The sequence below is a fragment of the Pongo pygmaeus genome, chromosome X (assembly GCF_028885625.2).
Source record: "Pongo pygmaeus isolate AG05252 chromosome X, NHGRI_mPonPyg2-v2.0_pri, whole genome shotgun sequence".
Taxonomy (NCBI): Eukaryota; Metazoa; Chordata; class Mammalia; order Primates; family Hominidae; genus Pongo; species Pongo pygmaeus.
Window position 1 is genome coordinate 66,274,055 of NC_072396.2, and position 144,179 is coordinate 66,418,233.

At 38.1% G+C, this 144,179-nt stretch overlaps 2 protein-coding genes and 1 pseudogene across 3 annotated transcripts; all 3 read right to left on the reverse strand.

Annotated features, from left to right (window-relative positions):
• Positions 1-12,537: 12,537 nt before the first annotated feature.
• LOC129024101 (chromobox protein homolog 1-like) lies at positions 12,538-30,848 on the reverse strand (annotated as a pseudogene).
• On the reverse strand, positions 29,535-67,207 carry LOC129024102 (uncharacterized). 2 transcript variants are annotated; one of them, XM_063660568.1, is made up of 2 exons: positions 66,969-67,207; positions 29,535-33,154 (listed from the first exon to the last, which is right to left on the reverse strand). In XM_063660568.1, the coding sequence occupies exon 2, from the start codon at positions 31,143-31,145 to the stop codon at positions 30,336-30,338; it is 810 nt and encodes a 269-aa protein (XP_063516638.1). In that variant the 5' UTR covers positions 31,146-33,154; positions 66,969-67,207; the 3' UTR covers positions 29,535-30,335. The 2 variants fall into 2 exon arrangements, 1 of the variants encoding a protein (XP_063516638.1); XR_010125489.1 differs by lacking the exon at positions 29,535-33,154 and adding an exon at positions 52,107-55,698.
• Positions 67,208-70,968: 3,761 nt separating this feature from the next.
• On the reverse strand, positions 70,969-74,738 carry SPIN4 (spindlin family member 4). Its single transcript, XM_054471605.2, has one exon. It carries the CDS (start codon positions 74,552-74,554, stop codon positions 73,805-73,807), a length of 750 nt encoding a protein of 249 aa, XP_054327580.1. The 5' UTR covers positions 74,555-74,738; the 3' UTR covers positions 70,969-73,804.
• Positions 74,739-144,179: the final 69,441 nt, after the last annotated feature.

Sequence of the window (144,179 nt, forward strand, 5' to 3'; positions counted from 1 at the left end):
TTATAATCCTTTGGGTATATACACAGTAATGGGATGGCTGGGTCAAATGGTATTTCTAGTTCTAGATCCCTGAGGAATTGCCACACTGACTTCCACAATGGTTGAACTAGTTTACAGTCCTGCCGAAAGTGTAAAAGTGTTCCTATTTCTCCACATCCTCTCCAGCACCTGTTGTTTCTTGACTTTTTAATGATCGCCATTCTAACTGGAGTGACATGGTATCTCATTATGGTTTTGATCTGCATTTCTCTGATGGCCAGTGATGACGAGCATTTTTTCATGTGTCTTTTGGCTGCATAAATATCTTCTTTTGAGAAGTGTCTGTTCATATCCTATGCCCACTTTTTGATGGGGTTGTTTGTTTTTTTCTTGTTAATTTGTTTGAATTCATTGTACATTTTGGATATTAGCCCTTTGTCAGATGAGTAGATTGCAAAACTTTTCTCCCATTCTGTAGGTTTCCTGTTCACTCTGATGGTAGTTTCTTTTGCTGTGCAGAAGCTCTTTAGTTTAATTAGATCCCATTTGTCAATTTTGGCTTTTGCTGCCATTGCTTTTGGTGTTTTAGACATGAAGTCCTTGCCCATGCCTATGTCCTGAATGGTATTGCCTAGGTTTTCTTCTAGGGTTTTTATGGTTTTAGGTCTAACATTTAAGTCTTTAATCTATCTTGAATTAATTTTTGTATAAGGTGTCCAGAAGGGATCCAGTTTCAGCTTTCTACATATGGCTAGCCAGTTTTCCCAGCACCAGTTATTAAATAGGGAATCGTTTCCCCATTTCTTGTTTTTGTCAGGTTTGTCAAAGATCAGATGGTTGTAGATGTGTGGTATTATTTCTGAGGGCTCAGTTCTGTTCCATTGGTCTATATCTCTGTCTTGGTACCAGTACCATGCTGTTTTGGTTACTATAGCCTTGTAGTATAGGTTGAAGTCAGGTAGCATGATGCCTCCATCTTTGTTCTTTTTACTTAGAATGGTCTTGGCTATACAGGCTCTTTTTGGTTCCATATGGAATTTAAAGTAGTTTTTTCTAATTCTGTGAAGAAAGTCATTGGTAGCTTGATGGGGATAGCATTGAATCTATAAATTACCTTGGGCAGTATGGCCATTTTCACGATATTGATTCTTCCTATCCATGAGCATGGAATGTTCTTCCATTTGTTTGTATCCTCTTTTATTTCCTTGAGCAGAGGTTTGTAGTTCTACTTGAAGAGGTCCTTCACATCCCTTGTAAGTTGGATTCCTAGGTATTTTATTCTCTTTGAAGCAATTGTGAATGGGAGTTCACTCATGATTTGGCTCTCTGTTTGTCTGTTATTGATGTATAAGAATGCTTGTGATTTTTGCATGTTGATTATGTATCCTGAGAGTTTGCTGAAGTTGCTTATCAGCTTAAGGAGATTTTGGGCTGAGATGATGGGGTTTTCTAAATATACAATCATGTCATTGCAAACAGGGACAATTTGACTTCCTCTTTTCCTAATTGAATACTCTTTATTTCTTTCTCCTGCCTGATTGCTCTGGCCAGAACTTCCAACACTAAGTTGAATAGGAGTGGTGAGAGAGGGCATCTCTGTCTTGTGCCAGTTTGCAAAGGGAATGCTTCCAGTTTTTGCCCATTCAGTATGATATTGGCTGTGGGTTTGTCATAAATAGCTCTTATTATTTTGAGACATCAATACCTAATTTATTGAGAGTTTTTAGCATGAAGCATTGTTGAATTTTGTCAAAGGCCTGTTCTGCATCTATTGAGATAATCATGTGGTTTTTGTCATTGGTTCTGCTTATACACTGGATTACGTTTATTGATTTGTGTATGTTGAACCAGCCTTGCATCCCAGGGATGAAGCCCACTTGATCATGGTGGATAAGCTTTTTGATGTGCTGCTGGATTCAATTTGCTAGTATTTTATTGAGGAATTTTGCATCGATGTTCATCAGTGATATTGATCTAAAATTCTATTTTTTTGTTGTGTCTCTGCCAGGCTTTGCTATCAGGATGATGCTGGCCTCATAAAACGATTTAGGGAGGATTCCTTCTTTTTCTATTGATTGGAATAGTTTCAGAAGGAATGGTAACAGTTCCTCTTTGTACCTCTGGTAGAATTCGGCTGTGAATCCATCTGGTCCTGGACTTTTTTTGGTTGGTAAGCTATTAATTATTGCCTCAATTTCAGAGCCTGTTATTGGCTTATTCAGAGATTCAACTTCTTCCTGGTTTAGTCTTGGGAGGGTGTATATGACAAGGAATTTATCCATTTCTTCTAGATTTTCTAATTTATTTGTGTAGAGGTGTTTATAGTATTCTCTGATGATAGTTTGCATTTCTGTGGCATCAGTGGTGATGTCCCCTTTATCATTTTTTATTCCATCTATTTGATTCTTCTCTCTTTTCTTCTTTATTAGTCCTGCTAGCAGTCTATCAATTTTGTTGATCTTTTCAGAAAACCAGCTCCTGGATTCATTGATTTCTTGAAAGGTTTTTTGTGTCTTTATTTCCTTCAGTTCTGCCCTGATCTTAGTTATTTCTTGCCTTCTGCTAGCTTTTGAATGTGTTTGCTCTTGCTTCTCTAGTTCTTTTAATTGTGATGTTAGGGTGTCAATTTTAGATCTTTCCTGTTTTCTCTTGTGGGCATTTAGTTCTACAAATTTCCCTGTACACACTGCTTTGAATGTGTCCCAGCGATTCTGGTATGTTGTGTCTTTGTTCTTGTTGGCTTCAAAGAACATCTTTATTTCTGCCTTCATTTCATTATGTACCCAGTAGTCATTCAGGAGCAGGTTGTTCGGTTTCCATGTAGTTGAGCGGTTTTGAGTGAGACTCTTAATCCTAAGTTCTAGTTTGATTGCACTGTGGTCTGAGAGAGAGTTTGTTGTAATTTTGTTTCTTTTACATTTGTTGAGGAGTGCTTTACTTCCAACTATGTGGTCCATTTTGGAATAGGTGTGGTGTGGTGCTGAAAAAAATGTATATTCTGTTGATTTGGGGTGGAGAGTTCTGTAGATGTCTATTAGGTCTGCTTGGTGCAGAGCTGAGTTCAATTCCTGGATATCCTTGTTAACTTTCTGTCTCCTTGATCTGTCTAATGTTGACATTGGGGTGTTAAAGTCTCCCATTATTATTGTGTGTGAGTCTAAGTCTCTTTGTATGTCCCTGGGGACTTGCTTTATGAATCTGGGTGCTCCTGTATTGGGTGCACATATATTTAGGAGAGTTAGCTCTTCTTGTTGTATTGCTCCCTTTATCACTATATAATGGCCTTCTTTGTCTCTTTTGATCTTTGTTGGTTTAAAGTCTGTTTTATCAGAGACTAGGATAGCAACCCCTGCCTTTTTTTGTTTTCCATTTGCTTGGCAGATCTTCCTCTATCCCTTTATTTTGAGCCTATGTGTGTCTCTGCATGTGAGATGGGTTTCCTGAATACAGCACACTGATGGGTCTTGACTTTTTATCCAATGTGTCAGTCTGTGCCTTTTAATTGGAGCATTTAGCCCATTTACATTTAAGGTTAATATTGTTATGTGTGAATTTGATCCTGTCATTATGATGTTAGCTGGTTATTTTGCTCATTAGCTGATGTAGTTTCTTCCTAGTCTCGATGATCTTTACAATTTGGCATGTTTTTGCAGTGGCTGGTACTGGTTGTTCCTTTCCATGTTTAGCACTTCCTTCAGGAGCTCTTTTAGGGCAGGCCTGGTGGTGACAAAATCTCTCAACATTTGCTTGTCTGTAAAGGATTTTATTTCTCCTTCACTTATGAAGCTTAGTTTGGCTGGATATGAAATTCTGGGTTGAAAATTCTTTTCTTCAAAAATGTTGAATATTGGCCCCCACTCTCTTCTGGCTTGTAGAGTTTCTGCTGAGAGATCAGCTGTTGGTCTGATGGGCTTCCCTTTGTGGGTAACCCGACCTTTCTCTCTGGCTGCCCTTAACATTTTTTCCTTCATTTCAACTTTGGTGAATCTGACAATTATGTGTCTTGGAATTGCTCTTCTCGAGGAGCATCTTTGTGGTGTTCTCTGTATTTCCTGAATTTGAATGTTGGCCTGCCTTGCTAGATTGGAGAAGTTCTCCTGGATAATATCCTGCAGAGTGTTTTCCAACTTGGTTCCATTCTCCCCGTCACTTTCAGGTTCACCAATCCGACATAGATTTGGTCTTTTCACATAATCCCAGATTTCTGGGAGGTTTTCTTCATTGCCTTTTATTCTTTTTTCTCTAAACTTCTCTTCTCGCTTCATTTCATTCATTTGATCTTCCATCACTGATACCCTTTCTTCCAGTTGATCAAATTGGCTACTCAGGCTTGTGCATTCATCACGTAGTTCTCATGCCTTGGTTTTCAGCTCCATCAGGTCCTTTAACGACTTCTCTGCATTGGTTATTCTAGTTAGCAATTCTTCTAATCTTTTTTCAAGGTTTTTAACTTCTTTGCCATGGGTTTGAACTTCCTCTTTTAGCTCGGAGTAGTTTGATCATCTGAAGCATTCTTCTCTCCACTTGTCAAAGTCATTCTCCATCTAGCTTTGTTCCTTTGCTGGTGAGGAGCTACCTTCATTTTGAGTAGGAGGGGGGCTCTGATTTTTAGAATTTCCAGTTTTTCTGCTCTGTTTTTTCCCCATCTTGTGGTTTTATCTACCTTTGGTCTTTGATGATGGTGATGTACAGATGGGGTTTTGGTGTGGATTTCCTTTCTGTTTGTTAGTTTTCCTTCTAACAGTCAGGATCCTCAGCTGCAGGTCTGTTGGAGTTTGCTGGAGGTCCACTCCAGACCCTGTTTGCCTGGGTATCATCAGCAGAGGCTGCAGAACAGCAGATATTGGTGAACAGCAAATGTTGCTGCTTGACCATTCCTCTGGAAGTTTTGTCTCAGAGGAATACCCAACCATGTGAGGTGTCAGTTTGCCCCTTACTGGGAGGTGCCTCCCAGTTAGGTTACTCAGGGATCAGTGACCCACTTGAGGAGGCAGTCTGTCTGTTCTCAGATCTCAAGCTGCATGCTGGGAGAACCACTACTCTCTTCAATGCTGTCAGACAGGGACATTTAAGTCTGCAAAGGTTTATACTGCCTTTTGTTTGGCTATGCCCTGCCCCCAGAAGTGGAGTCTACAGAGGCAGGCAGGCCTCCTTGAGCTGCGGTGGTCTCCACCCAGTTTGAGCTTCCTGGCCTCTTTGTTTACATACTCAAGCTTTGGCAATGGTAGGCGCCCCTCACCCAGCCTTGCTACTGCCTTGCAGTTTGATCTCAGACTGCTGTGCTAGCAATGAGTGAGCCTCCATGGGCATAGGACCCTCTGAGCCAGGCACGGGATATAATCTCCTGGTGTGCCATTTGGTATGAACATTTGAAAAGTGCAGTATTAGGGTGGGAGTGACCTGATTTTCCTGGTGCTGTCTGTCACCCCTTTCTTTGACTAGAAAAGGGAATTCCTTGACCCTTTGGGTTTCCTGGGTGAGGCAATGCCTCTCCCTGCTTCAGCTAACACTTCGTCCACTGCACCCACCCTCCTGCACCCACTGTCTGACACTCCCCAGTGAGATTAACCTGGCACTTCTGTTGGAAATGCAGAAACCACCCATCTTCTGTGTCACTCACGTTGGGAGCTGTAGACTGGAGCTGTTCCTATTTGGCCATCTTGGCTCCAACACCTATAGGAATTTTTAAAAACCAAAAGCTAAAAGTAGAAAATAACCAAAATTAGAGAACTGAATGCAATTGAGATGCAAAAATAAATACAAAAATCAAAGAAATCAAGAGTTGGTTCTTATAAAAAGAAAATAAAGATCATATACCACTGGCTAGAGTAACAGAGAAAAAGAAGATCCATGTAAGTACAATCAGAAATGACAAAGATGACATTACAACCCGTCACAGAGAAGTACAAAAGATTTTCAGAGAATATTATGAAGAACTCTGTGCACACAAATCAAGCAATGTGGAGGAAATGCACAAATTTCTGACAGCACACAATCTTCCAATATTGAATCAGGAAGATATAGAGACCCTTAATAGACCAATATAGAGCTCTGAAATAGAATCAGGACCAAAAAAAACCTACCAATCAAATAAAACCCTGGACCAGATGGATTCACAGCTGAATTCTAAGAGAAGTACAAGCAATTGATGCCAATTGTACTGAAACTATTCCAAAATCTTGAGGAGGAGGGACTCCTCCTTAACTCATTGTATGAAGCCAGCATCAACTTAATATCAAGATCAGGGGAAAACACAGTGGAAAAAGAAATCTTCAGGTTAACATCACTGATAAATATAAACATGAAAATTCTAAAAAAAAAAAAAAAGAGTGACAAACTGAATTTAGGAGCACATTAAAGTTAATTCACCATAATCAAGTAGGCCTTATTTTGGGATGAAAGGCTGGTTCAACACATGCAAACCAATAAATTCAGTTCACTACATAAATGGAATTAAAACAAAAACCAAATGATTGTCTCAGAAGATGGAGGAGAAGCTTTTGATAAAGTCTAACTTCACCTAATAATAAAAAGCCTCAGTAGACTAGGCATTGAAAGAAGATACCTCAAAACAGTAAAAGTCACCTATGAAAAACCCACAGCCAAAATCATACTTAATGGTCAAAAGCTGGAACCATTCATTTCCCTTGAAAACTGGAACAAGACACGGATGGCCCCGCTCACGATTTCTATTCAACACAGTACTGAAATCCTAGCCAGAGCAATCAGGCAAGAGGAGAGAAAAGACATCCAAGTAGTAAAAGAAGAAGTCAAAATATCTCTCTTGCTTGACAATATAATTCTGTATCTAAAAAAGCCCCAAGGCTCTGTCAAAAGGCTAGTAGAACTGATAAGTGATTTTAGTGAGGTTTTGGGGTTTAAAAAATCAGTGTAGAAAAATCGGTAGCACTTCTATACACCAATAATGTCTAGGCTGAGAGCTAAATCAAAAACACCATTTTTATTTACAATAGCTACAAAGAATAATTAAATACTTACGTATATAGGTAACCAAGAAGGTGAAAGATCTCTACAAAGAGAACTACAAAACACTGCTGAAACAAATCAGAGATGACACAAATACATTTTAAAAAATTCCATGTCAATGGATTGGAAGAATCAATATTACTAAAATGGCAATACTGACCAAAGCAATTTACAGATTCTGTGCTATTCTTATCAAACTATCAACATCATTCTTTATAGAAGTAGGAAAAAAAAAATTCTAAAAGTTACAAGTAACCAAAAAAGTGCTTGAACAGCCAAAGCCATCCTAAGTAAAAAGAACAAAGTTGGAGGAATCAAACTACCCAACTTCAAACTACACTGCAAAGCTATTGTAACCCAAACAGCATGGTATTAGTACAAAATCAGACACATAGACCAATGGAAGGCAATAGAAACCTCAGAAATAAAACCACACACTAGCAATCATCTATTCATTGACAACATCATAAAAACTAGCAGTGAGGAAAAAAAAATTGTCAGCAAATAGTTCTGGGATAACTGGCTAGCCACAGGCAGGAGATAGAAGTTGGGCCCTACTTTTTATCATATACAAAAAATTAATTCAAAATGGTTCAAAAATCTAAATGTAAGACCTCAAACTATAAAATTGCTAGAAAACAACTTACGAAATACCGTTCTTAACAGTGGCTTTAAAAAAGCACAAAGCTGAAGATATCACACTACCTGACTTCAAACTATACTACAAGGCTACAGTAACCAAAACAGCATGGTACTGGTACAAGAACAGACACATAGACCAATGGAATGAAACAGAGAACTCAGAAATAAGACCGCACACCTACAACCATCTGATCTTGTACAAACCTGACAAAAACAACCAATGAGGAAACCATTCTCTTTTTAATAAATTGTGCTTGAAGAACTAGCTAGTCATTGGCAGAAAATTGAAACTGGACCTCTTTCTTACACCATATACAAAAATTAACTCAAGATAGAATGAAGCCTTAAATGTAAAACCAAAAACAATAAAAACTCCAGAATAAAATCTAGGCAATACCATACAAGATTTCATGACAAAAACACCAAAAGCAATTGCAACAAAAGAAAAATTTGACAAATGGGATCTAAATAAATGAAAGAGCTTCTGCACAGCAAAAGAAACTATCATCAGCGTGAACAGACAACCTACAGAATGAGAGAGAATTTTTGCAATCTATGCATCTGACAAAGGTCTAATATCCAGAATCTAAGAGGAAGGTAAACAAATTTACAAGAAAAAAACAACCCCATTAAATAGTGGGCTAAGGATATGAGCAGACGCTTCTCAAAAGAAGATGTTCATGTGGCCAACAAACATGAAAAAATGCTCAACATCACAGGTCATTAGAGAAATGTCGTTCAAAACAACAATGAGATACTACCTCCTGCCAGTCAGAATGGTAGTTATTAAAAAGTCAAGAAACCACAGATGCTGGTGAGGCTGCAGAGAAAAAGTAATCCTTTTACACTGCTGGTGACAGTATGAATTATTTCAACCATTATGGAAGACAGATAAGGAAGTGGAAATACCATTTGACCCAGCAATCCATTACTGAGTATATACCTAAAGGAATATAAATCATTCTATTATAAAGATAAATGCACGTGTGTGTTCATTGCAGCACTATTCCCAATAGCAAAGACATGGACTCAACCCAAATGTCCATCAATGATAGACTGGATAAAGAACATGCGGTACATATACACCATGGAATACTATGTAGCCATAAAAAGTAATGAAATCATGTCCTTTGCAGGGACATGGATGGAGCTGGAAGTTGTTATCCTCAGCAAACTAATCCAGGAACAGAAAACCACACACCACATGTTCTCACTTATAAGTGGGAGCTGAATGATGAGAACACATGGAGGGAACAACACACACTGGGGCCTGTTGGGTGTTGGGGGGATGAATTGCATCATGAAGAATAGCTAGTGGGTGCTGGGTTTAATACCTAGGTGATGAGTTGATCTGTGCAGTAGACCACCATGGCCATGTATCCTGGAACTTAAAATAAAAGTTGATGAAAAAAACTAGAAAAATTTGCAGATTCTATAAAACTGACTAAAAAAAAGATGCTATTACACAATATACCCATGTAACAACCTTCATCTGTACTCCCTATATTTAAAATAAAAGTTAAAATTAAAAACTAAAATTGGCTTTGACAACAAATTTTTGCCCAAGCCCCCAAAAGCAATTGCATCAAAAACAGAAAATAGACAAGTGAGAACTAATTAAAATAAAGAGCTACACAGCAAAGGAAACTATCCACAGAGTAAATAGACAACATAGAGAATGAAAGAAAATATTCACAAACTATGCATTTCTACAAAGGCCTATTGTCCAGAATCTATAGATAACAAATCAACAAGAAAAAACAAACAACCCCATTAAAAATTGAAATTGACATGAACAGACACTTCTCAAAAGAAGACATATAAGCAGCCAAAAACTTATCAAAAAATTCTGAATATCACTAATCATCAGAGAAATGCAAATGAAAACCAAAATGAGACACCGTCTCACACCAGTCAAAATGGCTGTTAGATAAAGTTAAAAAGCAACAAGATGTTCATGAAGCTGGATATGAAATGAAATGCTTATACACTGTTCGTGATAATGTAAATTAGTTCAGCCACTTTGGATAGCAGTTTGGAGATTCCTCAAGAAAATTAAAACAGAATTACCATTTGATCCAGAAATTCCATTACTAAGTATATACCCAAAGAAAAATAGATCATTATACCAAAAGGACACATGTACTTGTACCTTCATTGCTACACTATTCACAATAGCAGAGACATGGGATGAACCTAGGTGCCCATCAGTGGTCAATTGAATAAAGCAAATGTGGTACATATGCACCATGGAATATTATGCATCAGTGACAACAAATGATATCATGTCATTAGCAGCAACATGGATGGAGGTGGAAGGCATAAGCAAACTAACACAGGTGCAGAAAACTAAACAGTACATGTTCTCATTTATAAGTGAAAGTTACAGATAAAGCACACATGTACATAAACATGGGAAAAATAGACATTGTATACTACTAGAAGTGGGATAGAGGAAAGGGGATATGGGTTGAAAAACTACCTATTGTGTACTATGCTCACTACCTGAGTACAATATACCTATGTCACAAACTTTTATGTGTAGCCCCTGTATCCTACATAAAAGTTAAAATTATTTTTTAAAATGAAATAAAGAAATCTAAGCATTAACATAAAAATTATGGAGAAAAGAGGAAACCAACAAAAAACAAGCAAAAAAAAAAGAAAATTACATAAATTACTCCAAAAAATTATTAAATAGAGATCATAGAAACATTGAAATTGATTGAACTTAAAGTAGGCTCTTTGAAAATATCTACAAAATTGACAATACTTTAGCTAGACTAAGAAGAAAAATAAAGAAATTATAAAAGTTAGAAATCAAAGGAGATATTACCATGGGCCCTTTGGAAATTAAAACTGTGAGGGAATAAATACTGTGGGCAACCTTAGGCCAATAAACTAAACAACTTTGAAAATAGGCTAACTTCTACAAAATTACTACTGTACCCCAAATGACTCAGGAATTAACATAAAATAATAACAGAGATAAAACAGACGTTTTCCTAGATATTAAAAATCTCAGCCCAAAGAAAAGCCAAAGACTATATGTTTTCACTCGTGACTTTTATGAAATATGTAAAGAAACAATTCCATTACTCAACAAACTTTTTTTCAGAAATACATGAGTACAGAATATTTCTCAACTCTTTATGAGGCCAATATCATTCTGACACCAAAGCCAGACTAAGGCATGTCAATGAAGAAGAACTACACTTCAATATCCTTCATTAATAGAGATGCAAAAATCTTTAACAAAATACAACAGTGTGTAAAGAAAATAACACATCAGTATATAAAGGGAATTAAATAGTATATACAGAAAATAATACATCATTGTCAAGTTATATTAATTATAGTAATGCATGGTTGCACTAATTGCCTCAAATTTAATTAATAAAACACAACACCTTAATACTACACAGCAAAAATATTAAATGAGCATCTTAATAGATGCAGAGAAGACATAAGACAAAATACAGAGCCCATTCATTATAAAATCTCTTAGCAAGCTTAGAATATCAGGAAAGTCTCTCTACTTGATAAAAGACATTAATAAACAACACATGAAGTATTATATTAAATGGTTGTCTTAGTCCATTTTCTTTTTTTTCAGGGATTATAAATCTATAGTTTTATTAAGACAAAAACTGACAGTGTAGTATGAAGTTTACATTTAAACAAAGTTTACACAGAAATCTAACACATGCCTAAAAGAATTTTACAGTGTAGCTCTAGATGCAAGTCTAGAAAATATCAAGAACTGATGGATCTCATGACTCAAGACAGAGCATTTTGGGTATGTTACTTCTTAGGATTTCTTAAAAAATTGTTTTTGTGTGTGTGCGTGTGTGTGTGTGTTAAAGTGAAATATGAAAATTTGTTTTCATATGAAAGTTTAATCTTCTCCTGAGAGATTATGAAAAGCCTGAGACCAAGGCTTTTGAAATCACTAAACTCTTGGATCAACTCAGTGAAACTTGTGCTGCCAGTGACTGAACCCTGCCAACAATGGTTTCAGTGTTCAAAGCTCAAAAAAGAGAATGGCTCCCAGAGTTCTCCCCACTAAAAATGGCTCCAAGAGTTTTCCCCACTAAAAGCATGGGCCCTTGTCTTTCCCTACTGTCTTATCTCCTCTACCACTCTCTTCCTCTTCCCTAACACCTCAGCCAGTGTCTTGGATGAACAAGCTGATATTTATAACTTCATTACTGGAAAAGAACGGGTCTTCTAATTTCAGGAATTAGCACCTCTAAGACAGAATGATCTGCTTGTACTGTATACTCTCCAATAAAAGACCTTCCCTCCTTGTCAATTTCCATCTCCAAAATGGCAACTTTGGCAACTTATGAACAGGCTTAGTCCTTTGTGGGAACAGCAATAAGTTTAGGCAGGGAACACCTTGGCTTATAGGTTTCAGACATTCACAGCTTTTAAACAGTCTCTCACAGTCTTTATTTATGGTGCCAATGACTTTTTTTTAAAGGTAAAATATTCTGGACATAGAAGCAAATCATTAGTTGTCTGTTCTTTTCCATTGCTTCACCATTTCCCCTATCAGGCCCCAAATGTTAATCTAAGTGATGCTACCCATCTCCCTTTCTCCCCTCCCCATCCCTCCCTCCCCCAAATAATACACCAGTAATAGCCAAAAACTACACACATGCTAAGCTGTAAAAATGCAGTTAACGCTATTGGGAAGAAGGCTGTCTGTTGTGGAGATGCTCTTTGAAGATCTACAGTATTTTTTTGCTCTCCCACACACCCAATTCTGCAAGTTTTGTCCTTCATAGAAGGCCCTTTGCTTTTCACAGCAAAGTGCAGAAAAGGTGGCCTTGATACATTTATCCCCTTTCCCCTCCACTGGGATGGGGAACTATACAGCTTGAAACTATACAGCTTGAAATGGCTTTAAAGCACTTGGGCTGCTGCAGGGCACAACAACTATACTGGCTCTTCAAAGGACATCTTCTCAAGCCACCTCTATGGTGTCAAGACAAGTAGAACTTCTTCCCTTCCCACTTGAAACCCACAGTCAGATGTGACAGGGGCTGGTACTCAGGAGCGTTAATTCTTGTCATCTTTTTTGTCATCATCCTCCGAGTGGTAGGAATGCCACGTCAGCCTTTCCTCATAGAAGGATATGACAACCTGTGGGCACTTGACATTGACTTCCTTGGCAGGGACCAGGTCAGCCTCATCAGAGTTTTTCCATTTCATCAGTAACATGAGCTCTCCACTGGAGTCTGTAGCTCCAATGATCCGCTCCGGCTCCAAACCTCAAGCAAAGCCTCGTGGCTTTTCTGACTCTTCTTTCTTCTTCTTTGGTTTGCTCTCCTCTCTCTTATCTTCAGAATCAGAATCAGCTATGTGCTTGCCTCCCTCTGATTTATCTGTCTCATGTGCTGTTTTCTGTGACTGCAGAAACTCAGCAATGAGGTCGAGGCAATCCAGGTTCTCTTCTGGCTCCCATGTGTTATCCTCATCTGAGTACCCCTTCCACTTTAGGAGGTACTCCACTTTGCCCTTTACCACTCCACAGTCGAGAACTTTTTCCACCACATATTCCTTTTCCTCCTCTTCTAGCACTTCCTCCACTTTCTTCTTGTTTTGTTTTTTCCCCTAGTGCCCACCAGCTTTCTGGTGTAAAGGGTGACACTGCTCAGAGAAGCGCCCAAGAGCCCAAGAGGAATTGGTGCTGTGCTACTGGCACGTCGCATTGAGTCACCTGGGGGAGTGGCACCCAGGAAGGCAGCAAGCCAGGTGGCCACAGTGGAGTCCCTCACTGAAGTGGCATACCGCAGGCCCCAGCCAATGGCCCTCCCCTCAGCCGAACTTGTCTTAGTCCATTTTCTATGCTATAACTGAATACCTATGACTTGGTAATTTATAAAGAAAATAAGTTCATTTAGCTTATGGTTCTGGAGGCTGGGAACTCCAAGAGCCATGGTGTTGATATCTGGTGAGGGCCTTCCAGCTGCGTTGTGATATGGTGAAAGGCGTCACATGGAAAGAGAGCAAGAATGTCCATGTCGGTTCAGTTTCTCTTTCTGTACTCACAAAGGCACCAGTTCCATCATGAAGGCCTCACCCTGACAACTGTATTTAATACTAATTACTTCCCAAAGGATCTACCTCCAATCAATATATGAATTTGAGGGTTAAGTTTCCATCATATGATATTTGTGGCACATTTCAGCCATTGCGTTCTAACCCACCCCTCAATATTTATGTCCTTCTCACATGCAAACTACACTCATTCTATATCAATAGCCCCAAAGTCTTAACTCTTTCTAGCACCAACTCAAAAGTCCTAAGTTCAGAGTCTCATCTGAATCAGATATGAGTGAGACTCAATTCACAATTCATCTTGAGGCAAATTTCTTCCAGTTGTTAGCCTGTGAAATTAAACAAGTTATCTATTTCAAAAATAAAATGGTTGGACAGACATATGACAGATATTCATATATCAAAAAGGAAAATGGGCAAAGTGAAAATAATTACAAGTCTCAAGTAAGTCCAAACCCCAACAGGAAAAAACATATTCAGTCTTAAAGCCAAAGAATAATCTCCTTTGACTGCACGCATACAACCTGTGCACACTGGTGTGGGTGTTGTGACCTCAAGGCCTTAAGGAAGCCCCACACACACCACATTGCTGGACTCATCCCACAGTTAAGCTCTCCTGAGTTGGCTTTGCACATTAATAGCTCCGTAATTCTGGGGTCTTTGTGGTAGTGCTGCTCCCAAGACTCCATTAGGCATTATCCTAGTGGGGACTCCCTGCAATGGCCTTGCTCCCATGGATCCCCTAGGCATTGCCTTGGTGAAGGCTCTCTTTGGTGTCTTTTCTTTTGTGACATCTCTTCCTTGCTCCTCAGGCTGTCTGTGACATCCTTTGAAATCAAAATGAAGAAATCCATCCTCCGACAGTTTTTGCATGCTGCATATCTTCAGTATTAGCACCACATAGATGCTGCCAAAGTTTATGACTTGCACCTTCCAGAGTAGCAGGCCAAACCACCTGAGGCCATTTGAGCCATAGCTGGGGTGGCTGAACACTGCTGCATTTCTGAAATGCTGGGAGCAGACATCTGAGGCAATTAAAGCAGGGACCCATCCCCTAAACAAATTCTGCCCTCCTAGAGCTCTGGGCCTGTGATGGGAGGGGCCACATCAAATATCTCTGAAATAACTTAGGGTTTTCTCCCACTATTCTGATGAATAGCCCCTGGCTTTATTCTATCCATACTAATCTTATCAATAGGTCACTTGGTCACACCCTTGGTTTCCTCTACTAAAAATGCTCTTTCATTCACCACCATATGACTAGGCTGCAAATTTTCTAATTCTTTCTACTATGCTTTCTTTTAAAATTATAAATTCTGTTTTTATATTATCTCTTTCCTCTCTTATTTTATATAAGCAGTTAAAAGTAGCCATACAGCAGACTGAATGCTTTGCTACTTAGATATTTCTTTCACCAGATATGCTAGCTTCACTCTTTTTTCTGCCTTCTATAAAGAAATCAGAGATGACACAAGCAAATGGAAAAATATTTCATGCTCATGGATAGGAAGAATCAATATTAAAACGGCCAAACTGCCCAATGCTATTTACAGATTCAGTGCTATTCCTATCAAACTATAAGGGACATTCTTCACAAAACTAGAAAAAAGCTATTTTAAAATTCATATGGAACCAAAAATGCTCAAGTAGCCAAGGCAATCTTAAGCAAATAGAACAAAGCTGGAAGTATCACGTTACCTAACTTCAAACTATACTAGGGGGCTACACTAGCCCAAACAGCATGGTACTGGTACAGAAACAGACACATAGACCAATGAAACAGAACAGAGAGCAGAAAAATAAGACCACACCTGCAACCACCTGATCTTTGACAAAGAGGACAAAAAGAAGCAATGGGGAAATGACTCTCTATTCAATAAATGGTGCTGGGATGACTGGTTAGCCATATGCAGAAAATTGAAACTTGGCCCCTTCCTTACACCATATACAAAATTAAACTCAAGATGGATAAAATACTTACATGTGAAATCCAAAAGTATAAAAACTTTGGGACGCAACCTAGGCAATACTATTCTGGACATAGGCACTAGCAAATATTTCATGACTAAGACATCAATTGCATCAAAAGCAGAAAAATGGAATCTATTTTAAGTAAAGGGCTTCTTCAGAGAAGAGATTCAGTAGAGTAAACAGACAACATACAGAATCAGATAAAACATTTGCAAACTATGCATCTGACAAAGTTCTAATATTCAGCATCCATAAGAAACAAACATGTTTACAAGAAAAAAAACACAGAACTCCACTAAAAAATGGTCAAAAGCCATGAACAGTTTTCAAAAAGGACATACATGTGACCAACAAGCATGTGAAAAAAAAGTTCAATATCACTAATCGTTAGAGAAACACAAATCAAAACCACAATGAGATGCCATCTCACATTAGTCAGAATGGCTATTTTTTGTGTGTACCACTAGAAGGCCAGTTAATGTAATTTTACTTATTTATTTTTAATCTCAATAGTTTTGGGGAAATAGGTGGTGTTTGTATGCAAGAATAACTTATTTACTGGTGATTTCTGAGATTTTGGTGCACCCATCACCTGAGTAGTGAACATTGTACCCAATGTGTAGTCTTTTATCCTTCACCCCCTCCCACCCTTTTCCCTGAGTCCCCAAAGACCATTGTATCATTCTTATGGCTTTGTGTCCTCGTAGCTTAGCTCCCACTTATGAATGAGAACAATGTTTGGTTCTCCATTCCTGAGCTACTTCACTGAGAATAATGGTCTCCAAGTTGCTGCTAATGCCATTGTTTCATTCCTTTTATTGCTGAGTAGTATTCCATGGCATATATATATATATATACACACACATACACACACACATACATATATACACACATATATATACATATATACATATACATACCACATTTTCTTTATTTACTCATTGATTGATGGGCATTTGAATTGGTTCCATATTTTTACAATTTAGAAATGTGCTGCAATAAACATGCACGTGAAAGTATCTTTTTTGAAAAGTGACTTCTTTTCCTCTGGATAGATACCCAGGAGTGGGATTGCTGGATCAAATGGTAGATCTACTTTTAATTCTTTAAGGAACCTTCACACTGTTTTCCACAGTGGTTTTGCTAGTTTACATTCCCACCAGCAGTGTAAAAGTGTTCCCTTTTCACTACATCCATGTCAACATCTAATTTTTTTTTAATATGCCCATTCTTGTAGGAATTAGGTGGTATGGCATTGTGGTTTTGATTTGCATTTCCCTGATAATCAGTGATGTTGAGCATTTTTTGAATATGTTTGCTGGCCATTTGTATATCCTCTTTTGAGAATTGTCTATTTATGTCCTTCGCACACTTTTTGATGAAATGATTTTTTTCTTGCTGATTTGTTTGAGTTCCTTATAGATTCTGGATGTTCGTCCTTTGTCAGATGCATAGTTTGCAAAGATTTTCTCCACTCTGGGGGTCGTCTGTTTACTTTGCTGATTATTTCTTTAGCTGTGCAGAAGCTTTTTAGTTTAACTAAGTCCCATCTATTTATGTTTGTTTGCGTTGCATTTGCTTTGGTGTTCTTGGTCATGAAGTCTTTGCCTAACACTATGTCTAGAAGAGTTTTTTCAATGTTATCTTCTAAAATTTTTATGTTTTTAGGTCTTACATTTAAGTCTTTGATCCATCTTGAGTTGATTTTTTTATAAGGTGACAGAGGAGGATTCAGTTTTACTTTTCTACGTGAGGCTTGCCAATTATACCAGCACTATTTGTCGAATATGGTGTCCTTTCTCACTTCATGTTTTTGTTTTTGTTTGCTTTGTCAAAGATCTGTTGGCTGTAGATATTTGTATATATTTGGCTATATTTCTGGGTTTTCTATTTTAGTCCATTGGTGCATCTGCCTATTTTTTTTTTTTTTTTTTTTTTTGAGACGGAGTCTCGCTCTGTCACCCAGGTTGGAGTGCAGTGGCGCGATCTCAGCTCACTGCAAGCTCCGCCTCCCAGGTTCACGCCATTCTCCTGCCTCAGCCTCCTGAGTAGCTCAGACTACAGGCACCCGCCATGGCGCCCCGCTAATTTTTTGTATTTTTTAGTAGAGACGGGGTTTCACCATGTTAGCCAGGATGGTCTTGATCTCCTGACCTTGTGATCCGCCCGCCTCGGCCTCCCAAAGTGCTGGGATTACAGGTGTGAGCCACCGCGCCCGACCGCATCTGCCTATTTTTTTAGCAGTACCATGCTGTTTTGGTGACTACAGACTTGTACTATAATTTGAATCATAATGTGATGCCTCCAGTTTTTTTTTTCTTTGTCTCGCTTTGGCTAGTTTTGGTTCCATATGAATTTTAGGACTGAGTTTTCTAGTTCTGTGAAGAATGATGGTCGTATTTTGATGGGAGTTGAATTGAATTTGTAGACTGCTTTTGGAAGTATGGTTATTTTCACAATATTGATTCCTCCCATCCATGAGCATGGGATGTGTTTTCATTTGTTTGCATTCTCTGTGATTTATTTCAGCAGGGTTTTATAGTTTTCCTTGTAGAGATCTTTCACCTCCCGGGTTAGGTATATTTCTAAGTATTTTCTTTTCTTTTTCTTTTTTTTTTTTTTTTTTGCAGCTATTGTAAAATGGATTGAGTTCTTGATTTGATTCTCAGCTTGGTAGCTGTTGCTGTATAGCAGTGCTACTGATTTGTGTACATTAATTTTGTATCCAGAAATTTTGCTAAATTCATTTATCAGTTCTTGGAGCTTTTTGGATGAGTCTTCAGGGTTTTCTAGGTATATGATCATATCATCAGCAAACAGTGACAGGTTGACTTCCTCTTTACTGATTTGGATTCCCTTTATTTCTTTCTCTTGTCTGACTGCTCTGGCTAGGATATCCAGTACTCTGTTGAATAGAAGTGGTGAAGGTGGGTATCCTTGTCTTGATCCAATTCTCAGGGGGAATGCTTTCAACTTTTCTTTGTTCAGTATAATGTTGGCTGTGGGTTTGTCATAGATGGGTTATATTATCTTTAAGTATGTCCCTTCTATGCTGATTTTGCTGAGCGTTTTAATTATAAACAGATGCTGAATTTTGCCAATTTTTTTTTAATCTATTGAGATGATCATGTGATTTTTGTTTGTAATTCTGTTTATATGGTTTATCACATTTATTGACTTGTGTATGTTAAACCATCCCTGCATCCCTGGTATGAAACCAACTTGATCATGGTGGATTATCTTTCTGATATGCTGTTGGATTTGGTTAGCTATATTTTGTTGAGAATGTTTGCATCTATGTTCATCATGGATATTGATCTGTTGTTTTCTTTTTCTGTTATGTCTTTTCCTGATTTTGGTATTAGGGTGATACTGGCTTCATAAAATGATTTAGGAAGAAATTCCTCTTTATCTTTTGGAATAATGTCAATAGAATTGGTACCAATTCTTCTTTGAATGTCTGATGAAATTCAGCTGTGAATCTGTCTGGTCCTGGACTTTTTTGTTGGCATTTTTTTATTACCATTTCAATCTCACTGCTTATTGTTGGTCAGTTCAGAGATTCTATTTCTTCCTGGTTTAATCTAAGAGTGTTGTATATTACCAGGATTTACCATATCTTCTATATTTTCTAGTTTGTATGCATAAAGGTGTTCATGTGGTATCAGTTGTAATATTTCCATTTTCACTTCTAATTGAGCTTATTTGGGTTTTTCTCTTCTTTTCTTGGTTAATCTCACTAATGACCTATCAATTTCATTTATCTTTCCAAGGAACCAGCTTTTTTAAATTTATTTTTTGTATTTTTTAAATTCCAGTTTGATTTAGTTCTGCTCTGATCTTTGTTATTTCTTTCCTTCTACTGGGTTTGGGTTTGATTTGTTCCTGTTGATCTAGTTCCTTGAGTGGTACCTTAGATTACCTATGTGTGCTCTTTCATAATTTTTTAATTAATTAATTTATTTATTATTATTTTACTTTAGGTTTTAGGGTACATGTGCACAACGTGAAGGTTAGTTACATATGTATACATGTGCCATGTTGGTGCACTGCACCCACTAACTCGTCATCTAGCATTAGGTATATCTCCCAACGCTATCCCTCCCCCCTCCCCCCACCCCACAACAGTCCCCAGAGTGTGATGTTCCCCTTCCTGTGTCCACGTGTTCTCATTGTTCAATTCCCACCTATGAGTGAGAATATGCAGTGTTTGTTTTCTTGATCTTGCGATAGTTTACTGAGAATGATGATTTCCAATTTCATCCATGTCCCTATAAAGGACATGAACTCATCATTTTTTATGGCTGCATAGTATTCCATGGTGTATATGTGCCACATTTTCTTAATCCAGTCTATCATTGTTGGATATTTGGGTTGATTCCAAGTCTTTGCTATTGTGAATAGAGCCGCAATAAATATACGTGTGCATGTGTCTTTATGGCAGCATGATTTATAGTCCTTTGGGTATATACCCAGTAATGAGATGGCTGGGTCAAATGGTATTTCTAGTTCTAGATCCCTGAGGAATCGCCACACTGACTTCCACAATGGTTGAACTAGTTTACAGTCCCACCAACAGTGTAAAAGTGTTCCTATTTCTCCACATCCTCTCCAGCACCTGTTGTTTCCTGACTTTTTAATGATTGCCATTCTAACTGGTGTGAGATGGTATCTCATTGTGGTTTTGATTTGCATTTCTCTGATGGCCAGTGATGGTGAGCATTTTTTCATGTGTTTTTTGGCTGCATAAATGTCTTCTTTTGAGAAGTGTCTGTTCATGTCCTTTGCCCACTTTTTGATGGGGTTGTTGTTTTTTTCTTGTAAATTTGTTGGAGTTCATTGTAGATTCTGGATATTAGCCCTTTGTCAGATGAGTAGGTTGCAAAAATTTTCTCCTGTTTTGTAGGTTGCCTGTTCACTCTGATGGTAGTTTCTTTTGCTGTGCAGAAGCTCTTTAGTTTAATTAGATCCCATTTGTCAATTTTGGCTTTTATTGCCATTGCTTTTGGTGTTTTAGACATGAAGTTCTTGCCCATGCCTATGTCCTGAATGGTAATGCCTAGGTTTTCTTCTAGGGTTTCTATGGTTTTAGGTCTAACATTTAAGTCTTTAATCCATCTTGAATTGATTTTTGTATAAAGTGTAAGGAAGGGATCCAGTTTCAGCTTTCTACATATGGCTAGCCAGTTTTCCCAGCACCATTTATTAAATAGGGAATCCTTTCCCTAATGCTTGTTTTTCTCAGGTTTGTCAAAGATCAGATAGTTGTAGATATGTGGCATTATTTCTGAGGGCTCTGTTCTGTTCCATTGATCTACATCTCTATTTTGGTACCAGTACCATGCTGTTTTGGTTACTGTATCCTTGTAGTATAGTTTGAAGTCAGGTAGTGTGATGCCTCCAGCTTTGTTCTTTTGGCTTAGGATTGACTTGGTGATGCAGGCTGTTTTTTGGTTCCATATGATCTTTAAAGTAGATTTTTCCAATTCTCTGAGGAAGGTCATTGGTAGCTTGATGGGGATGGCATTGAATCTGTAAATTACCTTGGGCAGTATGGCCATTTTCACGATATTGATTCTTCCTATCCATGAGCATGGAATGTTCTTCCATTTGTTTGTATCCTCTTTTATTTCCTTGAGCAGTGGTTTGTAGTTCTCCTTGAAGAGGTCCTTCATGTCCCTTGTAAGTTGGATTCCTAGGTATTTTATTCTCTTTGAAGCAATTGTGAATGGGAGTTCACTCATGATTTGGTTCTCTGTTTGTCTGTTGTTGGTGTATAAGAATGCTTGTGATTTTCGTACATTGATTTTGTATCCTGAGACTTTGCTGAAGTTGCTTATCAGCTTAAGGAGACTTTGAGCTGAGACAATGGGGTTTTCTAGATATACAATCATGTCATCTGCAAACAGGGACAATTTGACTTCCTCTTTTCCTATTTGACCCATTATTTCCTTCTCCTGCCTGATTGCCCCGGCCAGAAATTCCAACACAATGTTGAATAGAAGTGGTGAGAGAGGTCATCCCCATCTTGTGCCAGTTTTCAAAGGGAATGCTTCCAGTTTTTGCCTATTCAGTATGATATTGGCTGTGGGTTTGTCATAGATAGCTCTTATTATTTTCAGATACATCCCATCAATAACTAGTTTATTGAGAGTTTTTAGCATGAAGTGTTGTTGAATTTTGTCGGAGGCCTTTTCTGCATCTATTGAGATAATCATGTGGTTTTTACTTTTGTTCTGTTTATATGCTGGATTACATTGATTGATTTGCATATATTGAACCAGCCTTGCATCCCAGGGATGAAGCCCACTTGATCATGGTGGATAAGCTTTTTGATGTGCTGCTGGATTCTGTTTGCCAGTATTTTATTGAGGATTCTTGCGTCAATGTTCATCAAGGATATTGGTCTAAAATTCTCTTTTTTGGTTATGTCTCTGCCAGGCTTTGGTATCAGGATGATACTGGCCCCATAAAATGAGTTAGGGAGGATTCCCTCTTTTTCTATTGATTGGAATAGTTTCAGAAGGAATGGTACCAGTTCCTCCTTGTACCTCTGGTAGAATTCGGCTGTGAATCCATGTGGTCCTGGACTCTTTTTGATTGGTAAGCTATTGATTATTGCTACAATTTCAGCTCCTGTTATTGGTCTATTCAGAGATTCAACTTCTCCCTGGTTTAGTCTTGGAAGACTGTATGTGTCGAGGAATTTATCCATTTCTTCTAGGTTTTCTAGTTTATTTGCATAGAGGTGTTTCTAGTATTCTCTGATGGTAGTTTGTGTTTCTGTGGGATCGGTGGTGATATCTCCTTTATCATTTTTATTGCATCTATTTGATTCTTCTCTCTTTTTTCTTTATTAATCTTGCTAGCGGTCTATCAATTTTGTTGATCCTTTCAAAAAACCACCTCCTGGATCCATGAATTTTTTGAAGGGTTTTTTGTGTCTCTATTTCCTTCAGTTCTGCTCTGATTTTAGTTATTTCTTGCCTTCTGCTAGCTTTTGAATGTGTTTGCTCTTGCTTCTCTAGTTCTTTTAATTGTGATGTTAGGGTGTCAGTTTTGGATCTTTCCTGCTTTCTCTTATGGGCATTTAGTGCTATAAATTTCCCTCTACACACTGCTTTGAATGTGTCCCAGCAATTCTGGTATGTTGTGTCTTTGTTCTCGTTGGTTTCAAAGAACATCTTTATTTCTGCCTTCATTTCATTATGTACCCAGTAGTCATTCAGGAGCAGGTTGTTCAGTTTCCATGTAGTTGAGTGGTTTTGAGTGAGATTCTTAATCCTGAGTTCTAGCTTGATTGCACTGTGATCTGAGAGATAGTTTGTTATAATTTCTGTTCTTGTATATTTACTGAGGAGAGCTTTACTTCCAACTATGTGGTCAATTTTGGAAGAGGTGTGGTGTGGTGCTGAAAAGAATGTATATTCTGTTGATTTGGGGTGGAGAGTTCTGTAGATGTCTATTAGGCCCGCTTGGTGCAGAGCTGAGTTCAATTCCTGGGTATCCTTGTTGATGTTCTGTCTCATTGATCTGTCTAATGTTGACAGTGGGGTGTTAAAGTCTCCCATTATTAATGTGTGGGAGTCTAAGTCTCTTTGTACATGACTAAGGACTTGCTTTATAAATCTGGGTGCTCCTGTATTGGGTGCATATATATTTAGGACAGTTAGCTCTTCTTGTTGAATGGATCCCTTTACCATTATGTAATGGCCTTCATTGTCTCTTTTGGTCTTTGTTGGTTTAAAGTCTGTTTTATCAGAGACTAGGATTGCAAACCCTGCATTTTTTTGTTTTCCATTTGCTTGGTAGATCTTCCTCCATCCTTTTTTTTGAGCCTATGTGTGTCTCTGCACGTGAGATGGGTTTCCTGAATACAGCACACTGATGGGTCTTGAGTCTTTATCCAATTTGCCAGTCTGTGTCTTTTAATTGGAGCATTTAGTCCATTTACATTTAAAGTTAACATTGTTATATGTGAATTTGATCCTGTCATTATGATGTTAGCTGGTTATTTTGCTCGTTAGTTGATGCAGTCTCTTCCTGGTCTCGATGGTCTTTACATTTTGGCATGATTTTGCAGTGGCTGGTACCGGTTGTGCCTTTCCATGTTTAGCGCTTCCTTCAGGAGCTCTTTTAGGGCAGGCCTGGTGGTGACAAAATCTCTCAGCATTTGCTTGTCTGTAAAGGATTTTATTTCTCCTTCACTTATGAAGCTTAGTTTGGCTGGATATGAAATTCTGGGTTGAAAATTATTTTCTTTAAGAATGTTGAATATTGGCCCCCACTCTCTTATGGCTTATAGACTTTCTGCCAAAAGATCCACTGTTAGTCTAATGGGCCTCCCTTTGAGGGTAACACGACCTTTCTCTCTGGCTGCCCTTAACATTTTTTCCTTCATTTCAACTTTGGTGAATCTGACAATTATGTGTCTTGGAGTTGCTCTTCTCGAGGATTATCTTTGTGGCGTTCTCTGTATTTCCTGAATCTGAATGTTGGCCTGCCTTGCTAGATTGGGGAAGTTCTCCTGGATAATATCCTGCAGAGTGTTTTCCAACTTGTTTCCTTTCTCCCCGTCACTTTCAGGTACACCAATCAGAAGTAGATTTGGTCTTTTCACATAGTCCCACATTTCTTGGAGGCTTTGCTCGTTTCTTTTTATTCTTTTTTCTCTAAACTTCCCTTCTCGCTTCATTTCATTCATTTCATCTTCCATCGGTGACACCCTTTCTTCCATTTGATCGCATCGGCTCCTGAGGCTTCTGCATTCTTCACATAGTTCTCGAGCCTTGGTTTTCAGCTCCATCAGCTCCTTTAAGCACTTCTCTGTATTGGTTATTCTAGTTATACATTCTTCTAAATTTTTTTCAAAGTTTTCAACTTCTTTGCATTTGGTTTGAATATCCTCCCATAGCTCAGAGTAATTTGATCGTCTGAAGCCTTCTTCTCTCAGCTCATCAAAGTCATTCTCCGTCCAGCTTTGTTCCATTGCTGGTGAGGAGCTGCGTTCCTTTGGAGGAGGAGAGGTGCTCTTTTTAGAGTTTCCAGTTTTTCTGCTCTGTTTTTTCCCCATCTTTGTGGTTTTATCTACTTTTGGTCTTTGATGATGGTGATGTACAGATGGGTTTTGGTGTGGATGTCCTTTCTGTTTCTTAGTTTTCCTTCTAACAGACAGGACCCTCAGCTGCAGGTCTGTTGGAGTACCCGGCTGTGTGAGGTGTCAGTCTGCCCCTGCTGGGGGGTGCCTCCCAATTAGGCTGCTCTGGGGTCAGGGGTCAGTGACCCACTTGAGGAGGCAGTCTGCCCATTCTCAGATCTCCAGCTGCGTGCTGGGAGAACCACTGCTCTCTTCAAAGCTGTCAGACAGGGACATTTTAGTCTGCAGAGGTTACTGCTTTTTGTTTGTCTGTGCCCTACCCCCAGAGGTGGAGCCTACAGAGGCAGGCAGGCCTCCTTGAACTGTGGTGGGCTCCACCCAGTTCGAGCTTCATGGCTGCTTTGTTTACCTAAGCAAGCCTAGGCAATGGCGGGTCCCCCCCCCCCAGCCTCGCTGCCACCTTGCAGTTTGATCTCAGACTGCTGTGCTAGCAATCAGCGAGACTCCGTGGGCATAGGACCCTCTGAGCCAGGTGTGGGATATGATCTCCTGGTGCGCCGTTTTTTACGTCCATTGGAAAAGCGCAGTATTCGGATGGGAGTGACCCGATATTCCAGGTGCCGTCTGTCACCCCTTTCTTTGACTAGGAAAGGGAACTCCCTGACCCCTTGCACTTCCCGAGTGAGGCAATGCCTCGCCCTTCTTCGGCTCGTGCACGGTGCGCGCACCCACTGACCTGCGCCCACCATCTGGCACTCCCTATTGAGATGAACCCGGTACCTCAGATGGAAATGCAGAAATCACCCGTCTTCTGCGTCACTCAGGCTGGGAGCTGTAGACTGGAGCTGTTCCTATTCGCCATCTTGGCTCCTCCCTCTTTCATAATTTTTAATGTAGGCATTTAAGGCTATGAACTTTCCTCTTTGCACAACCTTTGTTGTATCCCAGAGCTTTTGATTGGTTGTGTCACTATTATCATTCAGTTCTAAGAATTTTTTTAGTTTCCATCTTGATTTCATTATTAACCCAATGATTATTCAGGAGCACGTTGTTTAATTTTCATGTATTTTCACGGTTCTGAGTGTTCCTTTTGGAGTTGATTTCCAGTTTTATTCCACTGGTGTCTGAAATAGTACTTGGTATAGTTTTAATTTTAATTTTCTTAAATGTATTGAGACTTGTTTTGTGGCCCATAATATGGTCTATATTAGAGAATGTTCCAAGTGCTGCTGAATAGAATGTATATTCTATAGTTGTTGGGTGTAATGTTCTGTCAAATATCTGTTAAGTCTATTTGTTCTAGGTTATAGTTTAAATCCATTGTTTCTTTGTTGATTTTCTGTCTTGATGAGCTATCTAGTGCTGTCAGTGGCCATACCACTCTGAACACACTCGATCTCATCAGAATGGCTATTAGTAAAATGTCAAAAAAAAACAAAAAGATTCTAGTGAGTTTGCAGAGAAACAGAACTGTGTATACACTCTTAGTGGGAGTGTAAATTAGTTCAGCCATTGTAGAAAGCAGCATGGCACATATACATCATGGAATACTATGCAACCATAAAAAAGGATGAGTTCATGTCCTTTGTAGGGACATGGATGAAGCTGGAAACCATCATTCTCAGCAAACTATCACAGGGACAGAAAACCAAACACTGCATGCTCTCACTCATAGGTGGGAATTGAGCAATGAGAACACTTGGACACAGGAAGGGGAACATCACACACTGGGGCCTGTCATGGGGTGGTGAGAGTGGGGAGGGATAGCATTAGGAGATATACCTAATGTAAATGACGAGTTAATGGGTGAAGTACACCAACATGGCACATGTATACATATGTAATAAACCTGCACATTGTGCACATGTACCCTAGAACTTAAAGTATAATTTAAAAATGCATAAGATAAACAATATTGAAAAAGAAACAAATAAAATAAAATAAAAATAAAGCAGCATGGCAATTTCTCAAAGAGCTAAAACAAGAACTATTATTTGTCATTGCAGCACTATTCACAATAGTAAAGACATGGAATCAACTTAAATGCCCATCTATTGTAGACCAGATAAAGAAAATGTGTTACGTATGCACCATTAAATACTATGCAGCCATAAAAAGAATGAAATAATTTCCTTTGTAGGAAGAAGAATGGAACTGGAGGCCATGATTTTTAGCAAAGTAATCCAGAAACAGAAAAGCAAATACCATGTGATCCCAATTATAAGTGGGAGGCAAATAATGAAAATTCAATAACCCAAAGAGGGGAACAACAGATACTAGGGTCTCCTTGAAGGAGGAGGGAGAGAATTAGGAAAAATAAACATTGGGTACTAGACTTAGTACTTGGGTGATAAAATAATCCTTATAAGAAACACCCATGACATGAACTTACCTATATAGGAAACCAGTTCATGTACTTCTAAACCTAAAATTAAAAATTAAGAAATAGCAAACTAAACTCCACAACACATAAAAAGATCATCACCATAATCAAGTAAGATTTATTCCAGGAATGCGAGTATGTCCAACATGTGTGAATCAATAAATGTGATACATCATATTAAAATAATAAAGGACAAAAATTATATGATCATATCAATAGATGCAGAAAAAGCATTTGACAACATTCATCCTTCTTCATGATAAAAAATTACTCAACATATTATGTATAGAAGAAATGTACATGAACGTAATGTGAAGGCCATATACTGCAAATTGACAGTTAATTTCATATTGAATGGGGAAAAGTTGAAATCCTTTCCTCTAAGAACTGGAACAAGGCAAGGATTTCCACTTTCAATACTTCTATTTAATATAATACTAGGAGTCCTAAGTAGAGTAATTAGGCAAGCGTAAAAAGGCATTCAAATTGCAAAGAAGAATTAAATTATCATTGTTTGCTTATGATATGTCCTTATGCATACAAAATCCTAAACACTTCACTGAAAAGCTGTTAGACCAACAAATAAATTCAGTAAATTTGCAGATTATAAAATCAACATACAAAATTTAGTAGAATTTCTATATGCTGATAGCAAACTATCTGAAAAGAAATCAATAAATTCTTCCAGTTTACAAATACAGTAAAGCAAAATGCCTAGGAATAAATTTAACCAAGTAGGTTAAATATTGATGCAGTTAAAACTCTACAACACTAATGGAAAAATTGAAAAATGTACAAATAAATGTCTATCTTATGTTCATGCATTGGAAGAGCTAATATTGTTAAAATGTTCACACTACCTAAAAAGATTTACAGATTTAATGAATCCCTATCTAAACACCAATGCCATTCTTCATAGAAATAGAAAACAACCTTTGAAAATTAATATGAAACCACAAAAGTCCTTAAATAGCCAAATCAATTTTAATAACAACCAAAAAAGTTAATGGCCTTATACTACAACCTGACTTCAGAGTATACTGCAAAAATACAGCAAAGCAAAGATCATTGCATTGACATAAAATAAGGCATATGGACAAGTGGAAAAGAATAGAGAGACCAGAAATAAATTCACACAGTTTACACCAACTGATGTTTGACAAAGGTGCCAAGAACATGTTATGGGGAAAGGACAGTCTCTTCAACAAATGGTGTTGAGAAAACTAGATATCTACATAGAGAAGAATAAAATTAAACCACTATATTTCAGAATCTACAAAAATTAACTCAGAATGTATTAAAGACTTAAATGTAAGATCTAAAACTATGAAACTTCCAGAAGAAAACATAGGGGAAATGTTTTATGACTTTCGTATGGGCAAATTCTTTTTGATAAAACCTCAAAAGCACTGGTAACAAATGCAAAAATAGACAAATGGAACCATATCAAAATAAAAAGCTTCAGTGTAACAAAATAACCAATCAAATGAGTGAAGAGACAACCTACCAAATAAGAAAAAATGTTTGCAAACAATTTATCCAACAATATACTAATATCCAGAATATACAAGGAACTCAAATAACTCAATAGGAAAAAACAAACAAGTAAATAACCTGATGTAAAAATGAAAAAAAAATCTGAATAGAAATTTCTCAATAAAAAACATACAAATGAAGAACAGGTATGTCAAAAAAATGTTCAACATCACTGATTATCTGAGAAATGCAAATAAAAACCTCAGTTAAATATCACCTCATCCCAGTCATAATGATCATTATCAAATAGACAATATATACCTACTAATGAGAATGTGGAGCAAAGAGGACTCATGCAGTATGAACATCTCTCAAATAATTAAAAATAAAACTGCCATATTGTCCAGCAATCCCACTACTAGGTATATATTGAAAGGAATTAAAATCAGTGGGTCAAGTAAATAGCTGCCATCTCATGTTTATCCCAGCACTATCACAATAGTCAAAATATAAAATCATTCATTAATCGAATATATTTTATCATTCTACAATTTACATTTACTTAAAAACTATGTTGTACACAATAAAAGCATACAACGTTACCTGTAAATTTGTAAAATAAAAGTAAGTACACTAAGTAATATTACAAATGTTACTAAAAATTCTCTTTGGTTTCACAAATTTTAATTTACATTATCATGACACATGAGTTAAGCCAGTTTGAGTTTGTTGTAACAACAGAAAAAAGTGATAAATATGATTTGCCTTATTTCTTTAAAAGGCTGGAAACACATGTATTACTCAGGGTTCTCTAGAGGGACAGAACTAATCATATATACATATATACACACACGCACACAGTTTTATATATATATATAGTTTTATATATATATATACATATATATATAGTTTTTTAAGCCTTAACTCACATGATCACAAGGTCCCACAATAGGCCATCTGCATCTAAGAAGCAAGGAGAGCCAGTCGGAGTCCCAAAACTGAAGAACTTGGAGTCCGATGTTTGAGGGCAGGAAGCATCCAGCATGGGAAAAAAATGTAGGCTGTGAGGCTAGGCTAGTCTAGTCTTTTCACATGTTTCTGCCTGTTTTAACTTCTAGTCATACTGGCAGCTGATTAGATGGTACCCACGAAGATTATGGGTGGGTCTGCCTTTCCCAGCCCACTGACTCAAATTTTAATCTCCTTTGGCAATACCCTCACAGATACACCCAGGGTCAATATTTTGTATCCTTCAATCAAATAAAGTTGAAACTCAGTATAATCATCACAAGTCCACCCCTTGTCAACTTGAACCCATACACATCTCCTGAGACCCTCAAATAAAGACAATAGTAAGGTCATAATTATGCCTAACATAATACAACTATCCTTTGTACAACTGGAAACTCACCAATCCCCAACACAACTACTATCACATAAAGTTAATAATACTTAAATGCTGACATGAAGTCAATAAATCTTATGTCACATGATAAAGAAAAAGGAAGTAAAATGATTTTTTAGTACAAGTGTATACATGCACAAACATGTTTTTAACAAAAGAAGGAGAAAATACTCATGACAATTACAGTCTCGTTTCTGCAGTTGGTCACATTGTCGTAGCTGGTATTGATGACTACCTTCTTCTACTACCCATTCTGTATTCCATTTTCCTTCAGCAAGCATCTCAGCAGGTCATGTTTTTTTCCCCTGGTGGAGTGACCCAAGCCTTTATTCCTGAAGGATATGGGCCATTTGTAGTTCTGTTGGATTGGGCTGTTGTAGTTTCCCATTGACCTTAGTCACAGGGAATGGTAACACTAAAAGACACCCTAATGAATCTCCTGTATTCCATGCATACTCTTTTTTACCTCCATTGTGGAATAGTAGACTGATTTCATCTTGATAATCTGGGTCAATCACCGCAGTCAACACTTTAACTCCCTTCTTGGCCTGTTGACTTAAAGGCAGGAGGAGCCCAAAGTGTCCATGTGGCAATCTTAGCTTCCAGTTTAATGGAATCATTGTGTCTCCAGGTGGCAGCCTTCCTCCCTCTGGAACTAAGACCTCTAGGTCAGCAGAAAGTAATGTCACGGGAATAGGAAGCAAAAATTTTGCTAGTAGATCACTAGGAATGATGGTGAGTGGTGCCACTTCCACTTTCATCCCTTGATTCTTGGACCCGTGAATCCTGGCTATGGGAGAAACAGTACCATATATTGGACGCTCATTCAGAGCATACATAGCCTTCTGGAGAACTTTGCCCCAGCCCTGGAAAGTATTGTCATCTAGTTGGCATTGTAATTGTGACTTCAAAAGGCCATTCCACCATTCCACCAATCCATTCTCATGATGGGGAACATGGTAAGGCCAGTGAATTTCATGAGCAGGAGCCCACTGCTGCACTTCTTTAGCCATAAAGTGAGTGTCTTGGTCAGAGGCAATGCTGTGTGGAGTACCATGATGGTGGATAAGGCATTCCCTTGAGTCCACAGATGGTAGTCTTGGCAGAAGCATTGCGTGCAGGATAGGCAAACCCATATCTGGAGTAAGTGTCTATTCCAGTGAGGACAAACCTCTGCCCTTTCCACAATGGAAGAGTCCAACATAATCAACCTGCCACCAGGTAGCTGGCTGATCACTCTGAGGAGTGCTGCCATATAGAAGGTTCAGTGTTGGCCTCCACTGTTAGCAAATTGGGCACTCAGTGGTGGCTGTAGCCAGGTCAGCCTTGGTGAGTGGAAGTGCATGTTGCTGAGCCCATGTGTAACCTCCATCCCTGCCACCACGGCCACTTTTTTCATGGGCCCATTGGGCTATGGCAGGGGTGGCTGGGGAAAGAGAGTGAGTCGTGTCCACAGAACGGGTCATCCTATCCACTTTATTATTAAAATCCTCCGCTGCTGAGGTCACCCGTTAGTGAGTAGCCACATGGGATACAAATATCTTCAACATTTTTGACCATTCAGAGTGGTCCATTTACATGCCTCTTCCCCAGATTTCTTTGTCACCCATTTTCCAATCATTCTCCTTCCAAGTCCCTGACCATCCAGCCAAACCACTGGCTACAGCCCAGGAATCAGTCTATAATCGCACATCTGGCCATCGCTCCTTCCATGCAAAGTGCACAATCAGGTGCACTGCTCGAAGTTCTGCCCATTGGGAAGATTTCCCTTCACCACTGTCCTTCAGGGATGTCCTAGAAAGGGGCTGCAGTGCTGCAGTTGTCCACTTTAGGGTAGTGCCTTCATATCATGCAGAACCATGTGTGAAACAAGCTCTAGTCTTTTGTCTTCCTCTGTCAACTGATCATAGGGATCTCCCCATGAGGCCATCGGTGCAGGCCGGGGGAGAGAAGGCAGGGTTACAGGAGTGGAGACCATGGGTATTTGAGCCACTTCCTCGTGTAACTTACTTGTGCCTTCAGGACCTGCTCGAACCTGATCACGTATATACCACTTTCATTTGATGACGGAATGCTGCTGTGCATGGTGCACTTTATACGTAGGTGGGCCAGAAAGCACCCAGTTCATGACAGACAGTTCAGGTTGCATGGTGACTTGATGACCCATAGTCAAACATTCAGTTTCCACCAAAGCCCAGTAATGGGCCAAGAGCTGTCTCTCAAAAGGAGAGTAGTTATCTGAAGAAGGTGATAGGGCCTTGCTTTAAAATCTCAGAGGTCTCTACTATGATTCACTTATTGGAGACTGCCAAAGGATCCAAACAGCATGCCTGTCTGCCACTGACACCTCAAGCACCATTTGATCTGCTGGGTCATATGGCCCAAGTGGCAGACCAGCTTGCACAGCAGCCTGGACCTGTTGCAGAGCCTTCTCCTGTTCTGGACCCCACTCAAAACTGCAGCCTTTTGGGTCACTCAGTAAATGGGCCAGAGTAACACACCCAAATGAGGAATGTGTTGCCTCCAAAATCCAAATAGATCCACTAGGCACTATGACTTTTTCTTGGTTGTAGGAGGGACCAAATGCAGTAATTTATTCTTCACCTTAGAAGGAATATCTTGACAGGCCCCACACCACTGGACCCCTAGAAATTTCACTAAGGTAGAATGTCCCTTAATTTTAGTCGGATTTATTTCCCATCCTCTGGCACGCAAATATCTCACCAATAAGTCCAGTGTGTTTGCTACTTCTTGCTCACGGGATCCAATCACCATAATGTCATAATGTAATGAACCAGTGTGATATCTTGTGGAAGCAAAAAGCAATCAAGTTCTCTCCAAATAAGATTATGTCACAAAGACAGATAGTTGATATACCCCTGATGTAAGACAGTAAAGGTATACTGCTGGCCTTGCCAGTTGAAGGTAAATTGCTTCTAGTGGGCTTTGTGGACAGGAATGGAGAAAAAGGCATTTGCCAAGTCAATGGCTGCATACCAGGTACCAGGAGATGTGTTAATATGCTCAAGAAACAAAACCACCTGCTGCATCTGGTACAGCAGCTGCAATTGGAATCACTACTTGGTTAAGCTTATGATAATCCACTGTCATTCTCCAAGATTCATCTGTCTTCTGCACAGGTGTTCTGTGAGGGAAATGCACAAGGGGAGAAAATCACACACACAGTACCTTTAAGAGTAAACAAGCTGTATCTCACGTAAATGGCAATGCAGATATAATATGCAAATAATATAATAAGCAAATGATATAATAAGCAAATTAATATAGGCAAATTGATATAATAAGCAAATTGCAATGGTAGGGGAGAAGGGAAAAGATATATATATATATACATTTACACTCACCAGACTATGGAGGATTCACCACCAGATTGGGAAGCAACAGCCTGGGCTCTAGAGTCAGACACTGCACTCACCAGACTATGGAGGATTCACCACCAGACTGGGAAGCAACAGCCTGGGCTCCAGAGTTGGACACTCTCATGTGCACAGACGAGGTCTCATGAAGCTTCAGTGTAGTCTAGGACCCTAGCTCTTTTTGTAACGAGTTGTTTGGTACAAGGCCCAGTCACAAGGGCCCTTGATGACTGGGCTCAAGGAACACAAAAAGGTCAACTTTTTTTTTTGCTACTGTCTACTGTTTTGCAATAACTAATATAGGTTTCTCTGAAACAGTGCCGAATGAACACCTCAAGGGGCTCACACAACCTGTTCCGGAAGTTGGTGACCATTGTTTGTGTCCATGTTCAATTGAGTTCAAATTTAAAATTTAACTTTTCCTTCACAATAGGCCAAAAAGGAGAGCTGAACAGGGATGTGGTGGGAATCACAACCCCTGCATCTTTCAAGTCCTTGATGGTGGCACTAATTTCCGCAATCCCTCCAGGGATGAAATATAGTTTTTGATTTACCATTTTGCTAGGTAGAGGCAGCTCTAATGGCTTCCATTTGGCCTTTCCCACCATAATAACCCTCACCTTACCAGTCATGGAGCTAATGAGGGGGTTCTATCAGCTACTAAGTACGTCTATGCCAATTATGCATTCTGGCACTGGAGAAATGACCACAGATGAGCCTGGGGACTCACTGGACCCACTGTAAGTTGGACCTGAGCTAAAACCCCATTAATTGCCTGACCTCCATAAGCCCCTACTTTAACTAGAGGACCACAATGATGTTATGGGTCCCCTGGAATCAACATCAGCTCAGAGCCAGTGTCCAGTAGTCCCTGAAATGTCTGATCCCTTTCCCCAATGCACAGTTACTCTGGTAAAAGGCTGGAGGTCTCCTTGGGGAAGGATGGGAGAAAGATTAACAGCATATATTGTCGGTAGTGTAGTGGAGCCTTTCCTCAAGGGGTCCTGGACTTCCCTTCATTCAAGGGGTTCTGGGCATTTAAACTGGCTCAAGTTGGGAAATTGATTGAGGGGCCGTGCTTCTGTTTTTACAATTCAAATTAGTCTTTTGTCCATTCTACCTAGAAGTTTTCTGCTTACATAAATTAAGTAGGAATGCAGTAGGCTTCCTATCAGTTTCACTTCTAGGAACACCATGATTAATTAGCCAATCCCAGAGCTCTACATGAGTCAGACTATTCTGATTACTGCTTTTTCTCTAGTGTCCATTATGATAGCTATGCTTACTTTGCCTTTGATGGTTGAGTGCTGCCACTTTGCCCCTGCCACCTCAGGATCCAATTATTCCCATTGTATTTAAATTTTGTAGTTGAGTGACTGTAGTTCCCACTGTTAGATCTGAAATATAGAGAGGAGCAATTACAGGGCTCTTCAAAGATACAGGTGCTGTCCTCACAAATCTATTTTGCAAGACATTGGTTGAGAGTATATTCTCTGGACCCTCCCAACTGGGATGAGTAGGTCAAAAGTAACTAATCCACCTTAGCATTCCAATCTCCCTAAGCCTTTTGATCCCTTCCTCTACATTTAACCAAGGGAGATCAGGCATTTCCAGCTCACTCACAGTGGACCATCTTTTAATACATATTTCAACTAACCAAGCAAATAAACTGTTAGAACATTTTCTAACTCCTCGAGCTACAACATTAAATGCAGAGTCCCTACTTAGTGGGCCCATCAATAAATTCAGCCTGATCTAACTTTATGTTTCTTCCACCATTATCCCTCACCCTTAATATCCATCCCCATGACTGTTATCCAGATTTCTGTCTTATTTAAACAGAAAAATAAAGCAGTTCTTTTCTAGTGTAGTGCACTACCTCATGGGTCACACTCTTAAACTCACCTCTACAGGCCTGCTGGGACTTTAGTCTAGTTATAGGTCTAGAATCAAACAGTGGTGTTGGAGGTGGCTCCTGAGGAGAATCAGCATTATCTTGCCTGGCAACTGCCTTAGGGAGGCCATCACTGTTGCCTCAGGCAGCACAGGTTTCATCTCCTCAGACAAAAGTGGAAAGGCTGATGGCAGCATTTGGGTCAAGGAGGGGATGTTCCCACTACTGGGGATGGGAAAGCTGTTCCTTCTGGCAAAAAAGGTTCATCAGAGTTTATAAATTTAGTGTCCACAGCTTCATCAGGGTCCTTCCACATGTTCCCATTCCAAGTTGCAGAGTCTTATTCTTTTCCGATCAATGCCCTCACTTTAACAGTAGACACCTGGCAAGGCTGTGCATGCATTTTTCATTGCAGGTTAGCCATTCGCATGATAAGAGTTTGTGTCTGTTTTCCACGATTTCAGCTCATTCTCTACAGGAGGTAAGACTCTCACTTGGCAATCTTAGCAGATTTGAGGCTCAGTATTTGCTTCTGAAGCTGGGAGTTAGAATCCCTGAGTTTATCATTTTCTTTCATCCCTTTGTCCACTGAACTTAGGAGCAACCAACCAGCTTCATTATATTCCTTGGTTCTTCACATATGGTCAAAGGTATTCTGTGCAGAATCACTGAACTCCTTGCCTCTCACAAGCAGTAAATCAAGAATGTTAAATGCATTTATTTTGCATAAATCTCTAAAAAGTTTATGCCAAGGACTATCAGTGTTTTCCATACTGTTAGAAGCATAATCGTTAGCATTTTTGGGTCTAACAATATTAAGCAGCCGAATCCAGAAACCCCAAAACCAAAGAAAGAACTCCATCCTTAATGTTCTCTTCCTGTAGAACCACTCCTGGTACCAAAATCTGTATTAGTCAGGGTTCTCTAGAGGGACAGAACTAATAGGAGATATATATATACACACACATATAACTGGATCCTGATATATATATGCGTGTGTGTGTATATATATATATATATATATATATATATACACATATAACTGGATCCTGATATATATATATATATCTCCTATTAGTTATGGGTATATAATAGAATATATCTATATAATAGAATATATAGGGGAGTTTCTTAAGTGTTAACTCACATGATCACAAGGTCCCACAATAGGCTATCTGCAAGCTGAGGAGCAAGGAGAGCCAGTCTGAGCCCGAAAACTAAAGAACTTAGAGTCCAATGTTTGAGGCCAGGAAGCATCCAGCACATAAGAAAAATGTAGGCTGTGAGGCTAGGCCAGTCTAGTCTTTTCACATGTTCCTGCCTGCTCTATCTTCTAGCCGTGCTGGCAGCTGATTAGACGGATCCCACTGAGATTAAGGGTGCATCTGCTTTTCCAAGCCCACTGACTCAAATGTTAATCTCCTTTGGCAACACCCTCACAGACACACCCAGGATCAATACTTTGCATCCTTTGATCCAATCAAGTTGATGCTCAGTATTAACCATCACAGCTCATTAGCATCCCAAGATATTTCCTAGAAAGTATCAATCCCTGTAGTGGCTGGTAATCTAGATCCCTTTACATTAACATTATCAAACTAAGGTAAGGCTGAAAGTGTTTCTAATGTAGAGAAAGCATTTAAAAATTAATATCCTCTGTGGAATTATATTAAACATGCATTTTAAATTGGATAAAAATTGCAAAACAACATTGCAAGTTTTAACAGTTTTCATCATTCATATCTATGATAATTAATTTTAGGTGTTAACTTGGCTGGACTGATAAATACTTAGAAACCTGGTAAAGCATTATTTCATGGTATGTCTGTGAGGGTGTTTTCAGAGGAGATTAACCTATGAGTTGAGTAGACTAGGTAAGGAACGTCCACACTCAATGTGAGAGGGTACCATCCAATCTGCTGGGGATCCTGAAATAACAAAAGCTGAGAAGTGGTAAATATGTCTATCTGTCTTCATCTTCTAACCTTGGACAACTTCACACTTTCTGGCCTTAGGACTCCAGGACTCACACCAGTGGCCTCATGGGTTCCCAGGCTATCAGCATCGGATTGAGAGTGACACCACCAGCTTTCATGGTTCTGAGGCCTTCACACTTGGACTAAGCCACACTACAGCATTTCAGGATCTCCAAATTGCAGATGGCCTGTCATGGAATTTCTCCGGCTCCATAATCATATGAGCTAATTTCCCTGATGAAATCTTGCATGTATCTGTCTATCTAATATATCTATTTATTTATATCTATCTGTCTATATCCCATTGGTTCTGCCTTTCTGGAAAGTCCTAACACAGATTTAGGTACTAGGAGTGACTCTAGAAAAACAGAATTTTAAAGATTCATTTTTCTTTAATTGGTTTTGGGTATCTGGAACTGGCTCTAATCTGATTAAATTTAAAAATACTAAGGCCGGGGGAGGAGCCAAGATGGCCGAATAGGAACAGCTCCGGTCTACAGCTCCCAGCGCGAGCCACGCAGAAGACGGGTGATTTCTGCATTTCCATCTGAGGTACCGTGTTCATCTCACTAGGGAGTGCCAGACAGTGGGCGCAGGTCAGTGGGTGAGCGCACCGTGCGCCAGCCGAAGCAGGGGCGAGGCATTGCCTCACTCGGGAAGCGCAAGGGGTCAGGGAGTTCCCCTTCCAGGGGTGACAGACGGCACCTGGAAAATCGGGCCACTCCCACCCGAATACTGTGCTTTTCCAACGGGCTTAGGAAACGGTGCCCCAGGAGAGTATAGCCCGCACCTGGCTCAGAGGGTCCTACGCCCACGGAGTCTCGCTGATTGCTAGCACAGCAGTCTGAGATCAAACAGCAAGTCGGCAGCGAGGCTGGGGGAGGGGCGCCCACCATTGCCCAGGCTCGCTTAGGTAAACAAAGCAGCCTGGAAGCTTGAACTGGGTGGAGCCCACCACAGCTCAAGGAGGCCTGCCTGCCTCTGTAGGCTCCACCTCTGGGGGCAGGACACAGACAAACAAAAAGACAGCAGTAACCTCTGCAGACTTAAATGTCCCTGTCTGACAGCTGTGAGGAGAGCAGTGGTTCTCCCAGCATGCAGCTGGAGATCTGAGAACGGGCTGACTGCCTCCTCAAGTGGGTCCCTGAACCCTGACCCCCAAGCAGCCTAACTGGGAGGCACCACCCAGCAGGGGCAGACTGACACCTCACATGGCCGGCCAGGAACTCCAACAGACCTGCAGCTGAGGGTTCTGTCTGTTAGAAGGAAAACTAACAGAAAGGACATCCACACCAAAAACCCATCTGTACATCACCATCATCAAAGACCAAAAGTAGATAAAACCACAAAGATGGGGAAAAAACAGAGCAGAAAAACTGGAAACTCTAAAAACCAGAGTACCTCTCCTCCTCCAAAGGAATGCAGTTCCTCACCAGCAACGGAACAAAGCTGGACGGAGAATGACTTTGATGAGCTGAGAGAAGAAGGCTTCAGACGATCAAATTACTCCGAGCTACGGGAGGATATTCAAACCAAAGGCAAAGAAGTTGAAAACTTTGAAAAAAATTTAGAAGAATGTATAACTAGAATAACCAATACAGAGAAGTGCTTAAAGGAGCTGATGGAGCTGAAAACCAAGGCTCGAGAACTACGTGAAGAATGCAGAAGCCTCAGGAGCCGATGCGATCAAATGGAAGAAAGGGTATCAGCCCTGGAAGATGAAATGAATGAAATGAAGCGAGAAGGGAAGTTTAGAGAAAAAAGAATAGAAAGAAATGAGCAAAGCCTCCAAGAAATGTGGGACTATGTGAAAAGACCAAATCTACTTCTGATTGGTGTACCTGAAAGTGACGGGGAGAAAGGAAACAAGTTGGAAAACACTCTGCAGGATATTATCCAGGAGAACTTCCCCAATCTAGCAAGGCAGGCCAACATTCAGATTCAGGAAATACAGAGAACGCCACAAAGATAATCCTCGAGAAGAGCAACTCCAAGACACATAATTGTCAGATTCACCAAAGTTGAAATGAAGGAAAAAATGTTAAGGGCAGCCAGAGAGAAAGGTCGGGTTACCATCAAAGGGAAGCCCATCAGACTAACAGCGGATCTCTCGGCAGAAACCCTACAAGCCATAAGAGAGTGGGGGCCAATATTCAACATTCTTAAAGAAAATAATTTTCAACCCAGAATTTCATATCCTGCCAAACTAAGCTTCATAAGTGAAGGAGAAATAAAATACTTTACAGACAAGCAAATGCTGAGAGATTTTGTCACCACCAGGCCTGCCCTAAAAGAGCTCCTGAAGGAAGCGCTAAACATGGAAAGGCACAACCGGTACCAGCCACTGCAAAATCATACTGAACTGTAAAGAACATCGAGACTAGGAAGAGACTGCATCAACTAACAAGCAAAATATCCAGCTAACATCATAATGACAGGATCAAATTCACACATAACAATATTAACTTTAAATGTAAATGGACTAAATGCTCCAATTAAAAGACACAGACTGGCAAATTGGATAAAGACTCAAGACCCATCAGTGTGCTGTATTCAGGAAACCCATCTCACGTGCAGAGACACACATAGGCTCAAAATAAAAGGATGGAGGAAGATCTACCAAGCAAATGGAAAACAAAAAAGGCAGGGGTTGCAATCCTAGTCTCTGATAAAACAGACTTTAAACCAACAAAGATCAAAAGAGACAAAGAAGGCCATTACATAATGGTAAAGGGATTAATTCAACAAGAAGAGCTAACTATCCTAAATATATATGCACCCAATACAGGAGCACCCAGATTCATAAAGCAAGTCCTGAGTGACCTACAAAGAGACTTAGACTCCCACACATTAATAATGGGAGACTTTAACACCCCACTATCAACATTAGACAGATCAACGAGACAGAAAGTCAACAAGGATACCCAGGAATTGAACTCAGCTCTTCACCAAGCGGACCTAATAGACATCTACAGAACTCTCCACCCCAAATCAACAGAATATACATTTTTTTCAGCACCACACCACACCTATTCCAAAATTGACCATATACTTGGAAGTAAAGCTCTCCTCAATAAATGTAAAAGAACAGAAATTGTAACAAACTGTCTCTCAGATCACAGTGCAATCAAGCTAGAACTCAGGATTAAGAATCTCACTCAAAACCGCTCAACTACGTGGAAACTGAACAACCTGCTCCTGAATGACTACTGGGTACATAACGAAATGAAGGCAGAAATAAAGATGTTCTTTGAAACCAACGAGAACCAAGACACAACATACCAGAATCTCTGGGATGCATTCAAAGCAGTGTGTAGAGGGAAATTTATAGCACTAAATGCCCACAAGAGAAAGCAGGAAAGATCTAAAATTGACACCCTAACATCACAATTAAAAGACCTAGAAAAGCAAGAGCAAACACATTCAAAAGCTAGCAGAAGGCAAGAAATAACTAAAATCAGAGCAGAATTGAAGGAAATAGAGACACAAAAAACCCTTCAAAAAATAAATGAATCCAGGAGCTGGTTTTTCGAAAGGATCAACAAAATTGATAGACTGCTAGCAAGATTAATAAAGAAAAAAAGAGAGAAGAATCAAATAGATGCAATAAAAAATGATAAAGGGGATATCACTACCGATCCCACAGAAATACAAACTACCATCAGAGAATATTACAAACACCTCTATGCAAATAAACTAGAAAATCTAGAAGAAATGGATAAATTCCTCAACACATACACCCTCCCAAGACTAAACCAGGAAGAAGTTGAATCTCTGAATAGACCAATAACAGGAGCTGAAATTGTGGCAATAATCAATAGCTTACCAACCAAAAAAAGTCCAGGACCAGATGGATTCACAGCCGAATTCTACCAGAGGTACAAGGAGGAGCTGGTACCATTCCTTCTGAAACTATTCCAATCAATAGAAAAAGAGGGAATCCTCCCTAACTCATTTTATGAGGCCAGCATCATCCTGATACCAAAGCCTGGCAGAGACACAACAAAAAAAGAGAATTTTAGACCAATATCCTTGATGAACATTGATGCAAAAATCCTCAATAAAATACTGGCAAACAGAATCCAGCAGCACATCAAAAAGCTTATCCACCATGATCAAGTGGGCTTCATCCCTGGGATGCAAGGCTGGTTCAATATACGCAAATCAATAAATGTAATCCAGCATATAAACAGAACCAAAGACAAAAACCACATGATTATCTCAATAGATGCAGAAAAGGCCTTTGATAAAATTCAACAACCCTTCATGCTAAAAACTCTCAATAAATTAGGAATTGATGGGACATATCTCAAAATAATAAGAGCTATTTATGACAAACCCACAGCCAATATCATACTGAATGGGCAAAAACTGGAAGCATTCCCTTTGAAAACTGGCACAAGACAGGGATGCCCTCTCTCACCACTTCTATTCAACATAGTGTTGGAAGTTCTGGCCAGGGCAATTAGGCAGGAGAAGGAAATCAAGGGTATTCAATTAGGAAAAGAGGAAGTCAAATTGTCCCTGTTTGCAGATGACATGATAGTATATCTAGAAAACCCCATTGTCTCAGCCCAAAATCTCCTTAAGCTGATAAGCAACTTCAGCAAAGTCTCAGGATACAAAATCAATGTGCAAAAATCACAAGCATTCTTATACATCAATAACAGACAAACAGAGAGCCAAATCATGAGTGAACTCCCATTCAGAATTGCTTCAAAGAGAATAAAATACCTAGGAATCCAACTTACAAGGGATGTGAAAGACCTCTTCAAGGAGAACTACAAACCACTGCTCAAGGAAATAAAAGAGGATACAAAAAAATGGAAGAACATTCCATGCTCATGGGTAGGAAGAATCAATATCATGAAAATGGCCATCCTTCCCAAGGTAATTTACAGATTCAATGCCATCCCCATCAAGCTACCAATGACTTTCTTCACAGAATTGGAAAAAACTACTTTAAAGTTCATATGGAACCAAAAAAGAGCCCGCATCGCCAAGTCAATCCTAAGCCAAAAGAACAAAGCTGGAGGCATCACACTACCTGACTTCAAACTATACTACAAGGCTACAGTAACCAAAACAGCATGGTACTGGTACCAAAACAGAGATATAGATCAATGGAACAGAACAGAGCCGTCAGAAATAATGCCACATATCTACAAGTATCTGATCTTTGACAAACCTGACAAAAACAAGAAATGGGGAAAGGATTCCCTATTTAATAAATGGTGCTGGGAAAACTTGCTAGTCATATGTAGAAAGCTGAAACTGGATCCCTTCCTTACACCTTATACCAAAATCAATTCAAGATGGATTAAAGACTTAAATGTTAGACCTAAAACCATAAAAACCCTAGAAGAAAACCTAGGCATTACCATTCAGGACGTAGGCATGGGCAAGGACTTCATGTCTAAAACACCAAAAGCAATTGCAACAAAAGCCAAAATTGACAAATGGGATCTAATTAAACTCAAGAGCTTCTGCACAGCAAAAGAAACTACCATCAGAGTGAACAGGCAACCTACAAAATGGGAGAAAATTTTCGCAACCTACTCATCTGACAAAGGGCTAATATCCAGAATCTACAAAGAACTCCAACAAATTTACAAGAAAAAAACAAACAACCCCATCAAAAAGTGGGCGAAGGACATGAACAGACACTTCTCAAAAGAAGACATTTATGCAGCCAAAAAACACATGAAAAAATGCTCACCATCACTGGCCATCAGAGAAATGCAAATCAAAACCACAATGAGATACCATCTCACACCAGTTAGAATGGCAATCATTAAAAAGTCAGGAAACAACAGGTGCTGGAGAGGATGTGGAGAAATAGGAACACTTTTACACTGTTGGTGGGACTGTAAACTAGTTCAACCCTTGTGGAAGTCAGTGTGGCGATTCCTCAGGGATCTAGAACTAGAAATTCCATTCGACCCAGCCATCCCATTACTGGGTATATACCCAAAGGACTATAAATCATGCTGCTATAAAGACACATGCACACGTATGTTTATTGCGGCATTATTCACAATAGCAAAGACTTGGAACCAACCCAAATGTCCAACAATGATAGACTGGATTAAGAAAATGTGGCACATATACACCATGGAATACTATGCAGCCATAAAAAATGATGAGTTCACGTCATTTGTAGGGACATGGATGAAGTTGGAAATCATCATTCTCAGTAAACTATCGCAAGAACAAAAAACCAAACACCGCATATTCTCACTCATAGGTGGGAATTGAACAATGAGAACACATGGACACAGGAAGGGGAACATCACACTCCGGGGACTGTTGTGGGGTGGGGGTAGGGGGGAGGGATAGCATTGGGAGATATACCTAATGCTAGATGACGAGTTGGTGGGTGCAGTGCACCAGCATGGCACATGTATACATATGTAACTTACCTGCACATTGGGCACATGTACCATAAAACCTAAAGTATAATAATAATAAGAATAATAATAATAAAAGAAAAAATAAATAAATAAATAAATAAATAAAAATACTAAGGCCTCTATTTATAATAGTACAGAATGAAATGATAGCCCATGGTATAAACTGTTTATAGAGATACACAAAATAAATCCATTTGGTACTACTAATTCACTATTTATAAGAGGCACAAAATTAGTGACTCCATACATGATACTTTTTAACATTTGCAGAAAAGAGAGAAATATGATAGTTGGTTGCTCCTAGTATCACTGGACAAAGTGATCAAGAAAATCATGAGCTCCTACAAAAAGAACTACAAACCACTTCTTAAAAAAATCAGAGATGACACGAACAAATGGAAAAATGATCCATGCTCATGGTTAGGAAGAATCAATATTGTTAAAATGGCCATATTGCCCAAAGCATTTCATAAATTCAATGTTATTCCCATTAAATTACCACTGACATTCTTCACAGAACCAGAGAAAACTATTTTAAAATTCATATGGAACCAAAAAAAAAAAAAAAACCCAAATAGCCAAGGCAGTCCTAGGAGCCACCAACCAACATCGTAGTATACCTTTGTTTTCTGGAAAAAGAACAAAGCTGAAGGTGTCACACTACCCAACTTCAAACTATGCTACAGGGCTACAATGAACAAAACAGCATGGTACTTATACAAGAACAGACACATAGACCAATGGAACAGAACAGAGGACCCAGAAATAAGACTGCACACCTACAACTATCTGATCTTTCACAAACCCAACAAAAACAAGCAATGGGGACATTTTTTTCTATTTAATAAATGGTGCTGGAATAACTGGCTAGCCATAGAAAGAAAATTGAAACTGGACTCCTTCTTTACACCATGTACAATAATTAAGTCAAAAAGGATTAAAGACTTAAATGTAAAACTCAAAAATATAAAAACCCTGGAAGACAACCTAGGCAATATCATTCAGGATATAGGCATGGGCAAAAATTTCATGATTAAAGACACCAAAAGCAATTGCAACAGAAGCAAAAATTGACAAATTGGATCTAGTGAAACTAAAGAGCTTCTGCACAGCAAAAGAAACTACCATCAGAGTAAACAGACAACCTACAGAATGGGAAAATATTTTGCACACTGTGCATCTGACTAAGGTCTAATAAGGAACTTAAACAAATGAACAAGCTAAAAACAAACAACCCCATTAAAAGGTGGGCAATAATATGAAAAGACACTTTTCAAAAGAAGACATATATGTGGCCAATAAGCATATGTAAAAAAGCTCAACATCACTGATGATTAGAGAAATGCAAATCAGAACCGCAATGAGATACCATCTCATGCCAGTCAGAATGGCTATTACTAAAAGTCAAAAATAACAGATGCTGTCAAAGTTATGGAGAAAAAGGAATGCTTATAAACCATTGTGGAAGACAATGTGGTGATTCCTCAGGGACCTAAAATCAGAAATACCAATAGACCCAGCAGTCCCATTACTGGATATATACCCAAAGGAGTATATAAATCATTCTATTATAAAGACACATGCATGAGTATGTTCATTGCAGCACTGTTCACAAAAGCAAAGACAAGAAATCAATCCAAATGCCCATCAATGATAGACTGGATAAAGAAAATGTAGTACATATAAACCATGGAATAATATGCAGCCATAAAGGAACAAAATCATGTCCTTTGCATGGATGGAGCTAGAGGTCATTATCCTTAGCAAACTAACATTGGAACAGAAAACCAGATACCACATGTTCTCACTTATAAGTGGGAGCTAAATGATGAGAATTCATGGATGCATAGAGGGGAAAAACACAAACTGGGGCCTATTAGAGGGTGGAGGGCGGGAGGAGGGAGAGGATCAGAAAAAATAACTAATGGATACTAGGCTTAATACCTGTGTGATAAAATAATTGGTATGACAAATCCCCATGATACACATTTACCTATGTAACAAACCTGCACATCCCTCACATGTACCCTGAACTTAAAAGTAAAAAAGAAAAGAAAAGAATAAGCTCAAAAAATCTATGTAAGTGATCTAAGAGTCTCTAAGTGTGCTCTGGTAAGAATCTTCTCTCCTATAGCCACAGGCTAAAATTGCTGAAAACTGAACACCAGCCCTCATTATCCCATTGGATGAATTACAAGAAAAGTTGAACCCTCACCCTTGTAGAATATTTACTGTTAAAGTGAGGGTATTAATTGGGGGAAAAAAAATCCTAAAAGTTAAGATAGGAATGTGTGAAAACACTTGATAAAGTTAGGGACATTGACCATGTAAATTCTGATGAGTCTTGTTAGCCAGAAGTAACCTCCTCACTCCCACCCGCTTGAGCATTCCTACCCACAGTTGTGTATGCCTCTCTACTTTTGTCTCAGGGGATTAATTCTGCATTGCCTCAGAAAATGGTAATGGCCTCCGGGGCATTTGCCAAGCAAGATGATGATTCTTCTTGGGACCAATTCCCACCCCCCCTCTTTGCTTTCAGACCTATAAACTAGTCTCAAGTCATAACTGGCTCCTAAAGATGAGATAAAAAGTGTATCCCATGAGGGGGTATACTACATCCCAAAGAACTACTTGATTTTTTTAATTTTATACAAGCAGAAATCCAGATAACATGTAGGGGAATGCATATTAGGAGTGTGGAATTATTGTGGAAGAAACATAAAGTTAGATCAGGCTTAATATGGATTCACTAAGCTGATATTCTCCACTTAATGTTACAGCTCAGGGAGTTAGAAAAAGCACTAAAAGTTTCTCTAGTTCATTGGCTGAAACACGTATCAAAAGATGGTCCATGGTAAGCATGTTGGAGATGCCCCACCTCCCTTGACTTACCATAGAGGAAGGAATTCAAAGCTGTAGGGATATTGGAATACTAGAGTAAATTTGTCATGTAAAATCTACTCACCTACACCAGGAAAGTTCAGAAGATATACCTTTCACCAATACCTTGTGAAATAGATTTGTGAGGGGATCTCCAGTATCCCTGACGTGCTCCATGGTTGCACTTTCTTGTAAACTGGACCTTACCGTGGGATCCTCAGTCAATCATTTAAAAAACTTAAATGTAATAGGAATAATTAGATCTTGGGGTGGTAGAGGCCATGTTGTGGCACTCAGCTCTCAAAGGTAAGGTGTGCATAGTTACCATAATAGACAGCAAAGGCAAAGCAACAACCAGAATCGTCGATTTTCATGGATCTATGGCATCGGCTACTTAAACATGGTGTTCCTAGAAGTGGACAGACAGAAAACTGCTGAATTTTTACTTTATATAAGTAGAAAACTTTCAAGTCAAGTAAATAAAAGTCTAACCCAAGTAATAAAAATAGAGAACAATGGGTTATAAATCAATTCCCAGACTTGAGCCAGTTTACAGACCTAGAAAACCTTGAATGAAAGGGAGACCAGATCCCCCCCAGGAAGGACACCAGTACACTACTAAAAATCTGTACCACTTATTTTTATCCCATTTTTTCTTCAAAGGGACCTATGGTGCTTTACCTGGGTAACTGCAGTGGAGAAAGAGAAATAATAATACTAGTTATTATTATTATATATTATACTAGTATAATATATATTATATATATACTAGTATTATTATAACTAATAGGGACTAGTGAACACTGGCTCTGAACTGACACTAATTACATGAGATCCAAACATCACTGTGACCCTCCAGTTAGAGTAGGGCTTTACGGAGGTTAGGTGATTAATGCAGTTTTAGCTCAGATTCCACTCACAGTGGGTCCTGTGGGTTTCTGAATTCATTCTGTGATCATTTCTTCAGTTCCAGAATGCATAACTGGAATATACATATGTAGCAGCTGGCAGAATCTCCACGCTGATTTTTTAACCTGTGTAGTGAGGACTATTAAGTGGAAATGACCAAATGTAAACCACTAAAACTGGTTCTATCTAGGAAAATAGCACAGCAAAAACAATACTGCAGTCCTGGAGGTAATGCAGAGATTGATGCCACCATCAAGGACTTCAATGATTCAGGGGTGGTGATTCCCACCACATCTCCATTCAACTCTCCTTTTTGGTCTGTGTAGAAGAAAGATGAATCCTGGAGAAGGACAGTATGTTACTGTAAGCTTAACCAAGTGGGGTGACTCCAATTGCAGCTGCTGTACCAGATGTGGTTTCATTTCTTGAGCAAATTAACACATCTTCTGGTACTTGGTATGTAGCTAGTGATCTGGCAAAAAGCTTTTTATTGATCCCTGCTCAAAAGACCCACCAGAAGTAGTTTGCTTTCAGCTGTCAAGGCCAGCAATATGCCTTAATTGTCCTACCTTATCTCCAGCCCTGTGTCACAGTTTAGTTTGTAGATATCTTGATTGCCTTTTTCCCCTGACAATATATCACACTGGTGTGTTATATTGATGACATTTTGCTGACTGGACCTAGTGAACATGAAGTAGAAGTCACTCTGAATTTATTGCTAAAACATTTGCATGTGAATGGAAAATAAATCTAACTGAAATTCAGGGGGCTTCTACCTTAGTGAAACTTCTAAGTGTCCAATGGTGTGGTAATATCCTTTCCAAAGAGAAGGATAAGTTGTTACATCTGGCCCCTCCTATAACCAAGAAAGAGGCACATCTAGTGGGCCTATTTAGATTTTGGACAAAACATATTCCTCATGTGAGTATATTACTCTGTCCCATCTACTGAGGTACCTGAAAAGCTGCTAGTTTTGAGTGGGACTTAGAACATAGTGCTCTGCAACAGGTCCAGGCTGCTGTGCAAGCTGTTCTGCCACTCGGGCCTTAGGATTCAACATATCCAATGGTACTTGAGGTGTCAATGGCAGATATAAATGCTGTTTGGAGTCTTTGGCAAGCCTTTACAGGTGAATCACAAGTAAAGTCCCCTGAGATTTTTGAGCAAGACTCTGTCATTATCTGAAGATAAATACTATCATTTTGAGAGACAGCTTTTGGCCTGTTACTTGGCCTTAGTAGAAACTGAATGTTTGGCTATGGACCACCAAGTTACCATGTGACCTGAGTCTCCCATTCTGAACTGTGTGTTACTTTACCCACCAAATCATAGAGTTGGGTGGGCACAGCAGTACTCCATCATCAAATGGAAGCTGTATATATGTGATCAGGCCCCAGTAGATCCTGAAGACACAATTAAGTTATATGAAGGAATGGCCCCAAAAACCCATGGTTCCTTCTCCTGCTACACCACCTTCTCTCTCTCAGCCTACACCGATGGCCTCATGGGAAGTACCCTATAATCAACTGACACAGGAAGAAAGGACTAGGGCCTGGTTAGAGATGGTTCTACATGATATGTAAGCACCACCCAAAAGTGGAGAGCTGTAGCAGCATAGTCACTTTCTGCGACAACCTGGAATGGCAACGGTAAAGGGAAATCTTCTCAGTGGGCAGAAATTTAGGTAATGCACCTGAATGTGCACTTTGCTTGAAAGTAGAAATGCCAAATGTGTAGTTATATACTAATTCACGGGCTGTAGCCAATGATTTGGCCAAATGGTCAAAGACTTGGAAAGAACATGATTGAAAAATTGGTGACAAAGAATTTGGAAAAGAGATATGAGAATAAAACTCTGAGTGGGCAAAGTATATGAAGATATTTTTGTCCCATGTGAATGCACACCAAAGAATGAACTCAGCAGAGGAGGACTTTGATAATCAGGTGGATAGAATGACCTACTCTGTGGATACTAGTCAACCTCTTTCCTCAGCCACCCCATCATTGCTCAGTGGGTTCCTGAACAAAGTGGCAATGGTGTGATAGTAGAGATTATGCAGGGACTCAGCAACATGGACTTCCACTCACAAAAGCCAGCCTGGCTATGGCCACTGCTGGGTGCCCAATCTGATGGCAGCAGAGATCAACGTCTTAGATGATCATTTCCTGGGATAATCAGCAAGATACCTGGTGGCAGCCTGATTATATTGGACCACTTCAATAATATAAGGGACAGTGTTTGGTCTTTAAAGGAATAGACACTGTAGATATGGATTTGCTTTCCCTGCACACAATGCTTCTGCCAAAACTACCATATGTGGACTCATAGGATGTCTTATTTACCATCATGGTGTTCCACACAGCATTGCTTCTGACAAGGGAACTCACTCCATAGCCAAAGGAGTATAGCAGTGGGGTCATGCTCATGGAATTCACTGGTATTTCCATACTCCTCATCATCCTGAAAAAGCTGGTTTAATTGAATGGTGGAAGAGTCCTTTGAATTCAAAATAACAGCACCAGCTAAGTGACAATACCTTGCAGGACTGGGGAAAGGTTCTCCAGAAGGCTGTATATGCTCTAAATCAGTGCCTAATATATGCTACTATTCCTCCCATGGCCAGGATTCATGGATCCAGAAATGAAGAGGTGAAAATGGGAGTGGCATCACTCACTATTTATTATCCCTAGTGACCTGCTAGCAAAACTTTTGCTTCCTGTTCCTGTGACTTTATACTCTTCTGGCTCTAGACATCTTAATTCCAAAGGGAAGAATGCTTCCTCTGTGAGACACACCAATAATTCAATTGAACTGCACGGTAAAGCTGCCGCTCAGCCTCTTTGGGCTTCTCATGCTTCTGAAATAATAGGATAAGATAATAAGGGGTGATTGATCCAGACTACCAAGGGCAAATTGAACTACTACTTCACAATGGAGTTAAGGAGATGTCTGGAATACGGAAGATCCCTTAGGGCATCTCTCAGTACTACTATGGCCTGTAATAAAGGTCAATAGAAAATTACAACAACCCAATTTAGGCAAGATTACTAATGGCCAGACTTAAGGAATAAAGATTTGGGCCACCTCACTAGATAAGGGACCACCACCAGCTAAGGTACTTCCTGAAGGCAAAGCGGGTACTAAATATATAGTAGAAGAAAGTAGTTACAAACACCAGCTAGGGTCATGTAACCAGTTACAGAAATGAAGACTAATTGTTATAAGAATTTATTTCCTATTTTGTTAAGAATATGTCTGTGTGTATATATACATATATTATGTATTATCTTTGTTTTCACTCTTATCTATCATGTAATATAAGATTGACTGAATTTATATCAGTATATAAGTATTGTTAATTGTACGTAATAGTATTCAAGTCATAGTATATAAGGAGAAGAATAAACATCTCCAAAAAAACTTTAACTTTTCTTCTGGGAAAAGGACTAATGCATTTTACTTTCGTGTGGAATAGGTGTATCATGTTAAGTGGAATTACTACCTTGTTATTGTGTTACTTGGAGATTAAATATGGTTTAAGGAGATGTATATGGGTGCCAAGTTGACAGTGAGTGGGCTTGTGATAGTTAATTTTAGATGTCAACTTGACCGGACAGAGGGATACCTAATAACCTGATAAAACATTATATTTGGGCATGTCTTTGAGGGTGTTTCCAGAGATGAGCATGTGAGTCTGAGAGGACTAGGTGGGGAAGATCCACCATCAATGTGGGAAGGCATCATCCAATGTGTTGGTGGGCCAGAGATAACTACAACAGAGAAAAAGTGAATATGTCAATCTATTTGCTGAAGCTGGGATACTGTTCCTTTCCAGGCTCCCAGGCCTTTGGACTCTAGGACTTATTCCAGTGCCCCTCTGTGATCTCAGGCTTTCAGCCTTGGACTGAGAATTGCACCATCAGTTTCCCTGGTTCTGAGATCTTCAGTCTTGGACTGAGTTACACTACCAGCACCCCAGGGTCTCCAGCTTGCAGATGGCCTTTCATGGAACTTACTTAGTATCCATAACCATGTGAGCCAATTTTCCTAATAAATTATCTCTCAATGTTATATATGTGTATATATATATGTTTGTGTGTGTATACATATATATGTACATATACACACATACATGTATCATGGATGACATGGCCCATAAATAAGGTCAATGGAAAATTACAACAACCCAATAAAGACAAGACTATGAATGGTCCAGACTCTTCAGGAAGGAATAATACAAGAGACAGAATGAATATTCGATTTAGTTCTGTCTCTCTGGAGAACCTTGAATAATATAAGAACATTTTTCTTCTAGAGATGAGTAAGGGCTGCTGGCATTATCTTAGTAATGACTTGTTATTCACAGAGGACATGATTGTGTACAGAGAAAATTCAAAGATCTATAAAAACTATTAGATCTAACAGGCAAATTTAGCAAGGTCCCAGAATACAGTCAACATACAAAAAATCATTTATGTTTCTATAAACTAAAAAACAAATTGGAGAAAGAAATGATAAAAGACAATACCATACAGTTTGGCAGTAACTAATAAATTTAAAAATACATTTACCATATAAGCCAGCAGTCTCATTTTAGGTCATTGCCCAAGTGAATTGAAAGCATACATTCACACAAAAACCTGTACATGAATGATCATAGTAGTTTTATTCATAATTGCCAAAAACTCAACAAATTCCAGATGTCTTTCAACAGATGAATAGATAAGCAAAATTTAGTATACATGTATGATGGGCTAATATTTAGATTGACTCATACAACATGTGATAAATCTTAAATGCTTTTGCTATAAAGCTAGATAAAAAGGCTAAACACTGTATGATTTCATTCAAATGACATTCTGAAAAAGACAAAACTATAGTGAAAAAGGAAACTTAGACCATTGGTAGACAAGGATTGGGGAGGGGTGTCTGAATGTCGAGGAGACAAATGTCAAGGAGAATTATTAGGATGATGGAACTCTACTATATCATATTGTGGCAGAAGATATATAAATCTATTCATCAAAACCCCTAGAACTGAACACAGCAGAAAGCAAAAATTGTAGGTTAAAAACAAATAAACAAAAGCAATCAGGATTTTGCAGGATCTTAGAATGACACACAGACTATAATAAGTGAATCTAAATTTACTACAAATGTATAACTTTACCACATTTAAGGGAGAATAAGGAAGCTGGCCTAAATACTTTTTAAAGACTTGTTTTACCGATACTGTAAAGCTGAAGATAAAAGAACTATACACAAATGCTGTACTCTCTCACTGGTTAAATTTATTTTTCAGAGGGGTAAGTTTTACCAATTTTGAAACAACTTAACATACATACAAATATGCAAGTAAATATGTTATAGTTAATGATAACCAGATTTCTTAATGTCAGAAAAAGAAGTTACACATTGATAAAATTTGGCTGTGCCCCACCCAAATCTCATTTTGATTGCAGTTGCCACAATCCCCACGTCATGAGAGGGACCAGGTGGAGATAATTGAATCATGGAGGCAGTTTCCCCAATCCTGTTCTCATGAAAATGAGTTATTTCTCATGAGATCTGATGGTTTTATAATGGGCATTCCCTTTCACTAGGCAGTCATTTTTCTCCTTGCTGCCATGTGAAGAAGGACATCTTTGCTTCCCCTTCCATCATGATTGTAAGTTTCCTGACGCTGCCTCAGCCCTGTGGAACTGTGAGTCAATTAAACCTCTCTCCTTTATAAATTACCAGTATCAAATTTGTCTTTATAGCAGTGTGAGAACTGACTAATACACACATAGGTAAGGGAGAAATGTTAGAATACAACATGTAGTGTTGAATTAGAGTTGGAAACATTAGTTTGAACTCATGACTATTTTAGTATACAGAAATAGACACAAAACTAAATATAAAGATGGGCGTTGTTGAAGGCTCAATAACGCTCCCTCCTCAAAAAGACGTCCATGTCCTAATCCAGCTCCCTCCTCAAAAAGATGTCCATGTCCTAATCCAGCTCCCTCCTCAAAAAGATGTCCATGTCCTAATCCAAGGACTTTGTGAAAAGGTTACCTTAGATGGCTAAAAGAATGTGATTAAGGATGTTGAGATGGAGAAATCATCCTGGATTAACCACTTGAGTCCAATGTAATCTCAAGGGCCCTTATAAGAGGGAGGCATGTGGGTCATAATGCCAGGAGGCGATGTTATGAGAGAAGCAAAGATCAGAGAGATGCAGGGCATACTATGAGCTCAGAAATGTGTACAGGCTCTAGCTGCTGGAAAAGGCAAGGAAAAGGATGCTTTCATAGCGTCTCCAAAAGGAACTCACACTATTTTGGATTTCTGACCTCCAAACATGTAAGATAACAAATTTTCCTTGATTTAAGGCCCAAAGTTTGTGCTGATACAGCAACAATAGGAAACTAATATAGATGTATACATGGATTAGAATGCATGCATGTACGGCTGGGCATGGTGGCTTATGCCTGTAATCCCAGCACTTTGGGAGGCCGAGGCAGGTGGATTGACTGAGCTCAGGAGTTCAAGACCAGCCTGGGCAACACAGTGAAACCCCATCTCTACTAAAATACAAAAAATTAGCCAGGCATGGTGGTGTGCGCCTGCAGTTCCAGCTACTTGGGAGGCTGAGGCAGGAGAACTGCTTGAACACAGGTGGCAGAGGTTGCAGTGAGCTGATATCATGCCACTGCACACCAGCCTGGGCAACACAGCGAGACTCTGTCTGAAAAAAAAAAAAAAAAAAAAGAATGTATGCATGTATTCCATAGCTCTTTCCTGTTGGAGAGCAAAAAGTAATAACACCCAGTAGAAACAGGCACATCTAACAACCAGATCAGGCTTCTAGATACCACTTTATAATAAAATGACCCAGGACCACTTGACAAAACTGTTGATTCTAGGGATAGGGCAAGGAAATTACAAGATGGTCCTGAAGCCTCTGTCATGCTACAAAATAAGGAAGTACTAGAAAAGAAAGATTACAGAAAGGGTAAAGAAAAGAATTAAAGACTATAAAGATGCAGTTACCAAGGCGGCTGGCAAGATGGCCGAATAAGAACATCTCCAGTCTGCAGGTCTCAGCCAGACCAACGCAGAAGGCAGGTGATTTCTGCATTTCCAACTGAGTACACGGCTCATCTCATTGGGACTGGTTAGACTGTGGGTGCAGCCCACGGAGGGCGAGCCGAGGCAGGGTGGTGCAATGCCTCATCCAGGAAATGCAAGGGGTCAGGGAACTCCCTCCCCTGGCCAAAGGAAATCATGAGGCACCGTGCCATGAGGAGCGGTGCATTCTGGTCGAGATACTACACTTTTCCAACGGTCTTCGCAACCTGAAGACCAGGAGATTCCCTCGGATGCCTACACAACCAGGGCCATGGGTTTCAAGCACAAAACTGGGCAGCTGTTTGGGTAGATACCAAGCTAGCTGCAGGAGTTCTTTTTCATACCCCAGTGGTGCCTGGAACGCCAGTGAGACAGAACCGTTCACTCCCCTGGAAAGGGGACTGAAGACAGGGAACCAAGTGGTCTAGCTCAGTGGATCCAAACCCCCACAAAGCCCAGCAAGCTAGGACCCACTGGTTTGAAATTCTCGCTGCCAGCACAGCAGTCTGAAGTCAACCTGGGACTCTAGAACTTGGTGGCGGGAGGGGCATCCATCATTACTGAGGCTTGAGTAGGCAGTTTTTCCCTCACACTGTAAATAAAGCCTCCAGGAAGTTTGAACTGGGCAGAGCCCACCATAGCTCAGCAAAGCCACTGCAGCCAGACTGCCTCTCTAGATTCCTCCTCTCTGGGCAGGGCATCTCTGAAAAAAAGGCAGGAGCCACAGTCAGGGGCTTCTAGACGAAACTCCCATCTCCCTGGGACAGAGTACCTGGGGGAAGGGGTGGCTGTGCGTGCAGCTTCAGCAGACATAAACATTCCTGCCTGCTGGCTCTGAGGAGAGCAGAAGATCTTCCAGCACAGCGCTTGAGCTCTGCTTGGGGACACACTGCCTCTGCAAGTGGGTCCCTGACCCCTGTGCCTCCAGACTGGGAGACACCTTGCAGCAGGGGTCGACAGACATCTCAAACAAGAGAGCTCCAACTGGCATCTGGTGGGTGCCCCTCTGGGAGGAAGCTTCCAGAGGAAGGAACAGTCAGCAATCTTCGCTGTTACGCAGCCTCCACTGGTGATACCCAGGCACACAGGGTCTGGAGCGGACCCCCAGAATACTCCATCAGACCTGCAGAAGAGGGGTCTGACTGTTAGAAGAAAAACTAACAAACAGAAAGGAATAGCAATAACATCAAGAAAAAGCATGTCCACATACAAAAAAAAAAAAAAAAAAAACAACCGAAGGTCACCAAAATCAAAGACCACAGGTAGGTAAATTCACTAAGATGAGGAAAACCAGCGAAAAAAAGGCTGAAACTTCCAAACACCAGAATGCCTCTTCTTCTGCAAAGGATCACAACTCCTTGCTAGCAAGACAACAAAACTGAACAGAGAATGAGTTTGACAAATTGACAGAATTTAGGCTTCAGAAGGTGGGTAATAACAAACTCCTCCAAGCTAAAGGAGCATGTTCTAACCCAATGCAAGGAAGCTAAGAACCTTGAAAAAAGGTTAGAGGAGTTGCTAACTAGAACAACCAGTTTAAAGAAGAACATAAATGACCTGATGGAGCTGAAAAACACAGCACAAGAACTTCTTTCATACACAAGTATCAATAGCCAAATCAATCAAGTGGAAGAAAGGACATCAGAGATTGAAGATCAGCTTAATACAATAAAGCATGAAGACAAGATTAGAGAAAAATGAATGAAAAGGAACGAACAGAACCTCCAAGAAATATGGGACTATATCAACAGACCAAACCTACATTCGATAGGTGTACATGAAAGTGATTGAGAGAATGGAACCAAATTGGAAAACACTCTTCAGAATATTATCCAGGAGAACTTCCCCAAACTAGCAAGACAGGCCAACATTCAAATTCAGAAAATACAGAGACCACCACAAAGATATACCATGAGAAGAGTAACCCCAAGCCACATAATTGTCAGATTCACCAAGGTTGAAGTGAAGGAAAAAATGTTAAGGGCAGCCAAAGAGAAAGGTCAGATTACCCACAAAGAGAAGCCCATCAGACTAACAGCGGATATCTCTGCAGAAATCCTACAAGCCAGAAGAGAGTGGGGGACAATATTCAACATTTTTAAAGAAAATAATGTTCAACCCAGAATTTCATATTCAGCCTAACTAAGCTTCATAAGCAAAAAAGAAATAAAATCATTTCCAGACAAGCAAATACTGAGAGATTTTGTCATCACCAGGCCTGCCTTACAAGAGCTCCTGAAGGAAGCACTAGATATGGAAGGATAAACCAGTACCAGCCACTGCAAAAACACACCAAATTGTAAAGACCATCAACACTATGAAGAAACTGCAACAACTAACGGGCAAAATTACCAGCTAGCATCATAATGACAGGATCAAATTCACACATAACAATATTAACTTAAATGTAAACAGGCTAAATGCCCCAATTAAAAGACACAGGCTGGCAAATTGGATAAAGGGTCAAGACCCATTGGTGTGCTGTATTCAGTAGACCCATCTCACATGCAAAGATGCACATAGGCTCAACATAAAGGAATGGAAGAATATTTCCCAAGAAAGTAGAAAGCAAAAAAAAAGCAGGAGTTGCAATGATAGTCTCTGATAAAACAGACTTTAAACCAATAAAAATCAAAAGGATAAAGAATGGCAACACATAATGGTAAAGGGATCAATGCAACAAGAACAGTAAACTATCCTAAATATATATGCACCCAATACAGGAGCACCCAGATTCATAAAGCAACCTTGAAAAAAGGTTAGAGGAATTACTAACTAGAATAACCAGTTTAAAGAAGAACTTAAATGACCTGATGGAGCTGAAAAACACAGCACGAGAACTTCGTTCATACACAAGTATCAATAGCCAGAATAATAAAGAAGAAAAGAGAGAAGAATCAAATAGACACAATAAAAAATAATAAAGGGGATATCATCACTGATCCCACAGAAATACAAACTACCATCAGAGAATACTATGAACTTAGAGACTTAGACTCCCACACAGTAATAGTGGGAGGCTTTAACATCCCACTGTCAACATTAGATCAAAGAGACAAAAGGTTAGTAAGGATATTCAGGACTTGAACTCAGCTCTGGACCAGGTGGACCTAATAGACATCTACAGAACTCTAAGCCCCAAATCAAGAGAATACACATTCTTCTCAGAAACATATCACACTTATTCTAAAATTGACCACACAATTGGAACTAAAACACTCCTCACCAAATGCAAAAGAACAGAAATCATAACAGTCTCTCAGACCACAGTACAATCAAATAGAACTCAGGATTAAGAAACTCACAAAAACCAAACAACTACATGGAAACTGAACAATCTGCTCCTGAATGATTACTGGGTAAAATACAAAATTAAAGCAGAAATAAATAATTTCTTTGAAACCAATGAGAACAAGACACAACATACCAGAATCTCTGGGACACAGCTAAAGCAGTGTTTACAGGGAAATTTACAGCACTAAATGCCCACAGGTGAAAGTGGGAAAGATCTAAAATCGACACTATAACATCACAATTAAAAAGGCTAGAGAAGTAAGAGCAAACAAATTCAAAAGCTAGCAGAAAACAAGAAATAACTAAGATCAGACTGGAACCGAAAGAGATAGAGATATGAAAACCCCTTCAAAAAATCAATGAATCCAAGAGCTGGTGTTTTGAAAAGATTGTCAAAAAAGATAGACTGCTAGCCAGACTAATAAAGAAGAAAGAGAGAAGAATCAAATAGACACCATAAAAAATAATAAAGGGGATATCATCACTGATCCCACAGAAATACAAACTACCATCAGAGAATACTATAAATACCTCTACGCAAATAAACTAGAAAATCTAGAATAAATGGATAAATACCTGTACATATACACTCTCTCAAGAACAAACCAGGAAGAAGTCGAATCCCTGAACAGAAGGTAACAATTTCTGAAACTGAGGCAGTAATCAATAGCCTACAAAAATAAAAAAAATAAAATAAAAACCCAGGACCAGACGGATTCACAGCCAAATTCTACCAGAGGTACAAAGAGGAGCTGGTACCTTTACTTCTGAAACTATTCCAAACAATAGAGAAAGAGGGACTCCTCCTTAACTCATTTTATGCGGCTAGCATCATCCTGATACCGAAACCTGGCAGAGACCCAGCAAAAAAAGACAATTTCAGGCCAATATCTCTGATGAACATCGACACGAAAATCCTCAGTGAAATACTGGCAAACCAAATCCAGCAGCACATCAAAAAACTTATCCACCATGATCAAGTCAGCTTCATCCCTGGGATGCAAGGCTGGTTCAACATATGCAAATCAATAAACATAATCCATCACATAAACAGAACCAGTGACAAAAAAACACACGATTATCTCAATAGATGCAGAAAAAACCTTTGATAAAATTCAACACCCCTTCATGCTAAAAACTCTCAATAAACTAGGTATTGGTGGAACGTATCTCAAAATAATAAGAGCTATTTATGACAAACCCATAGCCAATATCATACTGAATGAGCAAAAGCTGGAAGCATTCCCTTTGAAAACCGGCACAAGACAAGGATGCCCTCTCTCACCACTCCTATTCAACATAGTATTGGAAGTTCTGGTCAGAGCAATCAGGCAAGAGAAAGAAATAAAGGGTATTCAATTAGGAAAAGAGGAAGTCAAATTGCCCCTGTTTGCAGATGACATGACTGTATATTCAGAGAACCCCAAATACACAACTTCAGCAAAGTCTCAGGATACACAATAAATGTACATTCCTATACACCAAAAATAGACAAACAGAGACCCAAATCATGAGTAAACTCCCATTCACAATTGCTACAAAGAGAATAAAATACCTAGGAATACAATTTTCAAGGGATTTGAAGGACCTTTTCAAGGAGAACTACAAACCACTGCTCAAGAAAATAAAAGAGAGCACAAACAAATGGAAAAACTTTCCATGCTCATGGATACGAAGAATTAATATCATGAAAATGGCCATACTACCCAAAGTAATTTATACATTCAATGCTATTCCCATCAAGCTACCATTGACTTTCTTCACAAAATTAGAAAAAAAACTACTTTAAATTTCATATGGAATCAAAAAGGAGCCCATACAGGCGAGACAATACTAAGCAAAAAGAACAAAGCTGGAGGCATCATGTTACCTGACTTCAAACTATACTACACAGTAACCAAAACAGCATGGTACTGGTACCGAAACAGATATATAGACCAATAGAACAGAACAGAACAGAGGTCTCAGAAATAACGCCACACATCTACAACAATCTGATCTTTGACAAATCTGACAAAAACAAGCAATGGGGAAAGGATTCCCTATTCAATAAACGGTGTTTGGAAAACTGGCTAGCCATATGCAGAAACCTGAAGCTGGGCCCCTTCCTTATAACTTATACAAAAATTAACTAAAGATGGATTAAAGGCTAAATGTAAAACCTTAAACCATAAAAACCCTAGAAGAAAACCTAGGTAATACCATTCAGGACATAGGCATGGTCAAAGGCTTCATTACTAAAACACCAAAAGCAATGGCAACAAAAGCCAAAATTGACAAATGGGATCTGACTAAACTAATGAGCTTCTGCACAGCAAAAGAAACTATCATCAGAGTGAACAGGCAACCTACAGAATGGGAGAAAAGTTTTGAAATCTATCCATCTGACAAATGGCTTATATCCAGAATCTACAAGGAACTTAAACAAATTTACAAGAAAAAAACAAACAGCCCCATCAAAAAGTGGGCAAAGGATATGAACAGTCACTTCTCAAAAGAAGACATTTATGCAGCCAAGAAATGTATGAAAAAAAGCTCATCCTCACTGGTCATTAGAGAAATGCAAATCAAAACCACAATGAGAGACCATCTCATGCCGGTTAGAATGGCAATCATTAAAAAGTCAGGGAACAACAGATGCTGGAGAGGATGTGGAGAAATAGGTATGCTTTTACACGGTAGGTGGGAGTGTAAACTAGTTCAACCATTGTGGAAGACAGTGTGGCGATTCCTCAAGGATCCAGAACCAGCAATACCATTATTGTTTATATACCCAAAGGATTATAAATCATTCTACTATAAAGACACATGCACACGTATGTTTATTGCAGCATGATTCACAACAGCAAAAGCTTGGAACCAACCCAAATGCCCATCAATGATAGCCTGGATAAAGGAAATGTGGCAAATATACGCCATGGAATACTATGCAGTCATAAAAAAATGATGAGTTCCCGTCCTTTGCAGGGACATGGATGAAGCTAGAAACCATCATACTCAGCAAACTAACACAGGAACAGAAAACCAAACACCGCATGTTCTCACTCATAAGTGGGAGCTGAACAATGAGAATACATGGACACAGAGAGGGGATCATCACACACCAGGGCCTGTTGGGGGGTGTGGGGCTAGGGTATGGATAGCATTAGGAGAAATACCTAATGTAGATGATGGGTTGATGGGTGCAGCAAACCACCTTGGCATGTATATACCTATGTAACGAACCTGCACTTTCTGCACATGTATCCCAGAACGTAAAGTATGAAAAAAAAAAAAGATGCAATAACCTATTTGGGAGCATGAGAGAGGCTGCTAATATGAAAATCTCTATTTTCTTAGTGCTAATGTCCTAAAATGCCAAATTGTACAAACAGTTATAGTTTACTTCACCACACATATTCGCACATTAATATTTTTCTAACATTGACTTCCATAAAAATTGAAACTTTTTTTTTGAGGAGTTGCACTCTTGTTGCCCAGACTGGAATGCAATGATGCGATCTCAGCTCACTGCAATCTCTGACTCCCGGGTTCAAGCGATTTTCCTGTCTCAGCCTCCTGAGTAGCTGGGATTACAGGCATGTACCACCATGCCCGGTTAATTTTCTATTTTTAGTACAGACAGGGTCTCACCATGTTGGTCTGGCTGGTCTCGAACTCCTGTCCTCAGGTAATCCACCCACCTCAGCCTCCCAAAGTTCTGGGATTACAGATATGAGATGAGCCACCACGCCCAGCTAAAACATTTTTAATTATTAAAAACCATATGTATTTTTTAAAGTACATTTTACTTCATGTCATTTGTATTTATATTCACCCCAAACTGTAAGCACAGAACATCTATAGTTCTTCTGAAATATCTTTTAACTCTGTTAAAGAATGATGTTTGAATAAGTGGGATGACGTAAAAGGCAAAGATCTTGTTTTCACTTCACTGAAAAGCTAATGCAGATAACAGAAACCCTATCCTAAAGCTAGTGGATGAAATTTCTACTGTTATTCAGCACTTACTATTCAGACAGTAATGACATTTGGGGGCATCTTAACCTAAACAAGTACTTAGCATTACATCTCACCTGGGTCAACAGTCAAGGGTATCAGAGTTAAACTGTGTTACTGTAAATTAATGGAAAATGTAACTGCACTTTGCTGAAAGATTAATGTCCAATAAAGGCTGCACAATCAAAAAAAAAAAGATTTAAAAATGTTATAGAAGCCAGCCGGGCACGGTGGCTCACGCCTGTAATCCTAGCACTTTGGGAGGCCAAGGCAGGTGATCCCAGCACTTTGGGAGGCCAAGGCAGGTGGATCACGAGGTCAGGAGATCGAGACCATCCTAATACGATGAAACCCCATCTCTACTAAACAAAATACAAAAAATTAGCCAGGCGTGGTGGTGGGTGCCTGTAGTCCCAGCACTTTGGGAGGCCAAGGCAGGTGGATCACGAGGTCAGGAGATCGAGACCATCCTAACATGATGAAACCCCGTCTCTATTAAACAAAATACAAAAAATGAGCGGGGCGTGGTGGCGGGCGCCTGTAGTCCCAGCTACTCGAGAGGCTGAGGCAGGAGAATGGCACAAACTCAGGAGGCGGAGCTTGCAGTGAGCCGAGATCACGCCACAGCACTCCAGCCTGGGTGACAGACCGAGACTCCATCTCAAAAAAAAAAAAAAAAAAAAAGTTACGGAAGCCAAGAAACTACTAATGGTCAAACCTAAAATAATCTAGGAATCAAAAATTACCAATGGTCAAACCTAAAATAATCTAGGAATAAAATAAATACAAATAATATTGTGGTTTTAATTTACATTTCTCTAGTGGATGGAACTGGAGGCCACTATCTTTAGCAAACCAACGCAGGAAAAGAAACAAAATACTCCATGTTCTCACTTATAAGTGGAAGCTAAATAATGAGAACACATGGACAGAAAGAGAGGAACAACAGACACTGGAGCCTACTTGAGGGAGGAGGCTGAGATGAGGAAGAGATTCAGAAGACAAAAATGTTGAGGCTATGCTTAGTACCTGAGTGGCAAAATAATGTGTACATCAAACCTCCAAATTATGAGTTTCCCTATATAAAAAACCTGCACATGTACTCCTGAATGTAAAATAAAAGTTAAAATATTTAAAATACTGCTACTAATGGATTACATCTTAAATAATAAAATAAGTATCCATAAGTCCATACTGATATAAACACATAGTTGAGTGAATAAACAAATGAATGAATGAGAGAAGAGATTAGCTATTCCTTACAGAAGAGCTTCAGTTAATAAAGAAATAGGAAATTTTTTTTTTTTTTTTTTTTTGAGACATAGTCTCACTCTGTCGCCCAGGCTGGGTGCAGTGGAGCGATCTCGGCTCACTGCAAGCCCCGCCTCCCGGGTTCACGCCATTCTCCTGCCTCAACCTCCCGAGTAGCTGGGACTATAGGCACCCGCCACCACGTCCCGCTAATTTTTTTTTTTTTTTTTTAGTAGAGATGGGGTTTCACCACATTAGCCAGGATGGTCGTGATCTCCTGACCTCGTGATCTGCCCGCCTTGGCCTCCCAGAGTGCTGGGATTACAGGCGTGAGCCACTGCACCCAGCTTCCAGGAAATTCTTTTATAGAAAATTAATCACTACAACACCAAAGTAGTGATTGTTGTAGGCAAGATCTTTAGATGAATACTAAATTTAGCAGGTGACTTTAAATCGGCTATTATAAATCTGTCCAAAGAACTAGAGAAAATCACATCTAAAGTATTAAAGAAATGTATGAGAATAACATCTCATCAAGTAGTATATCAGTAAACAGATATAAAAAGAAACCAAATAGAAATTCTAAAGTTGAAAAATATAAGAACTGAAATTAAAAATAAACTGAAGAAGTTCAACAGCAGATATAAGCAGGCAGAAGAAAGAATTCGTGAACTGGAAGGTAGGAAAATTGTGATTACCCAGTCTAAGGAACAGAAAGATAACAGAGTAAAGAAAAATGTACAAAACTCCAGAGACCTGTGAACACCATCAAGCATACCAAAATATACATAATGGAAGTCTGAGAAAAAGTAGAGAGTGAAAGAGGCATAAAGAATATTTGAAAAAATAATGGCTGAAAACTTCCAAAAATCGATCAACATTAATATATACATCCAAGAATCTCAATGAATTCCACATAAGATAAACTCAAAGAGAAGCACATCAAGACATCATAATTAAACTGTCAAAAGACAAACATAAAGAGAGAATCTTGAATGCAGAAAGAGAAAAATGACTGATTGTATATGAAAGATTCTCAGTAAGATTAACAACTGATTTCTCACCCAATACTATGGATGAGAATGGGATAACTACCATATTCAAAATGCTGAAAGAAAAAACATATGAACCAAACATTTTATATCCAGCAAAACTTACAAATGAAAGAGAAATAAAAACATGTCCAGGTAAACAAGAACTGATAAAATTTTTTTACTATATCTGCCTGACAAGAAATACTAAAAAGAGACTTTAGGCTGAAATGAAACAATACTAACTGTAATTTGAAGACCATGAAAAAATAAAGAACACTGGTAAAGGTAACTGCATGAGGAAATATAAAAGATGAAAGAAGTATATTTTTTGTTTGTAGCTCTGTGTTTCATCCTACCTGATTTAAAAGACAAATGCATAAAATAATTATAAATCTGCATTGATGAGAAAATAATGCATAAATAAAATATTGGTATGATAAAATCATAGAGGATGGGGAAGAGAATGGAAATATATGGAATCAACAATTTTGTATACTATTGAAATTAAATAGAAATGAAACTGAACTAGACTGTAATAATTTAATTGTAATCAGCAGAGTGACCCAGAAGAAAATAACTCAGAATAAATAATAAATAAAATGACAAAGGCATTAAAAAGTTATACTAGGGGCCAGGCGTGGTGGCTAATGCTTGTAATCCCAACACTTTGGGAGGCTGAGGCGGACGGATCACTTGAGGTCAGGAGTTAGAGACCAGCCTGGCCAACATGGCAAAACCGCATCTCTACTAAAAAATACAAAAATTAGCCAGGCATGGTGGCACACCTGCAATCCCAGCTACTCAGAAGGCTGAGGCAGGAGAATTGCTTGAACTGAGGAGGCGGAGGTAGCAGTGAGCCAAGATCGTGCCACTGTACCCCAGCCTGGGCGAGGTATACTAGAAAAACATCTATTTAACACAAAAAAAGCAGTGTTGGAAGAATAGATAAAATGAAAAGTAAGACATATAGAAATCCAAAGAAAAATAGCAGTAAATACCAACTTGTAAATTACCAAATTAATTGTACCTGGATCAAACACCCTAATTAGAAGACAATATTGGTGGAATGGAATTTTTAAAAAGATACAACTATATGTGATCTACAGAAGACACAATTTAGATTAAAAGATATAAATAGGTTGGAAGTAATAGGATGGGAAATGATACTAGGCATACAGTACTCAAAAGAGAGATGTTTTATTTTGTCTGATATTTATAACAGACAAAATAGACTTAAGACAAAAATTGTTAGTATAGGTAATGAAGGGCATTGTATAATGATAAAACGGTCAATCAGAAAAATGTAGCAATTATGAAAATATATCACACTTAACTTTAAAGCCCCCAAATATAATATGTAAAACAAAAAATGATTAAATTGAAGGGAGAAACAGACAATTCCACAATAATAGTTGGAAATTTAAATTTAGTCACTGGTTAACTTAAGAAATTTGCAGAGCCTCAAAATATTGCCTCCAAATTATTTACTAATTGCCAGAAGTTTTAAAAATTATTTAATACTCCTCACAAGAAGTGGAGTTTAATTCTAGTCTCATTGAGCGTCGGCCAAAGTTAGTCACTGAATTTCAAATAACATATTATGAAAAGGGGGAAAAAAAACCTACCAAACTTTAAAGTGGAGAAACCACCTCAACAAAAGTGATCAACATTAATATCACCAATAAGTTATGCTGACATCGTATAATCCCTGATATTATGCAATGAGAAAGACACATCACTTCTGTGATACTCTTATAAAAAATCTGTAACTCCGCTCTAGTCATGAGAAAACCATCAAACGACTTGAAATCAAGAGACATTATAAAAAACAAGTAATGAATACTCCTTAATAGTGTCAAGGTCATAAAAGACTTTAAAGCTTAAAAAGCTGTCACTGATTGGAGGAGACTAAGGCAACATGAAGAATAAATGAAATGTAGTACTGACTCAAGTCTTGAATCTAAAACATAAAAGGACATAAGTGCAAAAACTGGGAAAAGGTGAATAAGAACAATGATGAAGTACTTACATTATCAGATTCTAAAATATAGTATGAAGCTACATTAGTCAAGACAGAATGCCATTATCATAAGCATAGAAAGATAGAGCATTAAAACAGAAAAGAGTACAGAAATAAAAACACATATATGGTTCATTGATTTTTGTAAAAAGCACTAATAAAATTCAGTGATTAAATGAAAGATTTTTCAAATGGTCCTAGAATAACTAAATATCTCTATTGAAAAACAAACTATGTTGTTATCCATGTATCTATTGACTGATCTACCTATTTATCTGGACACATACCTGACACCATAAACAAAAATTAACTGAAAGTGGATCCAAACATAAATGTGAAAGTTAAAGCCATAACGTTCCTATAACACAAATAGAAGATTATCTTTGCACCTTTGGATTATGAAACAAATCTTAAAATGCCAAAAAAAACCCACACTGGACTTGATCACATTTAAAACATTTGCTCATTGAATTACATGATTACAAAAATAAATAGGCAACACACAGACAAGGAGAAAACATTTACTCTCTCTTCCTCTCTCTATATATAATTTGTATGTATGTATGTACATATACATATACATATATCTGACAAAGAATGTGATGTCAACAAAATGAAAGAGTAGGCAGTTCTAGGCTCTCATCCCTCATAGAAACATAGAACAAGTGGATACTTTTGGAACCAGTTTTTTCAGAATCTGAAAATCTGTCAAAATTTACAATAACCAAATGAACTCTGAAGAAAGAAAAAAAACCTCTTCAAAACAGTAGGAAGTAATGTGATGATTTTACTTACTCTTTTCCCACCCACTTCCTGGCACAATAGTAGTCTTGGTTCAGAAGCAAGGACAGCTTGCATTCCCAGTGTGGCACTCTTTCCCTGGTTCCAAAGTAAGAAGAGTAGAATTATTTCATATGGTTGTTCTAACTTGTCTGGGCACTACGTGGATGACTGACACAAGGCTTTCATCTTAGTTTTACCTAAGTCAGACTCAGGCCAGAAAAAGAACAAGCATTGCTTAAAAACACTGAAAGTCATACAATACTCACATGTCTGAAGCAAAAGACTGTAATAGAAACAAACAGTAGATTGCTAAGGCAAAAATCTGGGAAGAGCTTTTTTACTTCCTACAGTATTAAGCTGACAAATTTATGAAGAATAATTATGAGTCTCTATTATTGGATGCACATTGTATAAGTTATAATTTGTGACAACATAAAGGGTGGAAAATGGAGCTGTATAGGAGCAGAGATTTTTTATGTTATTGAAGTTATGTGGGCATCAAATCAACTAAATTATTATAAATTTAGGATGTCACATATAGTCCCCATATTAAACAAAAAGAAAATGTCTAAAAATCTGTATACAAAAATATAAGAAGAAAATCAGTTCATAACAAAAAAGCAACTCTCAACATTAAAGAAAGCATTAAGGGAGGAAAAGAGGGACAAAAAATTTCTAAGATATACTTAAACAGCAAAATGGCAGAGGTAAATCTTTCCTTATCAGTCATTACTTTAAATATAAATGGAATGAACTCTCCAATCAAAAGACATTGCTTGGCAGAATGAATTTTTTAAAATGTGATCCAACTATGTGCTGTCTATAAGGGATTCGCTTTAGATATAAAAGACACAAATAGGTTGAAGCAAAAAAAAAGGAAAAAGATTTTCCTTGCAAATCTACAGCCACTGTAACAATATCAAAGTAGGCATTAAATCAAAAAAACAAAAAAAGACAAGAAATGTCAACACTTATTAGTAAATGGATAATTCATCAAGGAGATATCAAAATTATAAAAATAAATATACTAACAACAGATACCCAAGATATATGAAGCACAGTTTCACAGAATTGAAGTGAGCAATAGACAGTCACACAATAATAGTTGGAGATTTCAATTGAAAACATTCAAAAATGGATAGAGCATGTAGGAATAAGGTCAACAGAAAATAGAGGATTTGAACAACACTACAAACAAACTAGACTTGACAGACTTATAACACCTCACCCAACAACAGGAGAATACATAATCTTTTCAAGTGCACATAGAACATTCTCTAGGATAGTACACATTAGGCTACTAAACAATTCTCAACAAATTTTGAAAGATTAAAATAATACAAAGTGTCTTTTCTAATTACAATGGAATGATGCTGTAAATAAATGACAGAAGAAAAACTGAAAAGTTAAGTCAGTGTGTTATATATTCAAGATACTGTCTTTTGCTCTATGTAATTTATCTCAATAAAATTATATATATGTATATAATTTGCTATGTTGGTACTATGAAATCATCAACTTAGAAACCCTCTTGCTTGTGTAACATAATGAAGATTAATATCAACTTCTATGAAATGAGCTCTCTCTCTGTCACCTGAATTAACAGCACATATGTACCCCTGTGACCCTTTAAATAACATTTATCACATTCTTTTTACCATGTTATACAGAGTTTTATACCCATCTTTTGCCTCTGCTATTGCTTTAAAGGCAACTTTTTGTCTCTGCTATTGATTTGAAGGCCACAAGAGAACATATGAAAGACCATGTGTTATTCATCTTGGTTTCCCAGCACGGCACCCAGAAAAACATCTTGCACATTTTGTCAGAGGATCCTGGGGTTTATTTCATAAATAAATGAATGATTAAATAAACAAGTACTAATCAAAGTAATCATAGCAGAAACCCTGATTTATGAGAAGCGCTAATGTCACTTCCTTTTGCAGTTATCTAGATGTCTTTAAAAATGAACCTAAATCTTTTATGGTATGAACAGTCAACAAGAGAATGAAGGATGCATGTGGAAAATTTGTGGAGAGAAAACATGGATTCTTTACATTTTCAAAAGTCCTGAATATAGGTCATACAGTTAAAAGTAAACCCAGGGCTAAGCATGGTTGCTCACACCTGTAATACCAACACTTTGGGAGGCTGAGGCAGATGGATTGCCTTGAGCTCGAGTTCGAGACCAGCCAGGGCAACATGGCGAAACCTCATCTTTATAAAATATCAAAAATTAGCTGGGCATGGTAGCTTGTGCCTGTACTCCCAGCTACTCAGGAGGCTGAGGTGGGAGGATTGCTTGATCTTGGGAGGTCGAGGCTGCTGTGAGCCATGATCGCCCACTGCACTTCAACCTGGGTGACAGAGCAGGACACTGTTTAAAAAAAAAAAAGAAATCCATACTTAGAATTAATTAGTTCAGTGAAACAGCCAATTTACAGATAGCAAACTTTTTTCTATCTTTAAAGAAAATATTTTGTCCAAACAATAGACAATGTACACGTTTCACACTTCATTCACTTGTTTGAGCCTATTTAGATACAGACTAAAATGGAGAAAAAGTATGATCATTTTACACCTATACTTACTTATTTAGCCCTTATTCTTGTGTTTCTTTTTAAACTGACTCTTCAAATCTTGTCCATTCCCATACATTAACTCTCTGATTTTTGCAGATAACTCATAATCCTGGAGGCCTTTGATTACTAGTCAGTTTCCTTACAAAATTAATCAGCTACAATGTTAATTCCCCCTCACAATGCACCTTAATATTCATTTCTAAAATTATTAACTTAAAAATTTGTCTGAATTACTCCTGTAATCTTCTAGCCAGGATTCTTTGCTCTAGTCTCTGACATTTTTGCCATATGACTTCAGAATATACAGTGGAATTCTGAAGCTATGTAGGCTTGAATGTTCATTTTGACTTCATCTATCTCACTTTCGTATCCTCAATCTATAAGAGTCAGAACTAGGGTCAAATCTTGCTCTGAGTGGCACATTGTGGGATATCCCCAAATTACTGTGAGGCAATATAAAGCCTAAGGGCCAGGGATGTAAGAATGATGATGGCTGTCTTCCTTTCTCCTTTAGGATGTATGCTCTAAGGCAGTAGTGATTTTGTCTAGATAGTTCGCTGTTCTATCTCCCAGCCCCAACCATCATCAATGGGAACAATATAATGCATGGTTCAGGACTTAGGGCCTAGTGGGAGAACAGGAACTAGGAAGCAATAATATTTATCTATGTTGTTGTTATCATTGTCTAAGAAAGGAAGATTTTTGTTTGATCTGCTATGTCCCAAACACTTGAAACAATGGCAGGATTAGAGCTAGCCTCCTCTGAGTGTCAGAATGTGGGATAATCATCGTAAGACAACATAAGGCCTGTGTCTGGCCTAAACGTCAGGGGTGGGTGGCGGGTATATGCCTCCCATTAACAAGAAAGCAAGCTCTGTGAGAACTGAGATTTTTGTCATTTTAATTGAAACCTCAGGGCCTCAGTTAGGGCCATGCCTCTCTGAGTATCAGGTGTGGTAAAGTGCCTGAAACAGTAACTAGCATTCTAAGGTCAGTCCTATTGGTTGTGTTGTTGCAATCTGTTTTTCAACTGGAGAAACACAGATCCTTACAACAAAACACAAAATAAACTCCACATGGTTTAAAGTTCATCATTCCTAGGGAAATTTTTTAAAAAACACATAAAAATCAGTACTATTATCAGTTATAGTGATAATTTGTAGTAAAAACATAAAATATGGGCAAGAATCACACCCAATTAATTACAGTGTCTGCCTATTCAAAGAATGGAAGTGGGATGGTACTGGGAAAGATATTTATTATCTGTAATTTTCTGACTGTTTAATAATATATATCTCTATCTATATTAAATAGGCCAAAATGTTGACACATTAATTTTGGGTGGAGGTGAGAAAATTTTTGTCATATCTTTCATACTTTCCTATATTTTGATTTAATTTTGATAAATAAAATACAAAGATAATTGAAAATACCATTATAGCTGATTATTTTATTACAATGTTTGCAGAATTAGATCTAGGTGACATAACATATACAAAAGCATAAAGCATCTGAATAGTACAGTCAACAAGCAACAACCAGTACAATCAGCAATAATAGAGACAACTTTTAACTTTGTATGTCACAGAGAATGTATATACCTTTTTAATAAAAAGCCTGAATAAACCAATAACTATTAAAGAAATCACAAAGCTGATTAAAAATCTACCATTAAAAGTGTCATCAGGATTAGATTGTTTTACACTTTGTCCTAGCTAACTTTTAACAAACAAATAATTCTAATGCTATTTAAATTATTCCAGACCACAGGAAAAAAATTGAAAACTCACATATTCATATTTCTTTAAAGCTAGCACAACTTCAATAACAAAACTTGATAAAGATAGCATCAGAAGGACAAAATACAATTTTACTTTGGAATGAAAATGTAATAATTCTAAATTAAATACTGGTAAATAAAATCCAGTCATGTAGCAAATCATTATTTCACAATGACCAAGTAGTATTTGTTCCAGAAATACAAGTTTGGTTCCACATCAAATACCTACCATTCTAATTCATTACATCAACAAATTAAAGAGAAAAAAAATCATACAATTTTATCAATAGATGCTGAAAAGGCATTTTATAAAATTCAGGAACCACTTGTAGCAATAACACTATAAAACAGGAATAGCAGAAACTCTTAAACATGTTAATGACTACCTACTAATAACCAAAAGTAAATGTCATACTAATAGGGAATACTATTCCCTATTAATATTTTGCATTCTTACTTCCATGAAAATTAAGAACAAGACAGTCACGTCTGTCATCACTATTCAACATTGTTTTGAAAAATCCAGCTAATGTGACAGTAATCAGTATAAACATTAAGAGGAAATAAAATGATCTATATGTTCAGGTGAAATAATTTCATATCTAGAAAACCCAAAATATTATATTCTTAAAAATCTACTGTAATTTCAATGATTAAATAGGCTCATTAGACAGAAGATAAAAATACAAAAATCTATAAGTTGTCTATATTGTCAAAAATAGCTAATTACAAATGAGAAGAAAGAAAGCAATTCACAATGTCAAAATATGAAATAAAACTGTAAAAATACTTAGAAATAAATTCAATTAGCTATGATATACTTACGTGAAGAATATTCCAATAACAAGACCAAAAGATTTCAATGATGTACGAAGACTCTTGAGTGCTAAGATTTAATATTATTACAGAACCCTCTAAACAAAAATGCAGGATTTTAATTGTGATGTCAGCCATCATAATTAGAATTTTATTAAAATTCTGCATTTCATTTTTTCACATGAAAAAATGAATGTCTAGGACAGATTATATAAAAAAAAAAACTAATGAAGTGGGACCTGCTTTATCGGATTCTAAAACTTACGATGAAGCCACTATAATTAAATCATGATATTGGCTCAGAAATTTGAAAATGGGTAATATTTTAAATAAATGTCACAATCAGGTATCCAATGTGAACAAAATGTTATAGTTGGATCCCCATCTTACACCATATACAAAAATAAATTTCAGATGGATCAAACATTTAAACATTAAAAATAATAAAGTTATTAGAAGAAAATGTAGGTGAATATTTGTATGACTTTGGGTGGGGGCATCCATGTGATAAAAAAAAGGAAACCAAAATCTATAAAAGAGATAAGGGTCTACCTAAAAAGTTTAAAAATTTTAAAGGAAAATATATCATCAATAAAGTCAAGATGAAAACATCATAACACATTAGAGCTACAAATGATTAATATGCACTATGTAGTAAGAATTTCTACAAATTTATAATGAAAAACACCAATAGATACATGAGCAAAGGGTAAGAACAGGCAAATCAGAGAAAAATCCAAACAGAAACAAGGACTGCAACAACAACAAACCTCTTTGAACTCAGACAAAAGGCAATTAAACTAACAAGCAATACAATGCAATTTTAAGCCTTTCATATTTTCAAGCATTAAAGAGTGCTGGAGAGGACGCTGGAATGGGCGCTTTCATTTTGGATAGTAATCTTGTAATATTTCTGAAACATATGCCTACATAGTATTTCTGTGAATCCAACCTATAGAAATAAAAGCACCAGTATGTATTACAGCAGTGTTATTTTGAAAAAAAAAAAAGGAAATAAAAGACGATCAATAACGAAATGGTTGAATGCCGTTTTGGTACATCAACAAGTACTGTGTATTCAGCTGTTAGACTAAGGGAGGGAGGGGGAGAGCAAGAGTGCAAGAGAGTAAGAGTGAGGGCCAGAGAGAGCCAGAGAGAGCAAGAAAGACTGAAGCTACTGATAAGAAGAGATATCATCTACATGTCAAGTGAGAAAAGCATGTGGCTTGCCATTTTTACAGAAACTACTAGAACATACTTTCTGCATGAAGATGGGGAAAATAGGTGGAAGGATGTACTTCGCATCCTCAACGCTTGTTTCCTGGGAAGAAACAAGGTAAGGAAAGGAAGGGGTAAGGACGGGGTGTGGGTTTACACCATTAATTTTTCTTAATCTATTTTTGCATTGTTCCAATGGTTGCAAACACTTTTTAATTTTCTATTAGCACCCAATTTAACTGTTAAGTTACAGAAAAGGCAATATCAAAAGCAGCAAAGTACACTTGAGGCAAAATTGTGAAACTAGTCAAGGTAAGATTTGTTGGCACTATAAAATTTATCCACTTTCCCGAATTTCTGACACCTAAACTGTTCTCTGCGTTCACAACTACGAGAACACAAAATAATTTACATCTAACAGTTCCACAACTTCTGTAAAGAGCACAAAAAATTTAAGGAGTTTTCACCAAACCATAGACATAAATGTGAATATCATCATCAAACTTAATGAAGTAGACAGATGGCTTCGCCACCACTTGATGTATAAAAATGCCAGTTCTCTTGGACCCGTCATCTTTGGCATGCTCCACCTGCTTGCCCACGAGACTGTCGACCACCTCTCCAGGCTCCTGTTCTGCTGTAGGGAAATAGTAGTTGGAATCTGGAATAATGCGTAAGTCACCATCTTTGTAGTCATCAAGCAGCGTGTACATATAGAGAACAGGATCTTTCTCGTAGGTGATGTAAAACCAAGTATCCATCACAGGAGCTCGCGCCAGGACCATACCCTTCCATTCATCCTTGGTACCATGTTCTCCTTCAAACACATGCTCCACTGCCTTGCCAATCAGGGAATCTGCCAGTCGTGAATCGATACGAGGAGTTGGCACTCTCTCAGGAAGGATCTCTAGCGCTAAAACTCTCTTATCGCGGTGCAGTTCTAGTCCATACACACTATCTTTGCCATCATATTTAATGATGTAAAGAGTGGGCTTCACGGAAACCTGCTCGAGCACAGTACCCTTCCACTGCTCCACTGGCTCGTTGCCTTCCTTCCAGCCGTGTTGAATGCGGCAGCCCACGATGTTCCTACGAGTGAGGAAAGTGGGCTTGCGCCGTTGCTTCCTGTGGGTGTGCCTTTTCTTCATCAGGTATGCGGACACGCCATCTACCCCCATTGGAGGCACGGTTGGAGGAGACATAGCTCAGGGATTAAGAGGGCTTGGAGAAAGCTGCTGCCCTGGTCGATTAAACTGACAAAAAGTCAACACTGTGCAATATGATATATATATTTTTTGCGATCTCAAAGACCTGGTCTGTGCTCCCTTCTCCAAGTGCAAGGCTCTCACCAAGGTTTTTGGCAGAAACGCTCGAACTCTAACCGTGAGCACTGGGACAGCGTGTGCCTCTCCACAGTGCTTTCCTCTCTCGCCCTAGAAGGGTTACTGCAGCAGTGGCGGCTGACGTAGAGATGGCGGGCTCGCGAGTGCTGTTCGTGCCTTGCGTCCGCCCCAACCCCGACCCCAAGTCCCCGAATCGGCCACTTAGCTGTTGTGGATGCTGGTGCGGCTGCGGCACGGCGGCGGAGGAGACGACGGGGACGAAAGGCAAGGAGTAAGAGGGATGGCTGCAGCGGCAAAGGCGCAGGCGGCGGCAAGTCTCTGGGGAGTACGCGCGGCCTGGGTTTCGCAGCGCGAGCTGGCTTGGCTTCACTCTGGCGACCGGGTCTTTGCGGCCCAGGGAGCCCGCCCCCTCTGAGCCCGCCTGAGCCTTGGCCCCGCCCCCAGCCATCCCGCCTTCCGCTCTGCGGGCGGCAGCCGGGCTGGTCAGCGCGCGTGCCCGTGTTCAGTTTGTATTGACACGCGCCCTCTCTTTCATTTCCTCCTCCGCCCCTCGACCGTTTCCCTCAAACGCCAGCCAGACAGGCCGACTCCCCTCCTCCTCCTTTCTGGCCGTCTGCTGCCCGCTAGCCTCCTACACAGTGGCTCCATCTGCTTTCTGTCTTCCAGGAATTCCTCACTTAAAAAAAAAAAATGTAAAACACACGCACACCCAGAAAGAGTTTGTGCACACAAATTATTTTCTTTCAGTTTAAGATATTTAAGATGAGAATAAAAACCCTGTGTACGATTTACAGACCACCATCTTAATCCAAAATCTCTTTTATATTTTCTACCTGATCATTTCTGGTAATTATTTTTTAATTTTTTTTTTTGTCAGAATGTAAAGGTCATGTACTGACATTGTGGCGATCTAAAATTCAGTGAAATAAAAGACGAAACTACCATTAATTTTACCATCCAGACTGCACCAAAATGTTAACAATACTGTTTTCTCTCCTATTAATAAACCTGTGCTTATATTTTTTAAAATTGGGAGCATATTTCATACTTTTATAACTTGTGTTTTTCATGTATATCATGAACATTTTCCAAGGTTGTTAAATATTATGAAAACATGATTTTTAATGGTAATATTAAATATTTGTAATATTCCTTTTGATAGTCCACTGTTTATCCTACATGATCTATAACATAAGAATAAATAAAAGCATTTTACCTTCATAAATGGATTTATTGTCTAAACCATTTTGTAAAAGAATATTTAATGACATGGAGAGCTGCACATGCGATGAGTACAATGTTTGAAAAAGCAAAATATTGAAACAATATTGTGGTCTTAATTTTGTAGAGAGAGAAAGAAGGGATTTTTTGTGTATATATTTGCTGTTTTTCTGATTATAAAAGTGCTGCATGCTTATATCGAAAACCTGAAAGAAAAGAAAGTGTCCTTAATTTCACTTACCTTAAGTCACAGAGCTGCTATGAGGATTAAATGAGAATGTCTGTAACACTTTTAACACTATATCCCACTTACAAGATGACATTAAAATCCAGAAGAGTCTAGGGTTCTCATTTTCATTCCTCTACTCTTCGCTGGTGAAAAGAGAAAGCATCATATAATCATGAGTAAAAAAGGCAATTAATTCACCTGGAAACAAAACCGGGGCAAAAGCTGCAAGGTGTTAATACTGGTTGCCTGAACACTTCATTACCTTCCAAGTCAGTGACAGAGAGACCTAGTCATCATTCTGTTTAATAGCTGGTCACACAGAATGTGTAAGGATCCTCCAATTCACCATGTTTCCCAGGCAAAGGACTTCAGAGATGGGATAATTCTTTAATGCCATATTACAAGATAGTAATTCCAAGGAAGAAGGTAAACTACATGTATGAACAGTTATTTCCAAACACTTAGAATGACATCGTGGTGTATATATATTCTCACATATACACAACCTACACGTTCATACTCAAAGTCAGAAGGTGAGTGTATGTAAATGTTATGCCATTATGTTCCACAAATAATGTCTTCCAAATAATTCCCCAGACCAAGATGCACCAAGCACTTTTTGCTTAGAAGAGCAGTTGACACATGAAAGAAGAAGATGATCCACAGGGCACACAAATGCAGGGAAAACAGTTTCCTCAGGCCTTTGGTTACATCCTTCAAGGGAATTCTTGCTTACAACCCCACAAAGTGGCCTGAAGAGACCAAAAAAAAATTCTAATACCCTTTCTTCTCCAAAATTATGATTCTAATATTCAGACCATTCACTAACATATAGATTTAAAAGGCCTTATCATGCTGATATAATGTTCACTTTGTATGACTCCCACTGGACAATAAACTTATTCAAGAAGGGATTTTTATCTTGCATCCCAAATACCCTACACAGAATAGGGACTCAATAAACGTTTGTTAAATGAATAAATAATTGCTTTCAGCTGCCCTGCCCCAATGCAAAGACATCTTCCCCAGTGAAGCAAGTAGTCTTACACAAGCTTTTGAAGACTACAGTTCTGGCAACTCAGGCTCTCCCTCAGCAATTTTATCCATTTAAAACACCTAAATCACTGACCCTGTGAATACATGTGTCCATAAGTCTGAAAATGCTTAGGAGAAAACATTAAAGCGGGGTGGGGGGGCAAGCTTTCATCAACCTACATGTGTGGATAACAATAAAACTCAATAAAACTTACCTCAGTGTAAGTGTGAGGATTAAATTAGATAAATACACACAAATCTCTTAGCACATGAACTGGTACATAGTAAGTACTCAGTTGTCTCCTAACAAGTCATTTCCTGAAAGAAGTTATTTTGTCTTATTACATCTTTTTACAAACCACCCAGCTCATAACCCACCTCTAAACCTTTCCTCTATTTTACACTCAAGGCCTCTTGGCCAGGGATTGTGAATCAAGGGGGGCTATGGCATGATTTGTTCCTTATATCCAATTTCAGAGCAGTATTTCAAATACTGGAAGCTTCTGGAAGATTGACTTCTTAATAAATAAACATTAGTGAAAATTAATTTGGGATACTCAGTGTTAATTTATAATTGGAGGGGTGGTGGAGGGAGGTATAACTATTGTTAATTCCAGTGTGCACAAAAGATTATAATGCATGCTATAAAAGAGGCACAACTGAAGCACTAGGGGACCCAAAGGAGGTAGTGATTTTTTATGGCTGGGGAGATCAGCAAAGACTACTTGAATGTTTAAAATAACAACAAAAGAGGATATTCAGAGAGTGGCAGAGTAGTGAGGCCTTTTCAAAGAGCTCAAGGAACGACATGGAGGGTGAATGGTTATAGGATATGTGACTAACTAGTCAGGAGTTTGTGACAAGTGCACAGAGTTCATTGTGATAAGTAACAGGGGGTATAGTTTGTGGTGTGGAACAAAGTTAGTCAAAAACCTCAAAGTTGAGAACTGATATTTCATCCACTGTTGGTGGAAGTAGCTGACATTCCAGTTCCCCTAACAGTGTAGTGTTGGTGTTACCAAGCAGAGAGCTGATCTTCCATGCTGCATCTGACAGAAACAGGTAGTGTTTTTATTCTCCTGGAAGATAAATACTGGTGATGCTGAACAGAGAGCCGATCTATTACCTCTCTGGCAGAAGCAAATGATACTCTGATTCCCCTGCCAGGATAGTGTCAGCAAGGTCAAATGGTAAGTTGCTCCACCACATTCATCTGGTAGTGTGAGGTAGTGCTAGTAATTGTTATGATACCCTCACACCCCATATAAACCTGACAGCAATGATATTGAATACAGTAGAGCAAGTCAGGGCTAGTCAGCACTCTGGTTTCCTATACACCTAATGTCAGTGAAAACCAGTGAGTAGCTGACCTTCCATCCTCATCCACAGTCAGTGAGACAGAACAAAGGGAAACATGATGGGACTAGATGGTACTCAACTTCCCCTAAACCCTTTGTGTCAATGGGGCCCAGAGTTCAGATAAGCCCCCACTCCCACTTTGAAGTCATAAGATGGTATGAGCCTGTAACCCATTATCACCATGAAGGTGTCAGCAAATTTGGAATGGGAGCTAAACTTCTGTACTGCCCGTGTGCAATGAGGCAGTGTGAGTTAGTGCCGCACTTTTTCAAAGGTTGTGTCAGGGGAACCTAACAGAAGAAGCTGAACATATATACAAAAGTAGCCCTTCAGTCACAAAACAATAGGGGGGCTCTCTAACAAATAAAAAGGTTACAGAGAACACAGAGTCTCATGATATAAAATTAAAAAGTGACTAAGATCCAATGAAAAAAATCATACAAGTAACAAGGGAAATCACAACTTAAAAGAGATAAGACAATTAACAGGTGTCCAAAACTGAGATAAAAAATCGATGTTGGAAATATTTGAAATAGATTTTAAAGCAGCCATCATTAAAAAAAAATGATTCAATAAACCCAGACATTGATGAATGTCTTTAAGTATCAAGAGCATTCAGGGAAATATGACCTCACTGAACTAACTAAAGAAGATGCCAGTAACCAACCCTAGAAAGATGGATTTGTGTGACCTCTCAGAGAATTCAAAATAGCTGTTTTAAAGAAGCTCAGTGAACTTCACTGAGAAGCAATTAAGAAATTTATAAGAGAAATACAACAAAGAGATTGAAATAATAAAAAATCAAACAAATCACAGAGGTGAAAAATATAATGGATGGAATTACAAATGCATTATGGTATTACAACAGTAGATTTGATCAAGCAGAAGAAATAATCAGTGAGCTCAAATACAAACTATTTAAAAATATACAATCAGGCCAGGCGCGGTGGCTCACACCTGTAATCCCAGCACTTTGAGAGGCCGAGGCGGGTGGATCACAAGGTCAGGAGATTGAGACCATCCTGGCTAACACGGTGAAGCCCTGTCTCTACTAAAATTACAAAAAATTAGCTGGGCATGGTGGCGGGTGCCTGTAGTCCCAGCTACTTGGGAGGCTGAGGCAGGAGAATGGCGTGAACCTGGGAGGCACAGCTTGTAGTGAGCTGAGATCATGCCACTGCACTCCAGTCTGGGCGACAGACCGAGACTCTGTCTCAAAAAATATATATATATATAAATATATATACAATCAGAGGTGACAAAAGAAAAGAAGAATTAAAAGCAATGAAAAATACTTATTAAACCTATGGGATAGCCTCATAAGACCAAATGTGAGAGCCATTGGCCTTAAAGAGGGCATAGAGAAAGAGAAAGGGGTAGAAAGACTATTCAAGAAAATAATAATAATAAACATTCCAAATGTAGGAAAAGACACAAATATCCAGGTACAAGAAGATCAAAGGTCACCAAACAGATTCAACCTACTACTGCTACTGTAAGGCATATTATAATCAGATACTTAAAAGACAAGGACAAAGATAAGATTATAGAGATGGGAAAAAAAAAAAAAAAGCAAATAACATATAAAGGACCTCTGATACATCTAGCTGCAGGTTTCTCAACAGAAACCTTTCAGGCCAGGAGGGAGTGGGATGACATATTCAAAGTGCTAAAGGAAAAAAACCTGCCAGCTAAGAATACTTGTACTTAGCAAAGAATCCCTTAAAAAGGAAGGAGAGGTAAAGACTTTCTCACACTAACAAAAGCTGAAGAAATTCATTGCCACCTGACCTGTCCTACAAGATGTGCTGTAGTTCTTTAATCTTTAAAAAGGACACTGATATGCAACAACAACAATAAAAAACATTTGAAGGTTAAAAAAACTCATTTGTAAATATAAGTACACAGACAAATTCAGCATACTCTAATACTGTAATTGTAGTGTATAAACCACTCATACCTGTAGAATGAAGAAAAAAAGACAAATCTATTAAAAATAATAACAACTACAACAATTTGGTTAAAAAATAGGCAATATTAGAAGATGTAAGGTGAGATGACAAGAAGTAAAAATGAGGGGTGGATGGATTTAGAGTTTTTTAGTTTATTTATTTTTCCTTATTTTCTTTGTGATCAAAATTAAGTTGTCATCAGTTTAAAATAATTTTGATAAGATTTTTTGTAAGCCTAATGGTAACCATAAAGCAAAAACCTGTAGTAGATACACAAAAAATAGAAAGCCAGGAATTAAAACATACTACCAAAGCAAGTCAACCACAAAGGAGGACAACAAGAAAGGAAGCAAGGAATTACAAAACAACCAGAAAACAAGTAACAAAATGGAAGTAGTAAGTCCACTAGTAGCATGGAATATAAATGGACTAAATTATCTAATTAAAAGACACAGAATGGTTGAATAAATATTAAAAAACTTAACTATATGCTGCCTACAAGAAACTCCCTTCACCTATAATGACACACATAGACTGAAAGGGAAAGTATGGAAAAAGATATTTCATGCAGATGGAAACCAAAAATGATAGACGTTAAATCAAAACAGTAAGAAAAGATAGAGAAGGCCATTATATAGTGATAAAGAGGTCAATAGAGCAGAAGGATATGAAAACTGTAAACATACATGGCCCAACAATGGAATTCCTGGATACATAAAGCAAGCATTAATGGTCCTAGAAGGAGAGATAGAATGTGATGTGATAATATTAGGGTGCCTCAATATACACTTTCAGCAATCAACAGATTATCCAGATAGAGAATCAACAAAGAGATATTGAAGTCAAAGTGCACTCTAGACCAAATGGTCTTAACAGATTTTTTTTTTTAAATTTCACCCAACAGCTGCAGAATACACATTCTTCTCAACAGCACAATAGAACATTTTCCGTGAGAAACTATATGTTGGACCACAAAACAAGTGTAATTTTTTTTATTGAAATCATTTCAAGTATTTTTTTCTGAACCATAATAGAACTATAAATAAATAACAGGAGAAACACTGAAAACCTTATAAGTATACAGAATTAAACAAAATGTTTATAAAGAACCAATGAGTCAATGAAGAAATTTAAAGGGAAATTTAAAAATTCATTGCAAATGAAAATAGAAGCACAACACAGTGAATCATATGGGATACAACAAAAGTGGCTCTAAAAGGGAAGTATATACTATGGGGTCCAACCTGCAGACCCTGGCCCAGCAACAGATGAGAGATGTACACTGACACAGATATTTTGCCTGTCAGTGTGGCTAAGGGGCTTCTGCTCCTAAAGCTGCAGCATCAGCCCAATAAGCCTGCAAAGTTCGCATTTCTTTAGTACAGATTAAATGACAAAGGTCTCAAGTAAACACCACTAGAGGGTAATTAACATTGCCAACCCCTGGAGTAGAGAGCAATCATGCACCCGTGGGTAATTGAAGGTTGGTCTTAGGACCACATGAGTAAACACGCTATTTAGATAAAACTCCCCCACATTCCCTTGTTATTTGCTCTTTTGCTATCAACTCAAGGTAAAGAGGATTAGGCTGCTTTCAGCCACATATTTTACTAAAGCTATGCAAATCTCCAGCCTTCCAAGAAAGTTTGCTTCTCTTTTCTACAATTTCCTCTTATAATTTTTCCCACCACACTGACTGAACTCCTACATCTCCCCCTTTTCTGTTTTTTGCATTAGGCTTTATTAATTGAAGAGTGCAGATGTGTGCAGCAACAGGTGTGTCAGGCATGGCAGTTACTGCTCTTATTCTGGCTTTGCATCCTAGAATTAGCGAATAACATAAGACAAACATGAGTATAATCAGCAACATTCTTTTCCAATCAAGGAGTGACCCCCAGGACAGGGGTCTATGCAGGAGAGGTTATCTTGCACACCCTTCCATATGGCTGTTTGTTGGATGTGTAGATCTATGGTATGAAGGGATTCTAAAATTTTAGTTTTAAGTTGCTTTATGTCTGCTGTTAAATTGTCATGAAAGTTTCCCCAGAGGTGTTGTTTAACCTCATCCCAACTATTTGTTGATTGATTCCATGGAAGAGAAGTGACACAGATATGTTTATGCCCCTAGTTGCAGTTTAATTGCTGTAGGAATGCTAGCACATCTTTTCGCTCCCCGACATATTCCAAGGCAGCCTTGAGGGCTTACAGACACGCTGCAAGAGAAGTTCATTCGAAACATTTTTGGCCAAATTATCTACAAAAGCAGCTGGTTGTACTGATTCAGTAATAAGTGCTACAGCCACACTAGCAGTTGCTAGGATGACTATGGCTGAGACTATAAAGGCTATAAGTATGCCTATGAATCTTTTGGGTCTGACCTGGGACACGGCTCATACTAAGGTGGCAAGGGCAGAGGAAACTTGCCAATCGCGTGTCAAATTGACTGGTAGGAATGCCTCAGATAGTCTCCTCAATATCATGACACTGGTAATATTTCAATTACATACATTGTAATTAGTGATACATGAGGCAAACCAAGCCTGTCCCTGAACCCGGGTCACAAACATGGAACTTGGAGGTGTAATAGAAATATTGGTTCCCACAAGGAAATCATATGGATGGGTAGTGCAAATCAGGCACAGATCAGTGTTATTATGAATAAAGGTTATAGTATAGTTGTTACTAGAATTATGATATGTCTCATGCCAGGTGTCAAGGGCGATGCTAAGATGTCCCAAGTGCCATAAAGTGTCTTGGGGTGGCATGGACTTTACTTGAGGTCTGGGATATCCCATTCCCTAATCAGCCCAAATCATAGGGGAATGGGACGAGGCTATGATACTGTTATTGATGCCATGATGGATGAGGATATCAGTAAGGCTGCCCTGCAAATGGCTGTAGGGGTTCCAGTCTAAGATGTTGTAATTGCCTAACTGGAGGCTACAGGCCTGTTCCCCATGACAGACTTCCCAGCTAAAGTGGAATCCATTACTTTTCCAGCTTTGTTCTTTAGCACAGGAAGGAATGTTTGGGAAAGTGGCATTGATTGCATTGCCTGGTTTGAGGCTACCTGCAGCTAAGGCTGTTAATGCATTTCTTTTGCCATGATGTAGCCATAATTGTGTTTGGGCAGGTACACAGTAAGGGTTAGAACTTTTATAACTTACACACAGTGGGAGGATAGCAGAGTGATATGTAGTGTTATCTGGCACCTTAGTCCAATGTGTGTCATTAATGAGGGACCCAACTGGGGGTAAATCTATCCCTCCTAGCCAAGCAGTTACATTATTAAAGGCTGGGAAGGTGGTGTCTGCCCAAGTGACAAGGCGAAAGACAGGCAGATCTAAGATATCATCCCAATAGTGTGGAGCAGGTACAAGTTGCAGACAAAGAGAGAGCATAAAAAGGATCAATAACCTATGTGAGTTGCAATGTACAACAGAGAGCATAGCAAGGAACAAATTATCTGGAGTAAATGTTGTCTTCATCCAGAGCAGGATTCATTAAGCCTCCTGAGTTGTCTTCTTCAGCATCCCCCAAGTAACATCTGGGGCTTGTGTGGTCCGAGGAAGCCACATCATCCAGGGCTGTGTGGGTCCTGTAGGGTTAGTTCCTTCATTTCTGGTATCGGGTTGGGTCCTAGCCAAGCAATGGTATGGCTTGATGTGTCATGCTGGAATTCAAAGAGGACCTGAGGGGGTGTGAACATGAGCATATCCTCTTCCCCATTTAACAATTCATTTGGAACACACCATACATTACTGTTTACATATTTCCATAAAAGTGCAGGTTTTATGTCTTGAGAGGTTTTAGCAAAGTGCTTTTCTACAGCTGGTTGAAATTCGTCATCTAAACTTTAAAAATTAAGGGTAATAAAGCTTGTGGTATTAGTGTTGCAGGGTCCTTACTCATACTCCCCCTTTTTTGTTTTTTGAGCATATTTTTAAGAGTGGAATGGGCACATTTTACTATGGCCTGTCCTTGGGGTTCTATGGGATGCCTGTGGAGTGTTGGATGTTCCACGTGTGACAAAATTGTTGAAATTGTGAGCTGGCATAAGCTGGACCATTATCAGTTTTAATTTTTGTGGGCCACCCCATAAATGCAAAAGTTAAAAGAAGATGTTTAATGACATATCGAGTGGACTCTCTAGGAACAGCATGTACACTATCAACAGATACATGTACATATCTTAGTTTTTCAAATCAGGGATGTGTGTAACATCTGTTTGCCATAACTGATTAGGTTCCAGTCCTCTAGCATTAACACCTGTTGAAGGAGGGGATGTGCCTGTGAGCTAGCAATCTGGGCATTGTAGAATAATTTGTTTAGCTAGTCTCTGGGTAAGTTGAAATTGTTTAGATAAGTTTCTCCAATTTTGGTGGAAAAATTGATGCAATTGAGTGGCTTGGTCAAGCAGTGATGTCATAACCTGAAGGTCTGCTTGATCATTGCTGTAAGCCAATGGGCCAGGCAGTGAGCTGTGGGCTCGAATGTGTGTAATAAAAATAGGATGTGTACATTGATCTAGCAATTGCTGAAGTTGGAGAAAAAGAGCACACAGGGTGGGATCCAGTGTGGACTTAATTAGGGCTGCTTCAAGGTTCTGCAGTAAATAAACAGAGTAAGCCAAGTCACTAACAATATTGAAGGGCTGAGCGAAAAAAGTTTCCAAAGCCAATATTAAGGCCCCAGCCTCAGGTTTCTGAGTGCTAGTAAACCCAGATCAAGTGAGGGAATTACGTGGTCTCCACCAAACAGCTGCTTTTCCATGTTTACCCAAACCATCAGTAAACAGTGTTTAAGCATCAGGTATGGGGGAATGAACTATTTTTGTAGGCAACACCATTGAATTATGAGATAAGAACTGAAGCAGTTTGTTAGCAGGGAGGGTATGCTCTAAATTGCCTGTGTAATCAGAGAGTGCTATCTGAAGATCTAAAGAGAGGGGCAATAGTGCTTCAAATTGCTTTTTACTCAAAGGAATCCTGATGATATCAGGGTCACAACCTTGCAACTGCTTCCATTGCTTGTGGCCTGAATATATGACTTTACTAAGCAGCTGGATATAGGGAGATAGTGTTTTAGTCTCGGTATGTGAGCAATAAACCCATTCTAGAAAGTGTAGCCCTGGGGTCATCTGTCCTATTAATCCTGTAGGGGAGTGTTTGGTGGGAAAGATAAACAACTGGATCGAATAGCCTGAGTTTATGTGATGTACCTGCCTCTGAGAGATGGCTTGTTCTACTTCTTCAATCTGTCTTTTGGCTATAGGAGTTAAATATCTGGTAGAATCCAGGGCTGAATTGCCCTTTAAGATAGAAAACAGATTTTGCAATTTATCCGTAGTAATGCCCAAGGTGCAGGGAAGCCAGTTAATATTGCCTAGTAATTTCTGATAATCATTTAAGCTATGTAAGTTGCTAGTATTTAATTTAACCTCTTGAGGTTTTACTGACTGAGAAGTCAGCATGTACCCAAGATATTTCCAAGGAGAGGACATTTGTACTTTTTTAGATGCTATGATTAAACCTCTTAACTGTGTATTCTTTATGACAGAGATATATACACTTAAAAGCATTGGCTCCATCGGGGCTGCTAGTAAAATATTATCCATAAAATGAATAACCTTGCAATCAGGAAACTTTTTCCTACTAGGGAGCCTACTAGGCTCCTACTAGGATTTACATGATACTGACACATGGTAGAAGTGTTTAGCATCCCTTGAGGAAGCACTTTCCAAAGAAATCAGCAATTTCAAAAGCTGGCCTTTTATTATTGATAGTTGCTATTGTAAACACAAATTTTTCTCTGTCCTTCTCTGCTAGATGAATGGTATAAAAACAGTCTTTTAAGTCAACAACGATTATAGGCCAATCTTGAGGAATTGCCACAGGGGAGGGGAGACCCTGTTGAAGAGACCCCATAGGTTGCAAATTAGCATTAATAGCAGTTAAGCCATGCAAGTCTCCATTTACCAGACTTTTTGGGAATGACGAAAATGGGCGAATTCCAAAGGCTGTTTGATGGTTCTATATGGCCAGCTTTCAATTGCTCCTCAATTAATTCATGGGCTCTCTGTAATTTCTCTCCCTTCAGAGGTTACTGTTTTACTTAAATTGGATTTGGAGAGAGTCACATTAGGGGTAAGTTTGGAGTAACAACAGTGGTCATTATCAGAAAAAGGTCTTTCAAATTCTTAAATTTTACTTAAATCTTAACAGAGAATTATAATCTGGGATGTCGCTTGTATACAAGGAACACATGAAATTTTGCCATGGGCTGTGACTGGAGCCAGAGGGCAACGATCCCAGGGTGGCACCGCATTGCACTCACCTAGGCACCACTTTTGGTCTGCACCACCTTTTGTTTGTTCCTCTCCCTCCCCGTGCCATGCCCCCTACCCTCTCCTCCCACCCCCCATCACTCCCTTCCTCCCCCTCCGTGGCTGCTAATGGCCAGGTAGGCTGTCCCTCACATGCCTCCTGCCTGTCCTTAGCAGGCTAGCTCCCTCTTTCCAGCATGTGGCTCCTCCCCTCCCTTAGCAGGCTAGCTGGACCTGGCTCCTCAATACACTGCAGGCCAAGTTCTCAGGAGCACTTGCCAGCTCCAGGTCTGCAAGCTTCCCTGCTGCCGAGCCTTTCTATCTACCGCCTGCTTGGCCTTGCAGCTCCAGCCTCTAATGCCTTTTCTTATCTTTTTATAAGCAATTAAAAGAAATGTGTTTATATACCTGATTGCCTTGTTGATCTTGCATTACCAGGCAGGCTAAGAGCTCCCCTTCTAATACAGCTTGCTTAAGACAGGTTCCCACAGCTGTAATGTATCCCTTGTTTTTTTCCTATTCATTGGAAGAGGGGGGCTCAGGAAAAACCTCCGTTTTCTCTTTGTTGTTTTTACCCCAGTGATAGCGGGGCTGAGGGACAGGGAGGTAGGTGGTAAGGTAGGTGATGGTTCTTCCTCCTTCCCCATTTTTGGCTCTTCTGTGTATAATGGGACCAAAGTCACCCTTACTGGAGCCCATAATGTTAGAGATGATACTGGGATCAATTGCCCTTGCACATGATGTTGTTTAAGATTTCTCCCCACTTGTTCTTAGAGCTCTACATCTAGTGTACCTTCTTCTGGGAATTGTGGGTTATGGGATACAACAGTTTGCATGGGTCCCTTAATTGAGCCTGTGAAACCAAGTCTCCACTAGCTTTAAGCAGCTGTGTCAATACTTTTATATACTGTTTCTATTGAGTTGATAACTACTGACTCATGATGAAACCTTAGCCTGAACAATCCTCCCCAGAACTTGGAAATCCCGAGTGAGCACCAATGACTTACTGACTCACTAACTGCTCAGTCCTTTTCACCTTCGTTTTTGAGGGGTCTGTCACAATCCTTCACAGCATTCCTCATGCAGGGTACCACCTGTGGGGGGCCGGCCAGTAGACCCTGACCCAGCGGATGGATGAGAGACATACAGTGACACAGATATTTTCCCTGTCAATGAAGCTAAGGGGCTTCTGCTCCTGAATCTGCAGCATCAGCCAGATAACCCAGCAAAGTTTGCACTTATTTAGTACAGATTAAATGACAAAGGTCTCGAGTAAACACCACTAGAGGTTAATTAACATTGCTGACCCCCAAGTAGAGAGCAATCATGCACCTCTGAATAATCAAAGGTTGGTCTTAGGACTGCAAGAATAAACAAGCTATTTAGATAAAGACTTCCCCACATTCCCTTATTATCTGCTCTTTTGCTATTAACTCAAGGTAAAGAGGATTAGACTGCTTTCAGCCAAATATTTTACTGAAGCTATGCAACCTCCCAGCCTTCCAGGAAGGTTTGATTCTCTTTTCTATAATTTTCTCTTACAATTTTTCCCACCACTCTGACTGAATTCCTACTATATTCAAACAAATGCCTACATAAAATGAGCAAAGAGATGTCAAACAATCCAATGTTATACCTCAAGGAAATAGAAAAGCAAGAAAAATCTAAACCAAAAACAAGTAGAACAAAATAACAAATATCAGAGCAGAAATAAATAAAATAGAAACTTAAAAATATACAAAAGATGAACAAAACAAAGAGCTGACTTTTTAAGACAAACAGAATCAACAACCCTTTCAATAGACTAAGGAAAAAAAAAGAAATCCCAGTCAGAAATGTAAAAGAAGACATTATAACCGATAGCACAGAAATAGCGTAAGTCACAACTATGAACTATGCCACAAAATTGAAAAACGTAGAAGAAATAGATAAATTCCAGGACACAAGCACCTTACCAAGATTGAATCTTGAAGAAATAAAAATCCTGAGAGGAACAATAATGAATAAGACAATAGCAGCAGTAATAAAAAGTTTCCCATCAAGGAAAAGCCCAGGACATAATGGCTTCATTGCTGAATTCTACCAAACATTTAAAGAAGAACTACCAGCAATCCTACTCAAAGAATTTTCTTTTAATGAAGAGAAGGGAATATTTCTAAATTAATTCTATGAGGCCAGAATTACCCTGATTCCTAAACCACACAAGTACAATAAAGAAAGGAAACTTTAGGCCAATATTCCTGATGAAGACAGATGCAAAAATCTTCAAGAAAACACTAGCAAACCAAATGCAACTACACATTAAAAAAACATTCAATATAATCAAATAGAATTTCATCTAAGGCATGCAAGGATGGTTCAACATATGCAAATCGATAAACATAATATATATTAACAGAAGAGAGGACAAAACCATATGCTCTTTCAGTAAATGCTGGAAAAGCATTTGGTAAAAAAGCATTTTATCTACTTCCATTTATGATAAAAACTCAAGAAATTGGGTATAGAAGGAATGCACTTCAACAAAATAAAGAACATATATGAAAAACCTACAGGTAACATTACACTGAATGAGAACAAGCTGAATGGGAAAAAGTTTCTCTAAGAACTGGAACAAGGATGTCTACTTTCACTAATTTTATTCAACATAGTACTAGAAGTCCTAGCTAAAGCAATTGGACAAGTGAAATAAATTAAGGGCACTGAAATTTGGGAAAAGGGTGTGTTTTTTTTTTCAGCTTCCAGAAGACATGTTCATATGTGTGTGTGTGTGTGTGTGTGTGTGTGTGTGTGTGTGTGTGTGTGTGTATATATATAATAACTTGTATATGCCATCAAAAATTGTTAGAATAAATGAATTTAGTAAAGTTGCAGGATACAAGGTCAACATTTAAAAATCAGTAGTGCCTCTATATGCCTATAGCAAACTGTCTGAAAAAGGAATCAAAAAAGCAATTCTTTTGACAAAAGTTACAAAAAATATACCTAGGAATAAATTTAACCAAGGAGATAAAAGTTATCTACAATGAAAAATATAAAATATTGATGGAAAATTTTGAAGAGAATGTAAATAAATGGAAAGATATTTCCTATTTATGAATTGGAAAAATTCATGTTAAAGTCTTTGTATTATCCATAAGAATCTACAGATTTGATGCAATCCCAATCAAAATACCAATGGCATTTTTTATAGAAATAGACAAAACAGACACAGATACTTCAAAATAGATATAGATAAAATAAAAATAGATACTTCAGATACTTTGGCTATTGAGAGTCTTTTGGAAATGCAAAAAAAAAACCCTAGATAGCTGAAGCTATCTTGATAAAAAAATAACTAACCTAGAGGCAACACATTATTAGACTTTCAAATATACCACAAAGTGCCAGGTGCAGTGGCTCACACCTGTAATCCCAGCACTTTGGAAGACTGAGGTGGGTGAATCACAAGGTCAGGAGTTCAAGACCAGCCCGGCAAGATGGCAAAACCCCGTCTCTACTAAAAATACAAAAATTAGCTGAGTGCAGTCACAGGTGCCTGTAATCCCAGCTACTCAGGAGGCTGAGGCAGGAGAATTCCTTGAACCTGAGGGGTGGAGGTTGCAGTGAGCCGAGATCATGCCACTGCACTCCAGCCTGGGCAACAGAGTGAGATTCTGTCTCAAAATAAATAAATAAATAAATAAATAATAAAATATACCACAAAGCTGTAGTAACTATAACAATATGTAACTGGCATAAAAACACATAGACCAATTGAACAGAATGTAGAACCCAGAAATAAATTGGTGCATTTACAATTTATAACCAAGCCACCAAGAAAGCACATTGAGGAAAACAAACTTTTTAATAAGTCGAGCTGGAACAACTATATATCCACATGCAAAAGGACGAGACTATGCACTGTTTCTCACAACATCAAATTATCAACTCTAAATAAATTAAAGACTTAAATATAAGTCCTTCAACTATGAAACTACTGGAGAAAGCACAGGGGAAGTGCTTCATGAAATTGCACTGGGCAAAGAGTTTTTGAATAAGACCTAAAAAGTGTAAGTAAGAAAAACAAAATAGGGAAATGGTATTTCAGTAAACCAGAAAGCATCTGAACTGCAAAGGAAACAGGGTAAAGAGACAACCTACAGAATGGTAGAAGGTATTTGCAAACTATGCATCTGACAAGGGGTTAATATCCACAATATATAAGAAACTAAAACAACTCAATAGCAGTTTAAGAAAGAAAACTCAAACACATACACACACACACACACACACGCACACACACAGAGACACAACAAAACAATCCAATTAATAAATGTGCAGGGTGGAGCCAAGATGGCCGAATAGGAACAGCTCCAGTCTACAGCTCCCAGCGTGAGCGACACAGAAGATGGGTGATTTCTGCATTTCCAACTGAGGTACAGGGTGCATCTCACTGGGGAGTGTCAGAAAGCGGGTGCAGGAGAGTGGGCACAGCACACCGTGCATGAACCGAAGCAGGGCGAGGCATTGCCTTACCTGGGAAGCCCAGGGGGTCAGGGAATTTCCTTTCCTAGTCAAAGAAAGGGGTGACAGATGGCACCTGGAAAAGGAACAACCAGTACCAGCCCCTAAAAAAAATGCCAAATTGTAAAGATCATCGAGGCTAGGAAGAAACTGCATCAACTAATGAGAAAAACAACCAGCTAACATCATAATGACAGGATCAAATTCACACATAACGATATTAATATAAATGGGCTAAATACTCCAATTAAAGGACACAGACTGGCAAATTGGATAAAGAGTCAAGACCCATCAGTGTGCTGTATTCAGGAAACCCATCTCACGTGCAGAGACACACATAGGCTCAAAATAAAGGGATGGAGGATGATCTACCAAGCAAATGGAAAACAAAAAATGGCAGAGGTTGCAATCCTAGTCTCAGATAAAACAGACTTTAAATCAACAAAGATCAAAAGAGACAATAAAGGCCATTACATAATGGTAAAGGGGTCAATTCAGCAAGAAGAGCTAACCATCCTAAATATATATGCACCCAATACTGGAGCACCCAGATTCATAAAGCAAGTCCTTAGAGACCTACAAAGAGACTTAGACTCCCACATAATAATAATGGGAGATTTTAACACTCCACTGTCAACACTGGACAAATCAATGAGACAGAAAGTAAACAAGGATATCCAGGAATTGAACTCAGCTCTGCACCAAGTGGACCTAATAGACATCTACAGAACTCTCTACCCCAAATCAACAGAATATACATTCTTTTCAGCAACACACCACACCTATTCCAAAGTTGACCACATAGTGGGAAATAAAACACACCTCAGCAAATGTAAAAGAACAGAAATTATAACAAACTGTCTCTCAGACCACAGTGCAATCAAATTAGAACTCAGGATCAAAAAACTAATTCAAAACCACTCAACTACATGGAAACTGAACAACCTGCTCCTGAATGACTACTAGGTACATAATGAAATGAAGGAAGAAATAAAGATGTTCTTTGAAACCAACGAGAACCAAGACACAACATACCAGAATCTCTGGGACACATTCAAAGTAGTGTGTAGAGGAAAATTTATAGCATTAAATGCCCACAAGAGAAAGCAGGAAAGATCTTAAATTGACACCCTAACATCACAATTAAAAGAACTAGAGAAGCAAGAGCAAACACATTCAAAAGGTAGCAGAAGGCAAGAAATAACTAAGATCAGAGCATAACTGAAGGAGACAGAAGCACAAAAAAACCTTCAAAAAATCAATGAATCCAGGAGCTGATTTTTTGAAAAGATCAACAAAATTGATAGACTGCTAGCAAGACTAATAAAGAAGAAAAGAGAGAAGAATCAAATAGATGCAATAAAAAATGATAAAGGGGATATCACCACTGATCCCACAGAAATACAAACTACCATCAGAGAATACTATAAACACCTCTACATAAATAAACTAGAAAATCTAGAAGAAATGGAAAAATTCCATGACACATACATCCTCCCAAGACTAAACCAGGAAGAAGGTGATTCTCTGAATAGACCAATAACAGGCTCTGAAATTGAGGCAATAATTAACAGCTTACCAACCAAAAAAGTACAGGACCAGATGCATTCACAGCCGAATTCTACCAGAGGTACAAGGAGGAACTGGTACCATTCCTTCTGAAACTATTTCAATCAATAGAAAAAGAGGGAATCCTCCCTAACTCATTTTATGAGGCCAGCATTACCCTGATACCAGAGCCTGGAAAAGACACAATGAAAAAAGAGAATTTTAGACCAATATCCCTGATGAACATCGATGCAAAAATCCTCAATAAAATACTAGCAAACCGAATCCAGCAGCACATCAAAAAGCTTATCCACCATGATCAAGTGGGCTTCATCCCAGGGATGCAAGGCTGGTTCAACATATGCAAATCAATAAACATAATCCAGCATATAAACAGAACCAATGACAAAAACCACATGATTATCTATATAGATGCAGAAAAGACCTTTGACAAAATTCAACAACCCTTCACGCTAAAAACTCTCAATAAATTAGGTGTTGATGTGACGTATCTCAAAATAATAAGAGCTATCTATGACAAACCCTCAGCCAATATCATACTGAATGGACAAAAACTGGAAGTATTCCCTTTGAAAACTGGGACAAGACACGGGTGCTCTCTCTCACCACTCCTATTCAACATAGTGTTGGAAGCTCTGGCCAGGGCAATCAGGCAGGAGAAGGAAATAAATGGTATTCAATTAGGAAAAGAGGAAGTCAAATTGTCCCTGTTTGCAGATGACATGCCTAGAAAACCCCATCATCTCAGCCCAAAATCTCCTTAAAATGATAGGCAACTTCAGCAAATCTCAGGATACAAAATCAATGTGCAAAAATCACAAGCATTCTTATACCCCAATAAGAGACAAACAGAGAGGCAAATCATGAGTGAACTCCCATTCACAATTGCTTCAAAGAGAATAAAATACCTAGGAATCCAACTTACAAGGGATGTGAAGGACCTCTTCAGGGAGTACTACAAACCGCTGTTCAATGAAATAAAAGAGGATACAAAGAAATGGAAGAACATTCCATGCTCATGGGTAGGAAGAATCAATATTGTGAAAATGGCCTTACTGCCCAAGGAAATTTATAGATTCAATGCCAACCCCATCAAGCTACCAATGACTCTCTTCACAGAATTGGAAAAAACTACTTTAAAGTTCTTATGGAACCAAAAAAGAGCCCGCATTGTCAAGTCAATCCTAAGCCAAAAGAACAAAGCTGGAGGCATCACGCTACCGGACTTCAAACTATACTACAAGGCTACAGTAACCAAAACAGCACGGTACTGGTACCAAAACAGAGAGATAGACCAATGGAACAGATCAGAGCCCTCAGAAATAATGCCATATATCTACAACTATCTGATCTTTGACCAACCTGACCAAAACAAGAAATGAGGAAAGGATTACCTATTTAATAAATGGTGCTGGGAAAACAGGCTAGCCATATGTAGAAAGCTGAAACTGGATCCCTTCCTTACACCTTATACAAAAATTAATTCAAGATGGATTAAAGACTTAAACGTTAGACCTAAAACCATAAAAATCCTGGAAGAAAACCTAGGCAATACCATTCAGGACATAGGCATGGGCAAGGACTTCATGTCTAAAACACCAAAAGCAATGGCAACAAAAGCCAAAATTGACAAATGGGATCTGATTAAACTACAGAGCTTCTGCACAGCAAAAGAAACTACCATCAGAATGAACAGGAAACCTACAGAATGGGAGAAAATTTTTGCAATCTACTCATCTGACAAAGGGATAATATCCAGAATCTACAATGAACTCAAACAAATTAACAAGAAAAAAACAAACAACCCCATCAAAAATTGGGCAAAGTATATGAACAGACACTTCTCAAAAGAAGACATTTATGCAGCCAGAAAACACCTGAAAAAATGCTCGTCATCACTGGCCATCAGAGAAATGAAAATCAAAACCACAATGAGATAGCATCTCACACCAGTTAGAATGGTGATCATTAAAAAGTCAGAAAACAACAGATGCTGGAGAGGATGTGGAGAAATAGGAACACTTTTACACTGTTGGTGGGACTGTAAACTAGTTCAACCATTGTGGAAGTCAGTGTGGCGATTCCTCAGGGATCTAGAACTAGAAATACCATTTGACCCAGCCATCCCATTACTGGGTATATACCCAAAGGATTATAAATCATGCTGCTATAAAGACACATGCACACGTATGTTTATTGCGGCACTATTCACAATAGCAAAGACTTGGAGCCAACCCAAATATCCAACAATGATAGACTGGATTAAGAAAATGTGGCACATATACACCATGGAATACTATGCAGCCATAAAAAAGGATGAGTTCACGTCCTTTGTAGGGACATGGATGAAGCTGGAAACCATCATTCTCAGCAAACTATCACAAGGACAAAAAACCAAACACCACATGTACACACTCATAGGTGGGAATTGAACAAGGAGAACACATGGACACAGGAAGGGGAACATCACACATTGGGGCCTGTTGTGGGGTGAGGGGAGGGGGGAAGGATAGCATTAGGAGATATACCTAATGTTAAATGAAGAGTTAATGTGTTCAGAACACCAACATGGTACATGTATACATATGTAACTAACCTGCACGTTGTGCACATGTACCCTAAAACTTAAAGTATAATAATAAATAAATAAATAAATAAATAAATAAAACAGCCCAATTTTAGGTGGATCTGTGCTCCTAATGGCTTAGGGTAAAATGACAGCTACAGCATATCTAGAATGTTAAAGTGGCATGTCTCAGACAATGTGGATGTAAATAAAGTATTTGAGAGTATACTCCATAATAGCAAAAAACATTGTAAAGACCAAAATATTAAATAAGACCTTTTTTTCCTGAGCAATAATTTGCCCAGGCTGGTCTCAATCTCTTGGCCTCAAACGATCCACATGCCTTGGCCTCCTAAAGCATTGGGATTATAGGTGTGAGCCACTGCTCCTGGCCAGAATTCTTGATTAAACAATAGGGTCTAAATAAATTTAAAACCCTTTTATTCTTTTTATTCTTACAGGGTAGACTCAAATATTCTATTTCTTTCCAACTTTGTAGTCTTGTCATAACAACCCAATATTCTCTGGGGCAAGTGGATGCATATGACCAACTGGCCTGAAATGGGGGAATATAGGATTAGTGGTAAGTCACATGTAAGAAAATGCAAGAGAATAGCACCGTATCACATTTCAAAATAAAATACAAACTATATATAAAACTGAAAAAAATAAATAAATAAATAAATAAATAAATAAATAAATGTGCAAAAGACCTGAATAGATATTTCTCAAAAGAAGACACATGGCCGGGCACAGTGGCTCAGGCCTGTAATCCCAGCACTTTGGGAGACTGAGGTGGGTGGTTCACAAGGTCAGGAGATCGAGACCTTCCTGGCCAACATGGTGAAACCCTGTCTCTTCTAAAAATACAAAAAAAAAAAAAAATAGCTGGGTGTGGTGGCATGCACCTGTAGTCCCAGCTATTCAGGAGGCTGAGGCAAAAGAATCACTTGAACCTGGGAGGTGGAGGTTGCAGTGAGCTGAGATCACGCCACTGCACTTCAGCCTGGGGGACAGAGCGAGACTCTATCTCAAAAAAAAAAAAAGAAGAAGACACACAAATGGCCAACAGATATATGGAAAAAGGCTCAACACCACTAATCATCAGGGAAATGCAAATCAAAACCAAAATGATATATCTTCACACCCTAATTAGAACAGCTATTATCAAAAAGACAAAAAGTTATAATAAATGCTGGTGAGGATGTGGAGAAAGGGGAATTCTTATGCACTGTTGGCAGGAATGTGAGTTATTACAGCCATTAGGGAAAACAGCATGGAGTTTCCTCAAATAATTAAAAATAGAGTTACTATATTCTCCAGCAATTCCACTACTGGATATATATCTACAAAAAATAAAATTAGTATGTCAATTTGGAATCTAAAAACGTTGATTTCATAGAAGTAGAGAATAGAATAATAGTTACTAGAGACTGGGATGTGGAGAGCAGGCAGTGTCACTAGGTGTGAGACAAGAAGAATATCTATTACATGGTAGGGTGTGTATAGCAAATAAGAATGTAATGTATATTTCAGGATAGCTAGAAATGAATAATAGTTAAAGTGATGGATATGGTAGTTATCAACATTTGATCATTATACAATGCATACCTACATTGGAAAATCACACTGTATTCCATAAATATATACAATTATTTTGTTCCAATAATACAGTTTAAAATTACTTCACAGAAAAGAAAAAAGCTTCAATACATAATTAATTATTTTGAATCAAATGGAAAAAATAGAAAATATTTGTAAAGAAATAGAATGCCTAAAGAAAAAACCATATGGAAAGTCTTAGAACTGAAAAATCAAATAAAAATAAAAATCACCTGTGGAAATGGTCAATGTAAGAATAGACATGACAGAAGATAGAATCCACAAACTTGAGGACAGAAAAATAGAATTTACTTCGTATGAACAACAGAGGAAATAGACTGAAAAATAATGAAAGTCTCAGAAACCTGTGAAACAATAATAAAAGAGTTAACATTTATAATTGCTTCAAATAAGGTAAAAAACTTAAGTAAAATCTGTCAAAACACGTAAAGGAACTGTGTCCTAAAGATTTCAAATATTAATGGCAGAAATTAAAGAAGAGTTAAATAAAAGTAAATACATACCGTATGCATAGATTGGAAGACCTAACATAGTAAAGATGTCAACTCTCCTATTTGATCTTTAGGTTTAATGTAACATTTATAAAAGTTTGAGCTAAGCTTTATAGACATACACAATGTTCATTTTAGTTTTCTTTTTTTTTTTGAGATGGAGTCTCGCACTGTTGCCCAGGCTGGGGTGCGGTGGCATGATCTCGACTCACTGCAACCTCTGCCTCCCAGATTCAAGCTATTCTCCTGCCCCAGCCTCCTGAGTAGCTGGGATTACAGGCGCCCGCCACCACGCCTGGCTAATTTTTTGTATTTTTAGTAGAGATGGGGTTTCACTATGTTGGCCAGGCTGGTCTCGAATGCCTGACCTCATGATCCACCCACCTAGGCCTCCCAAAGTGCTGCATCTTAGATTTATATGCAAATGCACGATATCTAGAATAGCTAGAATAATTTTAAAAGGGAAGTATATGGCTGAAAAAATTATTCTACTCAATGTTAAGGTTTACTGCATAGCTACTGTAATCAAGAAAGTACATTGTTTGGAGAACGAAAGAGATAACCCAGAAATACACTCACACAAATATGTCCACCTGATTTTGACAGAGGTGCAAAAGCAATTCAATGGAGAAAAGACAGTAATAATCTGTCTTTTATTCAACAAATCGCAACAAATGGAGGAATTGGACATACGTAGAAAAAAATGGAAGTCCCACAAACTATCACAGTGTACCCCATAAATATGTACAATTATTATACTTCAATTTGAAAATAAAACATTAAAAATATTAGACGTAAACCTCATATAAATATTAACTCAAAATGGAAAACTGGCTAAAATGTGTATATATATTTATATATATGTATGTATATATGTATATATGTATATATGTATATATGTGTTTATACGTATATACAAGTATAGATGTGTATACATATATGTATATATGTCCATATGCTGTATGTATATATATACACACACATATATATAAATTATATATATATATATATTTTTTTTTTTTTTTTAGAGAGAGTTTCACTCTTGTTGCCCAGGCTGGAGTGCAGTGGTCCAATCTTGTCTCACCACAACCTCCGCCTTCTGGGTTCAAGCAATTATTCTGCCTTAGCCTCCCAAGTAGCTGGGAATACAGGCATGTGCCACAAGGAACTTAAACAAATTTACAAGAAGAAAACAATAACATTAAAAAGTGGGCAAAGGACAGCCAGGTGCAGTGGCTCACGCCTGTAATCCCAGCACTTTGGGAGGCTGAGGCAGATGGATCATGAGGTCAGGAGATCGAGACCATCCTGGCTAACACGGTGAAACCACGTCTCTACTAAAAATACAAAAAATTAGCTGGGCCTGGTGGTGTGCGCCTGTAGTCCCAGCTACTCGGGAGGCTGAGGCAGGATAATTGCATGAACCTGGGAGGTGGAGCTTGCAGTGAGCCAAGATTGCACCACTGCACTCCAGCCTGGGCGACAGAGCGAGACTCCGCCTCGAAAAAAAAAAAAAAAAAAGTGGGCAAAGAACATGAAGAAAGACTTCTCAAAAGAAGACATTCAAAACTCTACAAGCCAGAAGAGAGTGGGGGCCAATATTTAACATTCTTAAAGGAAAGAATTTTCAACCCATAATTATATATCCAGCCTAACTAAGCTTCATAAGCGAAGGAGAAATAAAATCCTTTACAGACAAGCAAATGCGGAGCAATTTTGTCACCACCAGGCCTGCCTTACAAGAGCTCCAGAAGGAAGTACTAAACGTGGAAAGGAAAACCTGACCAGCCACTGCAAACACATACCAAATTGTAAAGACCATCTACACCATGCAGAAACTACATCAACTAATGGGCAAAATAACCAGCTAGCATCATAATGACAGGTTCACATTCACACATAATAATATTAACCTTAAATATAAACTGGCTAAATGCCCCAATTAAAAGACACAGACTGGCAAATTGGATAAAGAGTCAAGACCCATCGGTGTCCTGTATTCAGGAGACCCATCTCACTTGCAAAGACACACATAGGCTCAAATAAAGGGATGAAGGAATATTTCCCTAGCAAATGGAAAGCAGAAAAAAGCAGGGGTTGCAATCCTCATCTCTGATAAAACAGACTTTAAACCAACAAAGATCAAAAAAGACAAAGATGGGGATTACATGATAATAAAGGGATCAATTTTACTTTTGCAGAAGAAGTTCACCAATCCTTTCAGCAAATTGGTCAGCAATATAGTAGGCACAAGTTACAAGTGAATATTGAGCACTTGAAATGTTGCTAATTTGATAGGGAAATTGAATTCTTATTTTTATTTAGGTTTAATTAACTTAAATTTAAATAGCCACATGTGACTAGGGCCTAGCTAGAAAATCCAGAGCTAGAGGTAGAGCTCTGCATTTGCCTAGAAAGAGCAAAGCTAGTAAATGAAAACATTGTTTTATTGTAAAATAAGGAAGAAATGAATTAAAGGGCATGGAATAAAACTAAGGAAATGTAGACATGATTTGTAATCTAGAAAATCAATGGGAAATGAAAACTTACTAGTGATAGCATACTATTTTATAAAATGTATCTTTATCTTTATAGTTTGCTTTAATGTCTTTCTGAATTGAGAAAATAGGTTCCTGAAACTTATGATTGGTTTTGTGTGGCTGATAGCTCTTGCTAGTGAGTTTTTTGAAACTCAAAAATGTGTTAAGCAGATCCCTGTTTCAGATCATGCTAATTATAGAAAACAATAGAAAGCTCGAAAAGTTCTCAAGAACTACTAATGCTGATTGAATACTTTAAAGGAGGAGAGAGGAAGAGCAAGAGCAGGATCATTGGGAGGACAACACATCTTTAGGCTATACTTACCTTCTGGTCCTCTTTAAAAAGTGGCAAAGAAGCCCAAAAATTAAAGAAAGAAAATAAAGAAAAATGAAAGACCAGCCCTAGAAAGTTATTTTTATACAACCAGAGAGACCTCTTAAATAGATCGTTGCTTACATCGAGTGGTGTGCTGGTAAACCTGCTCTTTAGGGGGGAAAAAACTTAATTTACAGTGTTTGCCAGTTTCCATTGTGTAAATACTCCCACCTTAGCCAATTTCAAGATACAGACAGTTTAACATCCAAATTTCTGAATATTTAACAATCAGCTCTTGCCATGCTGCCAATCATTAGACTAGTTCAGATCTCGAGATACAGGTAGGTGTGTGTGTGTGTGTGTGTGTGTGTGTGTGTGTGTGACAGAGAGAGAGAGAGAGAGAGAGAGAGGAGGTACTTGCGGTACTTGCCTTCCATAACTAAAGTGCTTCATTGCTTCTTTTCTCTAGGTCTCTGTTTATGCTCATGCGTGTGTATTTGAACTCAGAAAGCAAGAAAATATAAGAAACAAAATTATAGTAAGCCATATTTAACATGTAGTGAATTTTCTCCCCTTTTAGCTTCGAAAGCCTGAAATCAAAAATTAGGATGACCTTTTGTCTCCTTAAAGTATTGGCAGAATTGAGGCAAAGACCGTCTCCTTGACTAAACTTTAGACAGGTTCCTCTTAGTCATATTTTTTACTAGGTGTCATCCTTGGTCCTTGTCTTTAGCCTATTTGTCCAGTTTAACAATAATCCTACTAATTTTGTTTACAGAGAATTCCCCACCCTTGATATTTGATCATCCTCATTTCTGATCAAATTTCTCATTCCTCGCCTTCATATCTGATCACCTTGGCCTGCCATCAGCAAGAATCCTGTTACATTGGTTTAGCAAGAATTGCCTCCAATGTGAAGTCTCCTCTTAGTAATTCCATCTAGTGAAGGTGTCATTCTGCTCATTGACTATATATTCCCTGGGTTCTTTGTGTATTCAGAGTTGAACCCAATCTCTTACCTCTATTGTGATAGTCCTGATACTTACTTTAATAATCCTGAATCGAGTTTTCCTTACCATTTTAACAAGTGTCAGAATAATTTTCAACAGTTACGGGGCTACAACTTAGCATCAAATGTGTCATTGGACCCCCAGACTTCTCACCCAAGACCCTAAATGTATGCCATTGAAGCCTTTGTCTTCACTCCTTAGTTATTGATCAGAGATCCATTGGTGAGTCCAACTCTTGAGCCAGTGCTCTGGATGACAGTCCACTGAAGCATGTTAAGGACAGATTTTAATTCCTAGGATTCTGAGTACATTCTCCGAAGCTCGATTAGATATCTTGAAAGGTACTTCCTAAGCTGGCAGTTCCTCCTGGAACTTTTGAGCGGATATTCACTTACTTACTCGTGGCTCAGAATTTTTTTTTTCTTGGCTGCTTGTGAGGCCTCTTTGTTCTATTTGATCCTGCTTCTCCCATAGGAAATTTTCTGTCAACTGAACCTCCCTTTGTTGAACCCTTGGTAACTATATGTTCTACCACTATGGTGCTAACTGCCCACTTTCTACCTTGTTGGCATGATTTTACTGAGAAAATTGGAACTCCATTGGCTTCTTCAGAAAACTTAAATCTACCCAAACTTGCTCATCTATGACCTCTCCCTTCCAATAACTTCTGCTCCTCCCTCCTTCTTTTACCACCTTCCATCTTCCCTTCAGTTTCCTTGGATTCTTTGAAATGTCTTCCTTCACAACGGTCTACCTCCTCCACACATCCATCCATCCCTGCCAGACTTTTCCCTTCCCATTCCAGCTCCTAAATTCCCTATAGTCACTTGAACTTTAGGCCGCTCCTCCCCCATTAGGGGCTCTCGAGGTATTTGGGGAACTTAAAACCAAGTACATATTGGAACAAAAGAAAATCTTAAAAGTCTCCTCCATGAATATTGTTAAAAAGAAATATTGAGAAGGTAACTTTTTTTATCATCAGCAATAGAATTCAGATAAAAATATGAAGCAGAAAGAAGATGAGAACCAGCTATTTTAAATAAACCAGTGAGTTTTATATTACTGTATTTATCAGACTTGTGACTGAAATTTCAGAATAAAAGCTATAGTGTCTATTTGCATCTGTCTGTGTATGTTTGGGTATGTATGTATGTATGTTATGTATATGCGATATTTTTTATTTCCAAGTAACATTACCAAATTAATTCCTAAAATCATATAAAGATAGTCTTTTCTGATAGGCTTAGAGATAATCACATATGTAAATTAAATATTCCTTAAACTTCCAGAAATACAGAAACTAATCAAAATGTTTTTCAAGTATATGTAATTACATAAATTTGGTAAATAAGACTAGTTTGATATTATTGGTTTAACAAATATGGGTATGCCTTCTGAGTTCTCAGCATTAAGTACATAGGGGAAGAAAAATACTTTCTACCATTTGAAGTTCTTGGATAGGGCTCTAACAAGAGAAATATTGACAGATAAAAGCATACAAATGCATTTATTATTAGTTTTTTGTGACATGAAAGCCTTCATGATGAAATGAAGACCTGAAGAAATAATTAAACCTGAGTGTTTTTATGATAGGTTTGATGAAGAATGGAAAGTTTTGGAAGAATGTAGTAAGACAAAGAGTATGAGCTAAGTGTAGTAAACTGAAAGGATCTTAACATAGCTCATTCATTCAAATTCCTCTCACTGTCCCTCCATCTTCAGAGATAAGGATGCTCCTTTCCTCTGGGTATTGGGAGGGAACCTGTTATATAAATCTGTTATTATCTACATTAGTGGAGAAGGACAGAGGAATGTCAGAGAGTCCTTCCTGACATTTCTCAAGTTCTTTTAGCTTAAAATAGTTAACATGCCAAGGTGCCATATTTTGTGGTAGTGTCTTCTAAACCTACCAAGTATAATATGAACATATGTTTTTACTCTACTTGGTTTTACTAGTGAAATAAGGTAATAGTGTAACAGTGAAAAGGAAGTTTAGCACAACAAACTGCATTTCGCTCCTAGCCTCTGCATGGTGATATTTTTTAAATTAATTACTTTTGCTTATCTCTGCATGCAGGGCAAACTAACTATGGAAGGAATTTAATTTATAGTTCTACTTTAAATCAAGGACAATAATAATATCTTTTCCAATGCTAACCCCCCGAGGAAATAAGAAAGTATGTACATACTAATGATGTTATGCTGAAGATTGACAGGAACATTTGTGACCTGAATATTACACTATTCAAAGTCAACGGAAAAAGAATAAAGAAGTTTCACAATCCTCTTAAACCCTTGCTGCTGCCCAGATGCCTGTGGTTATTGGTCACCTCTTGACCTCACCCCCCACTTTCTCCTCCCTCCTCAGAGGAGGAGCCTAAAATTTATATTACCTTAAGATAGTTCTTTAGGATACTAATTCTGCTATCTTTTCAGTTTGCTGGCTCTGAATAAAGTTGTTTTCCTTGTCCAAATACCTTCTACCAACTTATTGGCTGTCATGCAGTGAGTGCTACAAGCACTGGACTTGGTTACTAGATGTTCAAGATTATAAAAAATATAGATTCAACCTAAGAACAGAAGTCCAAGTAAACAGCAGTAAAAAATAAAATAAAAAAATAGCTGGGCACGGTGGCTCACACCTGTAATTCCAGCACTTTGGAAGGCCGAGGCAGGCGGATCACCTGAGGTCAAGAGTTCGAGACCAGCCTGACCAACATGGAGAAACCCCATCTCTACTAAAAATACAAAATTAGCTGGGCACGGTGGCACATGCCTGTAATGCCAGCTACTCGGGAGGCTGAGGCAGGAGAATCACTTGAACTTGGGAGGAGGAGGCTGCGGTGAGCCAAGACTCCATCTCAAAAAAAAAAAAAAAAAAGAAAAAATAATAAGTTTTTTGGTTTTTACTTTTTGATACATTTCTAACATGCATGTGCTGTAAAAATAACTAACAGGAAAATAATTTGAGATGATGACTAGCTAGTTTAATGTAATAATACATTTGCTTAAAAATAGTTTTCAAAATCTTTTTGGTGACTTGCAAATTTAATGTTATGCTAAGTTAAGTAACATTAATTAAATATTTAGATCAATTCTAAGTAAGATAAAATACAAAAGTATTTATAAGTTTAAGTTTGTATACTCTTGGCCTCTTATTTTTATATAATACAAAAAAATTAAATACATTCAAGTCTGCTATTAAAATGTTCTTATTGTTGGCCAGGCACAGTGGCTCACACCTGTAATCCCAGCAATTTGGGAGGCCAAGGCAGGCAGATCACAAGGTCAGGAGTTTGAGACCATCCTGGCCAACATGGTGAAACCTTGTCTCTACTAAAATACAAGGGGAAAAAAAATTAGCTGGGCATGGTGGTGTGCGCCTATAGTCCCAACTACTCAGGAGGCTGAGGTAGGGGAATTGCTTGAACCAGGGAGACGGAGGTTGCAGTGAGCCGAGATCACACCACTGCACTCCAGCCTGGTGACAGAGTGAGACCCTGTCTAAAGAAAAAACAAAAAAGGACAGAAAGGACTTCAACAAAGAGGGAGTATCTAAGAGACTCATAGAAAGGACTATGACTAGTATTACAGGGTACAGGCTTCTGAAGGCATTGCTTAAATAACTTGGAAACCATATCACTTGACTGCATGAGGATTTCCAGAATTTTAGTAGAGAAGATGATGGGTTCATCAAACTGCTAACCCAAGATTTAGAAGAATAGGAAGTAATTACACAGGATTGGATAAATTTATAAAGAATGCTTATAATTTATTATGGCTTTTTGAGTGGAAACTGGCTAGTTCCTTAATATTAATGTTCTGGATGTAAAGAAACTGTTTCCCTTTTCTCTTAAATTATTTCTAATAATTAACAATTAGTAAATTATATATTTGTAAACAGAAATGCAACATTTAATTTTCTCCCTGTCTGTTCTCTCCAGAATCTGGAAATTCTTACTGAGTGATCTCATTTTTATTGTAATATAATTATTTGCATAAAGTAAATAAGAATATGTTCCACTTTTGAAGAGACATAATTGGAATCATTCATTGCATAACCAAGACTTTGACTGGAATGTCATATTTGATAAAGATGTGCATAGAGTCAGATATGACCAGACAGTTTTAACAAACTAAGGTTGATTGAGTGGAGCCACTTCTTACAAAGCTTTCTTGGGGAAACCAGCCTGGTATCCAGCTTACAGAGTTTCCAGCCTTACAATGAGTGAGAAAGGTCTTCTTGGCAGGCCTTTGAACCTTGAAATATTTGAGGGATCTCAGAAAGAGAGGACTCCACCTAGATCTACGGGTTAAATTTGGCAGGTAAAATCTGGTGGTGTGTTCTCAGCTTGGCTTTCTAGCCTGGAGAGGATTTTCAAAGTCTAATCTGAGATTTCATGTGAGAAGTTCCAGCAAAGCAGACTGAAAAAGACTTATGTGGTCAATTATCATTCTTGCCACCATTATCTAAATAATCAAGCCAAATCTAATAATTTGAGACTTATTAACCAAAGAATAATGAAAAAGACTGGGGGAAACATAAAGAGGGAAACTTTATGATTCAATGGAAAACTGTAACACACCCTTGTAGGTTATTAGATTTGAGTCCTATTAATTATCTTTGAGGTTTTTTTACTTACCTATAAACTGTACTGGATCTTTCAATCTTCCACATTTAATCAGTCCTTATCAACTTGTCAATTCTTCTAATTTTCCCTAATATCTGGCTACAACCTCCAAAACTAATGTTTTCAATTTTTCTTCCACTTTCCTGACTTGGAGTCACTAAGAACCGAAATCTTACTGCTCAGATTGAGACTATCTGAAAAAGCCCTGCTAGAAAAAGCTGGATGTTTCTATGCTCTGCTCTTGGGAAATAACCATGACTGTGACACTGATGTTTATACCATCACCAGAGACATCCAAACTGCAGACCAGGAAATCCATTAGATGGTTCCTGCTGTCCTCACTTTATCATCTACAGGTCTAAAGATGCTTTAATCCCAATATCTAGAAATGTTTAACCAACATCAAGAAATCTTCTCAACTGGCTGCTCTCTGGACTCAGAAACTGGGTTAATAGTCTGCTCCAACTATTAATCATTGTTATTTTATTTTATTTTCATATAAAATTTTCTCTTTAAATGCCAGGGGTGGGCAATTCTCAGAACTGAGGGTTCCTCCCCCTTTTATACCATATAGGGTAATTTCCTGGCATTGCCATGGCATCTGTAAACTGTTGTGGGAGCACTGATGGGAGTGCCTTTTAGCAATGTAATGCATTATAGTTAGCATATAATGAACAGTGAGGATGACCAGAGGTCACTTTTGTTGTCATCTTGGTTTTGGTGGGTTTGGGCTTGCTTCTTTACCACAACCTGTTTTATCAGCAAGGTCTTTGTGACCTGTACCTTGTGCCCACCTCCTATCCCATCCTGTGACTTAGAATGCCTAACCCCTGGGAATGCAGCCCAGTAGGTCTCAGCCTTATTATACCCAGCTCCTATTCAAGATGGAGTTACTCTGGTTCAAATATCTCTAACATAATATTATGTGTGAATGTGCATTAACAAGAATGGTTTCTGAGAATATGTACCTATATCAATACAATTCCCTCTATATATTAAACAAGTCATTAAACATGATTGCTGGCTTACCCTTTGCCTGTCATATGTGTCTTAGATATTTTTCCACTTTATTGTTTTTTGACTCTTCTATCTTGCCCTTGTGAAAATATTAGATTTCTCAATTTAAAAGAAAAAAAAACACTTCTCTGAGAAAGAGAAGGGGAACAACAAACCTGGTCTCAAGGCCAGCAATGGTGATGTGGAAGGAAAAGATAACAGATAAATAAAAATTACCCAAACCTTATAAAACAGAAGATTGTGGGGGTCAGATAAATACTAGCAAAAAAAAGAAAGGAGAGGGGTAAGGGAGTAAAACTCCAAAGCAAACCCATGATAATACTACCTAATTTTCAAAACAATATAGCATTCACTATGTTCTACTATTTTTCTCATCACTATGTTCTACCATTTTTCTCATCATAAAATCTCCATTTTATAATCGAGAACAGAAGAAATTTTAAATTGGGTGTATCAAGTTCTCTGATTGTCTACCAGGTTAAAACAATTATTTTCTTTTGCCCTTATCTCTTTAGATATATATGCAGTTCTATTCAAAACTTCAAATCCCACTCTGAATCTTTGCACTGTATAATGTCAGCCACCTAATCTTTCAGACTCTGCTCTTTCTCTTAAGTGATGCTGTAAGTTCTACAAATATTTGGTGCATTGAAACCAAAAACGTGCTCAAAATCAGACCCTACTAACTTTGGAATTTTCATTCTCACAACTCCTTCTCTTAACTCAAATCAATCCCTTTCATATTCCAATTTCTTATTTTTTGTCAGGAAGGAGCTATTGATATTAACTCCTATCTGTACTTTCCTATACCCAGACGGAGAAGAGAAAAAAAAAAAAAAATAGCAAGTGAGGCGATAACTACAATAACAAACATTCCCATGTCAACAACACTTTTATTCACTTTTCTACTAGTTGTGCTTCCTTGGCTACAAGGTCCACTCTATGTATTAATTCTGGAAGTATATCTGATAATATTAAGAACATTTATATTCCCCTTGAAAAAGCCTCCAAAGAAAAGACCCTAATAACTTCTGAACTTAATATCAAAAATTATATTTTAAAATGATACATTACAACAATTTTGAATAGATATACTTCCTCTACATTTTTTGCCAACCTAGTATAACAAATATAAAAATTTAGTCTTACACATAGACTTTTTAAAAATGTTCTCTAGTAACTAAAATAGCTGACATTTGTCTGGGGCCAAGATTAATTTCTGCCAGTTTACTCTCACCCTTTGGGATACTAGTATAAAAGGTCTTCCTATTTATCATGGTGGCTGATCCAGGCTGTTTCATCTCAGGAAACATCCCAGTGGCTGCTCTACTTAACAGTCTGCAGTTGCTGAGGAATTTTGCATTAATTACTTCAAAGGAGAGTTTCTATTGTTTCTACAGAGAAGACACCAGAACAAGGAAGAGAAGAAAAAGACCTCAAAGCTTTACCCTGACATTTACCAAATATCACCTCTCCCCTCACCCTTCATTCCTATTCGGAAATAATTCACTTTTTAGTTGATCTTTGCCAGTATCCTCAAAATATATGCTATTTAGAAAAATTTGAAAGTAAGGCTTAACTGATTTATCAGCTATCAGCTAAAACTTCGGTGGTTCTAACAACAGTTACCAATTTGCACCCGTAATAACTCAATTAGATTGCCAAGAAAGCCCTTATAAACAAATAGTTTGTTTCTCTGAGGAAACATAAATTGGCCAGGCAGAAATTTTAGAGACGAAGTTTCATTGAGTCCTAACTCTAAACTTCATGGAAGATATATGATGGTATTTGAAATGTTGACAAATCTTAGTATTTCACATATATTAAAATTAAAATATAATTTAAAAAAATTATTCAAACTCCAAATGGATTTTACTTTTCAATTATTCACTCGTTTACTTTTGTTTAATGTGAATCCTCTTCTACTAACGTGAAAAGTTGAGAGGCACCTAGATATCTCATGACTGGCTTTTCTGTATTATCTATATTATGGAATTTTTGTTTTTCACAAGAGATTATTTTTCTAAAGATCTTTTCAAAAATTATTGTGTGTAGAGTTATTTGAGATATATTTAAAATATTTCATATGTACAGGTTCAAAGATTTTTACAATTTGAGAAATCATCACTACTATCAGAAGAGTGAACATATACACCACCTCCAAAAGTTTCCTCATAGCCCTTTGTAATCCCTCTCTCCAGCCTTGCACACATACACTCCCCAAGCAACAATGAATGTACTTTATGTTATTTTAGATTAGTTTGAGTTTTCTAGATGTTTATATTAATGGAATTAAATAATAGGTACTCCTTATTTTCAGGCTTCATTCATTCAGGATAATTATTTTTATATTCGTCCACATTATTGGCAATTTATTTCTCTTTATGGCTGAGTATTATTCCATCCTATGAATACACCACAATTTGTTTATCTATTCATCCCTTGAAAGACAATTAAATTATTTCTAGTTTTTGGCTTTTACATACAAAAGTGCTAGGAATATTCATGTACATGTATTTGTATGGACAATATTTCATTTTTCCTTAGATAAATATCTAGGAGTAGAATAGCTGGATCAGATGTTAGCTATGTGTTTAAATTTATAAGAAATTGTGAAACTGTTAGAGGTGTTTGAACCAGAATGACTCCATCTTGAATAGGGGCTGGGTGAAATAAGGCTGAGACCTACTGGGCTGCATTCCCAAGAGGTTAGGCATTCTAATCACAGGATGACATAGGAGGTCAGCACAAGATACAGGTCATGAAGACCCTGTTGATAAAACAGGTTTCCATAAAGAAGCTGGCCAAAACCCATGAATATCAAGAAGGGTACAAAAGTCTGGTCATCCTCACTGCTCATTATATGCTAATTATAATGCATTAGCGTGCCAAAAGACTTCCACTAGCACCACGACAGTTCACAGATGTCATGGGAACACGAGGAAGTTACCCTATGTGGTCTAAAAGGGGGAGGAACCCTCAGTTCTGGGAATTGTTCACACCTTTCTCGGATAACTCATGAATAATCCACCCCTTACTTAGCATATAATCAAGAAATAACTATAAGTATACTCATTTGAGCAGCCCATGCTGCTGCTCAGCCTATGCAGTAACCATTCTTTTATTCCTTTGCTTTCTTAATAAACTTTTCTTAATTTACTCTACAGACTCACCCCAAATTCTTTCTTGCGCAAGGTCCAAGAGCCTTCTTTTGGATCAGGATCAGGACCCGTTTCTGGTAACAAAACTGTTTTCCAAAAGGGTTGTCCCATTTTACATTCTGACTAGCAGTATTTTAGAGTTCCAGTTTCTGCACACATCTTTAACAACACTTGGTATGGTCAGTCTTTTTCAATGTTAGCTATTCTAGTAAGTTTGCAGTGTTGTCATTGCTGTTGAATTTGTATTTTCAGTATGCCTAATGATGTTGAATACCTTTTTAGGTGCTTGTTTGCCATTTATGTATTTTTCTTGTTTCAAATATTTTGCTGACTTTTATTAGGTTGTTTGTTTTCTTATTGATAAGTTTTTTAGTTTTCTTTATATAATCTGGATACAAGTCCTTCATCAATTATATAATTTTCAAAGATCTTTTCTTAGTCTGTGGTTTTTGTTTTAATTTTTTGTGTCTTTCAAAAAGCAACAATTTTAAATTCTGATAAATTCAAACATATTAATTTTTGTTTTATATATTATATTTTTTCTGTTGAATCAAAAATCTTTTTCTAACTCAATGTTACAAAGATTTTTTTTTCTTCTAAAGTTTTCTAGTTTTGGCCAAGTGCAGTGGCTCATGCCTGTAATCCCAATACTTTGGGAGGCTGAGACGGGCGGATCACGAGGTCAGGAGATCGAGACCATCCTGGCTAACACGGTGAAACCCCGTCTCTACTAAAAAAAATACAAAAAAATTAGCCGGGCGTAGTGGCGGGCACCTGTAGTCCCAGCTACTCAGGAGGCTGAGGCAGGAGAATGGCGTGAACACGGGAGGCAGAGCTTGCAGCAGGCCGAGATAGCACCACTGCACTCCAGCCTGGGCGACAGACCAAGACTCCATCTCAAAAAAAAAAAAAAAAGTTTTCTAGTTTTAGGATTTACATTTAGGTCTGTAATCTGTTTTAGAAGAATTTTTGTATATGGCATGAGGGTGGATCAAAGTTTATAATATTTGCCAATGACAGGATCTCATTCTTTTTTATGGCTGAATAGTACTTTATAAGACCTAATATCTATAAGACCTACTATATGATAGCACAACAGGGTGACTATAGTCAATGATAATTTAATTGTACATTTTTAAACAACTAAAATAATATAATTGGATTGTTTGTAACACAAAGAATGAATGCTTGAGGGGACTGATATCTCATTTTCCATGATGTGACTACCATACATTGCGTGCATGTATCAAAATATCTCATGTACACCATAAATATATATACCTACTATGTACCCACAAAAACTAAATTTTTTTTAAAAGTTTATAATATTTTCATAGATATATCCAATTACACCATCCTTATTTGTTTACAAAACTATATTTCCTCCATTTAATGGTTAATTGCCATTAAATCTTTGTAAAAATCAGTTGTCTGTATAGGTGTGGGTTCATTTCTAGACTTTTTTTTTTTTATTGCATGGATCTATTTCTCTGTCATTAGGCTAATCCCATACTCTTTTGATAACTGTAGCTTTATAATAATTATTGAAATTAAGTAGATTTAGCCCTCCAACTTTGTTCTTTTTCAAAATTTATTTAATTATTGTAGGGGCTTTACATTTCCATGTAAATTGTATAATCAGTTTGTTGATTTCTATAAAAACACTTTAGAAATTTAACTTGGATTGCATTGAAGTTATACATAAATTTAAAAAGAAATGACACCTTAACAGTATTAAAACATCTGATTAGTTAACAAAGTATATTTCTCAAATTATTTAGGTCTTATTTCATTTCTTTATCATGGTTTGGTAGTTTTTTTTTGTTTTGTTTTGTTTTTTGAGACAGAGTCTTGCTCTGTTGCCCAGGGTGGAGTGCAGTGGCTCGATCTCGGCTCACTGCAAGCTCTGCCTCCCGGGTTTATGCCATTCTCCTGCCTCAGCCTCCCAAGTAGCTGGGACTACAGGCGCCCACCACCACACCTGGCTAATTTTTTTTGTATTTTTAGTAGAGATGGGGTTTCACCGTGTTAGCCAGGATGGTCTCGATCTCCTGATCTCGTGATCCACCCACCTCCACCTCCCAAAGTGCTGGGATTACAGGCATGAGCCACCGCGCCTGGCCCATAGTTTGGTAGTTTTAAAAGTATATGTCTCTCACATATTTCATCAGATTAATTTTAAGTATTTTTATTTTTGATTCCATTATGAATAGTAATTTTTAAAGTTTCAATATCCCATTTTCATTGTTAGTATACTCAAATACAATTTAATGTATACCAAACTTGCACCCTGCAACCTTGCTAAACACACAAATTAGTATATTCCTTTAGATTTTTAAAATACATGACCATGTTGTCTGAGAAAAAAAGAGTTTTACTTCTTCCTTCCAAATATAGGTGCCTTTTATTTCTGTGTCTTGTTATATGCCACTGGCCAAATCTCTAATTTAATGCTGAATTGAAGTGCAAAGAGCAAATCTTTCTGTATTTTTTCTAATCTTAAGGAGAACAATTGAGTCTTTCATGGTCAAGTATGATATTAGTTGCATATTTTTCTTAGATGCCCATCATTAGGTTAAGGATGTTCCCTTCAGGTTCAAGAAGTTTCCTTCTGTTCCTAGTTTGCTGAGAGAATTTTCATGAAGAATGGATGATGAATTTTGCCATAATTTATTCAGTAACTATTCAGATGGTTATATGTTTGTCTTTGTGTTATTAATATGGAGAATTACTCTGATCGATTTTAAATGTGGATATAAACATGGATTACTAAGATAAATGCCAACTGATTTTTTTTATACTTTTAAAATATTGTTGCATTCAATTGGCTAATTTTTTATAATTTTACATCAGTGTTCTTACAGGATATTTATCTGTATTTTTTTCTTTTTATTTTCCTTTCTTATAATGCCTTTGGCTGATTTTGGTATCAGGGTTGAGGAAAGAAAATAACTTCCATCTGAGGAATACAAATTCTTTTAGTTAACAGGTCCAGAGAGACATTAATATGAAACAGAAATCATGTTTCACTTTCCCCTTGAAGCTACGTATTTATTTCTTGAAAGTGCATGCTATTGTTACAAGTAGCTATAAAATTCACCTAATTCATGCAGGACATTGTAACCCACACCCTATAGTTTAGTAATACATAACCAATCATTATTCGATGTTATTTCTGTAAACCACTGAGAATTCCTGAAAAACAATACTGTATTAGCCCATTCCATGTCACCCATTTTTTGTCTTTAAACAGACAAGTGTAACTGCTGTTAATCAGAGTGCACATTTGGCAACTTTAATATATGTTCCTGGGTTGCAATGCTCAAGTTTGGCCCAAATATACTCTCTCCTTATATTAATTTTGCTTCAGCTTCTTCCCTTTAGTTTGACAGGGTGGTGCTTTTCTCATAAAATGGTTGGAGAAGTACTTCTTCTGATTCATTATTTGGACAAGTTAAAGTAGAATTGGTATTAAATATTTGGTAAAATCCATCAGTGAGCAATTTGACTTAGTGTTTTCTTGGTAAGATTTCTCACTAGAATTTTAATTTATTAAATAGCTATAAGTTTATTCATATTATGTATTTTTTTAGTGAGTTTACCAGTTTCTGTATTTCAAGTAATTTATCCATTTCATCTAAGTTGTCAAATTAGTCGGCATAAGGTTGTTTATAGCATTCCCTTAATATCCTTAAAAAGTTACCATAGAGTATACATAACTTGTACTATTTTAACTGTTTCTAAATGAACAGTATAGTGGCATTAAGTACTTGCACGTCATTGTGCAACCATCACAACCATTCATCTCAAGAAGAGTTTTATATTCCCAAACTGCAACCCTGCACCAGTAATCAAAAACTTCCAAACTTCCCATTTATCCCTCCTTTTAGACCTTGGAAACCACCTTTACACATTTTTATTCTGTGAATTTGACTATACTAGAAACCACATATGTGTAAAATAAAACACAAATTATCCTTTTGTGTCTGGCTTTTTTCACTTGGCATAATGTTTTCAAGTTTAATCCATGTTGTAATATGTATCAAAACTCCCTCTTCTTTTGAAGCCTGAATAATATTCATTGTATGTATATAGCACATTTTGTTTATCCATTTACCTGTCCTTGGGTATTTGGATTGCTTACACTTTTGGGCTTTTATGAGTAATGCTGCTATGACCAGTGCTGTAAAAATATCTGTTTGAGTCTCTGTTTTTAATTCTTTGAGATATGTATACACCCAGAAGTGGAATTTCTGGGCCATATGGTAACTCTATGTTTATTTTTTTTTAAGAACCACCATATGGTTTTCCATAGTGGATGCACCATTTTACATTTGCATCAGCAGAGTACAAGGGTTCCAATTTCTACACATCATCACCAACAATTATTTTCTGATTTTGTATTATAGCTGTAGAGGCCAAGGGAAAACTTCCACTTTGTCATCCAAGGGTTCACGAAAAGTCAACTAACAAAAGGAAGGTTAATGGGAGAAAAGGTGTACAAAATTTATTAATGTGCACACATGTCCATGGGAGTCATACAAAATATGAACCACCCAGAAAAAGGGCCAGATTGTTGATGTTTTTATACTCACTTCTGGCTTACAGAAAGAAGACAGGCTTGAAGCATGGCAAGACAGCTTATAGGAGGAAGGGAACAGGAAAAGTATGGCTAGCAAAGTTGGTATTGTCATGCAGATGAAACTTCACAGGTAGGAACTCTCTCTCTGAAAGAATAGATAGTAGCCCATAGTGAAGTTCGTCTTTCTTAGATCCAGACGAGGGAGGGAGGCCTCACAGAAAGCCTAGCTGTTTATTTTACCAATGTAGATTTTATCTACAGATGCAAATATCCCCCTCAAAAGGCAGCTTTTCGGGCTATTTCTATCTGAAGGCTCTCTAAATAGCCACCTCAAAACATATCAAAAAATCTATATTTTGGAGTAAAATAAAATATTTTTGGTTTACAGTCATCCAAATGACTAATGTGTGTAAAATGTTATTCTGCTGTGGTTTTGACTTGCATTTGCATAATGTTTAATGATATCTTTTTATGTACTTATTAGCCATCTGTATATATTATCTGGAGAAATGTCTATTTAAGTCTCTCACCTATTTCTAAACTGAGTTATTTCTTTGTTGCTGCTGTTGAGTTTTAAGTGTTCTTTAAGTATTTTGCATATAATCTCTTATATGATTTCCAAACATTTTCTCCCATTATGTGGTTGGCTTTTTCACTTTCTTAATATGGTCATTGGTGCACAAAAGTTTTGAATTTTGATGAAATCTAATATATCGATTTTTTTTTTTTGTTGCCTGTGTATTTTGGTGTTAAATCCAGGAAAGCACTGCCGATTCCAATGGCATGAAGCTTTTCCCTGTTTTTTTTTTAATAAGATATGTATACTTCTATCTCTGGTGCTTAGGCTTTTGATCAAAATTGAGTGAACTGTAATATACTGTATAAAATGAGGATCCACCATTATTCTTTTGTATGTATATATCTAGTATTCCCAGCACCATTTTTTAAAAAGATGGTCATTTTCCAATTGAATAATCTTGGCATCCATGTTGAAAATCTTTTCAGAACACATAAAAGGATTTATTTCTGGGCTCTCTATTCTGTTCCACGTGTCTGTATTTTTTGTATTTGTGCCAGTACCACATTGTTTTGATTATTGTAGCTTTGTAGTAATTTTTGAAATTAGGAAGTGTGAGACCTAAAATTTTATATTTATTTTTATTTTATGTTATTTTTGGAGATGGTGTCTCATTCTATTACCTAGGCTGGAGTGCAGTGGCATGAACACGACATACTGCAGCCTTAACCTAGTGGGCTCATGCAATCCTACAGCCTCAGCCTTCTGAGTAGCTGGGACCACAGGCACATGCTACCATGATAGCTTAATTTCTTTATTTTTTTTTGTAGAAATGGAATCTTGCCATCTCTGCAGCTTGAACTCCTTGGCTCAAGAGATCATCCTGCCTCAGCCTCCCAAAATGCTGGGATTACATGTGATAGCCACTGTCCCCAGCAAATTTTGTTTTTGTTTTTCAAGACAGTTTGGCAATTGGAATCCCTGATGATTCCATATGAATTATTGAATGGATTTTTGTATTTTTCAAAAAAAAGCTGGCATTTTGATAGAAATTGCATTGGATCTGTAGATCACTTTAGGTAGTATTGGCTTCTTAACAATATTCAGTCCTCTGATCCATGAACTCTGGATGACATTTCATTTATTTCCTGTTTTTTGATTTTTTTAAAAAGCAATTATATATGGTTTTTAGTGTATAAGATTTTTACCACCTTGATTAAGTTTATAGTCTTAGTTCATTTTATGTTGCAATAACAGAACACTTGAGGCTGGGCAATTTATGAAGAAAATAAGTTTATTTGCTTCACAATTCTAGTGGCTGAAAAGTTCAAGATTGGACAGCTGCATCTGATGAGGGTTTCAGACTTGAAGCATGGCAAGACAGGTTATAGGACGAAAGGAATAGGAAAGGTATGGCTAGCACTCATGGCAGAAAGAGGAACAGGAGAGTGTGTGTGCAAAGAGAGAACATGGCAACAGAGGAAGCAAGATATAGAAACTAAAGAAGCCAGAATATTTTACCATCACAATATCTTAGAAACTAGTCCATTCCCATGAGAGGGAGAACTCATTCATCCCCATGAAAAGGCGTTAATGTGTTAATGAGGGATTCACCCCCATAGCTCAAATGCCTCCCACTGGAATCCTCCTCCCAACAGTGCTACATTGGAAATCAAATTTCAACACGAGTTTCAACAGAACAAACTATACCCAAACCATAGCATTCTGTTCCTGGCCCCCTAAAAGTCATGTTCTTCTCAAATACAAAATACAATCATTCCATCAGTCTCTAAAGTCTTAACTTGTTTCAGCACCAACTTAAAAGGCCAAAGTCCAGCTATGAGCCTATAAAAAAAGTTATTTAGTTCTGAGATAAAATGGTGGAATGCACATAGTTTAGACATTTCCATTCCAAAAGGGAGAAATGAATCAAAGAAAGAAAGAAGTAAGAGGTTCTAAGCAAGTATAAAACCCAGCAGAGAGGCATTGAATCTTAAAGCTCCAGAATAATTTCATTTTTTAGAATTTCCACTTTTATTTTAGATTCAGGAGGTACATGTGTAGGTTTGTTACATGGGTATATTGTGCGATGTCAAGGTTTGGAGTATGATTGATCCCATCAATTTAGGATAAACTTGATTTAACACTTCCCCTCTTTTAGTCATTCTCTAAATTGTGGGAGATTGACAAAAACTTTAGTCATTGATTTTACCATCACCACTGTAAAAGTACTTATTTCCTCTTGAAACCCACTAGGAAACAGCAGAGCAGTGGGTTTTGTAAGGTTTCACCTTACAAGGACTCCAGGTTATTATTATTATTATTTTTTGTAAGTGTTAGAATAGAGGGTATCTCCTTATGTTGGAAGGTACTGTTTACAGGAGGGAAAAAAATACCAAAACCTGGTCTTTTCTAGGATTTGCTTGTTTCCTTAAAGTCTTCGTTTGATTATTTACATTTAGCAAGAGTGAGTCTATTTTAGTTTGGTCTAGGTGTACAGTTCCAAGAGTGTGGAGGGTCCCTTCTCAGTTATGAAATTATGAACCCAGCATTTAAGGTCCTGAAGTTTTGCTGCAGTGCGGATGGCAAGAGAAATCTTTTTCTGATGTTTTCAGAAGATCCGATCTTCAGGTTCTCGATTAAGAAGAGGTTTATTGTTCTCAGTCAGTGAACCATGCAAAGCTTTCTTTACTTGGTGAAAATACACTGTGGCACAACATGATGCTGTTGTAAAATTAGCTCTCTTGCATGGGAAAGCTTTTGTAAAACCAGAAAACATGCATTGGAAATAATAATGGAATGAAATCCCTCTATAAATGTTTCAGTGTCAGAAACTATTTTAGCAATTGAGAAGTCACTACACCAATATATATTTAATATGGATCCTTTTATTTTTTCCACGATGTGTCGTGGATTGCATAACTTTTAATAACGAAAGGTTTAAGAACTCAGGAAGTACAAGGTGGCTGTCCTGGTTCTCCAAGAGTCCGTGCTTAACATTGGACTTATGTTCTCTTGAATACCAGTTGTTTCTTGAATTTAGGTGCATAGCACTGATAACTGATAGGTTATCACAGGTAATTGGACTTACACCATGGTGTTCAATTTCAGTATTGGCTGATTTAGCATGAAAATCTGGCAAAGTGTTTTCGTGGTATTCAATTAATTTTTGTACTACTTGGGTTGGCAGTTTTATAAACCAGTCTTTTTCTCCAAGTTCCAGGAATTCTTACCCAGTCCAAATGATATGATTCTAAAGTTATCAGAAACATGTATTCAAGAGTGCTTTTCAGGGTCCCTTCCGAAATCCTTTCATAAACCTCCTAAAATATACCATATTCTAGGGTTCTGTATGCTTGTGAAGTTTTCAGAAACTGCATCAGCATTAAGCAATGAACTGTGAAAATGACTTTAAATAATTATAGTTAAAGACACAAATGACCAGGAAGTTTGGTTATTTCTGTGGCCTACAATAACAACATAATAACCATAATCATGATTGATAGCATATACTCAAACATATTATAATTTGATGAATGTAATATAATTTTACAACATATATTAATAACATTTACTGAAATATAACCTGAAAAAGGTTAAACATTATTTCTTATTTTGACAATGCTTCTCTTGTAATTTAGCATGTCAAATAATTCTGTTTACCTCTCTTTTTGATGCTTCATGGGCCCTCTGCAGCATCCCACAGTTAGAGGTTAAAAAATACTTAATTTTGAAGCTGAAATTTGATTTTGGGAAGCCCGTCAATTATGTTAAAGATTTAATACACTTAATATTATAGAATAGGATTCCAGGTCACCATAAGTTATTTATCTAGCCAAAATGATAATTTGAAAATTTTGAAAAGGCAAAAAACTTTATTCATTAATAGAGGGAAGACTTAGCTTTCCAAACAATCTTTTGTTGTATCTTTCCTTTTTTTTCTGTAGTTTATTCAAAGGTGAACAAAAATCATTCATTATTCTTTAATATTACATGAAAATCTTGTTCAAGAGTGAAAGCCAAATTTTATCCCTGCATTATTGCCATTTACTACTGGTTTTCTTCTGACCCAGTCAGATGTAAGAGGCCTCTAACTGGATCCAAGCCACTTAATTACCCGATTTACTTTGATTCTGGACCCAGTTCAGTTTTTGGCATGACTTCCAAATGCAGTTTGGATTAGAAATGGGCTCATAGAAACTTGGAGAGCTCAAAACACAAATCTGCGGAGCTTCTAAATCTGAGAGAGAACTTACCATGATGACCAGCTGCTCCAAGAGAACAATGGACATAATCGGCCTGGTGGGTACCTTGCTTGGTCACTCAGCACTCCTGGGTGTCATTATAAGCTCTACTTTGGATCCCACTTCTGATGTCATCTGTTAAAACAGAAACAAACAAACAAACAAAAACTTCAGCTGAATTAAATGTAAAAGAGTTTAATTGAGCAACGAATGATTTGTGAATCAGGCAGCCTCCTGAGCCAGAGTAGGTTAAGAGACTGCAGCACAGCTCCATGGTAAAAGAAGATTTATGGACAGATAAAGAATCATGATGTATAGAAAATGGAAGTGAGGTACAGAAACAGCTGGATTGGTTATAGCTAGGCTTTTGCCTTATTTGAACAAATTTCAAACATCTGGCCACATTTGACTGACCAAAACTTGATGATTGACGCAAGAGTAGGCTACAGTTTGTTTACCCTTACATGTAGGCTATAGTTCGTGATACACAGGGAAACATTTAGCCCAAACTTAAAATATGTAAGGAGGCAGCTTTAGGCAAAACATAATCTAACAGGCCCCACATTTTTGCTTGGTATTGTCCTAGTAGAAGCTCTTTGTTGGGGCTTCACACTGTGAAAAGCGTCTTCCTGGGCCCACATGCTTTTTTATACATTCTTTTTAATCTCAGGGGAGAACACCAAGCCTCTGATAGATGCAGGAGGCATATAAGGGGGAGGGTCCCCAGAGAATCTCTGACCTCCTTGCACACTGGAAGAATGGTGTGGAGCTATGGGAAGTTTGTGCTGTGTGCAGCGTAGGGAGGATCCTGGCCTCTTCAGTTCCTGTGTGTTGCCTAGAATTAATCTGCAAGGTAGAGGGCCTGTTAGCAGGAGTCCCTCTTGCTTTATTGGGAGGTTTTTTGACTTCTTTTCCTTTTTTGCCCAATAAATTTCTGTCACCCTCACCCTTCAATGTGTCTGCATTCCTAATTATTCCTGGTGATGTGTCAAGAACCCAGTTTTAGCTGAACTAAAGAGCAAAGTTCTACATCACCTTCACACCCTCATAGCTCTTGTATTCTTCTATCCAGCAGAATTAACACCACATATACATGAATGCTGCCAAGACTTAGACCTTGCATCCTTTGAAGAAATGACCCAAGTTGTTCCTGGAGTCATGTAAGTGAGGACTAAGCTCTGATTTTTTTTTTTTTTAATCTTGCCCAAACTCCTTTCTAAGGGGTCTGGGGAGTCATGCCCTACAAACCATACATTCTCATCAGATGGGTTTTATTTAACCCTGTATAACATGATTTACTTTCCAATCTAACTCTGGCATACAAGGGAAAAAAATCAATATGTTTTATCCCCAAATATATTTTCTTGCCATACCTTGGAATTTCCCTGCAAAGTCTCTTGTGGGAAAAATTTACATTCTATAGAGAATCCCCTTCCCCTTTATTTTCCTTCCTTCCTTTCCAGATCCAGGATATAATCAACTAAGAGCCAGGCACCCCTTCAAGTCTGATAAGAAACATTTTACAACCTGCTCTATCTGAAGTCTGCTATCTGACAGCTTCCTCTGCACAATAAAACTTGGTCTCCACAATTCTTTATCTTGACCTGAACATTTCCTTTCATCCCAGGTCTTCAGATAAACTCAACCAACTGTGAACCAGAAAATGTTTAAATTTACCTGTACCCTGGAAGCCCCCACTTTGAGTTGTCCCACTTTTCTGAACCAAACCAATGTACTACTTAAATGTATTTGATAGATGTCTCATGCCTCCGTACAATACATAAAACCAAGCTGTACCCCAACCACCATGGACATATGTTCTCAGGGCCTCCTGAGGGCTGTGTCATGGGCCATGGTCACTCATATTTGGCTCATAATAAATTTCTTCAAATATTTTACAGTTTGACTCTTTTTGTCAACATAAACCACAGTTGCTCCAGTTAGTGTGGCCAAAATGTGGGGAGCAGAGTTTCAAGGCAGCACAGGGCACTAGCATCTCAATTTGTTCTTGAAACAGTTTTGTCCTACTAGGCCTCTGGGCCTTTGATGGCAGACGCAACCTCAAAGATTTCTGAAATGACTGCAGGGCCTTTCCTTCATTGTTTTGAGCATTAACACTTAGGTTCCTTTTATCTTTGTTAATCTCTTTAGCAAGTGGTTGCACTGTCACAACCTTGGATTGCTCTCCTGAAAATTCTTTTTCATTTTCTACCACATGTCCAGGCTTGGAATATTCCAAATCCTTATAAATTATAACTTTAGGTCATGCCTTTGCTCCCAAATCTTAACTATTTGAAGTTAAAAGTAAAAAAGCAGCTGTCTGAATGCTTTTCTGCTTAGAAATTTGCTCTGCCAAATATTCATCACTCTTAAATTGGCCTTCCACCAAGTCCTAGGCCATGGATAATGCAGCCAAGTTCTTTGGTAAGGTATAATAAGTGTGACTTTTGCTTCGGTTTCCAATAATTTTCTCCTTATTTCCATTTGAGTCCTTGTCAAAATGGCTTTCACTGTCTATACTCCTAACAGCATTTTGGTCACAATCACTTAATAATTATCTAAGACGTCCCAGCTCATCTTCTAGGCCCCTTCCAGAATCTCCATTAGTGCTCTATTCACTGCAATATAGGCTTTTTCCACCCTGTTCTTCCAAATTCATTCAGCCACTACATGTCACTCAGTCCAAAGCCACTTCCACATTTCCAGATATCTGCATAGGTATACTCCACTCCTCAGTACTAACTTTCGTAGTCCACTTTGTGTTGCTGTCACAGAGTAGTTAGGGTGGGATATTTTATAAGAAAAAAAGGTTTATTTGGCTTACAATTCTGGTAGCTGAAAAGTCCAAGATTGTGCAGCTGCATCCTGGTCAGGGCCTCAGACTGCTTTCCCTCATGACAGAAAACGGAACAGGAGATGTATGCAAAGGGATCACATGGTGAAAGAGCAAAGAATAGAATTAGGGAGCCATATTCTTTTAAACAATCCATTCTTTTGGGAATTAAACCATTTCTGTGAGAGGGAGAACTTAACCCCACAGAGGGATATTGATCTATTCATATGGAATCTGCCTCCATGACCCAAACTCCTCTCACTAGGTCTCACCTCCCAACACTGCCATATTGGTGATCGAAATCCAGAATAATTTTTGGTGAGGGGAAACCATATCTAAACCATATCAATTCCTAAGTAAGTTTTTTTTTTTCTTTTCCAATTGAGAATGGAATTGCTCTGGTAGCCTTTTTTGGATTCTTTATTGTTAATGTAAAGAAATGCCACTGACATTTGTTTAATGATTTTTTGTCTGGAGTTTTTTTCTCTTGTAGTATTTTTATCTTACTTTGTTTTGAGAGCAATCCTGGCTTCCTAGAATGAATTAGAAAATGTTCCCTCCTCTTCACATTGTTGAAAGAGTTTGAGAAAGATTGATGTTATTTCTTTAAACATCAAATAGAATTGACCAGTAAAGACATCTGGTTCAAGAATTTTCCTTGGTGGAATTTTTTTTTTTTTTTTTTTTGAGACAGAGTCTTGCTCTGTGGCCCATCCTGGAGTGCAGTGGCACCATCTTGGCTCACTGCAAGCTCCGCCTCCTGGGTTCACGCCATTCTCCTGTCTCAGCCTCCCGAATAGCTGGGACTACAGGTGCCCGCCACCACGCCCAGCTAATTTTTTTTGTATTTTTAATAGACACGGGGTTTCACTATGTTAGCCAGGATGGTCTCGATCTCATGACCTTGTGATCCGCCCGTCTCAGCCTCCCAAAGTGCTGGGATTACAGGCGTGAGCCACTGTGCCTGGCCCCTTGGTGGAATGTTAAATAAATAATTCAATCTCTATTGGTTATAGGTCTATTAAGATTTCCTATTTTTTCTAAGTTAGCTAATGTAATTTGTGTGCTTCTAGGAATTTATCCATTTCATTTAGATTATCCAGTTTATTGGTGCACAATTCTTCATAGTGATACCTTATAATCCTTTTTATTCCTGTAAAATTGGTTGTAAAGTCTCCCCCTTCATTTATGATTCTAGCAGTTTTATTCCTTTCTACATTTTCTTAATCTATCTAAAAATCTGTCAATTTCGTTATCTTTTGGAAGAATGAACTTTTGGTTTCACTGATTTTTCTCTATTGCTTTTTCATTCTTAATTTTAATTTCTTCTGCTTTAATATTTATTATTTCCATCTTACTAGCTTTCAATTTAGTTTGTTTTATTTCTTATTTTCTTAACATGTACATTTGGATTACAGATTTGAGATCTTTTTTCTTTTTAAATATGTTTACAGCTAAAAATTTTCTTCTGATACAGTTTTGCCAATGCACCACAATGTAGTAGTCTCTTGTTCTGAGATATCACCTGAAGTTTTTTGTCTCAGGACCAAGAGAGTTAAGGATTGTGTACACAAAGTGTGAGGTTGGAGCAAAAGTTTAATAAGCTAAAGAAAAAAGCTCTCTGCTGCAGAGAGGACCCAGAAGAGGGTTGCCATTTTTACAGTTGAATGCAAAGGATTTTATAAGAAATCAGTGAGGGCTGGGCATCTCATTTGCATAAGGTGCAAATTTCTGGTAGCTCCAGCCTATCCTCCTAGTGCATATGCAGGCCCTTCACTTGAGTTACTCCATACTGCTTTTTTTCCCATTCCTGAGCATGTGTTAGGGGACAAAATTTTCCATTGTGGGCATGTCTGACCAAGTCACCTGTGTAGCCTTTCTTATCTGTGCAGCTGTGGACATGTCTTAGACAAGCCTCCCTGTGCAAGTTCTCTCATCTGTGCCTGAAGGCTGTTCTTTTGTTTGAAAGAATTCAACCAAAGACCCACCCTAACTGCCTTCCGAACTGGTTTCTTCCTCTCTCCTCTCTCATTAACACTTTTGCCTCTTTGTCTTATATTTGTGGTGTTTTTTTAGTTTTATTAATTTCAAGGTATTTTAAAATTTCGCCTGAAATTTCTTCTTTGGCACATTGCTAGTTTAAAAGTGTGTTGTTTAATACCCTCATATTTGTGACTTTTCCAGTTTTTCTTCTGCTATTGATTTCTAGTTTCATTACATTGTCATCAATTTTAAAATATATTAAGACTTTTCATATGGCCTAACATAATTTATCCCAAAAAATGTTTTATGTGCACTTGAGAAAAATATGTTTTCTGTGGAGCATTTTCTGTATGTCCTTCAGGTTTAATTGGTTCATAATGTTATTTAAGTCCTGCATTTTCTCGTGGTTCTTCTTTCAGGTTTTTCCATCCATTATTGCAAGTGAGATGTTGGAGAGTCTTACTACTATTTCAGAGCTCTCTACTTTGTCCTTTGATTCTGTCACTTTTTGCTTCATATATTTTTGAAGCTTTGATGTTTTGTGCATGTATATTTCTAATTATTTTATCTTCTTGATGAATTTACCTATGTATCAATATATAATGCCCTTATTTGTGTCCTATAACATATACTGACTAAGATTCTATTTTGTCTGACATTAGTATAATCAACCCTGCTCTCCTTAGGTAACTATTTGCATGGAATATTGTTGTTCATTCTTTCACTTTTAACCTATGTATGTCCTTAGTACTAAAGTGAGTCTCATGTAGACAACAGATAGCTAGATCAAGTGTTTTTAAAAGTCCATTTATAATCTCTGAAACTTTTAAATATTTAATTGTTACATATTTGTACATTTATGGGGCACATGTAATATTTTGGTACACACATAAAGTGAGCAATGATCAAGTCATGGTACTTAGAATATTACTTCACCTCAACTGTTTGTCATTTCTATGTTTTGGAAACATTTCAAGTTTTTTTCTTATAGCTCTTTTAAGATATACAATACATTGCTGTTAATTATAGTTGTGCTAATATGCTATCAAACATTAAGATTTATTCCACCTATCCAACTGTATTTACCCATTAACCAAACTCTCTACATATCCCCCTCAAACACAGCAATCCCAGCCTCTGGTAATAATCATTACCTCTAACTCCATGAGGTCAACTTTTGTGGCTCCCACATACGAGTGAGTACACGTGATTTTTTTTTTTTTTCTCTGCCTGGCTTATTTCACTTCACATAATGACTTCCAATTCAATCCATGTTGCTGCGAATGACAGAATTTTATTCTTTGTTATGTACAAACAGTATTCCATAATGTATACATAGTATATTTTCTTTATCCATTTATCTGTGAATGGACACAGATTGATTTCTTATCTTTGTTGTTGTAAGTAGTGCTACAATAATCATAGAAGTGATAATATCTCTTTGATATACTGATTTATTTTCCTTTGGAAAACTACCTAGTAGGATTGCTAGATCATATGGTAGCTCTATTTTTACTTGTTTGAGAAATATCCATACTCTTTACCATATTGGCTGTACTAATTTACATTCCTACCAACAGTGTATAAGAATTCCCTTTTCTTGGGCTGGGTGCAGTGGCTCACGCCTGTAATCCCAGCACTTTGAGAGGCTGAGGCGGGTGGATCACCAGGTCAGGAGATCGAGACCATCCTGGCTAACACGGTGAAACCCCATCTCTACTAAAAATACAAAAAATTAACCAGGCTTTGTGGCATGCACCTGTTATCCCAGCTACTCAGGAGCCTGAGGCAGCAGAATCGCTTGAACCCGGGAGACAGAGGTTGCAGTGAGCCGAGATTGAGCACTGCATTCCAGCCTGTGTGACAGAGCAAGACTCTGTCTCAAAAAAAAAAAGAAAAAAAAAAAGAATTCCTCTTTCTCTGCATCTTCAGCAGCATCTGTTATTTTTATTTTTATAGTAGCCGTTATAATTGGGATAAGATGATATCTCATTGTAGTTTTGCTATGCATTTTTCTGTTGATTAGTGATGTTGAGCATTTTTCCAATATCTGACAGATATTTGCATATCTTCTTTTGAGAATTGTCAATTTATTTTTTTGACCACTTTCTAATGAGTTTATTTGATTTCTTGCTGTTGAGTTGTTTAAGTTCCTTGTGTATTCTGGATATTAGTCCCTTGTTAGATAAATAGATTGCAAATATTTTCTTCCACTTATCGGGTGGTCTGTTCACTCTCTTGATTGTTTTATTAGTTGTACAAAAGCTTTTCAGTTTAATTCAATTTTCTATTTGTATTTTTTTTTGTTGCTGGTGCTTTTGCAGTCTAAGCTATAAAATCTTTGTGTGGATTCATGTTCTAGTGTGTTTTCTCTATGTTCTTTTCAGTAGTTTTACAATTATAAGTTTTATGTTTAAGTCTTTAATCCATTTTGAATAGCTTTTTTTAATATAATGACAGATGGGGTCTAGCTTCATTCTTCTGCATATGGACATCCAGTTTCTCCAGCACAGTTTATTGAAAAGGGTGTTGTTTCCTTAGTTTTGGTTCTTGGCACCTTCTTCAAAAGTTAGTTGGCTCTATATACATTGATGTATTTCTGTGTCATCTATTCTGATCCACTGGTCAATGTGTCTGTTTTTATACCAATACCATGATGTTTGAGTATTATAGCTGTTTTAGGTTGTGCTGCTATAAAGGAGCATCTGAGGCTGGATAGTTTTTAAAGCAAATAGGTTTATTCAGCACAGAGTTCTGTGGGTTATATGCTAAACATGGAGCCAGCATTTGTTTCTCTTAAGGGCCTCAGGCTGCTCCCACTCAAGGCAGAAAGCAAAAAACAGCCAGTGTGTGGAGATCCAATGATGAGAAAGAAGGAAAGACACAGTGGGGGGAGTTGCCATGCTCTTTTTAACAAACAGTTCTTGGGAGAACTCTTAATAAAGCAAGAACATTCTCATTACTGTGAGTATAAAACCAAATCCTTCATGAGGCATATACCTCCATTATCCAAACACCTTCAATTAGGCATCATCTCCAACATTTGGGATTAATTTTCAACCTGATATATGGATGGATCGAATATCCAAACCATAGAAATAGCCTTGTCATATATTTGAAGTCAGGAAATGCGACATCTTCAGCTTTGTTCCTTTTGCTCAAGATTGCTTTGGCTATTCTAGCTCTTTTTTATTACATATACATTTAAAAATTTTTCTTTCTTTTTCTGTGACAAACTTCATCGGTATTTTGATAAGAATTGCATTGAATCTGAAGACTGCTTTAAGAAATATGGCTATTTAACAATATTACTTATTCTGATCCGTGAGGATGGGATGGCGTTCTAATCTTTTGTGTTCTCTTTCATTTTTTAAACCATTGTTCCATAGTTTTTGCTGTAGAGGCATTTTACTTCCTTGAATAAATTTATTCCTGTGCACTATAAACAAACAAAAAATTATTCAAAGCTCCCCATCCAACTGAATGGACCCCTCCTCTTAGCCAGAGTCTTTCTCAGGTAAACCTGAAACACTAGCCATAATATGAATGGGTGGTCAGACATGCCTTATACTTTCCTCCCTTTTTGAATTTAGGCACACCTGACCAGCATTAACATTAAAACAGTGATCTTAAGACTGCCATAATAGACTCTTTAAGTCTGAAAAGAAACATTTACAATCTATTGTCTCTGTAGCCTGCTACCTGGAGGCTTCATTTTCATAATAAGCTCTTTGGACTCCACCACTTCTTAACCAAGACATTACCTTCTACAGATTCTATGTCTTTAGATCAACTCTTTCAACCAATTGCCAATCAGAAAATCTTTGAATACACCTATGACTTGGAAACCCCAACTTTGAGTAGTCCCACATTTGGGGACCAAACCAATGTATATCTTTATGTATTGATTGATGTCTTATGTCTCCATAAAATGTATAAAACCAAGCTGTAGCTTGACCACCTTGGGCACATATAGTCCTGAGGCTGTGTCATAAGCATGTCCTTAACCTTAGCAAAATAAATGTCTAAATTGATCCTTGGATACTTTTTATTTTACAGTATGTATTTTTTAGCTATTGAAAATGGTATCATCTTCTTGATTTCCTTTTTATAGCTAGTTCATTATTGGCGTATAAAAACACTGCTGTTTTTTATATGGTGATTCTTATTCTGAAACTTTACTAAATTTATTAATCAGATCAAAGTGTTTTTTATGAAATCTTTAGGTTTTTCTAAATATAACATTTTGTCATCTACAGAGAGGGACAGTTTAACCTCATCTTTTACAATTGGGAAAGCTTTTATTTCTCTTGCCTGACAGCTTGGGTATAATTGTAGTACTATGTTGAATAGACCTGGTAAAGTGGACCTCCTTGTCATTTTCAAGTTCTTAGAAAGAAAAAAATATTTCCACTGAGGGAGGAGACCACCCCTCATATTGTCTTATGCCCAATTTCTGCCTCCAAAGAAAGAAAAAAGTAAGAACTAAAAGGCAGAAATGAAATCCACAAGCAGAAAGCCCGGCTCCACACGCTGAGCCTGGTAGTTAAAGATCAGCCCCTGACCTAATCAGTTATGTTATCTATAGATTACAGACATTGCATAGAAAAGCACTGTGAAAATCCCTATCTTGTTTTGTTCTGATCTAATTACCAGTGGCTGCAGCCCCCAGTCACGTACCCCCTGCTTGCTCAATTGATCACAACCCTCTCATGCGCACCCCCTTAGAGTTGTGAGCCCTTAAAAGGGACAGCAATTGCTCGCTCAGGGAGCTTGGCTCTTGAGACAGGAGTCTTGCCAATGCCTCCAGCCAAATAAACCCCTTCCTTCTTTAACTCAGTGTCTGAGGAGTTTTGTCTGCACTCATCCTGCTACATTTCTTGGTTCCCTGACTGGGAAGCAAGGTGAATGGCAGATGGTTGAGGCAGTTCCTTAGGCAGCTTAAGCCTGCCCTGTGGAACATCCCTGCAGGGGACTCTGACCAGCCCGAGTGACACGGATCTTGAGAGCGATCCCAGGTAGGCATTTGCCCTAGTGGGACACCTCACCAGAGCAGTGTGTGGCAGGCCCCCATGGAGGATAAACGCAGTGGCTGAACACTGGGAAGGAATGGGCACTTAGAGTCCAGACATCTAAAACTTGGTAAGACTAGTCTCTGAAACTTGCCCTCTCCGTTTGAGTGGAAGTGTGGCCTGATCACCCATGCGTGCCTTTATCAGCACTTTGGTTTTGGTTTTGGTTTTGACTTGGTTTGAATTGATTGACAGGACCAGTCTTGGGAACTTGCCCACTCTATTTGAGTAGAAGTGTGGCCTGATCACCCACAGCATGCCTTTATCGGCACTTCAGTTTTGGTTTTGACTTGGTTTGAATTGCTTGACAGGATTGTCTTGGGAACTTGCCTACTCCATTTGAGTGGAAGCATGGCCTGATCATCCACAGTGTGCCTGTACCGGCACTTTGGTTTTTGTTTTTCACTTGACTTGGATTGCTTGATACTTTGGTTTTGGTTTTGACCTGGCTTGGATTTCTGGATACTCTGATTTTGGTTTTGATTTTGGTTTGGTTCAAACTGCAAAAGTGTGTGTGTGCTCTTTTTACCTGTTCTTTGTTTTGTGATGTGCGTGTGGTGTGAGCGTGGTGTTTTGTCTCAAAGAAGCATAGGTCAGGCACAAATAAGCCCACCCTACTCAGAACTATGTTAAAAAATTTCAAAAAAGTATTTAAGAGAGACTATGGAGTACTATGACACCAGGAAAACTTAAAACTTTGTGTAAGATAGACTGGCCAGCATTAGAAGTAGGTTGGTCATTAGAAGGAAGCCTGGACAGGTCCCTTGTTTCAAAGGTATGGCACAAGGTAACCTATAAGCCATGGAACCCAGACCAGTTCCCGTACACAGACACTTGGTTACAGCTGGTTTTAGACCCCCTGCTCCCAACACACAGTTGTTGAGAGAAGAGCAGCATAAGCATCTGGCAGAGTCAAAGAAAGACCAGCAGAGAGAGAGAAAGGAAAGAGACAGAGAGGAAAAGAGGCAAAGAGAGAGAGGAAGAGTCGGAGAGGAAGAAACAGACAAAGATGGAGTCAAGGAGAGAGAGAGAGAGAGAAAGAAAGAGATGGGCAGAGAGAGAGAGGAAGAGACAGAGGCAAAAGGAAAGTCAGAGAGACAAAGTCAAACAGAGAAAGAGAGAGATACACAAGTACTTAAGAAAAGCCAAGGTAAATTTAAAACCTATAATTGATAATTGAAGGTATTCTCCATAACCCTATAACACTCCAATACCACTTTGTCATCAGTGTAAACAAGGGCCTATTCCAAAAGCACTGAGGCCTCCCTATCAAAAATCCTTACCCCAGTAACCCACGGATGGCCCAAATGCACTTAATCTGTAGCGGCAATTGCTTTGCTAACAAAAAAGTAAAAAAAAATAACTTTTAGAGGAAACCTCATTGTGAGCACACCTCACCAGTTCAGAAGTATCCTAAGGAAAAAAAAAAAAGAGAAAAAAAGGGGGGACAGAATTTATATAAAAAGAGTATTATATGGTAAATTCTTGTCCTGAAATAACTGGTTGTTTAAAGAAAGAAATATTTGTAATAAGTCAGAAAGTTGAGGCATGTTGAAGAATTGTCTGCAAAAGTCATGAAAGAGAAAAATGTTATAAAAAAAGAATTTATGCAAGAAATGTTGTATAATTTAAAAGTAACTAGGCCTCCTGAATGTAAAACTATTGAAAAAAAAAAAAACAGTTTATGTGCAAGGTGTATAAGAAAAGTAAAATATATCTTTGGTAAAAGGATTATAAGGAGGCATAAGAATGTACATTTTTACCTACATTAAAAAGTTAAAAAAAATTATTGTTTTGAAGGTTTAAGCAAGTTTTAAAATGTTAATTGTAAAGAAAATTCTGTGTGTAAACAGATTAGCTAAAGTTAAAGAAGTATCCAGTTTTTCTGTGAACTGGACATTAAAGTAAAAGCATAACAGGTTTTTCTTAAAGCACCAACCTGCTCTTTCCAAAAATTATAAAATGTTAAAAAGAGTCTATGAAATCTTACCTTATGGTCAAACATAAAAAATTAGATAAATATGTCTACAAGGTTTCATTAAAATTGGGTTTAACATTAATAACACACTAATATAAACATAAAATTAACTTATCTTGTAAAAAAATCATACGAGAAGCATCGTTAAATGTAAAATGGTATTTGGCTTTCTTTGGTTTAAAAACAAATAAAAATAGGTGCTAAAGGATATTTTTCAGTAAAAAGGCACTATAAAGTCCACTGCCAAGGTCCCCACATTTAAAACAAAAGGTCAATTTCTTAAAAATTATATACTTGTTTTATCTTCCACTTTCCTTTATCTCAAAAACTAAAAGTCTTTTAGCACATGTAGCACTCCTAGAATTTCCGGTAAACTAGCACCAGCCTGAAGATCACGTTCTTATCAAAGGGTAGAAAGAAGAAAAACTTGAGCCAGCCTGGGAAGGACCCTACCTTGTGCTGCTAACCACCAAGACTGCTGTTCATACAGCAAAAGAAAAAAAAAAAAGAAAAAAAAATAGTGGATGGACTCATCACACCTGAGTCAAGAAAGCGCCACCCCCTCCAGAGTCGTGGGCCATAGTCCCAGGGGAAAACCCTACCAAACTAAAGCTAAGAAACATTTGACTCTTCATCTATTCTATTACTCTTTTTTCTTTCCTCATTGTATTGCTGACCATCTAGTTATTAACATAACCAAGTCAATTTCACCTCGAAATTTAATGCTTGCCTTGTTATACCCTGTGGGGACTTTCCAAGTCAAAGACAGCTCTCCACTTCAGAAAAATACTTCTGTCCCTCCTTACTCTCCTCAGACTGGGCATTAGTAAACTAGGACCATTTAATCCAGGGAGATTTCGATAAAGACCCCAGTGCCAACCAGGAGTCTTGCTCCCCGATGTAGAGCTTTCATGCCGTAGTTGGTCCAATGTTCTGTGGACCACTAAAGAGCAAGGATGGACTGCCCCAACCGGTTTTTGTAATTTCCTAAAACCATATATTCATTTTACTAGAGGATCATAGAAGTTAAAGACTGAAACTTTAGCAATTAAGACAGGATACCAAGATGCAAATGCCTGGTCAAAATGGATCAAATATTCCATCTGCATGCTAAATAAAAGCAATTGCTATGCTTGTGCACATGGCAGGCCAGAGGCATAGATTGTCCCCTTTCCACCAATGTGGTCCTCCAGTTGACCAGGTGTGGGCTGCATGGTAACTCTTTTCCAGGATTCTACAGCCTGGAATAATAAGTCGTGCCAAGCTTTCTCGGCTATATCCCAAAGTCTGGCACCCTGAGGGTCAGCCCCCCGAGGGCCATCCAGCTTCCATCTCCCAACACTAAGTTCACTTCGTGTCTCTCATGACAGGGAGGAAACTTAGCATTCCTTGGAGATCTGAAAAGATGCAGTGAGCTTAAGAATTTTCAAGAGCTTATCAATCAGTCAGCCCTTGTTCATCCCCGAGCGGATGTGTGGTGGTATTGTGGTGGACCTTTACTGGGCACTCTGCCGAATAACTGGAGTGGCACTTGTACTTTAGTCCACTTGGCTATCCCTTTCACCTTGGCATTTCATCAACCAGAAGGAAAAGAAATAAGACATCGTAAAGCCAGAGAAGCCCCTTATGGGTCTTTCAACTCTCATGTCTATTTAGATGCAATTGGAGTCCCATGAGGAAGACCAGATCAATTTAAAGCTTGAAATCAAATAGCTGCAGGATTTGAGTCAATATTTTGGTAGGTGGCAATTAATAAAAATGTAGATTAGATAAACTGCATCTATTACAACCAACAACAATGAGCTTTTCATGAGTTAAAGGAAAAACTTATGTCGGCCCCAGCCCCGAGACTACCTGACCTGACAAAACTCTTTACACTCTATGTGTCAGAAAGAGAGAAAATGGCAGTTGGAGTTTTAACCCAGACTGTGGAGCCCTGGCCAAGGCTGGTGGCCTATCTCTCAAAAAACTAGACAGGGTTTCCAAAGGCTGGCCCCCAGGTCTAAGGGCCCTAACAGCAACGGCCCTGTTAGCACAAGAAGCAGATAAACTAACCCTTAGGCAAAACCTGAATATAAAGGTCCCCCATGCTGTGGTAACTTTAATGACTACCAAAAGACATCATTAGTTAACAAATGCTAGATTAACCAAGTACCAAAGCTTGCTATGTGAAAATCCCCACATAACCATTGAAGTTTGCAACGCCTTAAACCCCACCACCTTGCTCCCAGTACCAGAGAGCCCAGTTGAACATAACTGTGTAGAGGTGTTGGACTTGGTTTATTCTAGCAGGCCCAACCTCTGATACCATCCTTAAACATCAGTAGACTGTGAGCGGTACGTGGACAGGAGCAGCTTTGTCAACCCCTGCAAAGTGACTCTGAAGAAGACGACAAGCCCTGTTCCAGACACACTCAGAAGCTGACTGGTACACGCATGGCTGAAGCATGAGAAAACTCATTGCAGGACTCATTTTCCTTAAAATTTGGATCTTTACAGTAAGGACTTCCACTGACCTTCCTCAGACTGAGGACTGTTCCCACTGTATACATCAAGTCACTGAGGTAGGACAAAATGTTGCTATGGTCCTACTATTTTATGGTTATTATAAGTGTACTGGAACTCTCAAAAGAACTTGTTTGTATAATGTTATTCTATACAAGGTATGTAGCCCAGGAAATGACCCACCTGATGTGTGTTATGACCCATCTGAGCCTCCTATGACCACAGTTTTTAAAATAAGATTAAGGACAGAGGACTGCTGGGGGCTCAAAGGATACGAGTAAAGTGTTAGACAAAACAGAAGAAAAAGGGGTGCCCAAACAAATCACCTTAAAATTTGATGCCTGTGCTGTCATTAACAGTAATAAGTTAGGAATAAGGTATGCTTCTCTTAATTAGAAAAGAGGCTATATAGCAGAAAATAAGTACATCTGTCATAAATTAGGACTGTGTGGAAATAAATGTAAATGCTGGTCTTGTGTCATTTAGGCCACTTGAATTAAAAAAAGAAAAGGATCCCGTCCGCCTTCAGAAAGGAAAAAATGGCCCTTCCTGTACTAAAGGACAATGTAACCCCTTAGAGCTAGTAATAACTAATCCCCTTGACCCTTGCTGGAAAAAAGATGAGCATGTGACCTTAGGAATCGATGGGGCCAGAGTGGATCCTCGAGTAAACATCTTGGTTGAAGGAGAAGTTTACAAACGCTTTCCTGAGCCAGTGTTTCAAACTTTCTATGATGAACTAAATGTGCCAGTACCAGAAATTCCAGGAAAAACAAGAAATTTGTTTTAGCAATTAGCTGAGCATGTAGCCCAGTCTCGCAATGTCACTTCACGTTATGTTTGTGGAGAAACTGTAATAGGAGATCAATGGCCATGGGAAGCCCGAGAATTACTACCTACAGACCCAGTTCCTGATGAGTTCCTGGCTCAAGAGAATCACCCTGATAACTTCTGGGTCCTAAAAGCCTCAATTATTGGACAATATTGTATAGCTAGAGAAGCAAAAGAATTCACTCACCCCATAGGATGACTTAGTTGTCTGAGATAGAAACTGTATAATGGTACCACAAAAACAGTCACTTGGTGGAGTTCAAATCACACAGAGAGAAATCCATTTAGTGAATTCTCAAAGTTGCAAACCATGTGGACCCACCCAGAGTCCCACCGGGACTGGACATCCTCCACTGGATTATACTGGATATGTAGGCATAGAGCTTACGCCAAATTACCTGGCAAGTAGGCAGGTAGTTATGTTATTGGCATTATTAAACCATCTTTCTTCCTACTGCCCATAGAAATAGGCAAACTCCTGGGCTTCCCTGTTTATGCTTCCTGCAAAAAGAGAAGCATAGCTATAGGAAATTGAAAAAAATGATAAATGGCCCTCTGAGAGAATCATACAATATTATCGGCCTGCTACTTAGGCACAAGATGGCTCGTGGGGATGCCAGATCCCCATTTACATGATCAACTGAATCATATGGTTACAAGCTGTCTTAAAAATAATCATTAATAAAACCAGCAGAGCCTTGACTATTCTGGCCCGGCAAGAAACTCAAATGAAAAATGCTATCTATCAAAATAGCTCTTGACTACTTGGCAGCAGCTGAAGGAGAAGTCTGTAGGAAATTTGACCTTACTAGTGGCTGCCTACATGTAGATAATCAAGGGCAAGTAGTTGAAGACATAGAGATATGACAAAACTGGCACATGTGACTGTGCACATGGTTCCCAGTGCTAGGAAGATTTAAAACTCTTATAATAAGAGTTATAATAGTAATAGGAACCTGCTTACTGCTCCCTTGTTTGCTACCTGTACTTCTTCAAATGATAAAAAGCTTCATCGCTACATTAATTTACCAAAATGCTTCAGCACAAGTGTACTATATGAATCACTATCGATCTGTCTTGCAAGAAGACATGGGTAGTAAAAATGAAAGTGAGAACTCCCATTATTAAGTGAGAGTCTCAAAGGGGGGGAATAACGGAGGAGACTACCCCTCATATTGTCTTATGCCCAATTTCTGCCTCCGAAGAAAGAAAAAAGTAAAAACTAAAAGGCAGAAATGAAATCCACAAGCAGAAAGCCTTGCGCCTCACCCTGGGCCTGGTAGTTAAAGATAGACCCCTGACCTAATTGGTTATGTTGTCTATAGATTACAGACATTATATAGAAAAGCACTGTGAAAATCCCTATCCTGTTTTGTTCTGATCTAATTACCGGTGCATGCAGCCCCCAGTCACATACCCCCTGCTTGCTCAATTGATTACGACTCTCATGCGCACCCCCTTAGAGTCATGAGCCCTGAAAAGGGACAGGAATTGCTCACTCAAGCTCGGCTCTTTAGAGAGGAGTCTTGCCGATGCCCCTGGCTGAATAAACCCCTTCCTTTTTTAACTCAGTGTCTGAGGAGTTTTGTCTGTGGCTCGTCCTGCTACACCACTTTTCCCCATTCAATGTGATGTTAGGTGTACATTTGCCATATTTGGCCATTATTATGTCACAATATGTTCCTTCTATACCGAGTTTGTTGAGAGTTTTTATCATGAAGGGATGGTTAATTCATTCAAATATTCTTTGTACCTATTGAGATGATTATGTTTTTTGTCCATTCTGTTGAGGTAATTTACCACATTTATTAATTTGTATGATAAACCATCCTTGCCCACCTGGAATAAATTTTATTTGATCATGATGTGTTATCTTTCTAATGTGCTGTTGAATTCCCTTTGCTTGTATTTTGTTGAGGATTTTTTTTCTACATTTATCAGAGCTATTGGCCTATAATTTTTTTTGTTTATATCTAGTTTTAGTATAAAAGTAATTCAGGCCTCATAGAATCAGTTATGGAGAAATTGCTAATATTTAACTTTTTTTTTCTTTTTTGAGACAGAGTCTTGCTCTGTCCCCAGGCTGGAGTGCAGTGGCATGATCTCTGCTCACTGCAAGCTCTGCCTCCCAAGTTCATGCCATTCTCCTTCCTCAGCCTCCCGAGTAGCTGGGACTACAATTGTCCACCACCATGCCTAGCTAATTTTTTGTATTTTCAGTAGAGATGGGGTTTCACTGTGTTAGCCCGGATGGTCTTGATCTCCTGACCTCGTGATCTGCCTTCCTTGCCCTCCCAAAGTGCTGGGATTTCAGGCATGAGCCACCAAGCCTGGCCAATATTTAACATTTTTTAATAATTTGAGGAAAATTGGTGAAATTGGTGGGTTTTTTTTTTTTATGGAGTCTTCCTCTTGTGCTCTTGTTGCCCAGGCTGGAGTGCAGTGGCACGATCTCCACTCACTGCAACCTCCGCCTCCCAGGTTCAAGTGAGCCTCCTGAGTAGCTGGGAATACAGGTGCCCGCCACCACTCCAGGCTAATTTTTGTACTTTTTTTTTTTCCAGTAGAGACCAGGTTTTGCCACGTTGGCCAGGCTGATCTTGAACTCCTGACCTCAGGTGATCTGCTCACCTCGGCCTCTCAAAGTGTTGGTTTTACAGGCATGAGCCAACGTGCCTGGCCATTTATTTTTTATGAGTGTGGTAGAATTTGGCATCAAAGCCATACAGTCCAGGGCTTTTCTTTGTTGAAAGTCTTTCTAATACTGATTCAAACTTGTGACTCACTATTAGTCTGTTCATATTTTCTATTTTTTCCTCATTCAGTCTTGTGGATTGTATCTCTCCAGGAATTTATACATTTTCTTTTTCAGTTTGTTATTATATAGTTGTTCATAATAGTCTCCAATGCTGATGAAAAGAGTCAAACTCTGTAAAATATTTACACAGATTTATTCTGTTTTAAATGGCCCATGATACAGCCTTTAGGAGCTCCTGAGAACGTGTGCCTAAGGCAGTTGGGGTGCAGCTTGATTTTACACATGTTAGGAAGACATGAAACTTCAATCAAATACATTTAAGAAATACATTGGTTAGGTCCAGAAAGGCAGGACAACTAAAAGTGGGGACTTCCATGTTATAGGTGGATTTAAACTTTTTCTAATTAGCCATTGGTTGAAAGAGTTATCAATAGAAAGGAATGTCTGGGTTGCAATAAGACATTGTAGAGACCAAAGGTTTAGCGTGCAGATAAAGCCTTCGGCTAGCAGGCTACAGAGAAAATAGATTGTAAATGTTACTTGTCAGACTTAAGATCTGTGTTGATGTTAATGCTGGAGAGGTATAATGAGGCATGTCTGACCCCCACTTCCTGTCATGGCCTGAACCAGTGTTTCAGGGTAGAGTTCCCTAGACAAGGAAGAAGACCATTTAGATGGTTGGGAGGGGGAGTTCAGAATTTTATTTTTGGTTTACACGGATGATATTTCCTATGTTGTGACATCAATTGCGATTTCTGATTTTATTTGGGTATTTTCTCTTTCTTGGTTTGTGTAGGTAGTGATTTGCCAATTTGATTTTTTATTTTTTTTTCCAAAAAAGCAGCTATTCATTTCATTGAATCTTTATATTGTATTTTTAGTCTCTACCTTCAATTAGTCTGCTCCGATTCTATTTCTTTCCTTCTACTAATTTGGGGTTGGGTTTGTTCTTTCTTTTCTAGCTCCTTGAGTTGCACGATTAAATTGTTTATTTGAAATTATTCAACTTTTATGAAGTAGGCATTTCTTGCTATAAGCTTTCCTCTTAGCGCTGGTTTTTCTGTATCCCTTAGGTTTGGAATGTTGTATTTGCGTTGTTATTAGTTTCAAGCATCTTTTTGATTTCTGCCAGTTTGTTCATTGACCCAATAGTCATTCAGGAGTATAGTGTTTAATTTCCAAAGTTCTTGTTGTAATTGATTTCTAGTTTTAATTCATTGTCATCTGTAAAGATACCTTTTATGACAGAATTTAAAAATTTGTTGAGACGTGTTTTTGGTCTAATATATGCTTTATCTTGGAGAATGTTCCACGTGTCAAAATAAACAGCAGCAGGTGCCGCTATTGAATAAAATATTCTCTAAATGTCAGTTAGGCCTAGTTGGCCTAAAGTGTACTTTGAATGCAAAGCATTTTGTTAATTTTCTGTCTAATATGTCTAACGCTGAGAGTGGGGTGATGAAGTCTCTGACTAGTATTTGAGTCTCTATCTCCACTTAGATATGGTAATATTTGCTTTATATATCTGGGTGCATATATATATAATTGTTATATACTCTTGCAAAATTGTATAAAGACTTTGTTTCTTTTTACTATTTTGACTTAAAGTCTGCTTTATTTAACATGAAGATAGCTACTACTGCTTCCTTTTGGTTTCCATCTGTGTGGAATTTATTTTTCAATTCCTGTACTTTCAGTCTATATGTGTTTTTACAGGTGAAGTGAGTTTCCTATTGGTACCATATAGTTGGGTTATATATATATATATATATATATATTCAGCCAATATATATCTTTTAATTAAAATTAAATCACTGTAAATTCAAGGTTATTATTGATATAGCGGGACTTATTCTTGTCATTTTGTTAATTGTTTTCTGGTTGTTTTGAATATTCTTTTTCTCTTTATTTCTCTCTTGTTGTTTACAATTTTGATTTGGTGGTTTTTGGTAAGTGGTAACATTTGAGTCCTTCCTCTTCTTTATTTGCCTGTGCTCTACCAGTGTCTTTTATACTTTAGTGTGTTTTCATGATGATAGATATCCTTTTGCTGCCAGGTGTGGGATTTCATTAAGCATTTCATGTAGGGCCAGTGTAGTGGTAATGAATTCCCTTAATTTTTGCTTGTCTTGGAAGTAATTTATTTCTTCTGAATTTATGAAGGCTTACTTTGATGAGCATACTATTCTTGACTAGCAGGGTTTTTTGTTTTCTTTTTCTTTCAGCAGTTTAAATATGTCATCTCATTTGCTCTTGACCTGCATGGGTTTCTCCTGAAAAATTCACAGTATGTCTGATGAGGATTCTTTTATATGTGAGTAGATGCATTTATCTTGCTGTTTTTAGAAATCTCTGTGTTTGACTTTTGACAGTTTGACTTGGAAAAAAACTTTTTGAGGTGTATCTATCTGGGGATCTCTGAGCTTCCTATATATGGCTGTATAAATCTCTTTCTAGACTTCAGAAGTTTTTAGGTATTATTTTGTTAAATAGACTTTCTATGCCTTTGCCTTTCTCTTCACCTGTGGAACACTCAAAATTTGAATATTTGATTACTTTATGGTACCCCATATGTCAAATATGCTTTATTTTTTATTTTTTATTCAGTTTTTTTGGTGTGTAATTTCAAAAAATCTGTCTTCAGGTTCTATAATTCATTCTTCCGGTTGATTTAGTCTAATTTTGAAGCCATCAAATGAATATTTTGCATTTATGGAATTCTTTAATTCCAGGGTTTCTGTTTGCTTATTTTTAAATTTATAATATTTATCTGTTTGTTGAATTTCTCATTCATATCATGAATTGATTTTCAATTTTTTGTGTTGTTAATATGTCTTCTCTTGTATCTCACTGAGCTTTTAAATATCATTTTGAATTATTTTTACATTTCATACATTTCTTTTTTATTGAAACTTGTTATTTGAGAATTATTTAATTCTCTTGAAAGTGTCATAAGTTTGAAATTTTGTTAGAGAGTTGAATAATTTGACATTTAAAGAAGTGTTAATTTGCTATTTGTTTCTTGTATGTCTTATGCTTTTTGCTTAATTTTCTATTGCAGCCTCCTTTAGTGTTAATAAAATTTTGTAGTGATGTCTTTTTATTCCTTTTTAATTTTTTAATATTCTGTCTATATATTTATGTTTACAATAGGGATTGCATATAATATCTTCATGTTATAAGAATCCTCTTAAATTAATACAAACTAATTACATACAAAAGTTCTCCTCTTTTACAGCTCCTTATCCTTCACGGTTTATGTTTTTGATGTCACATATTACATCCTTATGTATAGTGTACCTATCAATGCATTAATAATTTTTTGCATGTTTCTTTTAAATCTCTACCAAAAAAGTGGGGTCCAACCCAAAATTACAATACTACATAGATGGATGGATATTAGTTATATATCCAATTTATATGTATATATATAAATAGAATTTATGGATATTATATATATTATATATATATATGTTTATATATGCACATTTGCCCATGTATTTACCTTTACAAAAGCTATATCCTTATATGTCTTTTAGTTACTGTCTAGCATCTTTTAATTAGAACCTGAAGAATTCTGTTTAGCATTTCTTGTAGGGCACCTCTAGTGGTCATATGCTTTCTTGGTTTTGTTTGTTTGAAAATGTCTCATGTCTTTCTCATTTTACATTTCTTTCTCCAATTTTATTCATCAGTGTTTTACAGTTTTGAGTCCACAAATATTTCACAGCTTTGGTAAAATTTATTCCTATTTTATTTTTATGCTAATGTAAATGGTATTGTATTCTTTCTTTTCTTTTTCCCTTGAGATGGAGTTTGCCCTTGTTGCCCAGGCTGGAGTTCAATGGCGTGATCTTGGCTCACCACAACCTCCACCTCCCGGGTTCAAGTGATTCTCCTGCCTCAGCCTCCCGGGTAGCTGGGATTACAGGCATGCACCACCATGCCCAGCTAATTTTGTATTTTTGGTAGAGACGGGGTTTCTCCATGTTGATTAGGCTGGTCGTGAACTCCCGACTTCAGATGACCCGCCCACCTTGGCCTCTCAAAATGCTGGGATTACAGGTGTAAGCCACCGTGCCTGGCCTGGAATTGTATTCTTAATTTCCTTTTCACATTCTTAATCATCACTGTATAAAAATGCTACAGGCCAGGTGTGGTGGCTCAAGCCTGTAATCCCAGCACTTTGGGAGGGAGAGGTGGGCAGATCATGAGGTCAAGAGATCGAGATCATCCTGGCCAACATGGTGAAACCCCATCTCTACTAAACATACAAAAATTAGCTGGGCGTGGTGGTGTGTGCCTATAGTCCCAGCTACTCGGGAGGCTGAGGCAGAAGAATCCCTTGAAACCGGGAGGCGGAGGTTGCAGTGAGCCAAGATTGCGCCACTGCACTCCAGCCTAGTGACAGAGTGAGACTCCCATCTCAAAAAACAAACAAACAAACAAACAAAAAAACAAAATACTACAGAGTTTGCATGTTGATTTTGTATCCTGTAAATTTACTCAATCTGTTTATTATTTCAACAGGTTTTTGATGGAGTTTTTAGGATTTTCTCTATATATAATCATGTCACCAGCAAACAAGGAAAATTTAACTTTGTCCTTACCAATTTTGATGCCTTTTATTCATTTATTTTGCCTAACTGCTCTGGCTAGTACTTCAAGTACTATTGTAAATAGAAGTGGTGTAGAAGTGCTGATTAGACTTCCTTGTCCTGTTCCTGATTTTAAGAAAAACTCAACTTTTCATTATTATGATGTTAGCTGTGGGTTGTCATATATGGCCTTTATTGTGTTGGGTTACATTCATTCTGTACCTAATTTGTTGAGAAGCCTTATCATGAAAAGATGCAAAATTTTGTCAAAATTCTGTACATGACTGCTAAGTCCATTTGGTCTAAAACAGTTCAGTACAGTGGCTCCTTTTTCATTTTGTGTTTCACGAATCTACCTGTTGTTAAAGTGTGATATTTAACTACCCTATGATTATTGCATTGCAATCTCTCTCTCCCTTCAGATCTAATATTTGCTTTACATATTTATGTGCTGTGAAATCGGTTGCATTTATATTAAAAGTTGTTACATCACCTTGATTGACTTCTTATTTATATTGACCTTTTTAAATTTTTACAGTTTTTTTACTTAATGCATATTTTGTCTGATATAAGTAGCTATCACTACTCTCTTTGGTTTCAAAGTCCATGGAATACATTTTTTCATCACTTAACTCTTAGTCTCTGTGTGTCCTTAAAGTTAAACCTCTTGTAAGCAACATATAGTTGGGTGTTTTATTGTTTAATCCATTCAGGCCATGGGAAAATTTATTTATACTCAAGGTAATTATTGATAGTAAGAATTTACTGCTGCCATTCTATTCTTTTCTGGCTGTTTTGTAGATCCTTTGTTTCCTATTTCCTCTCTTCATGTCTTCCTTTGTGATTTGATGGTTTTCTGTAATATTATGCTTAATTCCTTTATCTTTTCTTTTTGTATGTCTAATATACATTTTTGCTTTGTAGTTACCACGAAGGTAATGTAAAACATCTTATAACAGGGTTGGCTATACTTATATCAGACCTTAATATTGTCACCTGAATGATCCTTGTTGGCAAGACCTGTGGGAGATCTTCAGTATCTGTGAGGGGTGTCAGTAAACTCATCTGTGTCTCTCTGCCCAGTAACTAGGCTCTAGGGCTGGCAATCACGAAGGCTGTAGCCAGTGATGTGTATGTGTTTCACTGCAGAAGCTAGTTGTAATCATGAGCATTCCAGCACAGGCCACCTAGAGGGCTGGGTTCAGAGGTATGAGTTGAGGCTGAGTATGAGTTCATGTGTGGCAGTGCTTGCTGTCAGCTTGCACATGAATGACTGAACAGGCCATCTGAGGTTCAGCAGTAAGATGAAGTCATGTGTGCGTGCATGGGCAGCTTCAGGAATAAGCTGGAAGTGTGCACACGTGTGCAGCTGCAGGAGCCAGCTGTGTGTGTAGGCAGTATTTTGGAGGCAGGAGATAAGAGGCATGGCAAGGTGCTTGTTCAAGCTCAACTGTGGGGCTGGGCTGGCAGTGTGCAACAGCCTAGCTTCAGTGGTCAGCCTTGGGTGTGCAAGATGGTGGGGCTAGAGCCTTCAGCAGGGGCCCTGGGACTATTTGTGGGCACAAGCACAGTGGCTGCACTGGGTCTCTGGGACAAAGCACCTGCAGAGGCAGCAGCTGGGGTGACTCCACAAAGGAAGAGTCATGGTTTAGTCACCTGGAAAATACCAATGGATACAGTAGTGAGTCACCTAGTTGGGCTAACTATGGTGAGAGTAGCTCAGGTGGCTCTAGGGAGGGGAGAGGAGGGAAGAGAAAGAAAAAAAGAGAGAACATCATCTGGTCTGGTATCTGGTGACTGTCGATGTTGCTTGATGAGTCCCTGGGCCCTGGTGACTGCAGCAGCAGCAGTTGTGACTCTGGGTGACTCCAGGAATAAGGAGTGTCTAAGGTACACGGAGATGGTGAGGAAAAAATACTGCAGGGCCTTTGGTGGCAAGAACTACAGAGGGTTTTCTGCTCTTTTGTTGGCAGTTTTCTTCTGGTGAAAGCCGCTAGGCTCCTCTTTAGAGCAAGTCAATGATGTTAGTAAT

Excerpts from the sequence above, each read along its gene's own strand:
- SPIN4 (XM_054471605.2), bottom strand. The coding sequence starts at position 74,554 with ATGTCTCCTCCAACCGTGCCTCCAATGGGGGTAGATGGCGTGTCCGCA.
- LOC129024102 (XM_063660568.1), bottom strand. The coding sequence starts at position 31,145 with ATGGGTTTGCCTATCCTGCACGCAATGCTTCTGCCAAGACTACCATCT.